The 144179-nt window shown below is 35.5% G+C and overlaps 8 protein-coding genes, 1 long non-coding RNA gene, 1 other non-coding gene and 1 pseudogene across 13 annotated transcripts; 7 read left to right on the plus strand and 4 right to left on the minus strand.

Annotated features, from left to right (window-relative positions):
- Window positions 1–234: 234 nt before the first annotated feature.
- Window positions 235–3633, plus strand: LOC142632171 (uncharacterized). 2 transcript variants are annotated; one of them, XM_075806582.1, is made up of 2 exons: window positions 235–257; window positions 3198–3633. In XM_075806582.1, exons 1-2 carry the CDS (start codon window positions 250–252, stop codon window positions 3403–3405), a joined length of 216 nt encoding a protein of 71 aa, XP_075662697.1. In that variant the 5' UTR covers window positions 235–249; the 3' UTR covers window positions 3406–3633. The 2 variants fall into 2 exon arrangements, with proteins under 2 accessions (XP_075662697.1, XP_075662696.1); XM_075806581.1 differs by lacking the exon at window positions 235–257 and adding an exon at window positions 619–762.
- Window positions 3634–6793: 3160 nt separating this feature from the next.
- LOC142630823 (uncharacterized) lies at window positions 6794–11733 on the minus strand. The gene is made up of 3 exons (XM_075804874.1): window positions 11531–11733; window positions 9848–9985; window positions 6794–7261 (listed from the first exon to the last, which is right to left on the minus strand). The coding sequence occupies exons 1-3, from the start codon at window positions 11657–11659 to the stop codon at window positions 7082–7084; spliced, it is 447 nt and encodes a 148-aa protein (XP_075660989.1). The 5' UTR covers window positions 11660–11733; the 3' UTR covers window positions 6794–7081.
- Window positions 11734–13941: 2208 nt separating this feature from the next.
- LOC142632175 (26S proteasome regulatory subunit 7-like) lies at window positions 13942–22212 on the plus strand (annotated as a pseudogene).
- A 1812-nt stretch (window positions 22213–24024) lies between these two features.
- Window positions 24025–27643, plus strand: LOC142630218 (shewanella-like protein phosphatase 2). Of its 2 annotated transcripts, XR_012843258.1 has the most exons (4): window positions 24025–25544; window positions 26440–26658; window positions 26761–26942; window positions 27308–27643. XR_012843258.1 is itself a non-coding variant. In XM_075804187.1 (1 exon), exon 1 carries the CDS (start codon window positions 24094–24096, stop codon window positions 25534–25536), a length of 1443 nt encoding a protein of 480 aa, XP_075660302.1. In that variant the 5' UTR covers window positions 24025–24093; the 3' UTR covers window positions 25537–25654. The 2 variants fall into 2 exon arrangements, 1 of the variants encoding a protein (XP_075660302.1); XM_075804187.1 differs by lacking the exons at window positions 26440–26658; window positions 26761–26942; window positions 27308–27643 and having other exon boundaries at window positions 24025–25654.
- A 5729-nt stretch (window positions 27644–33372) lies between these two features.
- LOC142630288 (shewanella-like protein phosphatase 2) lies at window positions 33373–34911 on the plus strand. The gene has a single exon (XM_075804271.1). The coding sequence runs from the start codon at window positions 33404–33406 to the stop codon at window positions 34628–34630; it is 1227 nt and encodes a 408-aa protein (XP_075660386.1). The 5' UTR covers window positions 33373–33403; the 3' UTR covers window positions 34631–34911.
- A 7806-nt stretch (window positions 34912–42717) lies between these two features.
- LOC142632324 (uncharacterized) lies at window positions 42718–43824 on the plus strand. The gene has a single exon (XM_075806762.1). The coding sequence runs from the start codon at window positions 42718–42720 to the stop codon at window positions 43822–43824; it is 1107 nt and encodes a 368-aa protein (XP_075662877.1).
- A 66-nt stretch (window positions 43825–43890) lies between these two features.
- Window positions 43891–46840, plus strand: LOC142632325 (uncharacterized). The gene is made up of 3 exons (XM_075806763.1): window positions 43891–44086; window positions 45409–45766; window positions 46126–46840. Exons 1-3 carry the CDS (start codon window positions 43891–43893, stop codon window positions 46838–46840), a joined length of 1269 nt encoding a protein of 422 aa, XP_075662878.1.
- Window positions 46841–67302: 20462 nt separating this feature from the next.
- LOC142632326 (uncharacterized) lies at window positions 67303–67998 on the minus strand. Its single transcript, XM_075806764.1, has one exon. It carries the CDS (start codon window positions 67996–67998, stop codon window positions 67303–67305), a length of 696 nt encoding a protein of 231 aa, XP_075662879.1.
- Window positions 67999–70610: 2612 nt separating this feature from the next.
- On the minus strand, window positions 70611–71399 carry LOC142632328 (uncharacterized). The gene has a single exon (XM_075806765.1). It carries the CDS (start codon window positions 71397–71399, stop codon window positions 70611–70613), a length of 789 nt encoding a protein of 262 aa, XP_075662880.1.
- A 3010-nt stretch (window positions 71400–74409) lies between these two features.
- On the minus strand, window positions 74410–74539 carry LOC142633188 (small nucleolar RNA snoR86). Its single transcript, XR_012843830.1, has one exon. It is a non-coding gene; the product is annotated as a small nucleolar RNA snoR86 (small nucleolar RNA).
- A 25401-nt stretch (window positions 74540–99940) lies between these two features.
- LOC142630722 (uncharacterized) lies at window positions 99941–101007 on the plus strand. Of its 2 annotated transcripts, none has more exons than XR_012843423.1 (3): window positions 99941–100113; window positions 100473–100565; window positions 100680–101007. It is a non-coding gene; the product is annotated as an uncharacterized LOC142630722 (long non-coding RNA). The 2 variants fall into 2 exon arrangements; XR_012843422.1 differs by lacking the exon at window positions 99941–100113 and adding an exon at window positions 100283–100385 and having other exon boundaries at window positions 100680–100956.
- Window positions 101008–144179: the final 43172 nt, after the last annotated feature.

Genomic DNA, 144179 nt, shown 5'->3' on the forward strand with positions numbered 1-144179 from the left:
GTTGGCTTCAATTCGAACAATTTGAACCCATATTTGGTTTGTGTTGGCTCTGATTTGGTTCATAATTTTGAGATCTTCTTCATTGTTATCTTCTCTGAGTTCTCTCTCAAGACTCGCATCTCTCTCAGATCAAAACCCACGCAGCGGTGGTGCTTCGATATTGATCTCGCCTTCAGCGGACTCTTTCATTCTCTTTGGATTTCAGATTTGGGTAGTAGTGCTTCTTCAAGAGACAATGTAGCAAATCTTATGATATGGTATGGTTTTTGGTTTCTCTTATGAGGTTTACAGTTGGGGTTTTGTTGATTTTCTTTGTTGTTTGGCTGGAAATTTTGTTGGTTTTTTTTTTCTGGCTTTTGTGCAGCAGTGTGGGTATTAAGCTGTGGGGGCGAAAGAGAGAAACAGACGGAGACAAGAAAAATATTTTGAACCTGAGTGCTATTTGTCCAAACCTCGGAGGAGAGGTTAATGGAATTTACCCTTTTCTATTTTCAACTCATTTTATATTTGGCACAAATTTTCTTGTCTGTTTTTTTTTCACTTTTTAATTAAAAATTCAATACAAATTTTGAGTTTTTATTTTATTTTACTTATAACAAATAAGCCACTTTGTGGGCCTTTTCTCACTAGGGCTAAACTAAATCAAAAAGCCCAAAAAAGGGGTCTAACGGCCCAAAAATGTTAAATGTTCCCTAAAAACCCAACCATGGCTACTCATAACAGAATTCCCCCAAAACTCTCCAAGCCCTCGAATCATCATCGGTGTGTATCTCTCTCTCTCTCTCTCTCTCTATCTCTCTGTGTGTGTTAATTTTACATGTTTTTTCTATGAGATCGATTCGATTGTGTCTCTTGTTTAGTTCAATCTCTATCTATGCCTATTTATGTATGTATGTATGTATGTCTTAGGTTTCAAATGGGTCAGTGGCTCTCATGTAAAATAAATTCAAGTTGTCTTTGTTGTGGTCAGTATCAGTGGTTCACTGTGTCACAAATTTCATTCAAAGATGCAATCTTGTTGAGATATATAGAACAAATGAGTTTTTAGAAGTTATCTTGATTTTAAAGTCACCCCATAAGTTTTTTTTTAATTAAATTTTAATTTTTAACTAATTTTAGTTATTAACTTTATGTGGTTTTGGGACTGGGAGCTTGGAAAACATTTTCCTTTTCTGTGTATTGATACTTGTTTGGTACTTATTTGTAACTAATCACTTATTGAATCTTTTGCATAAATTGCTCACTAATCACTTTTTGAGAAATTTAGTGAGACTAATACCAAGAAAATTTTGACACATAAGATTTTTTTTTTTTTTGAAAATATTCATAAAATTCTCAAACGGAAATTCATTTGGAGTATAATTTTGATTGACTGCCTGCCTTCAAATCTCCCTTGAGAACTCAAGTGAGTGACTGGCTATGGACACAACAAAGGCAATACCTTTTTCCCAAAACCAAGTGACGACTGTCTTGGAGTTATAGCTTTGATTATTGCCATACAGCCGCTCAGGAATTAGTTTCCTTTTAGCAAAATAAGACAATTGGGTTTTTTTGAATTTGAGAAAGAAGTAGAAGAGAGGGGAAAGAAGGATGGAGAGACATAAAATATTGTGATTTGTAAGGCATAGTAATTGATTGATACTAGGGAAGTTTGCTTTTATGTACTGGTTGAAGAGTGGTGTCACTTTTGCTAAGCAGTTTTTAGTTTGTTAATTATGTAGATACCCTTGCATCCTTTCTTTTAAGTCGATTGGGTTTACCCTATATTGTAAGGGTTATTTTTTAGAGTTCAGAGGAGTGGACGCCAAAAATAATTTTCCCATAAATGAACTTGTTAAATTTCATGTTCACCCTCATTTCATCAAAGGGTTCTACTCTCTTAATAATAGTTAGCTTCCTTAAAATATTAAAGTAATTGGGAATCATTCTATTTTCTTGTTTGTTGTGATTTACACCATTTACAATTTTATTTAGACTGAGAAGAAAGTTTACTTCCAAACTTGGTTAGACAACTCTTCTCCAACCATTACATGGGAGCTCATAAAACCAAACCATCAACATTTATTTTAATCACATGGTTCATTAAGTCATCTAAAGAAGTCACATAGCTATTAGATAGGTCATGTAATAAAAGTACATGTGGGGTATTTATTTGAGTAACTACGGATTAGGTAAGTTGGAGGGACTTTCCTCTAAATTCAGAGGAAAATTTTTTCCAACAGAGAAGTGGATGGTTGCTGGTAACAATCTTTCCTTCATATATTTATAAGACAAAAAATAAGATAACAACAATGATTTAGTTTGGTTTGCTGAAATTTCGAAATTTGATATATATGAATAAAGATGTCCTTTTGTACTTATTTGGTGATAGTACTTTTTAGATCATAGTGATATTGAAACTCATGGAAAACAACCCTTCAAGAATCTACTTTTATTGATAAACCAAAGGGGTAACCCAATCAGCTAGGAGCCACACCTCATGAAGTGGAAGTCACTAGCTCAAAACACCCCTTCCCCCTCCTCTTGGAACCAAAACTCACTTATCAAAAAGAATCTACTACTGCTGATATCTTGCTGATCCTTTGTGCCAAATTTGTCTTGTATCAGTGTGAAGAATGGGTTTTCCAATGAATAATACTTCCTGACCCAACTTTTGTAAAAATCTAATGCTCGATCAAGTGTTCTCAGCATATAAATTAGTTTTTCCAATATAACGATACTTCATTTTGAGTCCTACAGGTTTTAATAATCTTTAGCTCAACATTTTAAATCTGAATTTAATATATCAGCTAGTACATTTTTAAATCTGTTATAGTAGATTGTGTTGCTCTAGGAAGTTGTTTCTCAATAGAACAATTATTTCTTTTGATCTATTACATTCCCATGCATAATTTTTGTATACTATATGATTTTTCAAGATATTCTGGGCTTATGTGTCTTGCGAACTGTGAAATTTATATTATATAACAATTTCTGCGGCATTGGGGAGAGGAGATTAAGTTCAGGGCTTCTGTGATGCTATACCAGTACTATTTGCCATTTATTTGTGCTCAACCTTCTTTTGTTTTTCCTTTTTTGGAACTATCATATCCATATTTTTGCCCTTATGACTGCCATGTTTAGTATCTCGTTTCAAGCTTGGACATTTTCTGGCTTTCAGAAATTAGATTAATGCAATAAATTCTCTGTAATTGCAGGAATCAAAGATCACAAAGTGCTTTGAATTTTTGCTTGCAAATGGCTGGATTTAGTAGCCTTTCACCTAAGATGAAGAATCTAATTGTTGCTGGAAGCTTGACAGGATTTGTCTTTAGTGTGTACTTCTACACCATGAGAGCTGTTGCCAGTGGTGATGAACTGCAGGTGGCTATTGATAAGTTTGAAGAACAGAAAAGCAAGGTGTGACAACCATGCCATCAAAGGTTTAACTTAGTATCCAGTTTAGTAATATTGTAATCAGGGGACAGCTGAATTTTAATTCTGTGAGAGTGAGAGAGATCATCCGAGTTTGTTGTTTTATCTTCAGACATGGCACTAAAGGTTTAATTATAAAACCAGCTTTGTAATAATGTAAGCACGTACAAAGTTAAACGTTTTTTGTGAAAGTGAGCATGCTAAAGTTTTGTTCTTCAATTCTTCAAACCTACTATAGATCTCGCTCAATGCTAGAAAATCTTGGCTTTGCCCTTGTTTGTAATGGAGATGTAAGACCAACAATTCCTAAGGAATGCAGTAAGAAACTGTGCACATTATTTTCAGAGAATCTAAAATAGCATATTGCCAAACTATACATTAAAATCATTGATTGCTTAGCTTTCCAAACGAACGAGGAAGTTCATCAGGTTGAGGCATATTTGTATCAAATATCACATAGGGACAAGGGTCATTGTACTGATGAGTTGGGGAACATAAGCCAACACAAGAGGTAATTGAGAATCTATAATTTTGTGCATGTGTGAGATAAAGAGGAGTTGAAAAGGGCAAATATAGTAGGGAAGCAAAAGTTACACAAACAGGAAGTCCATTGGAGTGTAACAATACAGGAGGCAATGTGAGTGATGAAGATGTGGTCATGTCTCTGAGAGGCTGTGCGGTGAAAACTGTTCTGATCAACGATGATACTGATGACTAGGTTTTTGAAAATTGGGTTGAGCTTTTGGACATTAGTGAGTGGCAACTCAAAAGGACTCCCCAGGTAGAAAAATTATTCAGTATAAACTATAAAGGGAGGACAGCCATATGGTACTCCCAACCAATAAAAGTAAGTTATTTCTTATCTAGTATTAATTTCAAAGAGTTGAGAGGACATTATTTTTTGGTGTTTCATGGAAAGGCTTGTACAACGGTACAAGTTGATTGAAGGGAAATAGAAAAGAAGAAAGCAAGGAATCAAATACTTTATGATGTGCATGAGAAAATCCAACTAGTTCATCATAATTAGGGGTAATGGTTAAATGCCTAAAATCTCACCCCAAAATTAAGAGAATCCAAAATCAGCTCATGATTCTCCATAATGGAGGCAGCTATGCCCCTTATCATGGGCCATCATGGCCATAATTAAGAAAATGGCTAAAATTAAGGTAAAAGACAACAATATCATGCCTACATATTGGGAACCCTAAAAAATATGGGTTTCATGAAAAAAATGAGGGATGTTAACTTAGGCGTCAAAGAGTCTCTCTCATGGCTCATCACGGGGTTTTCTTCGATCCCTTCTCGCCTTTATGCAGGTATTCAGGACACAAATTTGTTGTGTAAAATGTATGCTTCAACCCTTTGTATTGATTCCCATATCTTGGAATCTAATGCATAAGAAATCTTAAAGTATAGTGTCTTCCTTATATTTAATATTTTTTAAAATTTCCTTATATTTAATATTATTGTGTGAAAATTGTCCAAATATCAAATTATTATTTCCTTTTGCTATGTGTGGCAGCATATTGTGAACTTAACAGGGGCAGCCCTCGATACAATTTTCTTTTTTAACTATTTGAGATCAACTTGTAAAAGATGTTCTTAATTCTAATGGAGTGTCAATCACTTTTTTTTAAGGTAAGTGGAGTGTCAATCACTTTTTTTTTAGAGAATTTCAACCTATGGCATCCGTTCCTAATAATAGCTCTTTATCATCACACCAAGACACTAATCAGTTTTTGGTGTAAGCGAGAATTGAACCTCAAATCTCCTATTCAAGTATCAAAAACTTTACCAATTGAGTTAACTGGAACTCACAATCACTTGATAAGTGGAAAACCATCTTTTCAAATCTAAACTAAGGAATGCATTGCATTTACTTAGGGGTGTCCACGGGTCGGTTCGGATCGAGTTTATGCCCAACCCGCAACCGACCCGCTTACATCGGGTGGATTGCTGAACGACCCGCCGCCAACCACAGACGACCTCGGGTCGAGTCGGATTGGACTCCAGTGGACAATGGTCGGGTTGGTCAGCCTCCTACTAAGTTACAATCACCGGATTTTCGCCGGAACGAAGCTTAAAATCAACCCATCAAGCCCATATTTGAGCGAAAATCACGAATCTAAGCAAAAATCGAAGCAAAAACATCACATGAAACTCAAATTTGAGCGAAAAATTCATCTCTATCACCAGATCTAAAGTGAAAATCGAAGCACAATCTTCATCTCACCGCCGGATCAAGCGTAGATCTAAGCAAAATCTTCATCTCACCGCCGGATTTAAGGAAGAAAACCTAAATCTTCACCGGATCTAACTAAAAACTACCAAACCTTCACCGAAAAATCGATGAATTTGAATAGATCTATGAACTCCGGCCTTCTTTCATGGGTTTCCTCGGTCGGATCGGGTATATCGGGTTTTGAAGAATAAAACTCGCCATTCGACCTGCGTCAGTCGGCTTTTGGGGGCGAAGAGCCATCTACGGCCATCACCAGTGTCGGGTCGGTCGGTTTTCGGGTCAGGCCGGACTTGGGCAGGTGGGTCAGTTTACGGGTTGCCGTGGACACCCCTACATTTACTTTTACCTAAATCAAATTCACTTATAATTTTGTGAGTGTTACTTCTTCAATTGACAAATTTGGAAAAATCCATGATGGGTGAATGAAAACAAGTCAAAATAAACTTATAGCTGAAAATGATAAAATATTGTATAAACGAGCTACAGTAGCCATGTGTATTTACACGGTTACTGTAGCTCGTGGATAGTTTTGTAAGATTTTACACAGTTTTAGCTCCACTGATGTAAGTGATATTTTGACCAAAATGTGTAAAATGAAGAATTTTTTGTATTATAGAGGATTATACAAGAACTGATGTGGATGCCCTCAAACGTTCTAATTCTCTACCTTTTTAGCAAATTTGAAATTATTGCCTGTATGCATGATGTGTATTAGTAACCTAGGAAACATTACACACTGCATTTAGGAATGATTAAAAATTTTAGCTGAAACGTGTTGGGGGTGATGAAAACATTGTGCAATTAATGGCTTTTCTATAGTCCCTGCAGCCATTATATCCATATTTACATATTTAAATTTCTTGCATTAATCATCTTTTTGTCTATATATATATATATAACTTCGCATCTGTATTCACAAAATTAGTTGTCATCTTTCATCCATCAAAAATTGTAAGCAGCATTTTAATTTTGTTTGCAATGACAACCCAAACTAGCTTATTTGAAAAGGTACCCATTTGAGCTTCTCTAAACTGTACTGCATCACAAAAAATTAATATATCTGAGTTCACAAGCAGATTTCCATTGTTTTCCATCATTCCTATGGTCATCATTCAGAGATCAAAATCCATGCACATCTGAAAAAATTTCAGCCATCCATATAAATCTGTTTTGAGCTAAATTTGTATATTATTCACTCATACATCTTCTTTATGATTCAATGTCACCAAAAATATGACACTGACACTTAAAATTCCTGGGTATTTCAAGACATCAATTGTTGACTGCAATTTAAATAATATATGAAACTAGTGACTGATCTTGAGGCCTAAAAAGGAATTGCAAAACAGAGTTCAATATCCTTCACCATTATCTTTTTCAGTTTCCAATGATTTGAATGTAATTGAAATAAGGTTACTCTTTCATTTAATTACTAATTGAAAAGGCAGCCTTCAACCTTTCACAAAGATGTGGCAGCATCTTGATGCCGTCCTGGGTTGATTGATCAACACAGGATTCCAAATCATTTAGTGCACCGGGTTTGTTTTGTTGCTTAGCTGTCTCGTACTTGTCTTGGCAGACCATCAGCGATCTGTTTAACTTTTCCTGCATCCAATAAAATAATATTTGAATAATCTATATTAGCATTGAGTAATTTCTTCAGCAACGGCCAGGAAATGAAAAACATTCTGCAAACTTAAATAAATATAATGACTTAGCAGGCATGCTCATGCCCACACAAAAAAACACATACTTATATATGATTTGACATCACGCTTTTCTCTTTTTTGATAAGTAATGACATAATGCTTTTCTGAAACCCCACCTTGATGCAATTGGTGGATCATAAAAGGGCTGAAATTCATGAAAGGATCACCTCATGGATTGTGCTAATTACATGTGTTGTACTCTCTCTCTCTCTCTCTCTCTCTCTCTCTCTCTCTCTCTCTCATACATAAAACTTCAGCTTAATAAGTTCAGAAGGGAAATTGGCAAGGCACATAATTAGCAAATAGCTTAATTATTGTTTGTCTCACACTCACTTTTAGATATCTTAAACTGTCTTGGGAAAAACTGTATTCTATCCAACAATTAGCAACTTTCTTTCCATGCTCATAGTATTCTTGAATAGTAGTTTCAATTTTGAGATTAATATCAACGTCTCTAGAAGGTAGTTGATGTGATTACATCTTTGTTGTGAGAGGAACCATCAGGCAAGCAAACTAAGACCTCTTATCAATTAACATTCCCTGAAATAGATTCCAAGGTGCAAGACCATTAATACTGCCAGGTTTAAAAATGGTGCAACCACTCAACGTGAGGAATTTGCAATGGAGGTAGTACCTATCCAGTGTCACTTGGTGTTATTTACTAGTTACACAAATTTGTCTAATTGAGTCGAGATAAGTACTTGGTAATCGTAGCAAGATTAATCCTAATTGATTCTTATGGATCATTCATGAATGAAAACAGTGGCAACTAGTCACCAGAAAATAAAATTAGAAATTCAACTGAAGGTCAAACTAGACAAGATCCTAAATATTGAAACCTGGCCATTGGTAATTGGCTCATCCCATTAGGTAGTCTTCTGCAAGCTAAAGGTTGAGCCAATAAACCATCTATAACATTTGATCACATTTAATTTGGAATGTCATACACCGAATAAGGTTGCAATTAGATTTGAGGATCCAAAATCAAGGATTTGAAGAACAGTTGCTAATATAAATTGCTGTATACGAATTTAACTACACAAGATGATTTGAGCTTTGGAACTAATCAACAACAAAAAAAGATGATTTGAGCTTTGGAGATTTTGCTCTAACAAAACACTGGTATGTAGCAGGTTTGAAATTAACATTTCATATCTAATCATTTCAAATTCACATATTAATAAAGCTCAAATCCATCCATAGATTTCATCAACAGGGAAAAATAAATGTCCCCCATATTTATTCAAGTTATTTAAACTAAAAATTGAAATTAAAATAATTTTTTAAAATACTTCTATCCAAATGAACCATAAAGGAATTTTGCAGTCCAATAGAAGAGATTCTAGGGTCAGGAAAAGAAAGAAATAAACAAGATCATATCCAATAATGGGGGGAAGTCAATGTAAAGTCTAGATATCCTTAAGTGCTTCCATGAAGGTTGTGGTGATGCAAAGAAGAAAGGAGGAAGAGAGATGCAAATACATGGGACTATCTTCAATCAACTTGGAAATAAAACAAATAAAATGTAGATTTAGAAACTTGTAAGTTGTCCCATAAAGGAGTTTTAAGAATAACAATCCATAAGTTCCACAGACTTTCCTCTCATCCTATATTACTCACCAAATATCAAGCAAATATTATCAATGTAAAAAAGGAGTAGCACACAGTTCCACATCAGGACAATTAACATTTAAGAAGGTACAAAAAGTTATCCTGAATCCCTGATAGATTGTAACAAAAAAGAAAATCATATGATTGACAGTTTCCATTGTCCAGGTTAAAACAATAACCAAGTCTAGAAGCCCCATCAAGTGAACTATTTTAAATCCTCAAAAAACTCAAGCGGAAAATATAGGAATGAGGACATATGAGGCCCCCTAAATTCAATTAAAACCTAAAAGAAAGATCAAATGTAAAACAAACCACAATGAATTTAAAGAAGAGGATAATGAGGCTAATAATAATCAAATTTGTACATGTTTCGATTATGATAAATAAATATTAAGCCCCGATTTAAAAAATCATATAAACCCTAAATCTTAACTCAGTCTGTTAACAGAGAAATTGCCCCCTGAAATGTAATGTAGTATTTTACTTTTGTTCAGTTTGTGGAAATTTAAAGAAGAGGACAATGAGTCAAATAGCAATCACATTTCATTCTACATATTTCAATTATGATAAATAATATTAATCCACAATTAAAAGCAATCACATAAACCCTAAATCTCAACTCAGTTTGTTCAGAAAGAAAATTTTCCCCTGAAAAGGCAAGCAAGTGTTTTCCTTGTCTTTGGTTTGTGGAAATTCAATGCAAATTCAACAACATATCCAACTAACAAAGCTTCCTTGAATCGAATATTTGTAAATTTTTTCTAGGTAAGAAATTTTGCCCTGTGTATAAATCCCTCCAAACAAATGGAATCAATTAGAGAAGCAAAATAAAAAGTAAATAATTACACAAAAGGAAATAAAAACAACTTACTTGAAACTTGGCCATCTCATTCTCAACCATCTGTTGAGATCTAACAACTGGAACACTACAGTTTTCTACACAATTGCTTATCTCATCTTGGCTTCTTCTCCTATCAAAGCACTCATGTGCACATTTGAAGTATGCTTGCTGCAGCAATCATTGTTGAGAAATTCATTGTAAGAAAAGAAAGGCGAAAGGAACAAAGAGGAAGAAAGAGACTAATCTCTGAAAGATATAATTAATACTTTATTTTGTTGTCAAGAAAGCATGAGAAAGGGAAAATTTGAAACTAGAACCCAAGAAAGCTAAACAGTTCCTTGAATGGTAAAGACGTAATTAGTGCTCTATTTATTAGTTGCCAAGAAAGCTTGGAAAAGGGAAATTTTGAATCTTGAATCCATTGAAGCTAGACGGTATATGCTCCACCATTCAAAAGTAATCAAGCAAAAAAATATGGCTATGTTGAATCAAGTTTTTCAGAAATCAGATAGCACAAAAAACATAACACTCTATATGGATGTTGGGAAACTTGAAGAAAAGAATCAAAATTTAAAAAAAAAAAAGAAAAAAAAAAAGACAATGATTTGTCATTTGTAAAAACATTTTTATCTACCAAAAAATATAAATATTGAAAGTTAATCACTTGAACTGAGCCAAACAATTGTATTAGATACAGCTTTCTCAACTCCAGAGTCACATAAAGCTGAATACCTGGAACTCTAGTTAATTTGATTTCCCAACTTTTTCTCAAAATGAAACGTTTAAAAATTGAAACTTAATCACTTAAGATGTGCCAAAAAATTGTACAAAATACACTTGGAATTGGATTCAGCCTTCTCAAGTCCAAAAGCACATTAAGTTGAAGGCTTGGCATTCTAGTTAGTTTGATTTCCCTACTAATTCAGCCTTCTCAAGTCCAAAAGCACATTATGTTGAAGACTTGGCATTCTAGTTAGTTTGATTTCCCTACTTTTTTCCAGAAACCAAACAGAACCCAATACCCAACCCATCATCATCTTCTTCTCTCTCTTTTTTCCCACAAATTTCTCAGCAACCAAACAGTAGAAACAACATTGAACCTATACCCCATCAAAAAACTACACCCATATCATAAAAGTCCATAAATACATAAAAATTAAAATTTTATACCCATCTGTACAACGTTTTTTACCTATAAAAAAAAAATCAAAAATCAAAAATCAAAAATTGAAACTTGAACCGTTAAACAATTGTACATTTGTGCTAGATATATTTTGAATTGAACTCAGCTGTCTCACACATAAAGTTGAAGACTTGGGAATATAAGTTAGTTTAATTTTCCTAATTTTTACTCAGAACCCAATACCCAACACATCATCATCTTTTGTTTTCCCACCAATTTCTCTGCAACCAAACAGCATAAACAACATTGAACTCATACCCATCAGAAAAACCACACCCACATTAGAAAAACAGCTGAACATCCCAAAAAGTCCATAAACCCAAAAAAAAATTAAAAATTGAACTTATTCCCATCTGTATTTTCACCAATTTCTAAGCAACCAAACAGCAGTAACAACATTGAACTCATACCCATCAGAGACAAACCACACCCACATCATAAAAACAACTGAACATCCAAAAAGAAGTCCCTAAAAACAATAATACACAAATATGCATACATACAGATAAAGAGAGAGAGGGAAGTAGAACCTGAAGGGTGAAATTGACATGGTCTTGAATAGGAGAAAGATGTTCTTTAGCGGCTACATTGACTTGGTGAAGTTTTTGCTGCACTCTCTCCGAAACCATTCTCTCTTCAGCTCCTGCTGAGTAATCCATCTCTCTCTCTCTGTCTGAGGACTTTGCTTGCAATTTGACAATTGAGAATTTATGGGGTTTAGGGTTTTTGCTTCTTACTTTTTAACTATTGCCTACTTTTACTATTACTGGTATTATTAGGATTTTAATTCTTGAGGTGAAGTAATTAAGGGACCCCAAGTACCCGACCCATGCCCGAACAATTTTTACTTTTAATTGCGTAATGAGGTTGAGTTAATATATATTTCAATTTTTTTAATTTTATTTATTAAAGTCCAAATATTATAAATCATTTTAATTTTCCACTTCTAACAACTTTCTAAAATTGTTTCTCAAAAAAAAAAAAAAAAAAACAAAAAATTTATAAAATTTAGCATGGGCTTGTGTTTCTAAATAATTTTCTCTCAAATTTTCAAATACTACAATAATTTTAGCACATATGGATTTAGCCAACATAACCACTTGGGACAAGTGAAAATAGCCTTCGGGTATGTTTGATTGGAGCTAAAATATGGTGGATGGAATACTTTAAAAAAAAAAAAAAAAAAAAAAACTTTTTAGAGCGTTTGGTAGGATGAGAAGGAAGAAAAATAAATTGTAGCACCCAGATACTTTCTCTTTAGGCCTACCGAAAAGTTCTCTGCAAAATGAAGAAAAAATTGAAGAGAAAAATTGAACATCATTTCTAAGCAACAATACCCATGAGCAACTGCACATGGGCTTGTCCACAACATTGCTCTTCATTTTTTTTTTCTTTTTTCTTTTTCTTCTTTTGATTACTAGGCAGGCTGCGTACACGTCCAGATATTCTTTTTCTTTTTCTTTTTCTTTTTTGCCTTCTTTTGTTTTTTGTTGTTTTTGTTTAGATGTGATTTTTTTTTTCTAGACATAATTTTTATTTTTTAATAAATTTAGGTGATTGATTTTTTATTGGTTGTTTATCATTTAAAAAAAAAAAAATAATTGAGCATCATTTTTTAATAAGAGTATATGCGTAAATTTATACAAATTTAATATTTCCATTTTTCTACTCCCAACGAAATAAAAATGAGAGAAATTAAAATATTTTTATCCTCTCACTATTTTCAATTCTCCCACTTTTCTACTTCTCAAACCAAACAGACCCTTAGGGTTGATTAGTCTTATGCCATGTCACTCTCTCGTGTACGTTAGCATGCCATGTCAACATCTTCTATGTATTAATAATTTAATATTATAGTCCTCTAAAGGAAAACTTTAGGCTAGTTTGGTTGCATGAAAGGAAAAGAAGGGAAGACAAAAGAAAAGAGTTCTTTGTTTGGTTAAAATGAAATTGAGGAAAGAAAGGAAAATTGGAGGAAAAAAATTTGTGGGACCCACCATTTGTTCAATTCTAAAAATTTCTCTTATGCCCTTGAAAAGTTTTAATTTTTTGTGAAATTACTTTTGTGCTTAGTATTATGTATTTAGTTCACTATTGATCTCAAGTTTAAGTGAAGGAGGAGGGTTGCAGTATGTTAATGGCTTTCGTAAAAATTTAATTACTTTCTTATGAGTGGATCCAATTATATAAAAAATTATTGGAGGGTCTCCTATTCATATAGCCAACCCAATCTAATCTGTTGAAAATCCATAATCAACCCTAAAGTTTGGGACTAACATTTTTTTGTTGTTGTTGTCATATTAATTTATAATTTAAAAGGATAAAAGTCAAATATATTTTCTCTCTTTCTTTCCTCTTCTCCTTTACATCCAAACACATATTTTCTTTTCCCCTTACTTATCCTTTCTGTTCCCTTCGATTCAATTCTCATCCATCCAACTAAACATAGCTTTAAAATTAAAACTACATGGATAAATAAACCCCATGAGGGGTAATTGTGTAATTTAATTTTTAGTTAATTAATTATGTCCGAAACGGACACGGAGCACGCGCCCTATATACTTGTAGAGGACGTTTGGATTGCGTGTCCACGTCCACGTCTGGTCTTTTTTTTTTTTTTTTTTTTTCAAGCATGTCTGTCACTGTTCATTAGCCATGAACAGTGATTTTAGGCCAATGAACAATAATTTTTGGCATGAACAGTACTTTTTACACATTAAAAAATTATTTTGCTACAGTGTTTTCAGTTTTCAGTTTTCAGTAATAAGTTCTATCCAAACAAGCTCGTAGTCTAGTGCTGTGGACTCTGGTCTCAGGTTCACTTTGCTATAGCTCAGTAGCTTGCTTGCACCGGAGGTTATCTCAATTATCAGTTCTCTTCTTCTTCTTCAATCTTCACTCACAAGAAAACATAAACACATCATCTGCAGTCTGAAAATCAATGGCTCTAGACCATGAAGACGTTCTCAAAGAAGAAAAGTTTATCCCACTCGACGAGGATGACATAGCTATCCTCAAGACCTATGTATGTGTGCTCCTAATGTCTCACTCTGGGGTTTACTTATCTAGTTTTAGTCACAACTAACATGTGTTTGATAATTATATAAATATATAAGCTATAAAACGTTGATCTTTTGTACTTTGTAATCTTATACGGGAGGACAATTCTTTGTAACCCAGATGGGTTTTTTCATTATTAATCAATTATCAATGTTTTAATACTCTGGCTAGAGGACTTCGATTTTCACTTTGTTCAAATGTGAATGTGTTTAGGATTATGTAGTTATATAATATATTATAATGTCAACGCTTTATGCAGGGTTTAATTACCTTTTTTTATTTATATATATTTAATTTACAACTAACATGCTTTCAATGATGATATAAACTATAAAATTTTGATCTTTTGTACTTTGTAATCTTACAGGAGGGCTATTCTTTGTAACCCAGTTGGGTATTTTGATTATTAATCAATGTTTTAATACTCTAGCTAGCTTGAGAATTTATGATTTTCACTTTGTTCAACCATGACTATGAGTGTGAATGTGCTTGAAATTTTGTTTTTATATGTAATAATGTTAATCCTTTATGCAGGGTTTGGGTCCGTATAATACAAGTATCAAGAAAGTAGAGACAGAAGCTAAGGACTTGGCTAAGAATGTCAATGATCTGTGTGGTATATATGCCTCCCTTTTTCTCTTATTAATTAAACAAATTTTTTGAAGTTATTGATCTTCATTTGTAAAGAATTTATTTATAGTTTTAAGGTGGCTGTACACTTTTTTTTTATTAAAAAATAAAGATTTCAATGTGATAACACTCTCATAACTATATGAGAGGTGTGGAATATTGTCGTACTACTGTCAGGGCTAGCCCCTGGCCTAGGCCATGATTTTTTTTTTAATATTATCTTTTTTAATTTAAAAAATATATATGTAACGTTTTTTCTTCAATATTAAGAAGGCATAAGGAATTGACTAATGCTGGAAATATTTCAAATTTATTACATAGGTCTTACAAATTGAGGTGTTACCAAGGAAGTCAATACCGTACCGGAGGCTGTACCGGTTTGGCCACCGGTACGATATATTTCGGATACCGGTCAATACCGGTGTACCGTTTCGGGTTTACCGCTATTTTATATATATATATATATATATACACACACACACACACACACACATACCAAAATCTCTAGAACTATGTTTATAAAAATATAATATTTTACTTATATTATAGTAAATATAAAAGTTTATTATAAAACATTACCTCAATTCAGAATAAATTATTCATAGTTTTAGACTTTAGTATCAAATAAAAGAAAAAAAAAACACAATATAAAAAATAGAAAGCTTAGTTGTTCATTGCATACTAAGAAAAAAAATAATACTAAGAAGTTAATGTAAATAAGTTACCATTATGCCTTTACAAAAATTCAAAAATTACAAAACTAAAAAAAAAAAAAAAAAAAAAAAGCTTTTCTCTGTACCGGCCGGTACGCCCGGTACCGGCCGGTATTACCCGAAATTGGCCGGTATGGCCGGTACGCGGCCGGTACGGCCGGTATTTTTTCCGGTACAATATAGAAGTGTACCGGTACCGGTGCACTGACCGGTACGGTACGTACCGGCCGGTACGGCCGGTACCGGTACGGTATCGGCCACACTGGGTGTTACCAATCACAAGAAGTAATTAAATACTCATTTATGATTTTTTTTTAAAGAAAAAGATTTAAATACTTGTGTTGAAGTGCCACTAATATAACTTCTCCAAAAAAAAAAAGTGCCACTAATATAGAACATTAACTAATACTTATTTACCCCCCTCAAAAAACTAATACTTATTTACCCCCTGAAAAAAAAACTAATACTTATTTAAGTGATATTTAAATATAAAAAGGTAAGTTTTCATCTTAGGCTGCAAATTGTATTTAAGCGGCTCTGACTATTGTCAAACTATTGTTGTTTTGCTCTCTCTGCATACGTTCTTAGGTCCACTCTGCCATCTTTTTCTTAAGTGTATGATGAATGGCTTTCATTTGTACTAATAAGAGAAGTATGATAACCAAGTTTTATATGTATTATTTTATGTGCATCATCAATTCCTTTTAATAATTTCTAGCATCTATTTACTTGGTTGCTGCTTTTCCTGGTTTAATTGCCTATTAATGTTTCTCCGATAACATTGGATTCTTGTCACTTATCAGAGTGTGTCTAAAATTCTTTTTTCGATATCGTGTTTGTGTGTTACAACATGGTCTATATGTATCTTGTTTTTGTGTTTGGCTTCTTTCTGTTCAATGTCTTCACTGCATGGGCTGGCTGTCAAAAAAAAATCCGAATATGTGAAATCATAATGTTGATCTGCACTATTCTATAGGTATTAAGGTGTCTGACACTGGCTTAGCTGCACCAAGCCAGTGGGATCTAGTATCTGATCAGCAATTGTTGAAGGAGAAGCCTCTGGAGGTGTGTATTTTGCTTATATAAGGTCCTCTTTGGCAATAAAGTGTTTGTAACAATCTGAGAAGAATTCTTTGCTTTGTCAACCAGGTGGCAAGATGCACACAGATCATCAGTCCAAACACTGAAGATGCCAAATATGTTATAAATTTTTGTTATCCTGGAAAGGTACACTTCAATTTGACCTTCACCTCATGTAGTACATTTTTTTGGAGGTGTTTGAAATATGAAATTTTTCTTCACCCACCAAAACTAATACCACCATTTTTCAAGTTTTGTCTATCTATTTTCATATTTTTCAAGTTATTTTTAAGCTTACATTGTCCCTATCAGTGCCTTTTCTTTTCTATTGTTGAAATATGAACAAGTGGGAAACATTTTTGTTTTTAAACTTAAATGTTCAACTATGTTTTCTAATGATATCTGCATTTTGAATTGCTTCAGTGTCTTATATTTTATGCCCTGAAACAGATGGCGGGATTTTATATGGACATGGCATTTTAGCTTAAACATACTGAGCCTGAATCTTAATTTTGTTTATTAACTCATTTAGTCATACATGAAACAATTGGATCTGATATAATTCTAATTTATTGACTGCAGTATGCTGTTGCTCTGGGTGACACAGTTTCCCCAACTGACATTGAAGAAGGCATGCGTGTGGGGTGAGTGTCTTATTTGTTACCTTCTCAGATTTTACTAAATATTTTGTATTTTTTTGCAACCTTCTCTAGTTATTCCCTATTTATACATTCTTTCAACATAAATTGCATGGAGTTTGTCGCCAAGGGGAGGTCATTTATTACCTTTTTGTATTAAATTTTTATTTATATGATACTTTGTATATGCTGTTGGACAGTAGCAATGAAAGACATTTAGGCTAGTGTAGACGACTAAATTCTTAGTTCGAAATAAATCAAACAAGTAAAATAGTTTCACAAATATGAATTTGTATTGATAAATGTGTGGTACAATTCTCTGTAATTACAAAAGAGTGAGCCTCTGATTCGATTTCCTTGAAAGATTTATTGATTGGAATTGTGGTAATGTGATTTTGATTTGAACATAAGATATTCTTCAATTTAGCTGAGGAATGGATCGAAGATCTTTGAAACGGAATTACAATGAATCTCTGGCTACGAGCTTGTTAGAAATTCTTTGTTCTTCGTGTTCTTCGTGTGTTCTTCGTGTTTGAAGGTTTGTGGTGGAAATTCTTCGGTGCTTTAGAGGCTTGATTCCGTAGAGCTCCGTTGATTTATGGTTTGTTGAGGTTTCTGGAGGCTTTTGAGCTTGATTCCAGTGAACTTTGAGATTTGGACGAGTAGTTTGGATGATTTTGCTTCGAATGTTGTCTGTATTCGAGGTTGAAGTTCTTGAAATTCTTGGAGGCTTTGGGGTTTGATCCTGGCAGAGCTTCTGGGTTTCTGAACTCAAGATATCTTCTTCCTTCTCTCTGTCCTCTTAAATGTCTTAGGAAGGCTTATATTTATAGGACTTTAGGGGTGGGTGAGCGACACGTGGCGGAGTCTGATTGGTGACACTTGTCACAGCTTGATTGGTCCGCTTATGTCATCGCTTACACGTGTTGGATTGCTTGTGTCATCGCTTACACGTGCAGGGCTGCTTGTGTCATCGCTTACACCTGCTGATGCAGTTTCATGCCTTTATTTCAATGACACTTGGCAAATTTCTATTGGAATCCGAATAGTGATGGCAAAACCCAGAAGCAGTACGTAGCGCCTTGTAATTGGTTGTATTTTGTGGACTTGGTAGTATGATGTGTCAGCTTGTGATAGGTCGGAAATTTTTCCTCTCTACAAATGCCCCCTCGAGACTCGTTCATGCACACAGTTTTTAGAGTGTGGTGAATGAATGAGTCTTGAAAGAAAATGGATTTTTTTATACTTGACTCTTCTAGTGAAATAGTTGAAGGTGGTGGAGCTTTTAACAGGATGAAGTAATTGCAGAAGAGTAGACCCACCCATATGAAAGGCTTTGATGAGACCGAGAAGGGGTCTGCCAGTATTTGAATGTACTCGTGTGACCGAGCTTTCACAGCAAAGGTTAAGTCAAAGTAATTTCAGAAGAGTATTTTGAATTGTTGGTGGCGATCACAGGGTGTTGAAGATGGAGAAGAGGTGAGAATGTTGGCTGAGTACAGCATGCAGAGCTCTGGAGCTAGCCTCTTATTTTTAAGGACTTCTGGTGAAGTTATATCTGAAGGGTATACTTCGGATCACAGAGAGAACATGTGGGAGTGTGGTTGAATGTGCTTGTGTTATCGCATCTCTCAGGTTAAGTTGAGGTAATTTCAGAAGGGATGCTGGACTTGTTGTTGTTGATGGTGAAAAAGATGGTGATGAAGCAAAGTGGATGGGTGAGACATACGACACCATGGCCCTGACCCCACATGTTGGGGACTCTCTGGCGTAGATGTCTTTGGGAAGTACACCTTCAGATGTGGGACTGGCTGCATGCTGAATGAAGTTCGACGGCAAGTCGTTGAATGCGCATGTGTGACTGGACCATACTGACGGACATTAAGTTGAAGTAATTTCAGAAGTATATTTTCTGAAATTCTTCAAGCTGATCTTAAGTTGGAGTAATTTCAGAAAGTGTGCTTTGTGGTACCAGCAATGATGACCTTTGGACCCCATGTTGGTGGAAACATGGAATAAGGCTTTGGTGACCATTCACCGACACCAAAGGCTAATTTCTGATGAGCTGGTACCTTGGAGGTTATCACAAGTGTTGGATGGGAGACAATTTGTAGGATACCCCAACACTTTTTACCATCTTCACCTAATGCAACTTTGTTGGGAAAGCACAACAAATGAAAGATTGAGCTAACTTGTGATCTTGGTTTTAGAAACCAGCCAAGCTGCTGTTTGTTCCAAACCACTGCTTTTAATGGGAGACCAAACAGTTGAAGAGAGACTACGGAAGCCCTGTTTTTAGGAACAGGTGTCTCTGCTGGACTTGGATTTCCTGGCCAACCAATTTCACGGAAGCATGGAAGGTCGATGCAGACCTTGTTATGAATAACTTTATGAACAAATGTGGTCATTATGTGAGGAAACAAAATTTGTTTGAATCCTAAAACAGTGATGATGTTGTGAGAAGGGTTACTACTGAACCATGAAGGGGTTGATTTCAAACTAATTATGAAGCGATCTTGGTTGCTAGGTATTGAGAATGACGAGGTCATAGTGAGAACTAGCTGTGAGAAGGAGGATTTGAAAATTTGAAAGAAGCAAATCTTCATTTCACGACTCAGTGTATGTGTGTTTTTTTTTTCTTGATGGATTTAGCGGATCCGGCCCTTCTATTTATAGCGAAGAGATGAAGAACGGTATTTGGGTAGTTAAGAACGGCGGATGAGACTTTTTGGTGAGAACGGTGGATGGGAACGGTAGGCACCTAATGGGAATGTTAGCTCGGAGACTGGTAGGCACTGACGAAAATAATAGGTTGAAGTAGTGACCCAATGTAATTTTAATTTTGAGACATACTTGTGAGAGTTAGTCTGTTTTTGAAAGGGGAGCCTTAATCAAGTCTGGAGGATAATTTTGAGGGAATCCAGACCAAATGGATGGATCTCAAATTATGATCTTGAGAGCTTAAATTTTGGACACCGCTAGTACTTTGGAGAAGCGGATGTAGTTTCTAAGTCCAAAACAAATACCTAGATTTCAAAATCAAAATCTTTGCAAAAACCTGATAGGACAAGTTTTGCTTGAACATCTTGATCTTCGGTCAAAGTTTACGTCAAAACCAATAGTTGTAGAATCACACTATTTGAGCAATTTTGGATTCTCAAATGAATAAATAGACCCCGAAATTGGAAATTACGCAAAAAATTGAGCAAGACAGGTCAATCTTAAAAATTTTGACTTTTGGTCAAAATTTGTGCAAAAGTCAATTTTTTTAGAATTTGGACTGTTGTGCAATTTTCGAGCCTCGGTTGAAGAAACAGACCCCAAAATTGGAAAGTACGCGAAAAATTGGATTGCTTGTGTCATCGCTTACACATGCTGATGCAGTTTCATACCTTTATTTCAATGACACTTGGCAAATTTCTATTGGAATCCGAATAGTGATGGCAAAACCTAGCAGCAGTACGTGGCGCCTTGTAATTGGTTGTATTTTGTGGACTTGGTAGTATGATGTGTCAGCTTATGATAGGTCGAGAATTTTCCCTCTCTACAGCTAGTTTCTTGTATACGTGTGAGATGGATAGTATTAAAGAAACAGAACTTGTACTCCTTTCTATTTTTGGATTGACCTTTAGTCTATCATTGCAGAGTTGATGATCGCGGTAGTGGACATCGTATACAGATTCCCTTGCCTCCAAAAATTGATCCTAGTGTGACCTTGATGACAGTGGAGGAAAAGCCTGATGTGACATATAATGATGTTGGTGGGTGCAAGGAGCAGATTCAAATGATGCGGGAAGTGCGTATAGCATTGGTTTTTTTCATGTTATTTTTCATTCTGTTATATTTCTTTCTTTGGTGTACATTATGTGCAACATAATAAGTGATTTCTTTGAGTCCAAATAACAAAAAAACATAATTAGTGACTTCACATTCAGATATTAGAACTAGATACTGTTAGTATGTATGCCTTACTGATTTTGATTGTTTTTCCAGGTTGTTGAGCTGCCCATGCTTCATCCTGAGAAATTTGTGAAGCTTGGAATTGATCCTCCTAAGGGTGTCCTTTGCTATGGTCCTCCAGGGACAGGTAAGACACTGTTAGCTAAAGCAGTGGCTAACAGAACTGATGCTTGCTTCATTCGAGTTATTGGGAGCGAGCTTGTTCAGCGATATATTTGGTATGGGTGCTAAGATGGTTCGAGAACTGTTCCAGGTTACTAATTGTGCATGTTCAGCAGTTTCATAACTTCTCTTTTTTATTCATATGGTTTTAATTATACACTTATCATCTAACTAGTACTGCAATTTGCTGCAGATGGCACGTTCAAAAAAGGCGTGTATTATATTTTTTGATGAAGTGGATGCAATTGGAAGTACACGTTTCGATGATGGTGTTGGTGGTGATAATGAGGTGCAGCGTACGATGTTGGAAATTGTAAATCAGCTTGATGGCTTCGATGCTCGAGGAAACATAAAAGTTTTAATGGCCACAAATAGGTTGGTTAATTACTATCAGGACCATTTTTCTGCTTGATGTTGTTACAACACTTACGGCACTTAAACAACCTTGTTTTTCACTTTAGAAATAGAACTGGTGTTTTATACACTAGCTTATGTTGTGGATTTCGATTGCCCCCTTTTTCAGGCCTGACACACTTGATCCTGCATTGTTACGTCCTGGACGATTAGATCAAAAAGTTGAGTTTGGCCTTCCAGATGTGGATGGTAGGACAAAGATATTTAAGATCCATGCAAAAAAAAATGAACTGCGAACGAGATATAAGATTTGAACTTTTGGCTCGACTTTGCCCAAACTGCACTGGTAAGAACCATTTATTATGGATAGTCTTGCAAGGCACTGCTGTTTGTTATTTGTTCACTATGCCAAGGGTGTGTTATGGCATTGGTTTTCTGACATGAGTTTCTCTCTCAGGAGCTGAAATAAGGAGTGTGTGCACTGAAGCTGGCATGTTTGCCATCCGAGCACGTAGGAAATCTGTGACAGAGAAAGATTTCCTTGATGCAGTGGACAAGGTCATCAAGGGATACAAGAAATTCAGTGCAACACCCACGTACATGGTTTACAACTGATTAAGCTGTTATGAACCATAAGGTTCTGCTAGGATTATTTCATTCATCATTAGGCTGCATAGCTTGGAACAATTGTACTTATTAGGGAGCTTTCTCCATGTGAAGTTGTGAAAGTGTATCAAACCATGTTTTACTACAAATTTAAGCCGTTACTTCTGGAATCATTATAACTCACTGCTTTGAATGCGGATATCACTGACCATGCTTCAAAATTATTTTCCATGAATCTAAGGTGTACATGGTGCCCTGTTTCAAAGAGATTATTATATGAGGAACCGGTGCAATTATGTACTCAATAGGTTATTGAAAGCTGTGCTTGAAAGCTTGTCCTCAAAATGTAAAATATGCTAATCTGGATGGAACCTTACCTCAAACTGTATAGGGCTTAGATGTAGTCTATGAAAATTTGTGAATTAATTTGTGATAAGATCAAATCAGTCTAAGGTAAATTATAATGAAGCCTCCCTAGTAATGAATTATCCAAAATTGAGAAATGCAACAACAATTTTGCCACCAAAGCGGATTGCAACTCATCACATGTGCTTTCTTTCTTTAGTCAAATTGTTTAAAAATCCATTTTTAAGAACTTAAACTTACTTTTTTTTTTTGGAGGGGTGGGGGAGAAGGGTAGGTCTAAGATTAGAAAATTGTATATTTAAATAATTATTCTTGCTACTATATGTGAGAGGCGAGGATAATGAAATATAGCTAAAGTAATTATTTCTTCTTTTTTTTAATATAAATTTTAAATGGAGGAAGAGGATTTAAATTCTAAACGGTTTTCATTAAAAACATTAAGAAATATTACTTGACTAAGGGTCTGTTTGGAATTTGCTTATTTTACTGAAACCGAAAACTTTTTGCTGAAAGTACTGATAAAGGTAAAATTTAGCTGAAATAGTACAGTGAGATTCATGAATAGTAACAAAAAGTGCCATAAGACCCATGAATAATAGCAAAAATAAGCTGAATAGTAAAATAAGTTGGCAAAAATAATCTTTGCCAAACGGACACTTAGGGTCTGCTTGGGATCCACTTATTTTACTGAAATTAAAACTTTTTGCTAAAAGTACTATAGATAAAGGTTTAAGTTAGCTGAAATAGTATAGTGAGATTTATGAATAGTATAAAAAAGTACAGTGAACTCATAAATAGTAGCAAAAATAAGTTAAATGGTAAAATAAGTTAGCTTTTTAAGATGAAGCCAAACGCACGCTTAGGTTTGGTTTGGATTTAGCTGAACGCGTCCAGCGTTCAGCATTTCTAGTTTTTTTTTCTTCTTTTTTTTTGCCGCGTTTCAAAAAAGCGGGAGACAAAATGCACAGCGCGCACAGTGTGTGTACTGTGCGCGCATTGTTCACGCACTTTTTCAGCAATTTTTTTATTAAAAATAGGTCCCGCAATACTTTTCACACATTTAAAAATTATTTTGTTATAGTATTTTCAGTTTTCAGCTGTATTCAAACGGACCCTTAAATGTTGTAAAAACTAGGATAAATTATAATAACACTTTCCATATCAAGAAATGATAGTTCACTGTTCACCCCTCCATGGTCAAAATAATTCACATCTCACTCCCTTTCTCATAATTAGCACTAAAGAGTTGGAAATTAGAGTTTCAATTATTTTGAACATTTTTTTTTTATGAATAATTATTTTGAACATTTAGGACAGTGTCATTCATTGAAAATCATGTATCATAAGTCTAATTTTTTCTCTTCAATAGAATTAACTTGGGTCTGGTGCTTCTATACAAGCACATGCCACACAATCCTTGCCCAATTTTTTATTATTTAGATGTTTACTCTTTTTTTTTTTTTGATAATCATATGTTTACAGATTTGTAGTATTAGTACTAGTCAATCCAAATATTATGAATCTATGATCGACAATAGTCGCCTAGCACGCCTTCTCCAAGTCTTCGAAGCTCCACTTTGTTATATAATCAAAAAGCTCATCAATCCCTCCGACCCCTACTCTTTCGTCCCCATTGTCTCACTCTCCAGCAAACCCAATCCCAATACAAAACTCTCACAGACAAAAACACAAACACCTAAACTACAAAAAAATCTCCTCATGGAAAAAGAAAAACCCAATAATATAAACTCAGCATTAACAACGTGTCAACAAGTCCCAAATCTTCTCTCCTCTTTCGTCGACACTTTCGTCGATTTCTCCGTCAGTGGCGGCCTCTTCTTACCAAATTACCAAAACGCCCCTCACTCTAATGCCCCTGTAGATAACCAAAATTACGAAAATGCCCTGAAAACTCGGTATCCTACTCCGCCGAGTCGACTCGTCGCGATCGGCGATCTCCACGGCGATTTGGAGAAGTCTAAGGAGGCGCTCCGTCTCGCCAATTTGATTAACAACTCCGGCGACTGGACCGGCGGGTCAACCACCGTGGTTCAGATCGGGGATGTGCTCGATCGCGGCGGCGATGAGATTAAAATACTTTACTTCCTCGAACGGCTTCGCCGGCAAGCGGCGAGAGCCGGCGGAGAAGTCATCACCATGAACGGCAACCACGAGATCATGAACGTGTGTAGAGATTTCCGGTGCGTGTCGAAATCGGGCTTGGAAGAGTTTAGGGTTTGGGCGGAGTGGTACCGTGTGGGTCAAGTAATGAAAACTCTCTGCGAGGGTTTGGAAAACCCTAAGAACATATTCGAAGGAATTCCTAAATCACTTTGCCGAGTCAATTACAATGATGATGAAGCTTTTGTAGAAGGAATCAGAGCAAGAATCGCCGCTTTACGACCTAGCGGTCCGATATCGGCGCGGTTTTTATCAAAAAACGCTACTGTTTTGGTCATCGGCGATTCAGTTTTCGTTCACGGTGGTCTCAAGCCGGAGCACGTGTACTATGGATTGGAGAAAATCAACGAAGATGTGAGAGACTGGATCAATGGATTGGGAGAAAATTACACGCTGAAGCATTTCGCTAGGAAGAAAGATGCGGTGGTGTGGATGAGGGATTTTTCGGATGATTCGAAGAAGAAATGTGATTGTTCAGCTCTTGAATTCTTGCTTAACACAATTCCGGGGGCGAGGAGGATGATAATGGGACATACAATTCAGAAGAATGGGATCAATGGAGCTTGTGAAAATCGGGCGATAAGGATTGATGTGGGGATGTCCAAAGGGTGCGGTAATGGGTTGCCGGAGGTTTTGGAGATTAGTGAGAATTTGGGGTTAAGGATTTTGACGTCAAACCCGCAGTATCAGAATAAGTATAAGGCTTATTTGGATAGTGAGAGGAAGGAAGGGCTTGGGTTGTTGATTCCGGAACAAGGACCAAAACAAGTGGAAGTGAAGGCTTAGGAGTTTGGGTAATCTAAACTTTTAACATAGACATACATGTAATTTTATATGTTGGAATTGATCATTGGAGCTTCATTTTGTGGGGTATATAATTGTGCAATTGTTATTGTAGGAAAAATTAGATGTAGAATACAGATTGTTGTGGCATTCCTTGTATTTGAATATAAGTTATACAACTATCTATTCAGAAGTTGCCACGGCGTTGTGATTATTTCAAGATTTGGAGTCCTGTTTCTGTAGTTTCTGGTTTTAATAAATTGTACTTTCTAAAAAATGCTTATGTCAATAAATTGTTATTAGTTTCATGAATTCAGTTTTTCCATTGTAGCTGAATTATAGATCACTGGCCAATGTCTCACGACTTAAAGCTCTTTTACCATGATATGAGCCATACTACATATTGATAATTCAAATCTGTGTTTCTAGGTTAGCTTCATGAATTTGGTCTTGGCGTTCTGTATTATCAATGGTCGTACAATCTGTTAAACTATTTTTTAGCATAGCATAGCATATTCGCTTTAAAAGTGAAGCATGGCATCATCAGGAATAGCTGCTGTAATGACCCTTTTATTTGCCTATATTATTTCTTGATTTAATGATAGCATTCTAAATATATTTTTTGTTCACACAACAACAAAAAAAAAAATCTAAATATATTGTTATTTGCTTTGAGTTTGACTCACGGGATTGCCTCTGCAATTTATTTTTCTGTTTTTATTTTTTCCATGTTATTCTTCATTCTGTTATACTTCTGTCTTTGGTGTACATTATGTGCAACATAATGACTGGCTTCTTTTGGTCCAAATAACAAAAAAAACATAATGAGTGACTTCACATTCAGGTATTAGAACTAGATACAGTTGGTATATATGTATTCCTTACTGACAATGATTGTTCTTCTAGGTTGTTGAGCTGCCCATGCTTCATCCTGAGAAATTTGTGAAGCTTGGAATTGATCATCATAAGGGTGTCCTTTGCTATGGTCCTCCAGGGACGGGTAAGACACCGTTAGCTAAAGCAGTGGCTAACAGAACTGATGCTTGCTTCATTCAAGTTATTGGGAGTGAGCTTGTGCAGAGATATATTGGTATGGGAGCTAAGATGGTTCGAGAACTGTTCCAGGTTACTAGTTGTGCATGTTCAGTAGTTTCAAAACTCCTCTTTGTTATTCATATGGTTTTAATTATACACTTATCATCTCATTAGTACTGCAATTTGCTGCAGATGGCACATTCCAAAAAGGCATGTATTAAAATTTTTGATTAAGTGGATGCAATTGGAGGTACACAATTCGATGATGGTATTGGTGGTGATAATGAGATGCAGCGTACAATGTTGAAAATTGTAAATTAGCTTGATGGCTTTGATGCTCAAGGAAACATAAAAGTTTTAATGGCCACAAATAGGTCAGTTAAGTTGGTTACCTATCAGGACCATTTTTCTGCTTGATGTTATTTAAACACTTATGGCTCTTAAACAACCTTGTTTTTCACTTTATAAATAGAACTGGTGATCACTTTTTTTTCCTACTTGTAAACTTCTAACAATAGAATACACTAGCTTATTTTGTGGATTTTGATTGCCCCCCTTTTTAGGCCTGACACACTTGATCCTGCAGTGTTGAGTACGATTTGAACTTTGCCCAAATTGCACTGTTGATAAGAACCCTTTATAATGGATAGTCTTGTGTGGCACTGCTGTTTGTTATTTGTTCATACTATTCCAAGGGTGTTTTAGGACATTGGTTTTCTGACATGAGTTTCTCTCTCAGGAGTTGAAATAAGGAGTGTGTGCAGTTGGCATGTTTGCCATTCGAGTCCGGAGGAAAGCTGTGACAGAGATTTCCTTGATGCAGTGGACAAGGTATTCAAGGGATAAAAGAAATTCAGTGCAACACCAAAGTACATGGCCTACAACTTTTTATTTTTTTGAGATTGGCCTACAACTGATTAAGCTGTTATGAGCCATAAAGTTCTGCTAGGATTATTTCATTTATCATTTGGCTGCATAGCTTGGAACCAGTTTACTTAGGTGGGTTTCTCCTTATGAAGCTGTGAAAGTGTATCAAACCATGTTTTGCTACAAATTTAAGCTGTGACTTCTGGAATCTTTGTAACTAAAAATTTGAATGCTTTGAATACGGAAATCACATTGGCCATGCTTCAAAATTAATTTACATGAATGTAAGGTGTACATGGTGCCCTCATTCAAATAGATTATATGAGGAACCTGCGCAATTATGCACTGAATAGGTTATTTAAAGTTGTGGTTGAAAGTTTGTCCTCTAAATGTTAAATATGCTAATTTGGATGGAACCTTACTTCTAACTGTATGGGTTTTTTCTTTTATAGAACTGTATGGGGTTAAATGTATAGAGTGAAATTTGTGAATTAAATTGTGATAAGATTAAACCTAACTAAGGTAATGGTAAATTGTAATGAAGCCTCCTTAGTAATGAATTATCCAAAATTGAGAAATGCAACTACAATTTTGCAATCATGCGGATTGCGTCTCTTCCCATGCGCTCGACAATTCATTACTATTATTTTTTTTGGAGAAGAGACAATCCATTACTAGGGGAGGCTTCTTTACAATTTACCTTAGTGTGGTTTGCCAACAATTTTTCCACCAAAAGGCTTTCTTTCTTTATTCAACTTGTGGGGGTGGGTTTGAATTCGATGTGAAGTTGTAACAATATCAGTAGCGGCTCCAGAATTTTTATTTAAGGGAGTCAATAATTGCGGAGCCATGAATTTATTGACGGGGAGGCGTGAGTAAAAAGTAAAATATATATTTTTTCTATATATATAACTTTCACGTTATATACAACACAACTATATTGTACAATAATCATAAAAAATATTAACATTCGAAAGATTGTTAAGACAACAATCATTGGATCCATAAACGAATAGAATTCAAAAACTAATCATATATTTTTATCAAATTAATAATAACTTATTATATAATTGATTTTTATAAGTTATATAAATTGAATAAAAAAAAAATTAAATAAATAAGAATAGTAACACACTTAGGAGTAGGGTTGGGACTTGGGAGTAAGTGTGAAACTAAGAAAAATAATACTCCAGTAATAAAATTTTGCTTTTGAAGTGTATGATTTTTTAAATATGCACGCTGTCACTCTCTTGGAATTAGAGTAAACTATAAAAGATTTCTTAGACTTGCAAATGTTTAGAGCACTTATCAAAATACTTGATTAGACATAGAGAAAAACTAAGAAAACATAAATACAAATCAAACATAGAGGAAAACTAAGGATCATGTTTAAACTTATTTCAATTGGGTTTAACAAAAAATTTAAAGCTCGGGTGTTCAAATTTTTATTGTAGGGATAAAAAAAATTATATATATTTAGGACCAGGCCAGGGGGTTCATTTGAACCCCTGAGTTGGTCTTGGAGCCGCCCTTGAACAATATTGATATTTCAAACCATCGTTGGAGGAAGGTGATTTGAATTTTGGAACCTCTTGGTTAAAAAGGAAAATGCTAAGTTCGCTATATTTTTCCAACACTTTTACAATAAATTTTATGTGATATGTTGTTATTGGTTATTACTGGTAGACAAAAAGATAATTTCAGTAGTGGGTTCAAATTATAATTAATACAATTTACCATTTATGATTTATTATGAAAATATTGTGGATATGGCATTTCTTTGATTAAAAACATTAAAAAAAAATTAATTGACTTAAAAATTAAGTAAAAAACTTGGATAAGCTACACTAACATTTTCCAATTTTCAAGAAATGACACTTCATTCCAAATGACCAAAATAATTCACATCTACTTCCTTTCTCACACTAATTAGTGTCTTGGGAACAATTTATCTAGTTTTTGTTGAAAGTGCTGTATACGAAAATTAGAATATAAATAAAATAAGTTGATTGATTTTTTGTTGAAAATATTATAAAAAAAAAAGGGAGGCCCACAATAATAAAATAGTACTTCTCATTTTGAGAAAAACCATAGCTTGAGACTTGCGTTTAGTTAATTGTATTGACTTCTTTTAACAAGAACACAACAGTGGGACTCATAAATAAATAAAAACTCGTTTATTGGTAGACTTGCAAATAGTAAATAAATAAATAAATAAAAATAAATAAAAAACTAAAAGCAAGCTTATAATCTAATTCTAAAGACACACTAATGACCCGAATAATTTTATGCTCTACCTCAAAATAATTCAAAAAAGGGATAGATTGGCATTATTTTTAAGAGTTAGAAATTAGAATATCAATTGTTTTGAACATTTAGGATAGGGTCTTTCATTGAAAAGCACGTGTAAAGAGTTTAATTTTCCTTTTACCTCTGTCATGAAAGTAAGTAAAATTTACCTAAACTATTTAATGGAATTGGTTTGGGTTTGTTGGAATTAAGAATTTAAGACCAGTGTCAAACACTTATCATTCGTTCACTTCCTAATGCGCTAGACTCAATTTTTCCCTAGTTTTAACTATGGGTAATTACATTCATTTATTTTGAGATCTGAGGGAATTACATTTCACCACAATCTCAAAGGAAAAAAACACTTTTCCTTGGGATTTGAAGTAGATAACATTTTACTGTTAAAAAATGGTAAAATTTGTTGTGTAAATCCTTCTATAAAAAAGAATGGTGTGTAATTCCTTCAAAAAATGAACATATATTACACGTTTATTTTGTAGCAAAAAAAATAAATTGTATTTTTATTTTATTTCTATATATTAAAAGGATTCAGAAAGTTAGTTATTACTCTCTTTTTTTTTTTCCAAAAATACCTCTAATTTAATTAACTAATCCATATTCTTAAAATATACTAGCCTCATCACACGCGCTTCGCACGTGTGCGATGAGACTTTTTTCTTTTTTAGTTGTCGTAGCAAAAAAAAAAATTAAGCTTTTTTTTTATTTTATATATAATTTTTTATTTTAAAAATCTAATTTATAAGTGAATAAATCAATTTAAAAATTAATAGGAGAGTTGTCTTATTTTTTAGACAATATTTTAGTGGGAATTAAAGTTACATTTTTACGTGATTATTCTTTAATTTTGTTTTTACTTAAACATAGGACTGTAATGACATTTTTGAATTAAAAAAATGATGAATCCAAACAGGGGAAGCCCCTTAAATAATAGTATAAAAGAAATAAGGTCAAAACTATAAACTTACAAAAAAATAAAAAATAAAAATAAAAACAAGAAACCTACCCAACATATAAAATAAAAAAATTCTCATTTCCCTCCCCACTATTCCACGTTCTATATAAATACTAGATTCTGAGCACACGCTTATGCGCATACTTAGAGGCTTTTCTATTTTTTGGATAAAATTTAATAATTTGCATTAATTATAATTTGAAATTATTACATTTTTCAATTACAAAATACCTAGAGGTGTGATAAAAAAAATACATAGGAATATGGTGAGTGTTATGAGAGTAAAGAAATCTGCCAACATAACAATAGAGAAAGTTCCAAACCCATAAATATTGATGATTAATGTTTCTAAGCTTTAAAGTGAAGTTTGAAGGGGAACAATAAGATCAAAATTTGTTTAATCCTATAAAATGAAATAGAAAAAGATGTATAATCAGGTTACTTCAAACAACATACAATTGTGTAATTCAAATATCACAAACAGATAAAATAAGGAAATATATCGATTAAGAATGCCTATTTTAGGCTTGAAATTTATGAAGAAAAATTATTACTTTTTGATGGAAAAGATTCTTATGTACTTTGAAGTGTGAAAGAAAGGTTTGCATGACCATGTCAATGCTTCTTCTCTCTAATGTCATCAGCTACTAAGTCATTGATGGAGTGGATGAAGATGCCAAAGCTCGGTCTATTGATATGAAAATCTTGATATGATATGTTGATTCTTGTTGAAAAAGCATGTGTTCTAAAAATTTTAAGTAAAAAATACTGATAAAAATAAATAAACGTAAACAATGAGAGATGTTGATAAGGATTCACCATCAGCATTTGCTTTGTATTTTTGGAAAGCGGTTTGAGGGAGGAGAAGTTTGTGTTGTATTTATGGCAAGGAGAAGTGTTGGTACTTGTTAGTTGTGTAAATTATTTGAACGTGAGTTAGTAAAAGATGTCCATGAAGGAAACTGTTAAAAACTGTTTAGTTTGAAGTTTGTCACTTTGTTTTAAATATGATTCTTTTTGTTTGAGATTAAAAAAAAAAAAAAACAAAAATGTGCTTGATTTTTTTTTTATATGAAAAACGTGCTTGATTTTTTTTTTTTTAATAACAAAACGTGCTTGATTTTGTTAGGAGAGTTTGCTTCTTTTTTTAAAGTAACCAACTAACCACACATAATTTCCTTAATAAAAAAAGTAACCGAAGATAAAGAGAAAGAGAGGTATATGTTAATAATTTGCTAAATTTAAGGATATGGATGGGAAGTTATAGTAATAGTTTTTTAATAGGAGTGTTTTTTTTTTCCTTTAAATTCAAAATAAATAAGATGATGCCTTCAAAAAAAAAAACAAACAAACGTGAGATCATGAAGTAAGGAAAACAATTCTATTAAAAAAAAAAATTAAAAACGTTTAACCAAGAGAAGAGAAATTTGAAAACCATGAGGAGAGTAGTCTTATTTTGTAGGTAATATTTTAGTGCGAGATAGACATGTATTTTTACTGGACTATCCTTTAGTTTTGTTTCTACTTAAACTTAGGAGTGTAGGGATATTTTGGAATAAAAAAAAAATCCGATTCAAACAAGGCAGCCCCTTAGATAGTAGTATAGAAAAACTGCCCACAGTACCTATCCTAAACTCCTAACAAATAAACCTTCCATAAAAATAAAAAACTACCCCATTCCGCCTTTACCATGTTTAACCAAAAAAAAAAAACCCTCCTTCCAAAAAAAGAAAAAGATTTCCACAAAAAAAAAAAATACCAACATCACATTAAAAAAAAGACCCATGCAAACCATTTATAGCTTCTTGTAAAAAATTAAATAAATAAAAAAGAGCTTCATTGCACGCACAAAATGCTTGTGATGAGGCTACTTTATATAATTTTTATTTTGAGAATCTAATTTATAAGTGAATAAAACAATTTGAAAATTAATAGGAGAATTACCATATTTTTTAGACAATGTTTTAGTGGGAGTGAAAATTGTATAATTTATAAGTGAATAAAGCAATTTAAAAATTAACAGGAAAATTACCATATTTTTTAGACAATGTTTTAGTGAGAGCGGGAGTGAGAGTTGTATTTTTACTAAATTGTCCTTTAATTTTGTTTCTACTTATACATAGGGATATAAGGGCATTAAAAAAAATGAGAATCTCAAAAAGAGAAATCTCTTTAAATAGTAGTATAGATTATTCAAGTTTGATATCAAGTTTGAATTGTTAAGCAGTCTAGCTTTAATGAGTTCATATTAATTATACTGGTAAGGTTTCTACCTTTGCCCTAACCTTCGGATTTTAAATAAAAAAAATAGTAAAATCTCTTATAATCAAATAACATATCTAAATTTTTTTCTTTAAAAAAACTGAGTGAATTCTCAATTGATAAAGTTTTTAAAGACTAAATAAATTCTTTTTATTAGCATCCAGATTTGATAATAAAGAATTTCTTAAAAAAAAAAAAAAATTTTGATAATAAAGACAACAATATCATGTTGACTTACTTGGAGTAGTGTGGTATATTATAGACAATCGCGTAGCACGCCTTCTCCACGTCATCGAAAGATTCGAAACCCCTGTTTGTTATATCATCACGGAGCTTCGCATTCAATCTCTCCCATCCCTACTCTTTCGTCTCCATTGTCTCACTCGCACCCAAATCTCTCACAGACAAAAACACAAACACCTAAACTACAAAAAAAATCTCACCATGGAAAAACCCACAACGAGCTCAACGTGTCAACAAGTCCCAAATCTTCTTTCCTCTTTCGTCGACACTTTCGTCGATTTCTCTGTCAGTGGCGGCCTCTTCTTGCCAAATTACCAAAACACCCCTCACTCTAATACCCCTGCAAGTCACCGAAATGACGAAAATACCCCTGGAAAGTTCAAAACTCGGTATCCTTCTCCGCCGAGTCGACTCGTCGCGATCGGCGATCTCCACGGCGATTTGGAGAAGTCGAAGCAAGCTTTACGACTCGCTGAGTTGATAAACGACTCCGGCGACTGGACCGGCGGGTCAACGACCGTGGTTCAGGTCGGCGATGTACTCGATCGCGGCGGCGATGAGATTAAGATACTCTATTTTCTCGAGAGACTTCGACGGCAAGCGGTGAAAGCCGGCGGCGAAGTCATCACCATGATCGGGAACCACGAGACCTTGAACGTGGAAAGAGACTTCCGGTACATGTCGGAATCGGGTTGTGAAGAGTTTAGGGTTTGGGCGGAGTGGTACCGTGTTGGCCAAGTCATGAAAAGTCTTTGCGAGGGTTTGGAAAACCCTAAGAACGTATTCAAAGGCATTCCTTCATCTTTTCCTGAAATCGATAACGATAATGAAGCTGTGGTACAAGGATTCAGAGCGAGAATCGCTGCTTTACAGCCTAAAGGTCCGATATCGGCGCGATTTTTGTCGAAAAACGCGACGGTTTTAGTCGTCGGCGATTCGGTTTTCGTTCACGGCGGCCTCAAGCCGGAGCACGTGTACTATGGATTGGAGAAAATCAATGAAGATGTTAGGGATTGGCTCAATGGATTGGGGGAAAATTACACGGTGAAGAAATTTTTGAGGTATGCAGATGCGGTGGTGTGGATGAGGGATTTTTCTGAAGATTCAACGAAGAAATGTGATTGTTCGGCTCTTGAATTGTTGCTTAGCACAATTCCGGGGGCGAGGAGGATGATAATGGGGCATACAATTCAGGAGAATGGGATTAGTGAGGCTTGTGAAAATCGGGCGATAAGGATTGATGTGGGGATGTCAAAAGGGTGTGGTGATGGGTTCCCGGAGGTTTTGGAGATTAGTGAGAATTCAGGGTTAAAGGTTTTGACCTCGAACCCTTTGTATCGGGATAAGTATTTGCGTAGTGAGAGGAAGGGAGGGCTTGGATTGTTGATTCCAGAACAAGGACCGAAACAAGTGGAAGTGAAAGCTTAGGAATTTGGGTAATCTAAACTTTTTAACATATGTGGAGTATAGAATTGTGCAATTGTTTTCATATAAGCAATTGTTGTTGTAGGAAAATTAGATGTAGAATAAAGATTGTTGTGGCATTCCTTGCATTTGAATATATAAGTTATACAACTTTCTATTCAAAGGTTGCTCCAGCATTGTGATTATTTGAAGATTTGGATTCCTGTTTCTGTAGTTTCTGGTTTTAATAAATTGTAGTTACTAAAAAATGCTTATATCAAGAAATTGTTAATTAGTTTAACGAATCCAGTTTTGCCATTTTAGTAGAATTATAAACCACTTGGAAATGTCTCATGACTTAAAGACTCTTTTACCTTCTTCTTGCAGAACCATGATATCAGCCATACCACATTTTGATAATTTAAATGTGTGTTTCTAGGTTAGCTTCAAGAATTTGGTCTGTTCATACATTCTGTTAAGCTTTTATCTGCTTGTCAATGTCTCATTTGCTTAATCCCATATACTCCTCTGGCTTGTCCTGTTAACACCAAAATATGAGCTCTAGCACTTTTTTAGTGTGTCTATTCGTCTCTATTATTTTTGAGCATAGTATATTGGCTTTAAAGTAAAGCATGGCATCATCGGGAATAGCTGCTGTGATGACCCTGATATTTGCCTATTTTATTTCTTGATTTAATGATTGCATTTCAAATATATTTTTATTCACACAACAACAAAAAACCTAAATATATTGTTTTCTGCTTTTGATTTGACTCATGGGATTGCCTCAGCAATTTGTTATTCTGCTATTCTATTGTATTTGTTTATTCTTGTTAAAAGTATGGTTGCAATTTCACTCTTAGCTCTTATTAACAGTAAACATTGTTGTATATTCAAAATGGAATGTATTTAATTCACCCTATACCAAGGCTTTGGATTAGTTTGCCAAGATTCTTATAGTGTAGCAGTATTGCCTGGTCTCCTTTATAAGAAGAACCATGGTTCAAATCCCCCTCCCCACTTGTAAGAATTATCAAAGAAAAGTTATGGATCAGTTGTATCATGTATACTGGTCCTTGTTAGTTTAATAAAAATAATGCATGGTATTGGGGGTAACTTTGATTTTTTTAATCAAAGTAATATTATTCAATATCAAACTAAGTTTTGCCAAAAGCCTTGTACTTCAACAAAGACGTCTAGGATTCAAATCTCCCCTCCCTCAACTATCAAAATTTTAATATCAAACTAGTTTTTCATGGTGCAGTTGTCCTCTTTTTTTATTAAACAATGTTGTCTACTTATTTTCTGTTATCCACCAAGTTGGGTTACAGTGAATGCTATCCGATTCTCTAATCCACAAGCACAGATACTTGCCTTTTAGTTATTGATTCTGAAGAGTTTGCCAGTGATGGAGATTACTTATTTTATATTCATCATTCAAATCTATGCATCATTTTGCTTTCATTTTTCAATTTATATGTTGGGCAATGTTGAAAGCTTTAATAATCTAATTTTCTCATGGATGGATATTTTGAGAGTGAAGTGAATAATTATTGGGCTTTTATTTTTGCTGATTCTGAATGGTTTGATCAATCATACTTACTGCACAGTTATTCTGGTTCCGCGACTGTACGGGAGGATGGTTCTTGGACAAGCTGTTTTGAATTGCGCTTGTTTGGTGTTGAACAAGTGCTTGCCATGACTCTCGGAGCAAATAGGATGATAATTGGGGGGGGGGGGGGGGGCATGTGATTCAAGAGATTGGGATCAATGGGGTTTGCAATAATCAGGCGATATGGATTGATGTGGGGATGTTGAAATTGTGCAGTAATGGGTTACTGGAACAAGTTCAGGATTTTGACATCAATCCAGTTGTGTCAGAACAAGTTGGTTTTGCATACTGAGAAGAAGGAAGGGTTTTTGGCACAAGGATCAAAACCTTTCATTGGAAGTGAAGGCTTAATGAGTTTGGGTAATCTGAACTTTTATAAATAATGTTTATGAGGAACCCTCTGAACATATATATTCTTTTCTGCGTAGGAATTGATCATTGGAACTTCATTTTGTGGGCTATAGAATTGGAACTTGTTTGTGGGCTATCAGATTAAGAAAAGATTGTGGTAGCATTCTATGCATTTGAGAATTAAAATATAACTTTTTATTCAAAGATCAATCAAGAATTTTGAATATCATACAAAGTCCAGCCTGCCAAGGATCAAAGTGTGCTCATGTTAACATATTTGTAATTATTAAAAAAAAAAAAATCTTAAATCAATAGATTGTATTAGTTACATGAATTCTGTTTTGCAATTGTCAGTTTTGAATAAATTCATACAATTTCTTAAATTATAAACTACAGGCAATATCTCATGTCTTTTAACTCATTTGCCTTCTCTGGCACCAGGATATAAGCCATGCTGTTTGTCGACCTGTCGGTTGATCTTTGTTGCTTATATTAACAAATTAGATCTCTAGCATTCTGATTATTTGATAATATAAATTTGTCTTTCTATAGTTTCTTTATCACAGGATCAGGTTACCCATGCAAATTCAAACTTGGCATTCTACTTTATCAATGTTCATACATTTTGCTAAACTATAAAATGCGGGGCCATGACTCTTGACCTTGGCCCATGTAGTCATGTACTCCTTCGGCTTGTCCTTTTTACTCCAAAATATTAGCTCTACTACTTATTGGTGCATTGATTCGTCTCTGTCATTTATGAGCATAGCATATTAGCTTGCAAAGCATCTGGCATCATAAGGAATGGCTGCTATGATGAACCTGTTATATTTTATTTCTTGATTTAGGGATGTCATTCTAAATATATTGTTCTTTGCCTTTGGTTTGACTGTAGGGGAGGTCCTCAGCAATATATCTATCTATTTCATTTTCCTGTTGGTTCATCTGCGGGTGGGGATATAATTTCACTGAGAGTCCCCCCCTCCCCCCTCTTTTTTCCCTTTTCCTTTTCTTTTACTGGAGGTCATGAGATTAAAGTTGTGAGCTTAAATCAAGAAATAGATATTGATTACGAGAGTGCATAACATATTGCGAGTGCAGGAGCTGGATTCTGAGTTCTTCTCCATGCACCCACCCCAGCTCTCTCACTCTCTCCCTTACTCTACCAGTTGAGGATAGAAAGCCAGAGTGCAGAGCAGATCGCGTAGCCAGAGATCAGTTTCTCATTCTCTACACACACACACACACACACACACATTCAGTTTATCACTCTATATCTTTCTCATGTATGCTTTATTCTTGATTTAACTGAGATCTACTGAATAAGACGTGAGTCCAAAGTTAGGATACGAGTAAAACTTGGTTTCTAAGAGAGCTGTGTATGTATGACTAAGTTTGCGTAGGCAAGCCTCCTAGGGTGCATATGTAGGGTTGAGGCTGCATACGCTCCTTGATGCAAAAACCTTATAACTTCTACATTTTTAACCTAAATTGTATGTGTGTGTGTATATATATATATATTTCTTTTGGAGAAACAAACATGCACAAAAGGGAAATCGAATGAGGTATTAACACAAATTTACAATATAAACTTACTTAATAGTCATGATGACTATTAAAGGAATATAAGACAAATTATATTACACACAATATACCCTTTTAAACTTTTGAAATGTACTTAATTGAATATAAAATAAATTCACATTCTTTTTCCAAACTAAAATAGAAAAATATTCAATACCTACGTACGTATTATAAAGTTTATGAAACAGAGGGATTTTTTTTTTCTTTTTTTGTTTTGTTTATGTTTTGAGAGAAGTTGGTTTGGATTCAATTGGCAAGATTGTGATAATTGATAGTACAGTACAATAGTAATGACTTTATATATATGTTTTTTAGAATTTATTTATAATAATTTGATAATTATAATATGAATGATTTGGTTGATGAATGTTTAGATTGAAAAAAATTAGGAAGTTTCAAACTACAAGACTTTTGGCACAATTTTAGTTTAATGAGAAATAAGGTATTACCTGTACTTGTAAATAAATTACTCTGTGAATAATTATGGACAAATAAGTAAGGTGATAAATTAAAAACCGGCCAAAAAACATAATTTATAGAAGAACACAAAGTTGATGGATCATCTCAACTTGCAATGAATCACCGCAAAAGCGCAGTAGTAGTTTTAGATGCATGCATTTCTTTTTAATAATTCAGGGATTTTTCATTGGAAGAAAAATATGGTAAGACTAGGTCTGGCTTAATGTATTTTGAGACTTAAAGCAAAAATTTTAAGTGGGTATTTTCTTAAATTTTAATATTAATTAAAGAATATCTATTAATTTTTTATATCATTTTATTTTAATCTATCTTTAATATTAAATTCCAGTAAATAGAGTGCATAGCATTCAAAAAATGTATTTTAAAATAAAAAACGTTTATTGATTAAATTTGTTTGGGACATTGCCTTCTAGGGGCCTTAATATTATTATTATTATTATTATTATTATTATTATTATTATTATTATTATTATTATTTGGAAAGGTAAGAAGACCTTAATTATATTCTATTACTTAATGAAGGGGGCCTTATTTAATATGGGGGTCTTAGGTTATTGTCTTAGTGGCCTATAGTGTTGAGTTGCCCCTGGGTATGACAACATTGGTAACAAAAGCGTAATAAGGGATTTTTGTTTAGGAGCCAAGACTAAACTAATATTGTGGGGAATAGAAATTTGATAAGGTTACATTGCCACGTGTCATGCCTAAGGTCGAGGAGGCCATGCCAGCTCCGAGGAGATCATGCCCTCGAACGGTAAGGCCACTATAATGACACGTTACCAGAAGAGGTCATACTGAAGAGAAGGAGTTTCAGGGAAAGGGCTACCACATTTAATGCTTCCCATCAAATCTCCTAGCCGCATCTATGTAGAGAATACCCCTAAACAGTACTGCCTTGATTGCCACGACTCACAAGGGATTTGGGAAGGTATCTGATGGGACAAGCACTCAAGTGGTAGCCTAAGTGACCAACAATTGGAGGGCTAAGATCATCTAAAGGAGGCTATATAATGTGAGAGACCCTCCAGAGAATAGACATCGAAAAATTTGTAGAGATGACATTGTAGCAACTAAAACTGAAATTGTATTCCAATTTAAGAGAAATATATTTAAGAACTACTCTCCTCGAATTTTGGCTGATGAGTGATTTTCTTCGCATACAACTTAATTTTCTTTACTTTCCTATTATTCTTAATTCACTGTGCGTGTTGGTCCTTCCGTTGAAGCCCATAAGTCCACTCTCTACAAATTCATTGTGTTGGGCTCTTTGGGCTCTAGTCCTGTTGCTTTTTGGGCCTAAGATCCAAAACCCGCCCTTACAATTATATTAAATTAAAATTTAAGTAAAACTCAAAAAATATACATATATGTCTTTGTGCATTAGGTTTTTATTTTTTTAATAATAAAAAACTTAAATTTAATTCCAAAGTCATTATTAGTGGGTTCCAAAACAAATACCACTAGCTAGCAAGGGTTCGAAACATAACATGATCAAATTCCCTTGTGGAAAAGACTGATTAATGTCTCTCCTTTTCTTAGTTCTCGGCTACGAAGGTTGATGCCCTCAACTTTTAAGCTGTAGAAGTTGATTTCTTCACTTTCTGTGGGGAGTTGCTTTGTTCCTTGTTGTAACTAGTTTACTGTCAAGGCTTGTGAATTTATTTTGTGGGCTCATTTTGTGGGCTACACGGTAAGTGTTTGTTGAAAATTCTAATAGACTTTCATCGCTAGGTTGATGCTCTAAACTTTAGGCTGTAGGTGTTGGTTTTCTTATCAATCTGTGGCAAATTGTTTTGTTCCTTGCTATAACAAGTTTACTGTCAAGGCTTGTGGGTTTATTTTGTGGGATTTGGGAAACAGTTTCTTCTTGTTATGGATGATCTTGCTCTTAAGTGGAATAAACTTTCTCTTACTCATAAAGAAGGAAAAAGTTTAACTCTTTCAAAGGATAAACAAATTCACGAGTTTGTTCTAGTGGTAAAATTTCTTATGAAGAGGAATGTTAACATTGATGAAGTGGCTAACCCTTTTAGACCTTTATGGGGTACAACTTAGCGTTTTAATGTCAGGGATGCTGGTGATAATTATCTTTTGTTTGGCTTTGAATCAAAGTCAGATGTTGAAAAGGTTATTATGGGAGAACCTTGGTCCTATGATAGACACCTTGCAATTCTGCATAGGTATATGATGGAAAGACCCCATTGACAAACTTGCAACTTTCTACAGCAATGTTTTGGGTCCAAATTCACAATCTTTCTTTTAGTATGTTATCTCCTGAGATTGTAATGGATATTGCTGATACTTTGGGGGAAGTCAGAAGATTGGAGAATACTTCAGAAATGGTAGGAGGTAATTTCTTGAGGGCCAGAGTGGCCATTGACATCTCCCAACCTCTTTGTCGTGGAAGAATTATTTCATTGGATGGGAGTTGTGAGAATTGGATTTCTTTCAAGTATGAATGATTATCGAATATCTGTTACTGGTGTGGGAGGGTTACTCATGATGATAGGGATTGTCCTCTTTGGTTGAGAAGTAAATGCTCTCTGAAGTTGGAAGATCAACAGTTTGGTCCATGGATTAGCACTGCTCAGTTCAATAATTCTAGAAAATCAGTTGTTGAAGTTACTGGTTTTGGCGAAGACTCCTTCATTCCATCAAGAGAAGCTTCAATGTTGAATAATCCTCGTACATTTAATCAAACTCTAACTGGTTCTGTTCATAGGCTAGTGACTGGGATTTCATTGGAGATGGAGAAAGGTGGTGGTAATTCTGATAAGGAGTTGGGGGAGGTGTCTCAGAAGGTAGTTAATATTGGAAATAGGCAATTAGATATGGAGTCAATGGAAGTTACTGAAATTTCAAAAGTTGGTGATGCAGTTTCGGATTTTGAGCAAAAAATTAGGGAGATAGACATGGAGTTAACCGAGGATGGTGGAGGTTCAAATTTGAATATTTTGAAGTTGGATACGATTAATTTAGAAGTACCTCTTGAGGTCAACTGTAGGGATGGCAATGGGGCGGGGTGGGGTAGAAGGATGGGGTCTTCGTTCCTGCCCCGCATGGTTTTTTCTCGTCCCATCCCCGCCCTGTCCTGCATGACATGGAAAACTTTCTCACCTCATCCCCGCCCCTTGGGGCCTCATGAAGCCCCGCCCCACCCCGTAAAACTCTACATTTTGTTAATTTGCCCTACAACTAGTACATTTTTATTAATAAAACCTATTTCATTAATAAAAATATACTTGAAATTACAAATAAATTTATTCCATCAAATCAAATAAATTTTTAGAAAAAATTGAATAATATATCCAAGTGTTTAACAAGACAATCACAAAAAAAAAAAAAAAAAAAACTTATAGTAAAACACAACAAAATAAGGCAGAGAGCTACATTGGGTAGAATAAAATAAGCTAATATTGATATATTTGTTTAAATAGTAGGGTTTTAGAGCATGAAAAATTTACAATTATAACCCCTTAGTAACACAGGGCGAGGCGGGTCTAAAAAGTCTAAACCCATCCCCACCTCGCCCTGTGGTGCGGGGCTAAAATCTTGCCCCATCCCTGCCCCACCACCTTTACGGGGCGAGAAAAACCCTTTGCGGGGCGAAGTAGGGAGGGTCGGGTTAAGCAGGGTGGGGCAAAATTGCCATCCCTAGTTAATTGTGATGCAAATTTCGAAATTGTTGGAGATAAAGAGGTAGTTGACAAAATGGATAAGTTGCATGCTATGGAGAATCTTGGAAAATCGATGGTTGTGTTAGTGTGGATAAGGGAAGGAAATACCGTGGGTCCAAAGGCAAAGCTAGTGTAAAATCTAAAGTTTTAAGTTTGGATAAGAAGGATAAGGGTCAGGTTAAGGAAAATATTAAAAGTGTTTAGGTTAGATTTCCTCCAAAGGGTATGAAGGACAGTCTTGGAGATAAAGATGAGGCTTTTGGTTTCAAGAGAAAGACTAGTGGCACTATGTTCTCTGTATCTTAGGAGAAGAAAATAAAAATTGAGGAGGAAGCTTTGAAGCTAAGTGAACTCTTTGCAACTCATTTTGGATCGGTGGAGGCTGTTAAGCAACCCCGCCAGGACCAATGAGTTTGTTAAGTTGGAACTGTTGGGGGCTTAGAAGCCCTCAAACAGTTAATGCCTTAAAAGAGGTGATTAGGATAGAAGAGCCCAAGATTGTTTTTCTGATGGAAACAAAATCTGATAGAGATTGGATGGTGAAGATTCGTGATAACTATGGATTCAAACAAGGATTGATTTTTCCCAATAGAGGTAGTAGTGGAGGGTTTGCTTTATTTTGGAAAGATGATATACAAGTGAATGTTATAAAATATTCTCCATCTAATATTGATGCTGAGGTGAATAGTAGAGATGGTTTGGGGTGGTGGCATCTTACAAGTTTCTATGGACAACTGAAGACCTCTCTTAGATATGAATCTTGGAGTTTATTAAAATATCTCAGTGGTCTTTCTCAGCTGCCATGGCTTGCTATTGGTGATTTTAATGAACTTATGTGTTCATCTGAGAAGGAAGGTGGTGCCACCAAGCCTACTCAACAAATGCAGTATTTTGTAGATGCGTTAAATTGGTGTGGTCTTGGTGATTTAGGCTTCTCTGGTCCTAAATTTACTTGGTTATATCAACAATCTGATGGAACACAAATTAGAGAAAGGCTTGATAGGGTTGTAGCAATAATGGATTGGGTGATTAAATTTCCTCAAGCAAATATTTTTCATAGAACTTTTGCTTCTGACCATAATCTGCTGGTGTTGAATCTAATGAGGAAGAAATTAAAACCAGTGCAAACTAAGATTTTCAGGTTTGAAGCTATGAGGTTGAAAGACTCAAGTTGTGAGGATGTTGTGAACTCGGCTTGGGAGGAAGGTTTACATATGGGGATTGAGTTTCCAATTGAGAGTTGTATGGAAAATTGTTGTGCAAAGCTGGAGGTTTGGAACAAAAACTATTTTGGACATGTTGGGAAGAACATTTCCCATCGTCAAAAGCATCTACAGTGGCTAGAAATGCAATCAACTTCCATTGAAAATATTATCTCCATGAGGGATACTCGGGTGGAGCTCAATTGTTGGCTGGACAAAGAAGACTCGATGTGGCATCAGAGATCTCGCCTAAATTGGTTTCAAGCAGGTGACAGAAATACAAGCTATTTCCACTCAAAAGCATCTAATTGATATCAAACGAATTGTATTGAGGGGCTGTTTGATGAAGATGGAATTTGGTAGGAGGATGATAGAGTTATGGAGGGTGTGGTGCTTAAATATTATTCTGACTTGTTCAAGTCTTCTTGCCCATCAGAGTTTGCTGAATTATTGGAAGTCATTGTTTCAAAGGTCTCTACAGATATGAATGAAAGACTTACGAGTGATTTTCAAGGAATAGAGGTTCATAAAGCTCTTAAACAAATGTATCCTCTTAAATCTCCTGGTCCAGACGGTATGCCCCCCTTATTCTTCTAGCACTTTTGGCCTACTACTAGGAGTGTGGTTACTAAAACTGTAATGGATTTCCTTAATCTTGGTACTATTCTACCAAAATTTAATGAAATTCACATTGTTTTAGTACCAAAAAATAAAGATCCAAAGCATATTACTGATTATCATCCTATTAGTCTTTGTAATGTGATTTATAAATTGGCCTCTAAAGTTTTTGTTAATAGACTTAAAAAAGTTTTACCAAAAATTGTTAGTGATACCCAAAGCGCTTTTATGCATGGAAGGTTAATTACTGATAATATTTTGGTAGCTTTTGAAACTATGCATCACATATTCTAAGAGGGGGGGGGGGGAATTGGAGAGATGGCTTTAAAGCTAGATATGAGTAAGACAGATGATCGAGTGGGTGGATTTGCTTGGATAAAATTATGAAAAATTGGGTTTCAATTCTAGGTGGAGGGGTTTGATGATGCAATGTATCTCTTCTGTTTCCTATTCCGTATGTATTAATGGTAAACCTAGAGGTAATATTATTCTCTTAAGAGGTTTACGACAAGGGGACCCTTTGTCTCCTTGTCTTTTTTTAATTTGTGCAGAGGGTCTTTCCGCTTTGATTAAAAAATCTATACAGGAAGGTAAGATGGAAGGGGTGGCTATTTGTCGTGGTGCTTCTATTCTTTCACACTTATTTTTTACAGATGATAGTCTTATTTTTTGTAAGGTTAGCTTGGAGGTGTGTGATTCTTTGTAGAGTGTCTTAAAAGTTTATAAGTTTGCTTCCGGCCAACAATTGAATAGGGTTAAAACCTCTCTGTTTTTCTCAAGCAATACAGATCAACAACTTCAAGAAGAAATTAAGACAAGGTTTGGAGCTCAAATTATTAGACAGCACGAAAGATACCTTAGTCTTCCATCTTTAGTTGGGAGGAATAAAAGAAATACTTTTAATGCTGTGAAGGAAAAATTGTCAAAAAAGTTATAGATGGAAGGAGAAGTTGCTTTCTAAAGCCGGGAAAAAAATCTTGATCAAGGCAGTTGCTCAAGCTATCCCAACATACACCATGAGCTACTTCAAAATCCCTGATTCCCTTTGTGATAATCTGACTAGTATGATTAGAAATTTTTGATAGGGACAAATACAAGATGAAAGAAAGATGGCGTGGTTGGGTTGGGAGAAGTTGTGTGTGCCTAAATCATGTGGTGGGATGGGTTTCAAACTGCTTAAGCCTTTTAATCTAGCTCTTTTGGCTAAACAAGGCTAGAGACTTCAAATGGCTAATAATACTCTTGTTTATAGAGTTTTTAAGGCATGTTATTTTAAAGATTGTGATTTTGTTCATGCCTCTTTGGGAAATAGACCTTCATATGTGTGGAGAAGTATTTATGCAGCCCAAGAAATTGTTAAAAAAGGGATGAGATGGAATATTGGCAATGGTAAAAAAATCTGGATATGGGAGGATAAGTGGATTCCTAACTCTCCTTCATCTAAGGTTTTCTCCCTTAGAGTTCTTTATCCACAAATCTCTATGGTCAGTGATCTGATTGATGTTGAAGATAAGGGATGGAATTTTAGTTTACTTAAATGTATTTTCCTTCCATTTGAGGTAGAAATTATAAGAGGTATTCCACTGAGTACCCAGCTTTCGGAAGATAAACAAAATCTGGATAGAGACTTCAAATGGTTTATTTTTGGTTAGGAATGCCTACAAAGTTGCTATGGATTTGAGTAAGCCTATTGAATTTGCTTCAAGCTTAGATGGTGATAGCATGAGGCAGTTTTGGAAAAAGCTCTAGAAGATCCAAGTTCCTCATAAGATTCGACACTTTATTTGGAAGGCAGCTCGTGATATTCTCCCAACAAAGGTGAATCTAGTACATAGGCATGTTATATTGGAGGGTGGTTGTGAGGAATGTGGTGATAATTTGGAATCCTTTTGCATCTTTGTTGGGAATGTCCTAAGGCACGTGAAACATGGATGTTATTTCAAAATTTCAATGACTTTGCCTCTGTGCAGTTTAGGTGTTTTATGGATTTCCTAGGTTTATCTTGATGAAGGCAGATTGGTTATGTGAAGATCAGGCTGATGCAATCACAATTTTATGGGCACTTTGGACAAATAGGAATGAAGTTCAGTATGGTGGATTTAGGAAGATTGGGAAGCAACTGATTCTATGGTGTACTCACTACCTGGAGGAGTATTGGGCGGCTGTGGAAGTCCCAATGAAGCTTTCTCAAGTTCATGTTTCAAAATGGGAGCCTCCGGCTTTTCCTTTTTATAAGGTTAACGTAGATGGAGCTGTTTTTGTTTTTAAGGAACAAAAAAAAGCTGGAGTGGGGGTTGTAATTCAAGACCATGTTGGAAATTTTATTGCAGGTCTTAGCAAGAAGTTTCGGTGTCCTCTAGGAGCTATTGAAGTTGAGGCAAAGGCCTTTGAATCTGGTTTGGAATCTGTTAAGGATATGGGTATTCAGGACTTTGTTCTAAAAGGAGATTCACTTAATATTGTTCATGCTCTTAGTGGAAATTCTCATGCTGCTTCAACAATTGCTGCTCTGATTTATGAGATGCAGGTTACTTCTTTTGAGTTTCAGAATGTCTTATTTTCTCATGTTCGTAGGAACAGCAATATATCTACTCACCAGTTAGCTAAACATACTGTAGGCATCTTTGATTTTTCTGTTTGGATTGAAGAGAGTCCCTGTTTTCTTGTACAGGCTCTTCTCCATGATGTATCTACTGCTTTTAATTATTAATAAAGTTTGTGTGTTTTCTAAAAAAAATTCCCTTAGGTAAACAAATCACAAGCATCGCCACCACATCCATTTTCAGCGGCTCAAAATTTCAATGACATACAACAAACACGTTTAGAAAATTCACAAGCTTCACATTTGAATTGCATATTATAATAGTCCTATAATTCTCTTTTATCCTATATTAATTAAGTTGCACATGACTTCTTATTTGATGCTTACTAAAGTTTTTGATGGGAGATCTAAGTCTTAGATCAATGATTATCTTTGAGCGGGTTAACAAGTTTTGGCTTTTGGGTAAAGTACTTTACCCCTAGTTTTGTCACCCCTAGTTGTGGTAACAATTGCAGAATATAAATCATCTGTATTATTTTTTGTGTTCCGCTTTATATTCTACCAGTCACAACTTATTATGTATTTAATTTTTTTTTTCCATTTCAAGTTTCGGCTATTTTATAAAGAAATTTAAACGAATATATGACAAGTTATAATTTGTGAAATATAAAGTAAAATACAAAAAGTGGTATAGAAGATTTGTATAGAATGTTCTAACATTAATAATTAAAAAAAAAGTTGCAATAGTAACTTTTCCCGGCGAACACACACTGTATTGTTGAGTGGAACACAAAAGAATAGTTCGTTATGTCTTTATTTTTTCTTCCGCATGGCTGCGTTTAAATAAAGCTTGTAATTTCCAGTTACCAGTTATATCTTAGAACTGTTTTTCAATTTTGAGTGAAGAGAAAAAAAGAAAAAGCTGTTTATAAAAATGCTTACTTTATTATTATTTTTTTACACGCTGTACCTAGTATTAGTACAACTAGTTTAAAATGTGCAAGAAAATGCTACCAATTAATTATTTTAACTTGTAACAAACAAATCTATATTCTAAATAGGAGTCAACCATTTTTCCACATAGTCTAAAAATCTTAATATTGAAATATATATTCTGAGGATAATGTTTTCCTCACTTTAAAATCTTAAATATTAAACGAATAGGACATTATCCTTACTTTAAAATCTTAAATAATAAACGAATAGGATTCTCTATCTGTTATTACCAATCATCTATGGACTTTATGGAGTGGATTGACGTGGAAGAATGTTTACTTCTCCTCAAGATAAATGTTCATTTGAAGTTGAAAAGTCATTATTATTATTTTTATAGATATGATACCATCTCAATCTGTAGTGTCCGTACTATATGATCGTTTTTTTTATCATCCTACAAAACTATCCATTAATTTTAGATATGAGCAGGTTTTGAATTTTAAATCTCTTATTTGGTTAAAATTCACGAGAAACACATCAATATTATAACATTTTAATCTCTATCCATGGAAATCATTATTTAATAATGACAATACATTCTTTATCTTTCACGGAACATGCATGACCAGCTTGTAACAACGTAAAGGCAGGATTTCCCATATCAAAGACCTCAATAAGCATTATCATCACCTTCCTCCAGAGCAGGCTTATTCAGATCAAAGTTGAGAAAAGTCTCTGGAGCAGGCAGATTCAAATCAAATTTATCAGAAGCAAGGGCTTTCTCTTGTGCCTCAGGAGCTGCTAGCACACCCAAATCGAATTTAGGAGAAGCATGGGGTTTCCAAGTAGAAGACTCACGAGGATTCAGACCCCGCCATGTACGCTCGGGATGCATTCTCATATGACCACAGACAGCTTGTTTCGAGTTGAACAGTTTTCGACAAACCATGCACTTGTTGTAGTACTTTGGAGGGTCTTTCGAGTCACCAACAGCATCATGAGCTTGGCCAACATGAACACCTTGAGCCTTCACATTATTGCTTCCTCGAGCAACCGCATGAACCCCAGTCTTTTGAGCCCTAAAGGGAGTGACTGAAGATATGAGGCTCATGGTGTTCTCAGTTTCATGCACAGTTGTATCATCACCAGCATTCTTAGGCCTAATGTGAGGAAATGAAAGATGATTATTGTTCATAGAATAATAAAGAAAAGGTTTTCAGTTTGTGTGAGATTGAGATTTGAAACTGCAAGACTGAGATTTTATTATAGAGTTTATATAGGCTTGGAGAAATACATGTTTCTTAAAGTACATTTGTTTTTTCAAATCGGTCATGGAATATTTTGTATGCTTTGACTATGTACCGGTCCAAAGTCAAAGCATACAAAATATTCATTGAGACTATGAGGTTTGAGCATAGAAACAGTTCAATCTTAAAAAAAAAAAATGCTCTTAATTTGTAAATTTATATTATAAACACATAAAATGTGTACAATAAAATTTCATAAATTATTAGTTTACATTGTACTAGTAATGTAAATTTACATTATAAATACACAAAATGTGTATAATAAAATTCCGTTAAGTTTGAGATTCTTGTTAGATTTGGAGTTCAATTCTCATTTATATACCTAAAATTGATTGGTGTCTTAGTCTAATGACAAAAAATTATCATTAGGAGCGGACACTATAAATTGAAACTCTCTTAAAAAAAAAAAAAAGTTTGAGATTCTTGGGCTATGTCTCCTGTAGGCCTCAGCAGATGCACAAAATAATATATTCTTTATAGTAAATTTTGTACAATTTTTTTTTGATAAATAGATCACACGAAAATTAATAGTTTGGGCCTCTAAAGTTGTACATGTACCTTAAGTTGGTAAAAAGGGAAAAAAAAGAAAAAAAAGAGATTCCAATGGATGCAAGAGTTGCAACGCCCTTCTACAAAAAACCTTTTGCACGACACAAGTAGATCTATGTTTTGCGAAATTGGGGTTCACACTTCCAACATCATGATTTCACGAAGAATAGCAATATTCCTCGGACAAATGTACTTAATCCTCAAAAGACTCATGCTTGCATCATAAAAAAAAGGTTTAGGTGTGATAGTATTTTTAATTTATGCATCCGTTTTATAATAATTGTTCTTTATCATCATCAAATTAAGACATCAATTGATTTTTGATATAAACGAGAATTGAATCTTAAATATCTTATTTGATGATAAGAAGATTTTACCAATTGAGTTAACTGGACGTATAATACTTACATATAAATTTAAAAATACACTTACATATAAATTTAAAAATACATATATAATTTAGATACATCCAAGATAGATGTATACACGAAACTTAATCAACTTGATTCATAGACGAATATGAGATGCATGGGTTTATGCATGAAAAGTCTATGTTAGTAGGAAATCCATTATTTTATCGGTGAATTTGTCAATTATGCAAGTGAAATTATTCTTAAAATAATGCACGAACATGTTATGAACCCATGAGATGAAGAATGAGGAATGTTTATACAATAACAATTACCTTTCTTACTAATAGTAAAATAAAAACAAAAACAAAAAGTGTAATGTTGATAGGTATGGAGTGGAAGAAGTGACCTCGTCTTGAGGATTTGAGGATGCTAAATAAACCAAGGAGAATGGAGAATATATAAACTTAAATTACAAAAGAATTATAAGAGAATGAGTTTACCGAAAAGAAAGAAGAAGAAATAAATTACAAAAGAATTTGTGACACTACAACGTTGAGAGAGAGAGAGAAAGAGAGAGAGAGAGAAGTAGAAGAAGAAGAAGAAGAAGAAGAAGAAAAAAGAAGTGGTGTATTAGGAAAAATAAATTTCGACACTTTAACATTAAGGGAAAAAAAGTGGTATATTAGGAAAAAAAAAATTGTTACATTACAAATTCCACTTAAAAGCAGTGTGGCCGATACCGTACCGGTACTGGCCGTACCGGCCAGTGCACCGGTACCGGTACACTTCTATATTGTACCGGAAAAAATACCGGCCGTACCGGCCGCGTACCAGCCAATTTCGGGCAGTACCGGGCGTATCGGCTAGTACAGAAAAAAGCTTTTTTTTTTTTTTTAGTTTTGTAATTTTTGAATTTTTGTAAAGGCATAATGGTAACTTATTTACATTAACTTCTTAGCATTATTTGTTTTCTTAGTATGCAATGAACAACTAAGCTTTCTATTTTTTATATTGTGTTTTTTTTTTTCTTTTATTTGATACTAAAGTCTAAAACTATGAATAATTTGTTCTGAATTGAGGTAATGTTTTATAATAAACTTTTATATTTACTATAATATAAGTGAAATATTATATGTTTATAAACATGGTTCTAAAGATTTTGGTGTGTGTGTGTGTGTGTATATATATATATATATATATATATAATAGTTGTAAACCCGAAACGGTACATCGGTATTGATCGGTATCCGAAATATATCGTATCGGTGGCCAAACCGGTACAGCCTCCGGTACGGTATTGACTTCCTTGCTTAAAAGTGATAGTAGCACTTCAATATATGTAATAGTTATTGATTTTACAATAGAAAAAATTAAAGGAAGCAAAAGAGAAGTTGATAATAACAATTAAGCTTTTGTATTTATCAAAAAAATTGTTAAACAGTAGAGAAAAAGTTCATAAAAATAATTAAGTTGTTTTGCGATTTGGTGCAACCATATAGCCATCAAAATTTAGGTATAATATTCACTTTAATGCAACCATGACTTCTAAGACTCAATTTTTATTATATGAGCCTTATAATATGATTTTTTTTTTTTATAGAAAATTTCAACTTATGGCGTCCGCTCTTGGTAATTGCTCTTTATTATCAAACTAAGACACCAATCAGTTTTTGGTGTAGGCGGGGATTGAACCCCAGATCTCTTATACAACCATTAGAGACTTTGTCAATTGAGCTAACTGGAACCCACATATGATTTTTGAATACTTATAATTAAGACTAGTATAAAATTAATAATTTAAACATTTATATTTATTATGTTGTTGAAATTAACATTAATCATATTAATTATCATATCAATATCAATTAATTTATAAATATTTTATTTATTTAGAAAAATTATAAACCTTTTATAGTAAAATTGATAATACCTTTAACATTCTTCATTATTAAATGCATACGAGAAAGGATGGTCCATTGCAAATTAAAATTGAGGAATTGTCAAAGTAACAACCGAATTCTCTTTTTACCTTATCTTTGTGTCATGACTCATGAGCCTCTTCGGGGTTTAGAGAAGTGGCTTAATTAGTTTTTTTCTTCTTCTTATTTTTTAATTTTAATTATATATATATATATATATAGAAGTGAATGCCTTAATTTACTTAGCCCTTAAGCAGAAAACTCAAAAAATACTGACTTTTCTAGTTGGCTGTGGTCCACGTTCATTGCTAATAAATAATAAATATATTATTGTGTATAGTACCTTATATGATGTTCTTTAGGTTTCCTTTTTAAAATTCAATTATGCGGTTTTTTTTTTTTGGTGAAATGAAAGTGTATTTTTAGTTAAGTAGTAGTTAAGTAGTCATGTAAGTGCACAATTGCACCTGAACCCAAGAACAGCTACGGGCTTAGGCCCAATGAGCCTTCAATAATATAAATTTTTAGAGTGTGGGTTTGAAACCCAGGTTAGAAGTATTGAGGATTTGATAACAATTCCAAAGCTAAAAACATTTATTAACAACAAACAATTATTGCAAATAAACCTTCTCGGACGTAAGCCGAGAACTCCTTTTCTATTATTTCTCTTTTTTTTTTTTCTTTTTTTTGTTCCAAAAAGAAGATCCCCCGCTATTATTCTAAGTTTCCCTTTAAATACTTTTCTTTTTGATACTTTGTCAACGTGTTGTTCTCACCCCCTTCCCCCTAGATATTTTTCTCCTTAGTGCCTCTGGATAGTGACCAGAAGTTTCATTTCCACTTTTCCGGGGTCACTTCCCCATTAATGCGGTCAGGGAGGTAGGTGCAGAGTCTTTAATGTGGAAGTGGCAGCCTTTATCTTTGGTATTTCTCAAATATCGGTGCTTCTAGGACATTCAAGGATTCACCCCTTTTAACCATTGGTCTTCACCGAGTCGTCCCTTAACCTTTATAATGAAATCCCTGGTTCTCCCATATCCGTCTGAGGAGAAAATCACCCCTCGGATGAATCCTCGGATCCTCGGCGTATGGGCCGACCCGTAGTACTAACAAAACCTTAGCCCAGGAGCAGGTCGGCCCTCCTTAGCATGGCCCAAAGGCCCATATACCCACTGGGGTCGTTTCACTCCCCACAAGTCACATGATCAAATTTTAATAAATGAACCTAAAGAATAACACTTAAATATATTACATAAATTTTGCCATTATTAAATAATAGTGTTTAATTTCTATAGATTCTAATTAAGTCAATTAATAAAGTCTCCAGTATTATTTTTTTAAAAGGGGAAACATAATTTAATGATAAAGTCTCCATTAAAAAAAAAATAGTGTTTTCTAAATTTTCCTTAAAAAAAAAAACAATAAGAGCGCAGCACTTGGAAAAAATTTACGTACGGTTCATAAAAAGTAAACGAATCTATTTACACTTTGTCACTTACGCACTAACCATAACCAAATCAGTAAAATATTTAATTAGTGGGTTAGTCAAGTCCTGATCAAGTAGGCCTTCAATATGAAGCTAATAAAGTATGTAGATGCTTCAGCAAAGCGAAGATGTCTTCAATATGAAGGCTTTGAAACCTTAATTAAGCTTCCCTAATTGGCTGATATTTCTCTTTTGTTGGAACTTGATGCTATTGGAATGTATTCTATTAGTGGTAAAGGGAGAAGGGATTCTAAGGTTTGATACTAGCAAATAGAAATGTGAGTTTATCCTATTCTATTTAACTTTTTATATTACATTTTCAAAGATAGTATGATGTAACAAATCAAGTTAGTTAGTGGAATATCATATTCATATATTCACAATATCTTAGTTAATGTCTCAGTGAATCCCATTATTAAATGATCTTTAAGATAGAACCAAAATTACTCCTGTTGAAGAGTCAAAATTCCAGTAAAGCTCGCCGAATTTGACCAAAGACAGCCAAAATTGTCAACTTGATAAACATTAGGGTTTGATTGTAAAATCATGAAAATTTTCATTCAATTAGAATAACTTTTTTTTTTCTCCTTTCGCTAGGAGTTTTCCTTCTCACCTGAGGGTTTCTTCCACTGTTAGTCCTTTTCAGAGTAGGACTGTGCCTCTCTTTTTCTCCTGAAGTAAAATTTAACTAGTGGTAAATTTATGGGTTGAATAGAAAGCTTTTTTAAAAGTTTAATTAAATATTTAATATTGGTAAAAATTAACGAATGCCCTAAAGATATTGGTTTAAGGAGATGTTATATTTACATTATTTTCATAATAAATCATAAGTGGTAAGTTGTTATTAGTTTTAATTTAAATCCACCACTAAAATTACTTTTTAATCAACTAGTAACTGGCAATAACAACCTATCACTTAAGATTTGTTGTGAAAATGTTATGGATATAGCATTTTTTAAATATTATAATATAAATAAACAAAATTTGAGAATAACAAAATTTTATAAGGGTACTTGTCCATTTAAAAACTCTTAATAATATGCATATTAATTGTATCCGAAGACACCTTGTTGCAGTTCCATGTGATTGCGAGATCGATGTTAGTCATATGAGAAATTTAGCATATGGCATAGAATATTCTCAAAAAAGAAAAGAAAAAGAGGCACATTATGGAGCTTTTTTTTTTTTTTTTTTTTTTATACACTTTGCTATGTTCACCTAAATACCAATCATATTATATGCATGCCTTTTACAATAATTAATTGATTACTCTGCTCCAGTGCCCCTTTATACTTTCTAGTCAAAGTCTAGCATGAACATTTTTTTTGGCACTTCAGTTATCACAGGTAATCTGTTATATTTATAGTTGTAATAATTTTTTTCGATGGTTATAACAATGAGTGGGAGAATTCAAAGCCTAATTTTTCTTCCAAAGGAAATGGGGCAATAACACTAAAGGTACATTTGGTACATCGAATGAAGATTACGGCAGGAATTGTAATCTTTATTACTAGTAATAAAGTGTGTTGTAATGTAATAACTAAACATATTCATTAGTTTGGTTGTGAGTTATAACATTAGAATGAAACTTAACATTTATTTTAGAAAATATCTTACTCATACATTTATATCTCCTTAAAAATTGTTATTTTTAAATTTAAGAGAGATATGTGTTATTTTTTATGATTTTTTTATTTTTATAATTGTTAGATGTATATGGAAAGTTTGTTTATTTGAAAATAAATTAAATTTGAAAATTATTGCATTTACTAAGGAATAATTAATACAACATTTTTAAGATAAATTTTGAATAGTTATTTCTCATTTTAAAGAATAGCTATTTATAAGGAATGACTATTTTTTGTAATAAAAATATAACCAAATTAAAGAATAATTAAATCATAGGAATAACTATTACATTACAACACATATTATAGTTTACCAAATATGCCATAAATGTTTAAATTACAAGACTCTTAGTGTTGTTGTAATTATTGCATTCATACAAATAAGAAATTAATAATATCCATGTAAGATACAAAGTTCTATCAAATTCATGTTTACATCTATGTTGATAATACTAACCTAAATTTACTGTCAATTAGTATATGAATTATAACCACATTCAATTAATTTTATTAACACAAATTAATTCCATTACTTTGTTTTCAGGGAAAATCCCATTAAACTGAAAACAAACTATTAATACTACTAATTCATACATACGTAATGGTATTTTACTACTCAAATATAGGCAAAATTTAAGTCACAAGCGTGAGACTGTCTCTCTATATAGGAGGACTTGCTAAATACATCAAACTAACTATTATCTAGCTCAAAATCACACTTTTTTTTTTTGCTTGAGCTTACAAGGAATACAAAACTACTTTTAACGGAAAAAATATTAAATAACATTTTTGGAAAGAATAAACTTTCTTTCTATAATGAAAAATCCAAATAAGTAACCAAATAAAAACATACTTGTGTTGTGTGTGTTTGTTTCTCTAAAAAAAACCAAAAAAAATAAAAAATAAAAACATACATGTGTGTGAGGCTCCACTGCATTTCTTTAATTGGTGGTAGACAAGGAATACAAACCTACACTTTTTGACGTTGGGCGTTGCATTGGCAGAAGGAATGGGCGTTGCATCATGACCAGCTAGCATCACTAGCAGCTGCATCATCATGATGCAGCTACAAATAATACGAGGTAGGATGCTGTCGGCCGCTTTTAATTCTTTCATACATTTTTTGGCTGGGTCTTGTTATTATTGTTAGTATTCTAATCCAACTGTATTTTCCAACAATTTACAATCTTTGTCGTTTTAGGAAGAATTTCATAGATGCAACTGTTAAAAAATTGCTTGATTCTGGAATACTAGTTTGTAATTAAAGCAACTGGATTTTGACTATTCAAGCAGAGAAGATATAGAAATAAAAATGCTATAATATTTTTTAACGAAAATTTGAAGACTATCTTTATTATTGTGACCGAAACCATTTTTTTTGGGAAAAAATATTTCATAATTAACGAAGAATTATGTCAAAGAAGGTGGGAATATTTTTGGAAAAATTCAAAATATATGGAATGGCAAACAAAATTGAACTAGAAAAGGAATCTACAGAATTATTATTAGGCTTACGGCTTACCCAAGGCCCACAATTGCCCAGGTAATTACTTTTTACGAGTTTTTGTTGGTTTAAATGTGAAGTTTTTAGTGTGACCAAAGAACTTGTTTTAATAGATCTCTTCCAAATATATAACATGAGAACAAACTATTTTTCCTAAAAGTTTTTTTTTTCCTATCAAGAGCAATGAACATTTAATTTCATGGACAAAATGTTTTATATTGACAAAAACAATTATGGCCACGTACATGCATATTCATTTTCGAAGGTTTCTTGTGTCCAAGGTTAGCTATAATCACTTGAGTGATGCTGGTAGACAATTTTTTTTTTTTTTTAACAAATTGTTAAATTGTAATTAGAGCAATATTAATTTCACATAGTGGTCAATATCTAACATCACATCTATCGCATGCATCGGTCACAAAACGCCATCAGCATTTATGGGAAAATAAAATGAAATTTTAATTTGTATCCCTACTCTTAATGCATACAATCATTCACGTATATGCAAATGCATTGTTCAAGTATGGCCTCATACATATGCATGGCGGGGTCCGTACTTTCGCCATGGTGGTATGGCATTGCATTTGGGGGCTTTATCACCGTAGAGACTCGGATTAACTGTCTGATGCATAAAAAAATTATTACTCATCATGAAATTTGCTTTTATCTTATTTCTTGGAAAGAAAAACTTGAAAAGGACACACTTATTTGATGCACGCTACATCTCGTAGGAGCTTTGCCAAAGTTTTTTTGCACATTGGCCTTATTTGAGGTGGTGAAGGATATGATAGAAATTTAGCCAAGTCTTAGCTAGGTTCAATTTCTGAGTCACAACAACCCAAAATAAAGTAAGACCGCGCGATAAACAAAAATAAATCTTCTGCATGAGCCAAGACTCTCTGCAGAGAAATTATTAATAGATTAGTGATGTCGTGGATCAGGTCCTGCAAGACTCAGCCGATCTGACCAAAGCTCATCAGTTCAGATTGTCTGCTAGCCTTTTAATTTATTATTGTTGGTATTTTAATGTAAAAAACGTTATTTTAGGTTTAGGGTTATTATTTTTTTATTTTTAGATGTTTTTAATACTTTTTAGGAATTGTTTTAGAATTAAGACTTATTTTAGAATATATTTTTTTCTTTGTCAAGTTTTATAGAACTTTTAAATAGCTCCTTCAGTCTATACATTTTAACAATTATTTAATTAATAAAATTCAGACTTTTGTCTTTTTATTCTATGGTAGATTCCAAGCAAACATGTTTTGTTTCTTGCTTTTTAGAAGTAGATATGATCTGCTTCTTGACGCTTCTATATCCCGCATCATTGCAATTGGCAATCTCCATCAATGCTCAGTTGCTCTTGTTTAAAAGTAGTCTATGAGACCGAGTTTCAGAACTGGAAAAGAGTGCAAGGACTAAGAAAAGGCATAACCAGAATTTCAGCACAGGCGTTATCGAGGTGTTCGAGTTGGCTTTCAAAACTAAGCGATGTGGACTCAGAGCTACAACAGTTGGATATGTATATATAGTCATAGACTTCCCTTTTTCCATTACTTTCTTTTTGCATCGAAGAGTGATGCAAATTTTAGTGGCTGTTGGGTACATAAGATCATATTGTTCACTCTATGCCGAGAAAGATGGCGTAACTTTCCCCTTCTTTTTCAATTTGTTGGTAAAAATATTTTATCTTATTTAAACATTACATTACCAAAAAAAGGTGTAATTTTAAACATACACCGTAGGGGGCAGCATCAAAAACCACAAATTTTAAGACAAAGTTGGCATAATTAAACAAACATAATTCGTAAGCACTGCCAAAAAACAAAAAATATACAATATGCGAGGGGAAGAGGGCAGTTGTCGTTGTACGATGATAAAGTTAGCATAAAAGAAAAATGTTAAAAACATCGATAATTAGGTCGCAAAAGTGAATACCACTACGTTAGCTGCCTCCTTTGCTAATAGAGCAGCAGAAGGTGGGTACGACATTTCTGCTTATATCACGTTCCTCCTTGGATATAGACGAATGCCCCTTCCTATAACAACCTAACACATTGCAGTGCCCTTAGAGGCACCGCTGATTACCAGTCCCCTTCTTGTAACTTCCATTCCTTAGTTTGAGCTTGCTCGGGAACTAAGAAGGTTGGCATGTGTATGGCCGCGAGAGTGACGATAAAGAGGATTTAGAGGCAACACGTAAAGCCGAGATACCCTAACCAATGGCTGTCTTTGCTAACTTAACCTCCTTATCTGAACTAACACAAGACATGAATATGTAATAAGAAACGAATAAACTAAGAGCATTCACATCAAGGGTTTTAATAATTTTAGCATTTAGCATCTCAAAAAACTATTTTATAATATTTAATATCTCACTTTATAATACACTTAATATCAAAACTTCTATTTTTTTACAATTTCATTTAAATATTATTTCTTTATTCCTTTTTTATTTTTATTTTTTCCATCCTCTCTCCCTCTTGGTCTCATTGTCTCTCTCTCTCTCCCTCTCTGTCTCTCTTTCTTTCTCAACCCTGTAATCCTACCCACTGCCAACCCCCAGCCACCACAATTCTAACGACCACCACAATACCAAAACCCAATTAAACCTAACAGCCACCACAATTCCAATATCCACCATGCCCACACCGATCAGAGACCCACGTTGATCAACTCGATGACCCACGCTGAACTCCTAGTCAATGAGTGTTAGGATGTATGCCTTTAAATCCTATTGTATGATGTTATGTATAACATTATGTATGACTTAATGTTGTGATTAATAAAATTGTTTTATTATTATCTAAAAATAATGATAACATGAATATTGAGACATTATCATATAGTCCATGAGATGCATAGTATGTGATTTATGTGATTTAGTCACAGAAGATATAAATCACAAGTTCATTGTAAATTCAGAATTTTAGTTCGTAGTCGGTGATGAAATTAGGCATTTCATCTGCGAAGACTATAACATATCAACATAAATAAGAGTAGTGCTATTATATTCACAATATTTTCACAATAGTTTTACAACAAATCTAATATAGTAAACTATTACTAATGCTAATTTGGGCCAAATACTAGTATTATTTTTTTATCGGCCCACCAATAATAGCTTTTTGCATAAGATTTATTATAAAAATATTGTGTACGAGCATTACTCCAAATATAATTCTTAATTTCTATTTTTTTTAAAGCTTAAATAATAGCAATAAATATTAGCTCAAATAACAACAAACATAAACCAAATAAAAAAAGATAAGACTAAATAACAAGTGAAAAAATTATTCAACAAAAAGTCTATTATAAAACAAAAAGATAAAATTTGTAGTTTGTTTAACCTATTCAATAAAATAAATTTCTAATTTTATTTTCCTTTAAAAAATGATACCAAAAAAAATTATAATAATTTAAATTTCTTAATGACTACTCTAAAAAAATTTCTAAAACAGCTACTGTGGGCAAACTTCAAGAAGTTAGATCTTTGAATCTTTACTATTAATGAAAGACTGTAGACTCTATTGATAAGAACCCCTTTGATTTTCCTTTTCTTGAGATAGAAGTAAGTCCAATAGTAAAAATCAATGATTTTTCTCCCACCAGTCAAGGCGGCTCTATGTGTTGTTGTCAGGGTGGTCACATCATTTGAAAAATAAAATTATATACCTTAAAAATTTTATTTTAAATTAATATGAGTGGTTGACTATTAAAAAAAATTTAACCACCCTAAAAAAACTTTTAAATAGCATAAATAAGAATTTAAGCTCATTGAAAATAAAATTTGACATCTCCAAAAATTTGGCATTTTGAAGGTTAATTTTAGTCATTTATATTAAAATACCAATTTTAGATCAATACCTCAGTTGTCAAACTGCAATTTTATCAATTGTTTAGTTGTGGTTTTTAAAATTGTGTTTTCAAAATATATATTTTAAAATTGCTATTGTTAGATTCTAAAATTTTAGAACAATTGGCGAATCGTGAGGCATGAGCACAAACTTGTCTAAATATATATAGATTTTAGAGTCTATAGGATTTATTAGATATTGCTCAAGGAGTTACAAGTCAAAACACAAGAGCATACAGGCTACAGAAAGAAGAATTCGAAACAAGACAGGTTCAACCGATCGAGAGACAGGTTCGACCGATCGAAAGACCGATTCTACATAATTCTAATTAAGCCTAACAGTCCATTGGCCCATTAAGTGATTAGGGTTTTAAATCTATTTCACTAAGTATTTAAAGGAAACCCTAAGACATGTTTCGTGAAGGCTTTGGAGGTGCTCTTATGAGACATAAAAGGTGTTTTGCCTTCTCCTTTCAAAGTCACTACTGAAAATCATTCATGTACCATTAGAACCGATAGATCTGAAGTTGTTGCAACAAGATCATACATAGTTGATGATTTAAACCTTCAAGGGTGGTCTTGGAGTCACAAACTGGAGAGTTTTTGTTACTAAATCTTTGAGGGGAATCTCAAAGTCACAAACGTGGGAGTTTGTGTTTAGCAACCCAAGATAAAAAGAGTTTGTGGAGTGGAAGCTGCACGTGATCATGTTAGTAAATTCAACAAGAGGTAGCATTAGATTTAAGGTTTAAATCTATTGTAATCTTCCACTCTATCATAGTGAATTTGTTTACCTTGAGGATAGTTAGGTTAAATCCTCCCCATGTTTTTTACATTGAAATAGTTGGTTTCATTGGTTTTCCTGGGTAATTATATCATTGCCTTATTAATTTTTCTTCATTACATGATATGATTTATTATTGTTTAATCTAAAACTCATAATTAACCTAAGTAACTACTTGGCTAATTCACTAGGAGTAAACAATCTGTTTTTAAGGGGTCTAAACAAGCAAACAACTATCTTATAAAAATATATATTTTCAAATAGCTAGTCCATTGGTACTTGCTTTAGTCTTTATCTAAATTTGTTTGATTTATATGATACTATAGTGACCTCATTTTATACCACTTACCATTCCCCAATGATGATATCACTAGAAGGGTGTGTAGACATTTGATTTTGCATTCATAATTTAGTTTTGGAAGATGACTAAAATGACCATTTCAAATACCCAAAAATCATAGTTGCATTACATGCATTAAATTATTCATTGCATATCATAAAAAAGACCTTCAGATTCTAACGGTCGTGACGGTATACCCAATTCCCAAATTGGACCGTCGGATTGAAAGATATCACAAGATCAAGTTTTCACAGTTTGCATGCATTATATGAGGTTGAAGTTGATCATGTGTTATTAATTGAAATTAATTTTGATTGGTTAAATAATTAAAATTAATTAAATAATTGTGTGAATAGTTTTTGGTTTTTATCAAAAATAAGCTTTGTTGCATATTAATAAAATGGACAATCAGATAACAAGGGAATTGTTAATTATTAGCTCTTTTTAAAATATTTATCTATCATATAATTATTGTTTTAAGGACCTAATTATCAAAATAAAAGGGATTTATTTTGGAATATGAGTTAAAAATATCTCCAGGTGCAATTCCCGACTCAAAAATCCCTAAAAAAGAGTCCAAATCAAACCAAAGTTGTAAATTGGGCTCGGCACTTGAGAGTGCCAATCGGCACAGCTTCGAGACCCAGCCCAGAAATCGTCTGATCAAGCTAAAACACATCAATTTCGAATTTTTAAAGATAAGAATTTGACCCAATTCATATCTAATCCAAGCACTAATATTAGATTAGCCTTTTAAAAAAATGAATGTACTAGATTCTGATTTTCTGTATTATTGTTGTTATGTAGATTTCATTTTGAACTTGATTAATAAAATTTATAAACAAGATCTTGACTCTATTTTGAAAGGAGGGAGAAAAATAAGAGAGCTTTCTTAATATTAATCTTGACCGCTAGGTAATTTCTTCATATTATTGAAGATAGCCTTTTGTTTTATCATCATGCTAGTGTGTGTCATTCATGGTTTTGAAATTCACTATTAGAAGTAATATTATTAAACCTAGCCCGATCCGATCTAGCTGGTCGAACCGTTGACCCAGTGATCCGGTGCATAGACTGAGTTGGGTTATCAATTAGATTAGAACAGTATATGACCCGGTCAAAACTGGTGTAATCCAATGGGTTTTAAGCAACCCATATGGCCTAGCTGGGTTTTATTAACCCGGCCGGGTTTGTGAATTGAGTAAAATTACATTAATAGGTTCACTTTATTGATTCTTTTATTATTTAAATGTGTGATAATATGGTAATTCAAACAAGAGTTTGAGATTTTCCTTTTTATTTATTTAATATACATAATTTTAAGATAAGTGAAAAAGATTTTATTTAGCAAAGACTTTGTTGCAATCTTATGACATTCATTTATTTTCCTTGTGAATTTTATAGAATTTCTAATGCTATTGCTTATTATAAAACATTGATTTTGAATTATAATAGCGAATTTAATTTAGGCATATGCCTTTTTTTCTTTTTTAATTTACATATTGAGGTTATGATTTCTCAAACTTAATTTTATATATATTTAATAACTATGATTAGAAGTCATGCCCAATTATATTATAAAAAAATAATAAATAAATAAATGAGTATTTTAGAATTATTTTTGTATTCATTTATTAGACATTACGCTCTTAAGATAGCCAAAAGGAGTCATGCAGTGCTAGAAATAAAACGAAAAGGGCATAAAACAAAAAACGGGTATTTTATATATATAGAGGTTCAAGTTACACTTATTGTAATTCCACATTTTTTAAACCATTGAATTTAAGTAGATCGAACGGTAAAAAATAAAAAATACTCATTAATGCTGATATTCTGATAAAAAAGTCTACGTTTGTTTCTCTCCCTCTCCTCCATAATCACGTTTTTCTCTACTCTCTCTTACTCTTCCATCACTTTTCCCCAAATCAATTCCATTGCCTTTCTCTTAATTCCAATCTCACCACCACGCTCCTTGCCTTAACATGAACACCCCAGATCTTGACTCATGATCATGAAGATTGTTTCTTCAACTAGGAGCCACTACAAACAAGTATTAGTTGCTTAGTGTATCAATATAGCTACTGCATGTGTGGTTAGGGATATGCATGGTCAAATCTTCGTAAGTTTTTATTGACTAATCTTGTCACAAACAATCTCGTCACAAAAGCTTCCTTATAATACAACTCAATTAAATTCAACTAAGCTTTAATCTCATCTGGTTGAATTTGCTACATGAACTTCTTTGTTTCCATTTAGCTCTTTTAAAGGTTATATATGTTAGGTTCTAAATGTTTAGGATTAGAAGTTTAGATTTTTATTTTGTGTATGTTGGCAAACCGAGAACAAAAATATTTCTAGATTAGGTGTTAGACATTGCTCAAGATTGTAGAAATCAAAATTCAAGAACATTCAAGCTGTAGAAAGAAAAGTTCAAGTTCTATGAAGCTCGACCGATCGAAAATTAGACTCAGTCAATCGAAAATCGCAGAAAAGTTAATTCTGCAGATTTTAAATCAAGCCCAAGCCCACGAAAACATTTAGGGTTTCAGCCCAACACTTTTAAGTATAAAAGGAAAACCCTAGCTACGTTTTGAAAACTCTTGGAAGACTTGTGAGTTACTCCTGTGAGATCTGTGAGGTTTCTGCAACCTTCTAACTCTACAAGTGTCTACAAGAATAAGATCTACACTTAAGTGCTAGTTGAATCAAGTTACTACTACAAGATTAACAATGACTAGTGATCTAAACCTTTGAGTGAGATCTCAAAGTCATAAGCATGGAAGCTTGTGTTCAGCAAATACAAGAGAGAAGAATCTGTGGAGTTGGAGCTTCATAATAGCGTAAAGTACAATATTATCTTAGTTTTGGTAGGCATTATCACATTTATTTTATGTTTATTCCTACACTTACATGTAAATATGAGAGTTTGCAAGTTTTCTCTAAAATATAGTCATTACATGCATTTTTCTCTTGTAGGAGGTTTAAACTAATGAGCTAAGCATGAAGACATGAAGCCAAGAAAATCCAAGGGTGAAGATTAATTGAGAAGTGGCTTTTGAAGAATTTAGTGAGTCAAAGATATCTGGAAACATAAAAGGAAAGGGAAAATTTTGTTTAAGCCAAAGATGGAAAAAATCATGGCATGAAAATATTCTGACTAGTTTTGGTCTTTAGGCCATATCTTTTTACTCCGATATTGGATTGACATAATTCTTGCGGCCATGGAAAGAGGACTTAAGGATCTAAAACTTTGTGATACAAACGCAGCTACGTTTTTGGCTTCTGGGAAACCTTATTTTTCATTAATTTTGAAAATTTTTTATTTTCTTTGAAAACTTAAGAATCTAAGCTAGGGTTATGGGTGAATCCCAATGTTGTAAGTTGTCCACTATTCAATCCAAGCACGTTTTTCACGTTTTAATTTTTGAAATCAATTGTTATCTTTTTATAATTGTTTTATTAAGATTGATATTTACTTTCTAATTCTTTCATAAGTCTATTCTTGAATCTTCTTATTGTTAGATTAGGGTTTTATAATCTCTTTAGTAAAACGTGGTAATGTTCTTAAGTTTTTTCTAGCAAAGTTATTATTTTCTAGACTAAATTGCTGGAACAATTGTTGAATATAATCAACCAAAGAGAGTTTTATTACCAAAGCTTATTTCTAAATCTTCCAATCGGATCGTTTATGTGTTTACTTACCCGATTGTGTATTAAATTGGATTGATAGTGGATGCTTAACAATATTGGTGGACAAAATCTAATGCCCTAGTGATTTTAAATATTGAATTTTACAAACTTTATTTTTCCTAAGTTTTAATCATATTTTTTTACATATTATTGGTGCTTTTGACATATTCTTGTTTTCCTTTTCTTGGTGGAACAACAACCTTAGCTACACTACAATTTCCCATTACAAAATTCGACAACATCAGGGCTGCACGTGGTCGCGTTAGTAAATACTACAAGAGGTAACATTAGATTTAGGAGTTAGATCTTTTGTAAACTTCAATTCTTTCTAGTAGATTTGTTTACCTTAAAGATAGTTAAGTCAAATCCTCCCCCGGTTTTAACCTTGAAACATTTTGTTTCATTGATTTTCATGCGTGATCATATCATTGTGTCTTTTACTTTCTGCTGTGCATGATATAGGGCAAAACTTAGGTACAGTTCCTTAAGTATAGTACCTTAGGTTCCTTACTTAAAATTTTGACATCTGTCTAATTTAACAACCTAAACAAACAACGTTAAAACTAATTTTTTTTTTCCTTCTTCCTTTTTTTTTCCTAAACTGCAATAGCAAGAGAAAATCAAACCAAAAAATGCAGAACCAAACATCTTTATATCTTTCTCTTTCTCCCTCTTCGTCTCTCTCTTCTCTGATACAGAACAAGCAAATGCATAAAACATCAAACTAGTAAAGAGCAACCCATCACACTCACAACCCATGTCGTGACCCATTAACCCAACCACCAAAACCCATACCGTGACCCACCAACCACACCCACACTGTAAGCCACCAACCACACCCGCAACAATCACACCAACACATCACAGCAACCCATGGATCAACAACCCACCGACTCACATCCACAAAACCCACTGACCCATAGGCCACAATCCAATCAAACCACACCCATGAAAACACAAACACAAACCTAGCACAAACTCGGTGGAAACCTAGCACAAACACAAACACAAACTCAGTACACAAACACAAATCCAGCACAAACTCGACGGCAATGGGGCTTGGGTAACAAATCATCGATGGGACTTAGGGAGATGGGGTCTCGGTGGTAGGGGTGTCTAAGACTCTCTTAACCCACGGCCACCAAAACTGAAGGCCAATCAACCTGAGCACCACTGCAGTCGGCGAGCTGGCCGGTGAAGCAGAGAGGAGATGAGGGAGGTGCTAAAGAGAATCATAGATCAGAAAAGAAGAAAGAGCCATAGATCAGAAAAGAAGAAAGGAAGGAGATAAACATACATACACACACCGAGAGAGAGAGAGATATGAGATATTCTTTCTTTTCTTTTTTCTTTTTTCTTTTTTTGGGTTTTGGGTTTGGAAGAGAAGTAATTTGCAGTACAAAAAAGAAAAAAGAAAAAAAGAGAAGATGTCAAAATTTAACGCCATTTGTTTAGGTGGTCAAATTGGACAGATGTCAAAATTTTAAGTAGGGAACCTAGGGTACTATACCTAAAGAACTGTACCTAAGTTTTGCCCCATGATATAATATACTATTGTTTAACCTAAATCTCATAATTAACCTTAAGTAACTACTTAACTAATTCACTAGGTGTAAACAATCTGTTTTAAAGGGGTCTAAACAAACAAAAAATATATATACTCATAGTGTTCATAATAGAAAGTAAAGTCATAATTAAGTTTTTTTCTTGAATTATTTCCGCATATTATCATGATGATTCTCACATAACAAAAACGAAAGTCATACCATCCTTTTTTTTGGGTTTAGAGATAGTATGGAATGACATAAATAAAAGATAATAAATTAGATCCTAATTAGAATACTATTATCCTTTTTTTTTTTGGATTTAGAGATAGTATGGAATGTCATAAATAATGAATTATAAATTAGATCCTAATCAGAATATCAACATTAATAAGTGTCTTTTTTTTTTTACTGTTAGATTTACTTAAATCGAAGGTGTAACTTGAACTCATCTTTATATAAGATGAATTCAAGTTACACCTAGTCTAACTCTTTAAATTTACACATTTTCTAAACCATTGAATACATATAGATTCAATGGTAAAAAAAAGACCCTTATTAATGCTAATATTCTGATTGATCTCATTTACTATTTCTTATTAATGACATTCCATGCGTCTCTCTCTCTCTCTCTCTCTCTCTCTCTCTCTCTCTCTCATGGCCATTAATTGAATCTAACGTACGAATCATATTCTTTTTTCTTTTCTTTTTTTCAGAATGAATATTGCTAACTTTTATTAAGGAATTCCGGCCAAATCAACTTGATATGAATCAAAAACATCCGATGGAATATCTTCCATCCATATTACACAATTTGGGATAGTAACAGCTAACTTCGCCAAATCATGCGCTACTTGGTTGCCCTCTCTCTTTGTATGAGAGTAAGACAATAAAGAAAAAGTTGAAGTAAACTTGTAGGCATCCTGTATCAATAGACCAAAAGGAGCAAGTCCAACGTCCTTGGATGTCAATGCCTTAATCACCAACAACGAGTCTCCCTCAAGAACAGCTTCCGAGATGCCCACCTCCCTAGCAAACTCAAGAGCCCTTATGGCTGCCATGGCTTCAATTTCAGTTGGCTGGAGAAGCTGGGGAATTTTTTCTGACATTGCAGCAATCACTAATCCCTCTCTGTTTCTAACGATGACTCCCACTCTTGAACAGTTGTCTTCGGCAAAAATAGCTCCATCAAAATTAATTTTGAAGGTATTCAATGGGGGTGGCTTCCAACGCATTCTTCTATGTGGTCGACTAGGTGGAGGTGGCGGTATGATGGCTTGAAATTTAGAATATCTCTCAGTTGCTAATTGAAAAAGGTGGTTTAAGGAGCAACATAGCTGTTGGGAACGCACCTGATTCCTTTGTGTCCAAATGGTCCACATCGTGAAGGCAAAAAGAGCTGGCTTTCTTTGATGCTCAAAAACCCAAGCCATCAATTCATTGAAGCTGGAAACTTAGGCCTGATCACAAAAATTCCATATTATATCCTTATCTTATACACAATCCAAATTTCTACAACTCTAAACCGCATGAACAATATCTTCCACTTCACACCTACACCGGTCACAAGTCTGATCATTAATGATTGTTCTTGGCAAAAGATTGCTCTTGGATGGAAGAGAGTTTCGGCAAGCTCTCCAAACTAGATTCTTCACTTTATTCGGACACTTCAATGCCCAGATTTTCTTCCATAATCCTTGCTCATGAGCAGGTCGAGCCTCCATTTGAGAACCATCCTCTGCTTCCGTCAAAAATCTGTATCCCAACTTGCAACTATACTTCCCATCCTGTGCTAGTGGCCAATACAGCAAGTCCTCAGTAACAACTCGGGCCAATGGAATTTTCTTAATTTCTTCTGCTTCTTGTGATGCAAAAATTCCATCTACCATGTCAGCGTTCCATGTGCATGTTCCTTCATCTATCAAACAATCCACTGTTGCTTCCTCCATAGATTCCACTATTGGAGATGCTACCTTTGTTGGATGTTTTCGTGGCAGCCAATAATGTTGCCATATTTTGATTGATTTCCCATTGCCTACCCTCCAACAAGCTCCCTCTAAAACAACATCACGACCTTTCAAAATACTTTTCCAGGCATACGATCCTGAAGATGATTCTTTCGCATCTATGAGAGAACCATTAGGAAAAAACTTCGCCTTGAACACTTTATAAAAGAGAGAGTCCTTATTATGGATAAGGCGCCACACTTGCTTGGCTAAAAGGGCATCATTAAAGTGAGCCAAATCATGGAAGCCCAATCCTCCTACCATCTTAGATTTTGTTAATTCACTCCATGGGAGCCAGTGAATTTTTCTTCGATCTCCCCTTTGGCTCCACCAATATCTTCTTATCATAGCCTCTATATCTTCACAAAGCCCAATAGGAAGTTTAAAGCAACCCATGGCATAGGTAGGAATAGCTTGGATTACAGATTTAATGAGTACCTCTCTATCGGCTTGTGATAACAACTTGCTCTCCCATCCTTGAAGCTTCCTCCAAACCCTCTCTTTTATATAATCAAAGCTCGCCTTTTTCCCCCTACCCACAAAAGACGGCAGCCCCAAATACTTCTCATAGGATTTAACTTCTTGAAGTTGGAAGAGATTCTTAATATTTGCTTTTGCTTCTTCCGATGTAGACTTGCTAAAAAAGATTGCAGTTTTGTCTTTGTTGATCTTTTGCCTCGACAGAGACTCATATTCAGCTAGCAACTTCAAAATATTATTACAATCCTCATAGGTTGCCCTACAAAAAAGGAAGCTATCGTCTGCAAAAAACAAATGGGTTAGTTTCGAGCCCCTCTTACATAAGGAAAAACCTTTAAGATCACCAATTCTCGCTGAGTGTTTTTAGTAAGAGCATGTAGACCTTCAGTGCAAAGGAGGAAAAGGAAAGGAGAGAGGGGGTCCCCTTTCCTTATACCTCGTTTGGGATGAATCATTCCCATAGGTTCACCATTCACCATAATAGAATATGTCACCGTTTTAACACAACTCATAACAAGAGCAATCCAACTAGGACAAAAACCCATTCTCTCCAAAAGTTTTTCCAAATAAACTCATTCAACCCTATCATAGGTCTTACTCATATCTAGTTTTAAGGCCATAAATCCATGTCTACCCGAGCTATGGTTCTTCATATGATGGAGAGTTTCAAAGGCAACCATAATATTATCTGAGATGAGGTGATCTTTTGCAAAAGCATATCGGTGTTTAGTAATTAGGGAAGGGAGAAATTTCTTTAGTCTATTAGCTAGGACTTTAGAATAAATTTTGTAAAGAACATTACATAGACTAATAGGCCGAAACTTAGTCACTAATTTAGGATTATCAACTTTAGGCACAAGAGTAATGAGAGTATGGTTTATAGGGTTAGGTAAGGTACCTGTGTTTAACCAAGAGAGGACTGCAGTGGTTATATCATACTTCATAACCTCCCAAAAGTGTTGATAGAATAGTGGAGGCATTCCATCGGGACCTGGAGCCTTTAAAGGTGCCATCTGATTTAAAGCTTCCAACACTTCCAATTCTGAAAAGTTTCTCACCAAATCGGCATTCATCTCCTCAGTTACTGAACATGGGATTTTCTCAAGACCCTCAGAAGAAAAACTCGGATTTGAAGAGGAGAAAAGCTCTTCGTAGTAGTTTATCAACTCCAACCCCATTCCTCATGCTCAGTTAACCACTCACCTCTAGAATTTTTTTATCCCCCTATTCAAATTCTACCTGAACCTCTTAGTTGCTTTGCTATGGAAAAAGGCTGTATTGCTATTTGGTTTGCTAAGCCACAAGGCCCGAGACCTTTGACACCACATTCTAGCTTCTCTATCAAGAAGAATATTTATTTCAGCCTTGAGACCCCTAACCCGAGAGTTGTTCCCACTGAGTATTGCTTCATTTTCGGCCACCACAAGCATTTTCTTTTTCTCTGCTAATTCCCTTCTCACATGACCGAAATTATGCTAACTCCACCAAGTCAATTCCTGTTCACATTGAGCCACCTTTTTCAAGATAGCTAGGCTAGGGTGCAATTCACAAGTATTACTCTAAACTGCTTCTATAGTTTCGCCACAAAAGGGCTCTGACAACCACATTTCCTCAAACCTGAAGCATTTCTTTCTACTGGGTTCTTCCATCCCCAATAAATTTACCCAAAGGGCAGAGTGATCCGATGACATAGATTGAAGATGATGGACTCTAGTTCCCGAAAATTTATGAAACCAAGAATTAGTAGCCAAGCAACGATCCAATCTTATTCTAACCGAGTGACCTTCATCAAAATGTCTTGCCCATGTGAATTTAGAGCCTATAAATCCAAGATCCACGAAACCACACTCATCGATCACATCTCCAAATAATTGCATTTGATTATGGTTTCTCCTTGACCCACCCAACTTCTCATCATGCCGAATAATTTCATTAAAATCCCCAGCACAAAGCCAAGGAGTGTCCCACCTTGAATTCAAAGTTCTTAACTTGTTCCATGCTTCAATTCTCCTTGAGGTCTCGAGTTCCCCATAAAAACCAGTAAATTGCCACTCATTCTCAGAATTCCCATTGATAATAGTATTGTTATAATACTTGTGGGAATCTACAATAGTAAGGTTCACAGTGTTCTTCCAAAATAACACTAAACCACCACCTCTATTAACCCTTGACACCACCCACTTCTGATCAAAATTAATTTTACTCACAGTACGGTCTAGCCTTGTTTCATTTGCCCATGTTTCGGCTATAAACACGACAGAGGGATTTTTAGCCCGTATCAAATTAACAAGCTCATTCTCTGTACACAGATTCTCAAGCCTACGATAGTTCCATACTAACAGACTCATTGCTTCTGGCAGGGCTGGAACCTAGCCTCCGCCAATATCTTCTTCTTAGTTGTACCTACCTAAGAAACCTTCATTTTCTTAGGTAACTCAAGCAAGCTTTATGCTTCCCCAGCCACACATTTCTCCCCTACTGCTTCGGTCATGACTGTGCCTATCCTAATCTCACTTCTAGTAATTCTTCTCCACGAACCTTCAGCATGCGCGGGTCTGTTTTGGATAATAGAAATCACAGGTGGAGATTCACATGATAAGGAAGAGTTAAGTGGTGCACGTGCTTGTGGGAGCTGCTCATTAGAATCCTTAATAGAATGTGACTCTATAAACTTTTCCTTATCTAAACATAATTTGTTTTCAGCAATATTCGAAGCCGCCAAGTCAAACTTCCGAATTTCCTTATCAATATCATCTATTATCTCCTCAAAATCACTAGCTAGCTTATTTCTCTCCACTGAATCTGTTATTTTTGAATTTTCAAATTCCGTAACACTATCTGACTCTTGTGGCATCATATTCTCCATATTTCTCTCTTGAAAATCCGAAGCAATATCTGCACTAGGGAGATTACTAACACTTTCCTTATCGGGCTGAACAACCTCCGTTGAAGCTTTACCTGAACAGACCACCACCACAGAAGGCTTCTGAGCCGATTTGTTTGTCGCCGGTGCACTTGAATTCCTACTAGCAAAAAAACCAAGGACTTTGACCATATTTCTCCTTACCAATACAAATGGCGCTGCCTTGATCCAAGATCCGAATTGCTGTGACTCAGTTTTCAGGCTACCTTCGCTTTCAATCTAGAGGGCACAATCACTATCATTGTGTGTTAAACAGCCACACCAATAGCACAGGTTGGGGAGTTGTTCATATTTGAAAGACACCCACAATTCTTTGCCGTTATCCAGTGAAATTACCCTCCCCCTGCACAATGGCTGAGTGATATCCACTGACACTCTTAACTCTCATAAAATTTTCCCCTTCTGATTCAGAATCATCAGTCGAGACATCAACCCTCCCTGCAGCCTCACATATTTGTTCAGCCACTTTACGTCTCCTAAATCTCACCGGAAGGTCGTGCACTTGCACCCAGAAACAGGCTCTATTAAACTCCATATCCCCCACATCTGTATCTCTATCATAGCATTGTAATACTATGAGGTGCTTATCAAAACTCCAAGGCTCGGCATCAATCACTTTCTCCATCTCTTCCTTATTATCAAACGTGAACAAAACCACATGGTCTCCCTCCTTTTTTATTTTAAAACCATTCACTGATCTCCATAAAGGTGTGAACGTTTTGGCTATAGCATCTATGTTGAGAGCACGCTTTGTCAAGAATTTTGCAGCTAATATGTACTCTGTTGCTGCCTGTTCTTCCAAAATCCGAAGGTTTGACCCTTCGCACTCCGATAGGGTTAATGACATTCCATGCATCTCTCTCTCATGGCCATTTATTGAATCTAACATACAAATCATATTCTAATATGACTAGAACAACTAAAAACTATATATATATATATATATATATATATAGAGAGAGAGAGAGAGAGAGAGATGGGTTCAAGTTACACCTGGTGTAACTCTTGTAAAGTTACATCTTTTTTACACGGTAGATTTGTAAATAATCTAACGGCTAAAAAAAAAAATCATTAAATACTATTACTTTCCATCTCATTCATAATTAATACTAGTATTTTCTCTCTCCTTATTTATTGTTTTTTGCTTGATTAGAGGGTAAACTGCCATTTTAGTTCATTTTTTATTTGAAAGGGAGAACAACAGCCTTTGCCTTGAATGTGCTTTCTGCTTATTCTAGTGCTCGGGTAGCTTGGAGGGCCATTGCAGAATGGAGTTGAAGGCATGTCATAGCCATCTGAAAAAGAATGAACTGAATCATTCATGTGGGCATGGATAAAATTTTAAACAATTCCACAGTAGATGAAATAAACAAAATAAGAAGGAAAAAAAAAAAAAGGTTTTCCTAAAGTGCTAAACTTCTATCATATCACAGGAGTTACATAAGCATTGTTTCAGAATATGTTCTCAATTCTGCAGAAGTAGAGTTCTTCAATTTTCTTAGGGTTAATCCAAACATCACCGTGTAACCAAAAAGGATATATATTAGCTAGCATTCAAGATTAGAGTGAATGATTGATTCACGAAGCATAATAATGATGAAAGCTAACTTTTCGGAAATGTGTTAGAAGACAAATTAGTAGAAGTTGTTACAAATGGTATCAGCAAAGAAATTATTTTTGCAAGTCCATTTCACAATGTTAATTATAGCATATTCCTTACTACTTGACTATTAGCTTCGGCAAGATCTACAAGTTCAACACACAGGCAATACTATCCGCAAGAAAGAGATGGTGAAGATGAAAAATGCAAGCACAAATATTGAGCCTCTATGGTGAAGTAACTTCAGCTAAGTGCTTGGAAATAATAGTTCATTTTTTATTTGATTGATTGAGAAGAACAAGTTCATTTTCAATTAGACTAGAACTAACTTTTTGCTTTTGTTTTTTTTAAGAGTTGACTGGAACTAATTGGTTGTGAATCCATTGAATTTTCTCCTTGTGCTTGATTACTTTTTTCTCCCGTGTGATCAATTAGAACCATATTCATTTTAGTTCAGAAAAGCTATCCAATGTAAGTTGTTAGCCGTATAGTTTTTTTGTCTCATATAGTTTTCTTTTCCAAGTATAGAAATGTTAGTTGTTAAAAATGGCAGTGTGCCCTTTAATCAAGTGAAAATAAATAAATAAGAAGAGATAAAATGCTAGTATTAATTACGAATGAGGTGGAAAGTAATAGCATTTAATGATTTTTTTTTTAGCTGTTAGATCATTTACAAATCTACAGTATAAAAAATGTGTAACTTTACAGAGTTCTGTACAGGGTGTATATATATATATATATATATATATATATATATATATATATATATATATATATATATATATATATATATATATATATATATATATATATATATATATATCGAGTGAAATAGAATATAGCTACTTGTTTGAGGCCATAATCAAAACGGAAATTAGAAATTTGATGGGCACGGAGAATGCTTATTTATACACTGCCAACCTTCAATGCAATTTGCACCACTTTTATTATAGACGCCCTTGCACTGCAAATTGGTTTTTCTTTTTAATATTAAAAACAAGAAAAAGGACCCAATCAAAAAAAAAAAAAACAAGAAAAGTGAAAAAAAAAGAAAAAAAAAACTTGTTTACATTCAATTTCTCAAAAAAAATTTGAAACGCAAACCAAAAAAAGAGAGAGAGAGAGAGAAGAGCGAGAAGAGCGAGACCTTACTCTTATTTGATAGAAACTTAGGCGATTGGAAACTGTAGATTTTGAGGAGAAGATGCAAAACTGTGTTGCAGCAGTCTGAAAATGATGGTTTAGCAAATGATCTTGGTGTGAGAAATATCAAATGATCTTGATTTTGAGGAGGTGGAACTGTAGGGCCGTAGGGATGAGAAGTGGGCCTGGGAAGAAGGAATCCATTGGTAACAAACTGGGCTTTGAAATTTAATGGGCCTGAAATTCAGATCTGGCTCTGATCACAAAGGCCTTCTGGTGATTTGGACTGCCCTCGTTTGTGATCTTTGGGCAAAAATTTTGAAACTGCCCCCGTTTGTAAGATTCCCTTAAAGCTCCTGTCTTGTTTGGTATGACAAACCACAATATACAGGACTCCTCAAAATGGTTATTGACCGTCCAATAATACTCCTATATAAGTAACTACTCGCTAACCCGTGCGATGCACGGGAAAACTACTAAAATTAAGTTCTAAAATAATATTTGTTATTTATTTTTAAGAATGTTAAAAACTACATGAGTAATTATAGAAGTTCAAATCCCTATAAAAAGCTCAAATCTATTAAAACAGTACACCAAAATGAGACATTTGATTGCTTTGTTCTACCCAAGTATAAAGTTAAAAACGACTTATAACTTTGTATAACTTATTTGTACCTTTAGTTAACAACCTTGAACTACTGTGCAGGGAGGACTTCCTCTTGCAGGCTTTTGTGAGAAGAGACCTTTGTTTCCTGAAAACCAAGAAAGAAAGAAAATTTTGAAATAACGAAAACACGGAAAACATATTGGAAGCAAAAGGTACTACTCACAATACCACTTGAGAATACACTTTAATCATATATATAATTATTTAAGACATACGTTTAGAGAAATATTATTAAACAACCTCATGCAACTCATGCAATTTATCTAAACGTAAAGAAAATTAATCACACAAGAATACATATCTGACATCAAGATTAGACTCAACTTCTACTTAAAATTGAAAGTTAAAACAAATCCTAATATCAAAATTTTTGGAATCTCATAACGTAAGATCAATACCCAATTAAAGAAACAAATGGATTGTAGAGAACCATATTTAAGGTACATAAACTATCCTACAATTGTATTATGACTATTTGATACTCCTTTCAGATTTTTAATGAGGCTCCAAATCCTATATTTTATCAAATATGGGAATGATAGATAAGTTGAACAAAAAATAAATTTTGGGTCATATGTTTGCTTAAGTTTCAATTTAATTTTTCAATCTCTCTATTAATTCACTTGTAGAAAGTTTTGTAGACGAACTTCGTAAACAAAACAGACTGAACATCATACAAAAATATAAAGGCAAGGCAAACAACGGTTTCTATGAATTTAATTAAATAAAACTGTATCTCAACAAAGTTCAATCTGATTCTTAAAAGAAAAAAAAAATACTCTTTTTAATAAACAAACTTAAGTTGTCATTAAGACTCTTGCTACAACAGTTTCTCTATATTTTTTTTCATATAAATAAAAAATATGTCACCTTGTTATCTTATGCCACTTTGTTGATTACTAAAAATATTTGCTTTAAAGATTGAAAAAATACAACTTTCAAGGGCAAGAACTATCAAATTTTAATGTGGTTAAGCATTAGAACACAATCATTGATTTTATGGGAAAATATGAAAAAATAAGGATCTAAAATATTGTAGACAAAATATTAAAAAAGAGTTTCTAGTCCTCTTGCCTACCGAAGTTTTGAACATGAAATTAAGATTTTACAATGTACATCACTTTCTTATGCCTTAAAGCATAAGAACCTATGCCATAACCATGTAAACAAAACCTATATAAATAAATATGTTTAGGTTCTGATTAATAAAATCTGTAAACATTTCCCCAAACCCTTCTTTGTTCTTAAAGGGAACAAATATGACAAAGAAATTGGACCCGAATAAAACAGGACACATAATTTTTTTAAATCAGTTAAATTTCTTAATAAATTTGATGCTGCATTACATGTCACTAAAACTATCAAAGTTCATATTTTAATGCATAACTTAATGGGTGATTAGGAGAAAGAGAAACAATAAAATTTGATAAAACAATACTTCTAGTTGTGTTAAGACGTATATAGTTAATTGAAGCCATCCTCATTTGCTTTGCTCCAGAATTTGTAGTCTTAATAATTGGGAATTGACATGCAAAAGCAAAATCTCCTTTAAATCTGGCATTTCTTCAACTCAAATATTTGAGGGGGATATAACACATGCCTCTAAATTCTGAAAAAGGAGATCGTTAAAAACTTAAAATAGGCTGAGATTTATAGGAAATTCACCCGAGAAGGGTCAGGGTGAAAAATTCAAAAGGTAAAAAAAATAATAATAATAATAATAAATAAAAGAAGGTAAAAAATGAAACACAATAAACAACATAAATTCAAAGAAAAGAGAAAGAACATAAGTTTAGAGAAAAGCGAGCGTACCTAGAAGAACAATAACAAACAATTGAGTATTTGTTAGTGAAAAAGCCAAAGCTTGTATGGAGAAATTCTTCTCAAAGAGTGTACATACAGAGTAATAAGAAAGAAGTTTTTTTTTTGTTGAAAGAAATATATAAGCGTGCAAATTTCGTAACTGCCCCTGTTAGCAGGATGGTGCAATATCTTGCTAATCAGTAACGTACAGAGAGAATGGTGCCCAGGGAGAAGAATCAGAAGTTTTTTATTTTTTTTTTAAGAGATATAAACTGAAACTGAAGGTGTAAAATTTATAACTACCCTCTGGAATAGTGCAATTGAACACAACTAGGGGTGTCCACGGGTCGGGCCGGGTCGGTTTTCGACCCAGCCCGAACCCGACCCACCGGTGGCAGGTGGATAGAAAAGTGACCCGAAACCGATTGCCGGCATCAATCGGTCAGGTTGGTTTTGGGTTCGGGTGGAGATCGGGTCTATTCAGGTGGAGATCGGGTCATCGTCGGAGTTACAAAATCATCGCCGAAATCTATAAATCATCGCCGAAATCTGCAAATCATCGCTGGAATATGTAAAAACTCACCAAATCTGTATCAAAATCGCCGAAATTTACACCAAAATCGCTGAAATCTGCTAGGAATGGCTGGATCTGGCTAAATCTCACCAAATATGATTGAGAACTCGTTGGATCTCCTCGGATTTGAGCGTGATTTTGCCGAACTTGTATAGAACCTTCGTCGGGTCGGGTGGCTTGGGTTTTGGAGAAGAAAACCCGCCACTCGACCCGCTGGCTTCGGGCTTTGGGTGTGGAAACCCGAAACCGACCGACAAGAGCATCAGTTCGAGCTGAGCTCGGGTGGAGATCAGGCGGGTTAGTCGGTCCGGCGGGTCACGGTCGGGTCTGGACACGTCTAAACACAACGGTAGCAAAAAGTAGTACGGAACCGTTACTCTTATTCCACTAAATGAAAAGCCATAATGTTTTGGTGTTTTTAAATTTAAACATGGCAGTAATTTGTGTAGTCATGTGACACAATAAGGAGTGGTCAACAAAAAATCAAACATTTTGGCTATTAGTTATTATATAGATGTGCTGATACCTCTTAAGTAGGAAGAAATAACCATCACACCAAGATCTTGGTTTATCAGAATAAATAATCTATTACTTTCTTATACTGTCTTACTCTTAAGTATGTCATGCACGTGCATTGGCTCAACCTTAAGCATGTCTTAGTTTCCCACAAACCTCACACTGGTATTGTGGAACATTAAGAGCATTGCCTCCATGAATGACTTGAGGCCTGCTTCCTCTAGCAACATGAGAGAAGGACCCATTAAGGTTAATCATGGCGAATGAAAGAGAGAAACTTGCAAGAGTTTGAAGAAGGAAGAAAGGAAACTAGGAAGTGTTTGCGTGACTGCCAGATCAATGAAAAGGTGATACTGTATTTATAGGGGAGCCGCCAATGCCTGGTTATGTACCAAAACTGGTAGTTAATTGTTGCTTAAAAAAGCAAACACAACTAGCTCAGTTCCCACATAGAGCCCTGAATAACTGGATCAAGAAAATGCTTTCTTACAGTGGACCCTGTACGACGTCATTTGAGTTTGGGGAGAGGGAATTATTACGCAGTCGCTAACCTTGTACTCCCGTTCAATAGAGGGAAAACTACGTCACTGAAAATGGATAACATCATATTACTTGCAACATCATTTCAACAAATCTACAAATTTTAACATCATACTTGCCACATCATTCCAACAAAGCTACAAATTTTTTAACATCTTAGAGCACCCACATCAATTAATGTATAATATATATAACATGCATAAGGTGTAAATTTTGTACATTCAACTCCAAAAATCACTCACATCAATCCAATTAAACTTGTGTAAATATATACAGTTACTATTCACATACAAATCTATTTTTAATACTTCTTTACTCATATTCAAGAAAGAGAAATAGAGAATCTAACATAAGTTTTTTAAAAAAGTTAGGTAAAATAGAGAAAATAGGTTCTTATATTAAAATAACCCTAAAAAAAGAGTTCTTATATCAAAATAGATAAAAAGTTTTACACAAGATAATGCAAATGCTCTTAGCCCTAAGTTGTTAGTGTCTTTTCATGCTTGAGTAAATTCAAATTTTCATTTTGGAATTGGGCGGGTTGGTCAAAGTTGTCAACAAGAATGTGAAAACTTTTCAAATTTTCATAATTTTGAGAATTCTCTCTCTCTCTCATCACCTCCGTTTGGCTGCTATTTCCTTCCACCACAACATTGGCAACACATCTGCATTGGCAAGGTACCAATTTTGTTCTTTTCTTTTTTTAATAGTACAAAAGGTGCTTGCTGAAATGCTTCATACAGATTTAGTTTTAACAAACTTGTTGTAGGTTTGTGTTCTGATGATTAGGGACTACGAGTTTATGTTAATGTGGTGCTCCAAAGGTGTCGCTGGACTAGCTTCATTTGCCATGTCTTGAGGGTGGTATTTAATTTAATTATGATTTTTTAGGCATTGTTTGATGTAGGAAAAGATATGGAGTTTAATTTTTATCTTTTATTGATTTTTGAAATTTTATTATTTTAGGTGATAGGATTTCATTTCCTTGATTTTAGGGGTGGGTTTTTTAGGATTTTCTAGTCAAAATAGAATCCTCTTATGGTAGGCTATTGTTTAGGATATCTTTTAGAAAATTTTTATTTTGAAAACAGGTATTTTTGGAGCCTTTAAATAGGCATGCAATATGTATTACTAATTTATCAATTTACATTCAATAAAATTGAGGTTTTAATTATTTCTCGTGGATTCCAGTGTTCTTCCTTGTGAAATTTAAGGGCCCCCTTACTTATAAATTTAAGTGTTTTGTTATGCTAGAAGGAGATCTAGCTCATTATCATGTTTTTGCTCCGCATCATTGGGTATTAGAGATCATTAGCATCCTGGTGTGGCAAAGGGCGGAAACAAAAGCAACCACCCTGTTGAAAGAAAGGGTTACAAGCTTTTTTAGGGTTGTACTATAGGCTTATCATCAAAGTATCGAACACGGGTACCATGAGATTCACGATATGCTCATTGCTCTTGGTGTCAACAACAAAAGCAATAATGATCGATGATGGTAAAGATATTTGTATCAAAGAGTACTATGCTCGTAACCAATATAGCAATCGCCACATTCGTAATTTAAATGATTTTCCTTACTTTGATGGGGTATCATACAGAAAAGATTTCATAGATTGAATCTTGGACCTCGAAGATTATTTTGCTTACCCCACCCAAAAAAAAAAAAAAAAAAAAAAAAAAAAAAAGAGGATTATTTTGCTTACACAAATGTCCCTAAAGATTTCAAGGTACAATTTGTATTCAACAAGCTTGAAAGTGATGCAACAAATTGGTGGAGTGATATACAATATTTTAGAATGCAGAGAGGCAAGTCTAGAATTTCCTCTTGGCCAAGAATAAAAAGGCTGATGGTAAACTTTTTCTTTTCCTCTAGTTTTGATGAAATTTTGTTTCACACTAGTCAAAATTATAAGATAATAAATTCATATATTAAGGATGATAACAAGAATTTTGGCATTCAATTATCAAGTGAAGAGCCAAATTCAAAGGTCAATATTGACAAGCCATTTTTTGAAGAAGAAAATATTAAAGACATTGTAGGTGATGACAAGATTGAAGACCAAGATACTTTTTTGCAAGAAGTTGTTGAAGAGGCTCGAGGAAAATATGGAGTTGATTGAAGAGACTGGCAAAAATCATGAGTTGTAAATTGTTGGAAATCTTTTGGAGAATCCAAGTGAAGTGAAATATATATGATCATGAGCCGATAAGCCTTAAGTCCTAGGATTCTTCAAAATTTGTTGATTCTCTTGGAATAGAAAGTTTTTATTTTGTTTTGAATCATCTGTTGATTGATGTTCCGAATCAATTGAAGGCCAATGAGAGAAAATTTTATGCTACAATATATCACGAATACAAGTTTCAGAACCAGATCCAATTACTTAAGTATTCAAAGTAATTGTTTCTTTGAAACGGAAGATTTCAATTTGCATGTGAAAACTTGAGGTTAGTTTCATTCAAGTTGAGGGGGTTAAATGTAAGACAAGATATGGAATTATGTTTCTACCGTTTTTTTTTTTTTCCTTTTATTGTAATTTTCAATATTTTAGGTGGTAGGATCTTTTTACATGTTTTTTTAGGGTTTTCTAGTCGAAATAGAGTCCTCTTATGGTAGGCTATTGTGTTAGGATATCTTGTAGAATATTATTACTTTCAAAATAAGTTTTTTTTAGCCTTTAAATAGGCCTGCAAATGCTAAGACATTGAATAAAATTTGTTACCAACTGCCTTTTGATCTTATTTTCTCTTATGTTTTTATGTTTTTTGTGTTTTTAGATAAGAGAGACATAAAAATGAAGCAAAATTACATATTTAGTCATGTTTTTAACAGAGATGAGTTACGGAACTTTAACTGAGTTAACCTCAAGTAGATAAAGTGTCAAATTTCAAATCACAAGTAGGCAATTTAAATTTTGGCCAAACCACAGCTGGATAAGTTGTAATTTGCCTAATATTTTTATTATTTCTTGTGGATTCAAGTGTTTTTCCTTGTAGATTCAAGGGCTCTCATATGGAATTAAGATTGTTTTTATGCTAGAATGAGATCTAGCTCACTATAACATTTCTGTTCATCATTTGGTATTAAAATTTGTTAGCATTCTGGTATGGCAAAAGGCAATGACCCTGTTGATAATCTCAATTGACTACAAGAATATGTTATATTATTAAAATAAAGAAAATGAAAATAAGTAACTTATAATTAATAACAATAAAAAAATCAAATTAAAAGATGGATCTAAATACATAGAATTTAAAAATGTTATTTGATGCATTAAAATATATTGAGAAAATACATTAACATCAACTTATTTAAAATTTAATAATATAACAATATATCTTGTGCAGTCGTATCCTAACAAACCTGAATCTGCTTTAAAAATTGTGCAAATTTTGACATTTACTTTTTTAATGTTTTTTAAGTGAAAAAAATTTGGGTCTATAGCAAAAATAGGTTGTTTAAAACTATCAAAAAGTTAAGAGATGATAGATGATGGGACTGACGAATATAAGTATAGACGAAGCTGCCTTCACGGACGAACATGACCAGTATCCGCGTCATCAAAAAGAGTTAATGCCATTCAATGCTACCAATAAAGCTCCAACCGTAACAAGACCGGCTGGACGAACCGATGGGAACGCATTAAAGTCCATAACTCCATCAGAGACGTTATCAGGGAGTCATTAACACTCCAACGGCCATAATCCCCAAGGGTATATAAAACCCTCACAACACCAATACAAGGTACAACAAAAAAAGACAGCATCATAACTTGAATCGTTTTTATTGACATTTCCATTATCATCTTTTTTGGTACTGACTTTATCATCGGAGGCGTTGTGGCAGGCACCACACTGGTGACCACTTGAGTAAGTTCTTGATCACGCAGGGTCGTCAGAGCACATCCAGGAACCATCTGGACGAGTCCCAGCAAACCAACGAGGTACTGCTTCATCAGTTTGGCGCCGTCTGTGGGAACGACTTTCTCATACAACCAGAACGTGGTTCCTACCAGCTCTAGATGGAATCTAACCAGGACTCAGCGGCCTTGGCGCAGCAAGTTCGAAATCTCGCAGCCACCGTCGAAGAACTTACCAGACAGAATCAAGAGATGAGACAAAGGTTATAGCAAGAGGAGAACCGGTCAAGAGCTGCCCAAGAGGACGAGGGAGATAGCCATGGAAGAAGTGACCGACGGAGAACGGTAACCCCAGAGGAACAGCATTCTGACATCCTCCAAGAGATGAGGAAGGAGATGGATGAATTAAGAAACGCTATCAAAGAAAAGACCGATCGAAGCCTGGATAAAATGGTCAGAGCAACGGACTCCCCTTTTACCATGGCAGTCCTAGAACGACCGGTACCAGCGAAATTTTGGCTACCTCAGCTTGAGCCTTTTGACGGGCTCAAAGATCCCCAAGATCACCTTAACACCTTCAAGACGACCTTAGGCCTTCAACAGCCCCCTGACGAGATCATGTGTCGTTCATTCCCCACTACGCTGAAGGGAGCTGGACGAGAATGGTTCACGAGATTGCCCACTTCGTCCATCGACAACTTTGAACAGTTAAGTAGTGCTTTCCTGCGCCATTTCGTCGGAGGGCAACGTCCCAAAAGACCAGCGGATCACCTACTCACTATTAAGCAAGGAGAGAGGGAGACCTTGCGATCGTATGTAAAACGCTTCACTCGGGAGACTCTAGAGGTGGACGATGCAGACGATAAGGTCCAGCTGACAACATTTAAGGCAGGGCTTAAGTCCAGAGAATTCGTCGTCTCGTTAGCAAAGAATCCGCCCCGGACGATGGCAGAGATGTTATTGAAAGCTCAAAAGTACATGAATGCTGAGGACGCACTGGCGGAAATCGTAGACGAGGGGAAGCTAAAGACGGAAGGAAGGAAGGAAGACGAACGCACGGGACAAAAGAGGTAGCGTCCGAGCCGCCGGGGAGGTGACACCGACAGACGAAAAGACGAGAAAGCTCCACGACCGGTAAAATTCACGCCTCTAATTATGCCTGTTGACAAAATTTTGACACAGATCCAGGATCAACACCACCTAAAGTGGCCGAGGCCCTTGCACTCGTCACCAAGTGTGCGAGACAAAAGCAAATACTGCCGATTCCACAAGGACCACGGGCATTACACAGAAGATTGCCGAGATCTGAAGGGACAGATAGAAGAATTGATACAGAAAGGAAAACTTCAGAAGTACGTAAAGAAGGGGGACTCCAGCAGGTTCAGAGAGGGCGACACGAGCCAACGAGAGCCCTCGTCCAAAAACGAGAGTCGCCAATCTCAACCACAAGAAGTGATCGGGGAGATAAGCACGATAGCAGGAGGACCTTTCGTGGGGGGATTGTACAAGTCCCTCAAGAAAGCATACCAGAGACAAGTAAACAGTGTCCATATGGAACCCCCATTGAAACAAAGACGGACGAACCAAGATATATTCTTCAGCGAAGAGGATGCAAGGGGAGTCAGGCAGCCCCATAACGACCCTCTGGTGATAGCACTCACAATTGAAGGGTTCAATACTAAAAGGATCCTCGTCGACAACGGTAGCTCTGCAGACATTATGTACCTATCGGCCTTCCAACAGTTGAAACTAGGTCCTGGTAGATTGCGCCCGTTTGAGTCCCCCCTCGTCAGCTTTAGCAGTGACAGGGTATACCCCAAGGGCATTGTGACACTAAAAGTCACGATAGGCGCCTACCCGAAGCAGCAGACCCGTCATCTGGACTTCCTGGTTGTGGACTGCCCCTCTTCGTACAATGTGATCATTGGTAGGCCCACGCTCAACCGGTGGAAGGCAGCAACGTCCACCTACTGCCTAAAGATAAAATTCTCAACTGAAGACGGAGTCGGTGAGGTAAAAGGAGACCAAGTCTTGGCCAGAGAACACTACCAGGCCGTGTTGGCTGCAGGAGAAAACCACACATGGACGATCGAGAGAGAAAAAGAAGATAAAATGGAAGCCCTGGAAACGGTGGAACTCGTTGAGGGGGAAAGCTCAAAGGTGACGAGGATAGGTACAACCATAAGCCCCGAGATGAGGAATGAACTCGTCCGTTTCCTTAAAGGAAATTTGGACGTATTTGCATGGAGTCACGAAGATATGCCGGGCATACCATGCCAGGTAATCCAGCACAAGTTGAAGACAGATCCCGAGAAGAAACCTGTCCAGCAGAAACGACGGGTCTTTGCCCCCGAAAGAAACCAAGCAATCAAGGAAGAAGTTAACAGATTGTTGCAGGCAGACTTCATCCGAGAAGTTTACTATCCCGAATGGCTGGCCAACGTCGTGCTGGTGAAGAAAGCAAATGGAAAGTGGAGAATGTGTGTAGACTTCACGGACCTGAACAAGGCCTGCCCGAAAGATAGTTTTCCCCTGCCAAGGATAGATCAGTTGGTAAACTCTACGGCTGGACATAAATTACTAACATTCATGGATGCATTTTCAGGTTACAACCAGATAAAGATGGTTGAGGAAGATCAGGAAAAAACTGCTTTCATCACAAGCCAAGGACTCTACTGCTATAAAGTAATGCCCTTCGGACTAAAAAACGCAAGAGCAACGTACCAAAGACTGGTAAACAAGATGTTCAGCAAGCAAATTGGGAGGAATATGGAGGTATATGTGGACGATATGCTCGTCAAGAGCAAAGAAGAGTTGACTCACCTGGATGACCTGGGAGAGACATTTAACACCCTCCGAAGGTACCAGATGAAGCTCAATCCTAGTAAGTGTGTGTTTGGAGTAGCTTCAGGAAAGTTCTTAGGGTTTATGGTATCCCAGAGAGGAATAGAAGCAAACCCAGAGAAGGTGCAAGCAATACTCAACATGGCATCACCCAAGACCGTCAAGGATGTCCAAAAACTCACAGGAAGGATAGCTGCGCTCAATAGGTTCGTCTCTAAAGCGACGGATAAATGTCTCCCATTTTTCAAAACATTGAAGCAAGCCTTCGCCTGGACTGACGAATGTGAGGCAGCTTTTCAAGAGCTGAAGCGTTACCTCGGTAGCCCGCCCATCTTGAGTCCCTCAAAAGCAGGGGAAAGCCTTTCTCTATACCTGGTGGCATCAGCCACGGCCGTCAGTGTGGCCTTAATTCGAGAGGAAGATAAGAAACAGCTCCCAGTTTACTATGTCAGCCAAGCCTTCCAAGGAGCAGAGGCCCGGTATCCCAGGATTGAGAAGATTGTTTTTGCCCTAATAGTGGCTTCACGAAAGCTACGACCATACTTCGAAGCACACCCTATCCTTGTAATGACGGATCAACCCATCCGGAAATCCATGAACAAACCTGAAGCAGCTGGGAGAATGGTCCAATGGGCAATCGAACTCAGCCAGTTCGACATCGAATACCATCCCAGAACGGCCATCAAGGCGCAAGCTCTGGCAGATTTCATAGTGGAGTTCACCCTTCCAGACGATGACGACGACAAAAACGAGGTGGAACGTTGGACGATTCAGACTGACGGATCGTCAACCCAAAAGAGGGGTGGAGTAGGGGTCATTATAAGCACCCCCGATGGAGAAAAACTCCAATATGGAGTCCAATTAAAATTCCCGGCAACCAACAACGAGGCTGAGTACGAAGGCATACTGACGGGATTGAGACTTGGCAAAGCCCTAGGGATTAAGAACTTGCTTATTCAGAGCGACTCGAAGCTGGCAATAGGGCAGATCAGGGAAGAGTACGAGTGGAAGGAAGAGAGGATGCAGAAATACCTCAAACTGATTAAACATCTAGCTCGTGGGTTCGACAAGTTGGACTTCGTCCGGATCCCAAGAAAACAGAATGCAGCGGCAGACGAGGTCGCAAAAATGGCCTCGTCCGAAGAAGAACCATCGAACAATGAGATTCTCATGGAGATTCAGAAGTACCCTAGCATCGAGGAATCCCGGTATTCCCTATCCAGAACACAGGTGGCTGGATGGCACCGATCATCTCATATCTTCGAGACGGGCATCTCCCTCATGACTCGATGGAGGCCAGGAAGATTAAAGCAAGGGCGGCCAGATTCACAATTTTGAATGATACCTTATACAAAAGAGGATTCTCCTTGCCTTATTTGAAGTGTATCGACGAGGAAGAAGCTAAGTACGTCCTCCGCGAAATCCACGAGGGGATTTGCGGAGACCACGCCGGTCCCAGGTCCTTGGTAAGCAAAGTTATTAGAACAGGATATTTTTGGCCAACTATGCAGGCAGACGCTACGGAGCTCGTCAAGAGATGCGATAAGTGCCAGAGGTTCGGGAACGTCCAGAGGCTGCCAGCAGAAAAGATGACAACGATTACCTCCCCCTGGCCATTCGCACAATGGGGGATCGATATCGTCGGCCCATTACCCCTGGGAAAAGGACAGGTACGATTCTTACTCGTCGCTATCGACTACTTCACTAAATGGGTTGAAGCAGAAGCGATAGCGACGATCACAGAGGCGAGAACCCGTAGCTTCGTGTGGAGGAATATAATTTGCAGGTTCGGGATTCCGCAAACGATCATTTCAAATAATGGCCGACAGTTCGACAGCCAGGGATTTAGAAACTTTTGCTCGGGGCTAGGTATCAAGAATAAGTTCTCGTCACCTGGGCACCCACAATCTAACGGGCAGACGGAAGTAACTAATCGCACGCTGCTCAGGATCATCAAAGCACGACTAGACGAAGCTAAGGGCGCGTGGCCAGAAGAATTGCCCAACGTCTTGTGGGCCTACAGGACAACAGCAAGAACCCCCACGGGAGAGATGCCTTTCAGGCTCACTTATGGCACTGAAGCAGTAATCCCAGTCGAAGTGGGTATGGCTAGCACCAGGCGAGAAGTATTCAGCGAGGAGAACAACGACGACCAGCTTCGAATCAATCTAGACTGCTTAGACGAGGTAAGGGACAAAGCCTCAAACATGACGATGAAGTACCAGCAGAAGATGACCGAATACTACAACAAAAGGGTCAGGCTTAGAAGACTAGAAATTGGCGACCTCGTCTTACGTAAAGTAATGACTGCAACTGGAAAATCCGCCCACGGGAAACTCGGTCCCACTTGGGAAGGACCTTATAAAGTCGTGCACTACTCCCGACAAGGTAGCTATCACTTAGAGACCCTAGACGGACAGAAACTCCCACGACCTTGGAACATAGAACACTTGAAGAAATACCACCCACAGATGTAAATCGAGAATGTACCAATTCGTCAAAATTAATGAAATAATGGTTCAAATAATGTGTTCGTACAGGTACCAAGTCCCGGAGACCCAGAAAACAAAATCAAAAATCAAAAAAAAAAAAAGGCCTAAGTAATAAGATTCCGCATCGACGGATGTACATTACTGACGAAGGCAAAATAAAAAAAAAGTGCCTAAGTAATAAGATTCCGCGTCGACAGATGTACATTACTGACGAAGGCAAAATAAAAAAAAGCCTAAGTAATAAGATTCCGCGTCGACGGATGTACATTACTGACGAAGGCAAAATCAAAAGCCTAAGTAATAAGATTCCGCATCGACGGATGTACATTACTGACGAAGGCAAAATAAAAAAAAAAACCTAAGTAATAAGATTCCGCGTCGACGGATGTACATTACTGACAAAGGCAAAAGTAAAAAAAAAATGCGCCTAAGTACAAAGGAAAGCTTAAGCAATGACGTTCCCACCAGATGAGCATACATTGAAGGTGAATGCAAAAAAATTGACACACAAGTGAACATGTCCAAGTAAATACAATATTATAAAAGCCTAAAACCAAAGGCCATTGTTCAAAAAAAAAAAACCCATAAACACTGGGCTAAAAATACACATGAAAATTTCTAGTTGTCCAGGAAATTATGCCTAAAAACATGTCAGGCACCTCAAAAAAAAAAAAAAAAACAAACAAACAAACTTCTTAATAACAGGTTCAAACACCCGGATCGGCATCGTCTTCAGCTGGGGCATCGAGGGCAGGGGCATCAAATACGCTAGCATCAGGAACGTCCCCAGGAGCTTCGGCAGCGGCGGCTTGGGCGGCCTCATCAGCAGAGATCTCCTTGTCGACCTCCTCCATATCCAGTGCCTCCAAATCTACCCCGGAAGGATGCTTGATGCAATACCTCCTCAAGAGCTCGAACCCCTTAAAGTACTAGCTGAAGAGCACGGAGTTGTACTCTTCGGTCTGCTGGAAGCCTTCGATGGCCCTAGAGGCGACGACCTTAATTTTTTCCTTCGCGGCTGCGAGCTGCTCGTCCTTTTCCAGAACCAGCTGCTGCTCAACCTTAAGATCGTCGCCCAGCTTTTTGACCTCGTCCTTGTATTGGTGAACGTCCTCCATCGCGGTTATTAGATCCCTCTTCAGCTTCGTGTTCTCCATCTCCAGGACTTTGATCCGAGAAAGCGAAGACTCGACCTTGGCTTCCTGAGCTTGATACTCCGCTGAAAAATGGACGGCTTCCCCCAACACCTAAAAAAGAAAAAAAAAGGTCATGCAAAAGAATAAATAAAGGGAGGGGCATATATGTAAGGGTGTCATAAGAAACAAACAGGTTACCTGGACGAGTTTATGGATATGACGACCCATCAACTCAGCTGGAGTCGAACCTGAAAGCACCTTCAGGTCCTCAGCATTCACGACCCCATGAGCCCGATCCGTCGCCAACCTCTCGTCATCCCAAATAGTGGACGAGCCGGAGGCCTCCTTTCCTCTATCCGATGTGCGAGGCCTCTTGGAAGCAGGTGTCGGGATTTCTTCTACCAAAGTGGCCGGAGAAGCCGTCCTCGTCGTCTCGGCACCCGAAACCACGGGTGTGGTCGAGGCCGTCGGAGTAACGGAAGCAACTTTGCCTTTCACACGAACGACCTTCTTCCCGAGGTTCGACAAAGGTTCATCTTTCTTGGACCTCATTTTCTCATACATACCCTTGTTGAATTTCGTCGTCATCTCTACGAAAGGGAAAGGTTCTATAAGAGAAAGAGCAAATCAAACAAGTACAGCCTCAGAGTCGATACCGACGAATTCAAAAGCTTACTCTTCTTTCCCTCGATATCAAGGCTCCGCAAGACGTAGGGAGACGGATCGGGGCCGAGGTTGTAGAAAGCGAGTGTCCTCGGGTCTACCAAGTCGTCCCAATTTTCGATGGACTGGGAATACGTGATGGCCGCCTCGACGCACTCCTTGTATCTACTTTTCAACTTCGGTCTTCGTTTAGCTGCACAAGAACGAAGGGAATTAGTAACAATCACCTCAAAAAAAAAATATATGTAAAAAAAAAAAAAGCGAGAAAGGAGACTGACGCACCTAAGGTCGGGGTTCCCCACCGACGAAGCAACCTGGGGATCTTACCCCAGTCCTGGCTAGAGGGAGTCTCAAAATAGTCCCCAGACACAAACACAAATCTGGACTTCCAGTACCTGAAGGACGAAGGTAAGCCCTTGACGATCCTGGTTCTTCTCTCCCAAGGTACTAGCTCGTAATACCCGTACTCTTTGGACTCTTTTAGACGGTATAGATAGACGAGCTCATTTACTTTGATCATATCCCCGTTAGCGGCCAACCATATTTCCATACAATTGACCACTATTCTCCACGAATTGGGCATAAGCTGCCCGGGGGCAATCCCCAGATACGCCAGGAGCTCCATCACAAACGGGTGGACAGGAAGCCTAAGTCCACAAGTGAAAGCGGCCTCATAGAGGCACACTTCACCGGGGAAAAACGAGCAAGCCCTATCGTCGTCAGTGGGGCGACGAACACGGACCCGCTCTGGAAACTGAAACCTATCCCTAAACCGACTGACGGCGTCAGAATCTAACCCGCACGGCTCCACGAGGGCATGAAAAGCCCTAACCTCTCTAAAAGTCGAAACGGATGTATCTCCCTCTATAGGGTCGTCGCTAGACGACAACCCAGTATCGAGGTCACTAGACCTAACTTCAGACATCAATTGCAACTCCTTCACCAAGCCTTTGAACCAATCGACCGACTCTCGGAGCAATGGAAACAAGTCCCCTAAAACAACACCTAAGCTGCTACCTTCAAAAACAAAACCCCTCAAATTGGGAAAAGCGCCTAAAGACCCCCCTAAGCGAGCAAAAAGAAAAGAAATTGAAGGACAAGCTTCCCTAACCTCTAAATTACTGACCATGAACTCCCAGCCTAAAAAGAAAAATGCTAAAAATCCCACAAAAAAGAGGGGAGAAACAAACAAAGACACAAAAAAAAAAAAAAAAAACCAAGAATCAGATACTTGCGAAAAAGGAAAAAAGAAGAAGGGAGAGGAAGAAAAAGCTTACCTCGAAGAAGCGAGAAGCCCAACAGCCAAGCGGACAACCAAACTCAAAAGGGAGCAAAGAGATATACGAAGAGGGTGCTTAGAGGAGAAGAACTGAAGTTTGAAAGAAAATGAAAAGTAAAGTACAAAGAAAGAAGTTTAAAAACCAAATAGAAGTGAAAACCGAAAATCGGCGGGAAACCCAAGGGTCAATCCCTTTCCAACCACATCACGCCACGTGGCCACAACCCACGTAACGCCGCCATAACGCATTCAATGCGGCATGAAATCCCAAGGGGCAACCAAAAAAAAAAAAAAAAACTGTTCGGCTTCCACGATCGTCACTGACGACCATGAAGCCCGGGGGCATCTGATGGGACTGACGAATATAAGTATAGACGAAGCTGCCTTCACGGACGAACATGACCAGTATCCGCGTCATCAAAAAGAGTTAATGCCATTCAATGCTGCCAATAAAGCTCCAACCGTTACAAGACCGGCTGGACGAACCGATGGGAACGCATTAAAGTCCATAACTCCACCAGAGACGTTATCAGGGAGTCATTAACACTCCAACGGCCATAATCCCCAAGGGTATATAAAACCCTCACAACACCAATACAAGGTACAACAAAAAAAGACAGCATCATAACTTGAATCGTTTTTATTGACATTTCCATTATCATCTTTTTTGGTACTGACTTTATCATCGGAGGCGTTGTGGCAGGCACCACACCGGTGACCACTTGAGTAAGTTCTTGATCACGCAGGGTCGTCAGAGCACATCCAGGAACCATCTGGACGAGTCCCAGCAAACCAACGAGGTACTGCTTCATCAATAGAGACAAAAATAGGTTGTTTAAAACTATCAAAATGTAAAGAAATAGAAGAGACAAAAGATTAGTGAAGGCTAGGATTTAATGTGATATAAAAAGGGCATAAAAAGTTATTAAGGGTTCATTTTATAATGTTATTTTAGTAATATTATTTATATTTTTAAAAATAAGTATTGGTAAAAAAGTATAAAACTACATGTAGCATTGTTTAAACATTAAAAATTATTATTTAAAATACATGGCCGAACAACTCTTAAATACCAAATTAGGGGAATGCCGTGGGAATGTCATCAACCTATGTGGGATTTTCAAGTGGACCCCACTACTTTTTTTTTTTTCCCTTTTAAGAATTAAAGGCGATTATAAAATAAATAAATAAATAAAGGTTATCAACCTGTGCATCTAAAGACTGAGAATTGGTCAAATTGGAGATGACATGTATTCCCTCACATATGCATTTCTTTCAGGATTCGTTGGTTATTTACCTGTTCTGACCGCACGGCTAGTCCGTCATGGGTCACGTATAAGATAATAATTTGATTAACTAGTCGCTAATCCGTGTAATGTATGAAATAATTAAATAAAATTGAGTTAAAAATGAAGAAAAATAAATAATTTAGTTCAAAATAAAGATTCAACTAAAAAATTGTTAAAAAATACAATTAATTTTTACTTTCTTTGAAATTGAACCTAAAAATAGAACCGTACATATGTGAGGACAACGAAAAATGATATCAAATATTATCATGATGAATGAGTTGAAAATTCACAACTACATTAAATTTAAAGAACAAAGAAATTTGTTTCACAGCATTATATTAAATGATTAAAGCCCTTAAAATGAGTGAGGAAGACATAATATTTTGCAGACCAAGAATTGAGAGTAATTTGGTAGAATTGTAAAGTAACACTTTCTTTCATATGCCAAAATATCATCCAAAGTATAAAGTGTCTAATGGAACCATAGAACGTGAAAATATATGCTCACTAAGATACAAATAGTTTAATTAAATTTATGACTAATCAACAACAGCATGGTGTGGAAATTTTTTATAAAAAAAAGAAAAAGAGAAGGAAAAAAAAAGGAGTATCTAACAATGCTAACCATAAAGCAACTACAACATGAGAATTTTGTTCAAAGTATTAAAACAATAATATAGAAAAAGTAAAATAACCACAATTTTCATTGATCAGAAGCATAAATGTATAACAAACCAAATCTAGGTCTACCACTTCACAAAATGGGAACTAATACACACCACTAGTTTTTTTTTTTTTTTTTTTTTTGAGGGAGAACAATTGCTGAACTTATGCTTCAGATATTACTTACACTTCATATATTAAGATTTGAGAGACTTCCGACCATACCCAAAATAATAATAATAATAATAATAATAATAGTTCTTCATATATTAACCCTTGCACTATCATAGCTTTTCATAATGATGAGCCCTCAAAAAAAATAAAGAGAAAGAGAAAGCTTACCTTGAAGAACACTACCAAAATCATTACATTGGAAAGCAAAGGTCGGCAACGGTGGAAGCTATGGCCAGTCAGGGTTTCTTGGTCATTGAGATCAAGACTGGACCTTGGCGTAGATAAAATCACGGATTGAAAACCAAAGATTTATACGTGTGGTTATTCAAGGTTTTGAGTTTTTTTTTTTTTTGAATCGAGACCGTGATATTACTGAATCAAAACTTTGACACAGATTACAAAAAGAGATATGTCCTCAAGATTAATACCATTGCATCTAACATTGAAAAAAGAGATAAAATTAATATCTTTAATTTACTTCTACTTGAGAGTCTTTAATCACACGAACACAACCCACAAGGCAGCAACCTTCAGAGTTAAGGAAAGTGATAACAATTACAAAATCTCCTTCAACTTCAGTCACATTGATGTCAATCTTCAGAGCAAAGAGAATGACTCCCATCAGGGTTTTGAGTTTAGGGTTATAAGACAAAGTCGGGGGTTTCACCGAATTAGCATGGATTATTTTTGTTATTTAAATAAAACTTTAAATAATGCTGGTGTGCAAAATTTGGATTATTTTTGTTATTTAAATAAAAACATGTGTAAAATTGTGGAATTTAGCAAAAAAATCGGAGGTACATATCATATCTAATAGAGTTTTACTTAAACTAAACTATTGTAACACTTGATAAGATAATTACAATAAAATGAATCTAAAATAAAAAGAAAAAGAAAATAGTGGTGACGTGAAAAATTGTGGAAGCTCCAAAGGCTTTTTGGTTTTATATATATATATATATAGATTAATAAAAAGACAGCACAACACAAAACAATACCCAAAAAAATAAAAACTATGAAAATGACAAAATTTAGAGCATGTTTGGTCATCCATTTTAAACATTAGTGTTCATGAAGGGAAGAAGAAGAGTGATATAAAAGAACAAAAAGGGCATTAGAGAGGGAGATCGAAAAAGAAAAAAAGAAAGGAGAAAGAGAGAAAGAAAGTACTATACACCTCATCTTTAATTTTAATCTATTGTTTGACGAAGGAAAAGCAATATAGGTCATCCTCGGCTTATGTCCGAGGAGAGTTTCTGTCATTTTTATCTATTGATTGTGTAGATAGTGGCGATCTAGCCCACCTATCTGTTGTCTAGTATCTATAAAACCTAGGTTTCAAGTCCACGCTTTACAAATTTGATTGTATAAGATTTTTTGGGCATAAACCCATCATGCAGATGAGTCTGGGTGCAAATTGTGCACTTACATATATATATATATATATATATATATATATATATATATATATATATATATATATAATCTTCATACATCAATACTTTTGAAAATCTAATGAACAATACTACATCTCATTTAACGCATCTGTTATGCAAATCATTAGCCAGTAAATATATGATAATACTAATAAAAGTTACGAATGAGATCATGGAAAAAAATTATAAAACTAATTAGCTACTATCATTATGGAGTAGTAGGCTATGATTTTACACATCTAAAAAATTGGAATAAATAGAGTTTACTTAAAGTATATATAAAGATTCACATTAAAAAAGAAGTATATGTAAATGTTATAAATAAAATAAAATAAAAGCAAACCTTAGGTACAGTACTTAGATAATGTTCCTTAGATTCTCCTTTAAAAAGAATATAAGGAACAACACATAAGGTACTGTGCATAAATTTTATTATAAAAAAAGGGTATAGGTAAGGTTTTTATTAATTTAAAAGATAATGAAAAATCAATTGTAAATAATAATAATAATAATTATTATAATTATAAGAATAATAATAATAATAATATATTTAATGAGATCACCCTAAAAAAAATTATCCTGCGCAACGTGCGGGTTTGCGAGTAATATAGATAACAAGTGAACATATTTTGAGAAATCACCCGCATAAATAGACATGTCTTAGGTTGCTTTGTGCATTGGACCTAATAGAATGTTGATGTGTGTCTAATACTTGTGTCACGTTTTAGCATCTTATTATTACACGAGAAAATACACCATGTTTTGGGTGTATGTTTTTCCCCCTCATAACTGGTGAGTCCCACTAACTTGCAAGAGGAAGAAAGCATACACTCAAAATAAGATATACTTCCTCTTATTACACAGAAATTTGGGGGTGTTATTTGTGAGGACATTCTAATCATGAAAAACTTCTTCGTCCAACACCATAAAGTGCCCCCCCCCCCTCCCTTTTTTTGCCCATTTAATAATATATAAATAGGAAAAGAATATTATATCTTTTAATTTTTTTAAAAAAAAGGAAGAAAAAAAATTCCGGATAAACATACTTTATTGCAGGAAAAAACCGAAACCGGCTACAAAAGGAGAACAACTCTGGGCCCAAACGCATTTCTAACCAAAGCTTGAGACACAAAAAGATCCAAAGCTGGAGGTATAGAACTTTTTTATTTATTTTATTAACAAAACAGGAAATGTACTTTGGCTTTGCCGGAGAAAAAATATATGCCCTCTGAACTTTGTCTCACTTGCATTGACTAGTTTAAATCTACCCTTTACCCTCCCCTAAGCCTAAATATATAAAAGCAATTTCTAAAACTTTTACATGGGTAATTCAGTGAGAGCCCAAACATTTGCTCGGAACCTTTTTGTGAGTTGGTTGCAGGTAGAAACGTATTATGGATCCACACAGTCACAACATTTTTTTTTTCTCAATGCCATATCACATATATACACAAGTTTAGGATGTAATAGAGAGATGTAATAGACATTTTTTGCCTTGGTAATATTTTCTTGTCATTCTATTCCATTTATACGCACTAATTGAGTAACCATACTTTGTATGTAAGATGTTCCTTCGGCCGAACATTCTCCAACTCTGCCAAAATCGTCAGCCGCATCCTATCAACCAACCAGCTTATAAGTTTTATCTTGGTGTTCAAGGACTTTTTTGTGAACAAAGAACTATGGAAGAACAACCGCATTTTTTGCAAGTGTTGAAGGATATTTTTCAAACACTTCGGAACTTTGATTATAGTATTAGCTTAATTTGAACGGTTGTTTTACTGAAAAGACCACATCTTTTTTTGTTAATTTTATGATGGTGGTTATAGACAATGTTATGTATTTGATAATATATTTCTATGTTAATATTACGTTAATTTGGAGACATTTGTGGTGTTGTTAATTAATTACAATTGTGGTATTGTGTTAGTAGAGGTAAAACTACTATAGGTTCTTTGTAACAGGTCTGAACAATATATTTGATGCAAAACAGGTTCTTTGTAACAGGTTAAACAATATATTTGATTAAACAGTGGTTTTGAAGCCCATTGGGGAAAAAAAAAAAAAAAACCTATAGCGGCGGTCAAAAAACGCCGCAATAGGTTCACATTTTATGTATTAAATGAAACCCTATAGCGGCGCTTATAGCCTGCCACTATAGGTTCAAACATATAGCAGCGGTCTCACCCGCCGCTAAAAGTCCCATTACTCCATTTTACTTGCCAACTTATAGTAGTGCTTTGTGCTCGCCGCTAAAAGTCATCTAACACGAATTAGAACGTTGTATAGTGGCGGTTTTATGCCCGCCGCAATAGACTAAAACCACCGCTAAAAAGCGTATCTACAGCGGCAGGTTTTTGTACCACCGCAATAGAGATACTGCATCGCGACAAGGCTGGCGGGTAGAACCGCCGCAATAGCCCCCGCCGCAATAGGTGAAATGTACCTACATCGGCGGTTTTTGGGGTTTTAGCGGCGGTTTTGGCCCGCCGCAGTAGGCCATTTTTTTGTAGTGTGAAACTTAAAGTGTTTGCGTTTTGGCTTCTTTTTTTTTTTTGAGAAGAGAGCCACAAGTGGGATTATGCACTGTTCAGTGGGTCCCGTGCACAATTCATGGGATCCATAAGTACTTTATTTTTAAAAAAAAAACTTTAAAACTGGGTTTCACAGTACTATTCACACATTTAAAAATTATTTTGCTACAATGTTTTCAATTTTCAGTTTTCAGCAAAATAAGTGGTATTAAAACAGACCCTTAATGCTGTGATTAATAAAGTTTTTTTTTTATTATCTAAAATAATGATAACATGAATATTTGAACATTATCATATAGTCTATGAGATGCATAACAAAAGTTATAGATCACAATTTTTTTGTAAACTCAGAATTTTAGTTCATAGTCGGTGATGAAATTGGGCATTTCATCTTTAAAGACTATAACATATCAACTAAGATAATTTGTCTTGATTGTGAAAGTAGAGACCTCTAGTTGATATGTTAATATGTTTTAAGAGTTAAGACATATTGAACTGGACCGCTGTGAGATTTATTATTTTTCTAAATAATAAATCTCACAACTTCTATTTACATGAACTCTTAATCCTGAGAGAATAATGGACCTGATCATGAGGTGTATGTTACTTTAATATATCAAGAGTGAGATCTAAAGTTACGATCAAAACCTCAATATGTTGGGTAGCCACATTTAGTGTTGATGGAACATATATTCTCAAAATAGAATTCATAATCTCTTAATGGAGATATAAAATATTCTCTTGAGATAAATTTAATGGGTTGGTTTATTCAAAGTGTTAGGCCTAACCACTTTAGTAAGGAGTTACTAAAGTATATATTTATGAAATTGGATTTTATAAATATATGATGAATAACTTAAAGGATTAAACCAGGTACTTAGGGATTAAGATGTAGTAATTTTCAAAGTGGCAGTTTACATTCATGACTTTGTATTATTACGAATATTTTATGAAGAGATTGCATGTATAATAAAGTCTTGAGATATAATTTATTGATAAGGCTTACAGTGTAATTATATTTATATAGTGGTATTAAATATAATCAATAGTAACTTTGGACTTGTCAAGAGTTGACAGAAAAGCCCAAGGCCTATTGGAGTTAGAGTCCTATTTTAGTCTCACTCCAAGTCACATACTAAAACCCAATTGGAAACTAACTAGATAATTAGTTAGATATAAGGACAGAAACATACAAAATTTCATAGTTGTTGAACAAGGAATGAAATGGTGTATATGTGAGTGTAAGCCACTCTATTATTCTCCCTTGGAAACTGATTGAGAGACCACACTTCTTGGGTATAAAATGGAGTTGGAGTAAAGATTAGAAGTGTTCTTAAGTACTTCTAATATTTGGTTTTGAATTTTACCGCACTAAGGTACGCTCTCTTATTCTTGAAATCTGAAATTACATAGTACATGTTATCAAGTGCAAATGAAGTAGATTCGTTAATTTTTTGCTGTGTATGTTTTGTATGAGATACAAACATGTATTTATCCAACAATTACATATTTAAACATTATATGTATCTTGATTAATTACTTTGAGTTTATTGATATTGTTTATAAATTTATTATTTTTGTTTCTTTAATTTTATATTATATTTATTATGACAATTAAATTATTAACCTAACTATAATTTTGATTCTGCCGCACTCTCACAAATTAGGATTACAATAAAGATTGAAGATGATATTCCTCCCATTCTCTCATCGACAAGCAATCAAGCATACATATTGGCATTCTTATTATTTTTTAATTGGTAGAGAGAGAGAGAGAGGTGACAACGTCAAAAGATCAACTAAACCTCACGATGATTCCCAAAAAAAAGACGAAAATCTCATGATGATCATGCTATTTACAGCTAATGACATAAAATATTAACCTTAATGGATGTTGGAATAAGCATAAATCCTTCTCAATTGGTGAAAAGACCAACACAATTAATCCCATAACTTTATAAAGGGTTCACACCAAGGTTGACCTTTTGAGCCACTGATTCAATGGGCGTACACTCAAACAATGACATAAAATATTAAGCCTTAAGAATGTTGGAATAAGCATAAATCCTTTCTCAATTGGGTAAATATCAACTCAATGAAGCCCATAACTTTATAAAAGGTTCACATAAAAATAATAACCATTTGAGCCACAATTCAATAGTCTCCGATACAAGAGAAAGAGGTAAGTCAAACTTGCAAAGAACAATTGCGTTTCTCAAATATACAAATAGGATATACCATATTAAGGCTATTAAAAGTGGGTTTCTTCTTGAGCCGAGAGTATAACCAATGTTTTGAAAGTCAATAAGTGGGTAATAGTTATCTTCTTTCATTTATTTTTATTTTTGGGTGAAAGTCAAGAGTTTTGTAATTTAATTGGTATTTTCTCATGCACAAATTGTCTAGAGTCTATTGGAGAATTGATTTAAGCTACGGGGTAAGCAAAATGTTATAGCTATATAAATAAATAAATAAAGGATAAATTTCAAATTGCACTCCTAAAGTTTAAGATAGACTGAATTTTACACCTCAATGTTTCATAAACTTGATTTTAGACCCTAAAGTTTGCTTCCGTTAGCAAGTCACCTCTCATAGTTAGTTTTTGCTATTAACTAACACATCACCATAGATAGTGACATGTTTTATTTTAACCTAATCAACCCCAAAACTTAAAATAAACAGTAGCTAAAAAAAAAAAAAAAAAAAAAAATCTAATCATAAACTTCACCGTTTCATCCTATCTCTAAAATCCCAAATCAAAACCCACGAAGGGCAGCCGACAACTCCCCTCCCTCCCAGCTTGCATGAACCCGACGGCCAGACCTTCCTAATCTCCTCGACCTGGCTGAACCTTAGCTATCAGCTTGCCTCCTGAACCCATTGTCGAAGGCTCTAGGTGGTGGCAGCAGCAATGACCACACCAATAGTGAGTTGTTCTTCACTTTCTCTCCCTTTCTCTTTTTCGAATTTGGCTATTGTCACTAATCTTGGTTTTTTGGGTTTTTTGTTAATTTGTTGGTGATGGATTCTTTGGAGTTTTTGTTGATTGGATTTGTTGTGTGTGATAAACTCATTTGTTGTGGACAATTGGGTCACAACAAAAGAAGATGCAAAGTACCCCCTAAATCTAATGCTACTAGTGAGGGTCAGACTGAGTAAAGACAAGGAGCAACAACAACTACAGGGAGCCAAAAACATGTATTAATACATGCTAATTGCTAACTAAGTTTTTATATGTGCTACTTATTGTAGTTGCTAACTGCAAACTTTTTGAACTTTTTGTAGGTTAGGAGAGCAGGAGGTGATCGTGCGTTTATAGGGTTAAGAGTGGAAGAGGATCGTAGCCCTTCAAGTGTTGTTGGAAGCCAATCAACTATAGTAATTACCATAATATATACTACACATTGTGCTTGTTATTTGCATATTGGCAGAAATTTGGTCATTGAGTTTGTTATGTGCTTACCATATGGTCCAATGTATCTATTATTACAGGTCTTATCCCAAAGAAGCGTTGCCGGAAGTAGTGGAGTTGGTAGATATGGAAAGAGAATTGAAGCTGGAAAAGGAATTGGAAGTGGATCTGGAGTTGGTAGTTTGTAGGACCTTTATCATTAGGACCTTTGATTTTTACAACCTTTTGTTTTTACTGTTTTGTAAGGTTTCCATAAGCTTATTTGATGGTGTTACTGGACAAAAGTAACCTATTTTGTGTTGGTCTTAGGACCTTTTATTATTAGGACCTTTGGTTTGGAAAAATTTGTTAGTCATTGTTTTGTAAAGCTTTCCAATCAGTTCACATGATAGTGATATTGGATATGAGCAGAAAAAAGAGTATGGCAGTGTTGAGTATTGAAGAATCTCTATGCATGTGAACCTGAATCAATTTAACTACTCAATACAAAGTTATAGTCCATCAGTTACTTAATATTCCAATCATATTTCTGCATTAGCAGCTAAGTGATAAACTTAATTTTTCTGCATAACTTAATATTCCATGTGCTGCAACTATCACCATAAGGAAATGGTCTGTTCACATGCACAGAGTTTTTTCTTCATTTCTGAGTTTGGCACATGCAATGCATAAGTTTGATATGGTTTGAGCTAGAATTTATTATGTACAGGTAGTCCCAACTATGGTCATGAAAGGTGTATCAATGCTTTTACCCATTGTAAGAATGATTATTGTCGACCTTGACTTACATAGGAGCAAAAGCCACATTTAATAACCTTCAACTAATTTCCATTATATTAAAAAATATTCCATTAATAGACAAAATTAAGAGCCAAAATCCATTACAAGAAATGCATTTCAATTTACATTACAACATAATAAAACAAGTGACTATTACAACTGTCATATCAAACAAGATAAGAAACTATCTACTCTCTCAAATTGATTGTCATTACAATCTTTCACAATGACTACACAATTCACCTATACTAAATACAAGTTCTTTCCTTGGCTTTTTCTATCACTAAAATGACCACCACAATAACAAACCAATTTAATGCAAGGCAAAAAAAAAAAGTCTCATCTCCTGCCTTTCGTAATAATCCAAGATTAATTTGCTTTGCTGTGTCTTCACAATTGCAGGAAACTTGCATTTACATTTCACCTTATGATTGCTAACTGCCTCCAAAAAAGTTCTGGATTAGTACAAAACAGTGCAGTCAAGGTTGACCTGAAAAAACAAAGAACAATTATTAAATCTGGATTAGATAAAATCTGCTCCCTCCAAAAAAAATTCTAGTCCCTCAAAAATTTTTTTTTTTTAACTAGTTACAGTTATTAAAGATGAGATATAACACAAGTAGTCACGCAGCAATGTAAGATATGATTATGAATCATGAAAATTTTCTCATAATTACTATATGCCAAATATGAAAAATTGTCAGTGCATCATCAAATAGAAGTACAATAGAGCCAAATCAAATATCAAGGTTCAAAACTTTACATTTTTACCAAAAAGTATTTTCCATTATAATATACTCAACTCAAACTACCCCTCCACCTTCGAAGCCCAGGATTTCACATTATGATGCAAAATGTCTCAACACCACGCATGTTCTTGTTCCTCATAGTATTCACAAGATCCCACATGATCTAATATTGCCTAATCTTTGCCAGAGACTCAATTATGGTGTGATAAGCCCTGACACTATGCATGTAATTTCGTTGTTTTCTAGCCCATTCAAGGAACCGATATTCCAACATACTAGCATTCTCAAATCTCAAGTACATCCTCAACTATATCTGAAGAAACTCTTATTCTATTTTGGTTAATAGCAGCATCAATAGCTAATGCTGGGCAAGATAACATAATTTCACAAATTCCTTTCCTTGGACCTAAAACCTTTGTTGTCAATTCACTAGAACTGTACATCCTAACAAACATCATCCCTTTAAAAAATAATTTGTTGTGGCAGTTGCAAATTCTAATCATATGTTTGAACTAAACGGAGTATCACAATTTGCCTGACAGAAAATAAACTAGAGCTATAAAAAGAGTACCAATATGCTTCCTAGTTTATATTCTCTAAATTCAATGTTCTTTATTTCTTCAAGCTCCTTTAGCAATAAACTAAAGGTGGCAGCACGTATTTTTGTTTAAATAATTAATGATTCAAGTTCATTGCTTTAACTGTTCAATCACTACTACAGAAATGGCACACAGTTTCACAGACACCTACCTTACATAATTATAAACTATCACAGGGACTTAATAATTTCAAATAATTTACCACCCATATATACAAATAACATCTTGCCAAATAATAGGAATTCAATTTTAACAGCCAACATGAAAAACCTAAAAACCACAGCCCAAAATGTCATTGAAAAAATCAACACATATATGATTGAATATTTACACACCTCACTAGCAGTGACCAAGATATGAAGCAAAGAGAGAAGTTTGAGTTCTTCGCCGCCATTGCCATCGCTTGGGTTCTTCACCGCCACCGCCGCCTGGGTTCACGAGGTGAGCTGAAGGTCTATTTGGGTTCAGTCCAAGCTGAGGGGTTTGGGTTAGAGGGGTCTGGGTTCATGGGGTATGGGTGAGCTGAAGGTCTTCTCTGTGGTTCTCTGTTTTTTGTTTAAAGTTTAGGCATGAAACAACGTAGTTTTGGGGTCTATTTGGCAAAAAAATAAAACATGTCAGTATGATGACGTATCAATTATCTGTAAAAACTAATCATGGAGATGAATTGTTAACGGAAGCAAATTTTAGGGTTTTAAATCAAAATTTTGAAATATTAGAGGGTAAAATCTAGTCAATCCCAAATTTTTGGGTGTAATTTACAATTTACCTATAAATAAATAAATAAACTTTGAACCATTTAAAACAAGCCCTTTAAAGGACCATTCTTTCATTATGATGAGTAGGTTATTGGACCATTCAAAGCAAGCGCCTTAAAGGACTCCTTACAAATGAGGGCAGTCCCTCTCACTAGAAGGCCTTTGAGATCTGTACCACTTTATGTCCACACGTCTTGTACTATTGGCATTTAAACAAAGATGAATTCTAGGCCTATCAGATTCTAAGCCCAGCTTGTTTCCAATTGATTCAGGTCCACCATGATTCTCTCTTACCCAAACTGGCCCACTTTTCATTCCTATTGCCCAACTTAAGAGTTTGGGAAATCTTAAGTTCTAAACTTTTAACTTATGTAGGAATTGATCACTGGAACTTCATTTTGTGGGCGACAGAACTCTAACTATTATATATATTATTATAATCAATTATTGCAATAGGAAAATTAGATGTCGAAAAAGTTCGTTGTAGCTTTTCTTGCATTTATATATAACGCTTCAATTCCATTTGTTCATTGTAAAAATTTTTCAACTAAAAACATTTTCAATAAATAAATTTTTTTTTTTTTTTCATGTTTGGTTGTGTTTTTGTAAATATTTTTATCTTTAACAATCGAAACTCAAATTCTCAAATTTCAGTCAAAGCAATCACAAAGACAAAAATAAAATTACCTACGAATTTTCTTCATTTAAAAAAAAAGAAAAAAGGTTTCGCGACAATGACAGAGCTCCTTAATAACAGCAACAGGTGGGATCTAGAGCTCTATTAATGGATCGCAACAGAGCAAAGTCTACGAAAGAGCTCCGTTGATTGGCGGCGACAAAACTCTGTTGATGGGTTGCGACAATACTTGCCACCACACCAATTCACTTGCCATCATGCCAATCTTTGCTGATCTACTCGCCAAGATCCTGATCTGCTCGACACCATGCCAGAGAAGGATGGGGTGGCGGGGGGGGGGGGGGGTATATGAGATAAAATTTAGAAACTTAATTTGGGGGCTTTTGAAGCCTTGAAACAATTTCATTGAATTAAACTAAAGTAAAATTAGAACAAACAATAATCATCGATATCAATTTAATTACCAAAATAAACCCCACTACATATGATAAATTTTTTGCTAATGTCTAACCAAAATACAATATAAGTTTAGATAATAGTAAAATTCCTTGAAATCCTCAAAATATTTGTTGGGGGCGGAATATCAAGACATAAAATGCTTCCTAAACTTGGGAATGTTGTTCCATTCAAGAGGTTTTATGCAACTACTATAACAACAATAAGCAGTAGATTATCAAAAAAAAAAAAAAAAACAACAACAACAATAACTGGGCAAAATTTTTTAAATAACTACAAAACTCAAACAATATCATTAGTAAGTAAAGGTTTGAAACAAATTTGGTTTCTAACAAATCGAGTCCGATGGACTCGATTTTACTATAGCAAATCGAGTTCTAAAGACTCGATTTCCATGAGATGCGTTGCTGATGTGGAGTAAAAAATCCACGTGGAAATCGAGTCTCTAAGACTCGAGTTCCTTCAAAACAAACCCAACGCAAAAAACGATTCTCCCTATCTTTCATCCTCGTCAGTTCGCACTCCCTCTCTCACATCTCTCCCTCTCTCGTTCAAAGCATGCCACCGGAGTTGGGTTGGATTCGGCGTGGTCACGGACTCACGGCGTGGGTGCAGCGTTGGAGATCGGCGAGATCAGTCCCTCTTTCACGGCGGTTATGGCGTTTTTCTGGGTATTTTTTGTGGCGTCAGTTCGCACTCCCTCTCTCACATCTCTCTCTCTCTCGTTCAAAGCATGCCACCGGAGTTGGGTTGGATTCGGCGTGGTCACGGACTCACGGCGTGGGTGCAGCGTTGGAGATCGGCGAGATCAGTCCCTCTTTCACGGCGGTTATGGCATTTTTCTGGGTATTTTTTGTGGCGAGATCGGCGAGTTGTGTGCTAATCGACGGCGTGGGTTGTCTAATCGGTGGCGTGGGTTTCTGATGGCGGCTTGGGGTTGCTGATCAGCGTGTGGAGATCGGCGAGTGGGCGTGTGGAGTCGGTGGCGTGGTGGGTTTGCAACCCAGTTTTGGTGTCTTCCTCGTGGTGGGTTTCTTCGAATTTTTTTTTTTTCTCTTGGTGGTTTTTATGGTGGCCGTGTGTTGTGATTGTGGTTGTTAGTGGTGGTATTTTCTGAGGGAAATCGAGTCTTAGAGACTCGATTTCCACGTGGATTTTTTTCTCCACATCAGCAACGCATCTCATGGAAATCGAGTCTTTATAACTCGATTTGCTACAGTAAAATCGAGTCCACCGGACTCGATTTGTTAGAAACCAAATTTGTTTCAAACCTTTGCTTACTAATGATATTGTTTGAGTTTTGTAGTTATTTAAAAAATTTTGCCCAATAACTGTGAGGCTTAAGTGTAAGTACCACTAATTTGTTTGCAATTTTTCCTTTCCTTTTCTTTCTTTGACTTCCCTTTACTTCTCCTCTTTTCATATCGGCTCATTAATAAACAAAGACATAGAATTTGTGGCCTTCGAATAAAATCATAAATTCACTTTTGTGTATTTATATCTCTCATTCGTTTAGATATATATATATATATATATATATATATATATATATATATATATATATATATATATATATATATAAAAGATACTTTAAAATTCTAAAATGTCAAATTTTGATCAAATTGGGAAAAGAAAAGAAACCATAACATATGCAGAATAAAATACATATTTTGTCTTGGAGATTTTTTATTTTTTTTGTTTTGGTTTTGTACAAGTTGATTTATTGGATGAAACCAAAGCAATCATACAAAATAGTTTGTGGTCCAATTTCCTGGGCAAAAGGTTGCAATCGTTAATGGAGACTAAGAAATGATTCTCCACTACAACAACTCTAGTTTAAAAGATAGTACATCCTGTTGGGTGCATATTTAAGTGATGTCTGATGTTGATTGTCTTTTTATAATGATGTTAGACCTAGGCTCACCCCACTCCCTTATTGCGATTGGATTAATTTTGATAAGGATGCAATGTGCATTCATTTAAGGGAAATGATGGGCGATCTTTCTTCCATGCAGAGACTCTGAGGCCTAAAAAGTTTTGTTCTAACAGTCCACATTAAAACAGACTTCTTAATGCTAGTTTGTGATAGTGAATTGACTGTGACTGTGAGTCGTTAAAAAAAATTTATAATTCTATAACTTCATCATTCACATTCACATTCACATTCACATTCACATTCACATTCACATTCACGTTCACAAATTACCTCTCAGTTATCTGTCCCCACCAAAAAAGTGAAAAATGCATCCCATAAATCTCTCGCATGTTTGTTTCTCCATGTGATAACGTGCCTTTCAGGCACCATCAAGCTGATCGATTGCCCCCAAGTGATTCAATCAAATCAAGTACCGTATGTAGGTAGGACCCTCCTTCGGTTCGGTAAATCATAAAAAAATTAAAATCATATTTGTCTCAAGAAAAGAAAGATTGAGAATGTGTTTAAATTTACGTTTTACGGCTGCGTTTTTAGTTTTTTTTTTTTTTTTTTTTTCTCTAATACGTGAACAGTAACAGATACTGTTTATACATATAAAATTACTGTGCAGAAGACCAAAGGTGCTATTTATATACTATTCACACACTGTTCATAAGGCACTTTTAAAAAAAAATATTAAAAATAATTTCATAATACTATTTACATATTTAAAAATTATTTTATTACAATTTTTAATTTTTAATAATAAATTATATCCAAACCGAAGACTTCGAAGTCAATATCTATAAATGTCAAAAATATTCGAGTCTCTCACTTTTTGCCTTTTTGATGTTATGGAATAACCAAAGAAAAGTCTACAATCGACTATTGACTACAATTTGTGACTGAATGATACTGTAGGGGTCAAAAACTCCTTGGAAACCGTAGCTTTGATTGCGCAACTAATTTATAAAAAATTGCGCAAAGAAAGCATTGAAGGAAAGCTTTAATCAATGGGCAAATAATTTTTTTTAGAGTTTTAATATATGGTATTTATTTTTTATAATAATTTTTATTATTAAATTAAAATATCAATCAATTTTTTATATAAGTATAAATTAAATTTTAAATCTCTTATATAATAATTAGAGTCTTCACAAATTGAGTTAACTGAAATTTATAATGAATAAATAAAGTTGATGGAAGAAATACACAAATGTTCATATATTCTCCTTGGCTAGGTTGATGAAAGCATTAGGACTTTCAATTTTACACTTCACTATTTTCTCTAATTTTTTATATCCCTTACTCATGGGATAAAGGCTCTATTTATTTATAGAAGCTTGGGTTCTTTCCCACCGTTCATTTGTGTGATGGATGAAAAAATGATGTACTCATTCGTTAGAGTTTTTTTCCCTTCTTTTGAAGAGGTGAGTGGATGCATGGGTGAAAGGTACTATTATGACGGGTCATTTTAAAATAAATGTGGCTTGGTAGATACAAAATACAGAGGTGAGGGTTCCAAAAATGACTGCTACCTTTTCTAGTTCGTCAAACACATTTCCCTTTTGCTCTTCATGTATTCTTTGGTTTCTCTTCGGCTCTGCTGCATCCTCGGCCTTGTCCCAAGGGCCAAGAATTAGCTAGTCCTTGGCCCGGTGCCCAATAGGAGGAATTATGACTCTTTGATATTGGACTATACTGTAGCCCAAGTCCCTTCAAGGTGTAAGTTCCATGAACCATGCCCTCCTATTATTTATTTATTTATTTTTTTAAATGATCCATCCCAATATGTAATTGTAGTCCACTATAATGCTGATTGTTGATAATTTAATTCAATTATCAATTTTTAAAATTAAAAAAAAAAAAAACGATGTGAAAGACAGGCCCACGTGTGGGTTGAATTGCAAAGAAAGTAAATCTTTCACGTGACCCCAGTTAGAACATAGGACTCCTTTCAGGATAGAGTTGCAGCCACTGCCTTTAGACATCATCACCACACAAATTATAGACGATTAAAAAAAATTGAAATAAATACAACAAGGTAAGGTGTAAAATTGTCAAACTACAAAAAAAAAAAAAAAAAAAAGAAGAAGGTAAATTTTATTAATATATTCTGCTGTTTGGACTAATATCGATTAGATTCAAAAGTTTTTAAAATTGACTAATTTAGACCCTAAAGTCAACTTAGTATCCATTTGAATACCGATTATCATGGTTTGAGTTTGCATTTTTTTTTAAGCACGTTTTGTGGCTGTGGTGCTTTTCCAATGAGTCTCGTGCACTGTTTACGAGACTCACAAATCTCTTTTTTCACCAAAATTTTCATTAAAAATGGGTCACACGACATTATTTACATATTTAAAAATTATTTTGCTACAGCGTTTTCAATTTTCAGCAAAATAAGCGATATCCAAACACAACTTTAGTCTTCTCAATGATAGAGAAAAATTAGCAAATCTATCAGGTACATATCTTCACTACTCACAAATTTTTATGTGACGAATTGTGACAAAAGTTATTAAACTTTTTATGACACTAGCATTTCTCATATGTGACAACTACTTCTGGGCCAAGGCTACAACAAGTAGTTCTTTTGTCAAAGGATTTTTTTTTTCCTTTTATATATATGAGGCCACAAGTTTTGATGATGTGCCAAGGCTGCCACAAGTTTTTTCTTTTGTCAATGGATGAATGGATTTTTTCTTTTTTATATATAGGGCCACAAGTAGGTCTTAATGATGTAGTATACACGTCAATGTAGAAAGGGAAAAGTCTAGAATTAGAAAAAATTTCACAATTTTACGTTGACATGGTAGAGTTTGATTGATGAATAAAAAATAGTAGGTTCATGGAAAGTGATAAATAATCATTCATAGTCTACCACGTCGGAGTTATGGTAAAAAAATTGTAAAATGATTTGTAGTACTAGAACTACTCCCATTAGAAAAAGATCCGAAAATGTGACAAAACTACTTCTGAGCATGGAGGGTCCAATAAGTTCTTTTATTAATGATTTTTTCTTTTATATATATGGGGCCCACAATTAGGTCTTTTATGATATATCATATATGTATATAGTATTTAGTAGCCTAAAATCGTGCCATGCGCAGGCACCTTCTTCTCTTCTTTTTGTGTTTTTTTAATGATAATATTTTTATATTAAATTCAATTTATTTTTTCACTGTAATTAATATCTACAAACAACTTTTTTTTAATGGAATTTACAAACAGCTTAATTAACTAACAATTTATGATGATAATATATCCTAATTAAAGCGTAGTTTTTATTGTCTTGTAAATTTCATAGCTAGTTAGCATAAAAATATAAATTGCACCCATAAAATTCCTAGAAGCATTTCTCTTAAATTATTTGGTCATATTTTGGCATTTTAGCATTTTGGGCAAAAAGGAACAAAACTTGTACCAAAATTTCTACTTTTGAGATGTTTGATGAAAATCTTATTATAAAATGCTCACAAAATCTAATATATTACAATACTCCTAAAAAGAATCTGCCACATAAAAAAATAAAAGACTAGATGAAATAAAAGATTGTTTATAAAGCCACAAATCCTAAACAAAATATTGTGATATGTAATATTGTAAAGAATAGTTAAAAGATAATGGTATGTAACTTTCATTATCATTATGAGCACGCAAATGGGCTTACCTTTATTTTGTAATTACTCGTACGGAATACATTGGACTATTCGGCTTGTGAAATTGTCATCCCGAAGGAATCGTCAAAGTTCTATCAACAAAGAAAAATTTAATATGGAATTTTCAAAGCAATTTTTTTACAGCCAAGAGAATTTGCATAAAGTTTTTTTTTTTTTTTGATAAAATAGAATTTGCATAAAGTAGATTGTCGAATGCCAACCGTTATGATAATGAAAGGAATATCATTATCTTTTAACTATTCTTTATTACAATATTATTTATAATGCAAGATATATGTTAAGGAGTAACTAGCACTTTGGTTTAAGTGTCTAATACATATTTTGTTTTCTCGTAATCCATTTATTTGTTGTCATGCTTGGATTTTTGACATATGACAATATTTTGTTTCCACATAAATCTAAGAACACCAGATTATCCATGCTTGCTATTGTTATATATATATATATATATATATATATATATATATATATATATATATATTTTGGATAGGACTATTGTTATATTGTTAATTGGCTAATCATCTACAAAATTGGGTTATAAATTGATAGATAATAGCTTAAAATTGGAATTATTCGTAATTACATCTTGTGAACTAAATTATTATCATAATTAAAATTTGGTAATCTCATCTTTTTTTTTTTTTTGGTTATTGGGGTGGGGGACACTGTTTGGTTGGCCTCTGCCATGGGATATGCCATATGTGTCATATTCATATTGACATATTCAAAACTAGAATCGTACCTTTGACAAATTCACATATTGACGTATTTACTTTGAAAGAAAAAAATTTAACAAGAACTTGAATCTTTACAAAAGACTTGTCTTGATATGTAGTTGCTTGTTATTTTAGTTTGGTAAATGAAATTCTCATTCATTATTAAAAAAAAAAAAAATTGAGGTTGCTGGATAGGGTGATGCTGCACCGCAAACCAATGTGCTTTGCTATTTGTTGACATTACATTTGAATTTAATTAATGATACAAATTCAATTCACTTCAAGGTGTACACACATGATATATGTACCCAAATCACTTATTAAGTCCTACATACAAAGATAAAAACAAGTTACTATATCTTTTGTACGTATATAATTGGTCCAGTCACACCATGCACTTAAGTCCCTATACAACTGATTTGCCTGAAATTGAAACAAAGAAACTCTATTCTATTTTTTTTTTTTTTTTTGGCTGAATAAGAAACTCTAGCATGATTATATATATATTATAATCAATTGTTGTTTAGGAAATTAGATGTCGAAAAAGTTTGTTGTTGCTTTTCTTGCATTTGAATATAACGCTCCAATTCCATTTGTTTCATTGTAAAATTTTTGTAACTAAAATCATTTTCAACAAAACTTTTTTTTTTTTTTTTCATGTTTGGTTGTGTTCTTTTACAATATTTTCATCTTTAACAATCAAAACTCAAATTCTCAAATTTCAATCATAAACCTAAATTCAAATTTCAGTGGAAGCAATCACAAAAATAAAAATAAAATTACCCACAATTTTATTTTTATTTTTTAAAAATCAAGGTTCCACGACAATGACAAAGCTCCTTAATTACAGCAATAGGTGGGATCTAGAGTTCCATTAATGGATCGCAACAAAGCAAAGACAACGACAGAGCTCTGTTGGTTAGCGGCGACAAAGCTCTGTTGATGGGTTGTGACAGTACTTGCCACCACACCAATTCACTCGCCAAGATCCTGATCTGCTCGACACCGTGCCTGAGAATGATGGGGTGTAGGAGAAAAACAAAATTTAGAAACTTAATTTGGCGGCTTTTGAAGCCCTGAAACAATTTCATTGAATTAAACTAAAGTAAAATTAGAACAAACAATCATCAATATAAATTTAATAGCCAAAATAAACCCCACTACATATGATAATCTTTTTGCTAATGTCTAACCAAAATATAATATAAGTTTAGATAATAGTAAAAAAAAAAAAAAAAATATAAATATATATATATATATATATATATATATATATATATATATATATATATATATAGCTATAAGGCTGTAAGTGTAAGTACCACTAATTTGTTTGCTATTTTTCCTTTCCTTCTCTTTCTTTGACTTCCCTTTATTTCTCTTTTTTCAATTTTTGTTTGTTTATACCGGCTCATTAATAAACAAAGACACAGAATTTGTGGCCTTCGAATATAATCATAAATTCACTTTTGTGTATTTATATCTCTCATTCGTATAGATCTATATCTATATGATGCTATAAAATCTTAAAATGTCAAGCTTTATTTAAATTCGGAAAAGAAAAAGAAACCATAGCACATGCAGGATAAAATACATATTTTGTCTTGGAGATTTTTTTATTTTGTACAAGTTGATTTATTGGATGAAACCAAAGCAATCATACAAAAAAGTTTGTAATCATTAGAGAATGGAGTGAGCATTGCCACATATTGTGGTCCAATTTCTTTGGCAAAAGTTTGTGATCATTAATGGAGAGTAAGAAATAATTCACACTATCACAACTATAGTTTAGGAGGAAGAACATGTACTTTGTTATAGCCGGGTGTATATTTCTGGTAATCCTACCAAATGTGAAAGTAAATGTGAAAGGAAGAAACATACATGACAAAAGGAGAAAACATACATAGTCCTACTAACATGGTGTATTTTTTTCCTAATTCAGGTCTGTTCTTGTTTATTAGGCGGTGTCCTGTGCCTTTGTTATTATCTATAGTTTATGTTAATGCATTTCATTGTACCAAAAGTTTTTGAAAAAGAAAAAAGAAAGGGAAAAAAGAAGAAGTTTCTGATGTGATTTGAGTTCTTTTTTAGTGAAGTGATGTCTGATTGTCTTCAACCCCTTTTTTGGTTTTTGTTTTGTGTGTGATCTTTAGCCGTTAGACCTAGGTTCACCCTACTCCAATCATGAAAGGGATTCAACACACATTCGCATATTGCGATTGGATTATTTTTTATAAGGATGCAATGCGCATTAATTGAAGGAAACACGATGGGCAATCTTCTTTCCATGCAGAGATTCTAAGGACCGACGAGATCCACTGTTAAAATAGAACAAAGAACCTCATCGTGCAAACCTTGTTATGGATGGCCCATTTTGTAAGAAAAATGCTAGTTTTTATCGTGGGTTGTTGAAAAAAATTTATAAATCTATAAAGTCCATGATTACATTCACAACATGTCAATTATCAGTCCTCACCATAAATGTGAAAACGCGTCCCATAAACCTCTCGCATGTTTGTTTCTCCATGTCACAACGTGCCTCTCACACATTATCAAATTGATCGATTGCCCCAAGTGATTCAATCAATCAAGTACCGTACGTAGGTAGGGCCCTCCATTCGGACAAAACAATAAAGTCGTTGTCTCAAGAAAAGAAATATCGAAGACTTCGAAGTCAGGAATAAATGTAAAAAATATACGAATCTCTCACTTTTTGACTGTTTGAAGGCATGTACGTACATGACTGAGAATATCAGTCGTTTATTTAATAAGTTATTTTAATAATATTTTATTTTAGTAATATTGTTTAAATATTGTGAAAATATAAATAATATAAAAAATGAAAAGGATATTTTTTATATTATTTAAAGTATGTTATTTTAAATAACAAAATCCTTCCTAATAACTCTACTTAACACCTTGAAATCAGGGTCAAGGCTGCCGCAAGTAGTTCTTTTGTCAAAGGATTGTTTTCTTTTGTATATATGGGGCCACAAGTCTTGATGATGTGCCACGGCTGCCGCAACTACATCATTTGTCAATGTGTTTTTTTTTTTTTTTTTGGTGTGTATATGGGGCCACAAGTAGGTTTTGATGACGTAGTAGGATAGAAGTCAATGGAAAAAGGCAAAAGTTTAAGGGTGTATTTGGTCGGAGAGGGTTGAAAATTTTGGAAAGTAAATAGGGTGAAATTTTTTTTTTTTTTTTTTTAAGTGTGTTTGGTTGGGTGAGGATGAAAGAAAATAAATGGTAGAGTTCAGATGTTTTCTCTTCAGGTCTACTAAAAATTTTTTTCTTTAAAATAGAGAAAAAACTAAGTGAGGATAATTTTTTTTTAATTAACAAAAATATTTATATGCACATTCTTCAAGTTGTTTTTTTTTTTTTTTTTTTCCTCTTTTCCACTGATCAGTACATTGCCCTTTTTTTTCTTCTTCTTCTGGACCATTGCCTTTTTTTTTTTTTCACTGGGCAGTACCGTTGCCTTTTATTTTTTTTTCCTTGGGATGTTGCCTTTCTTCTTTTTTTCTTTTCTATTCTTTTGATTTTCAGTACCGTTGATCTTTTTTTTTTTTTTTTTTTTTCTGGGTTGTAACATTACCTCTTCTTTTTTTGGGATATAATTTTTATTTTTTAATAATATTGGATGATTGCTTTTTTTATTTATTTATTGTTTGTCATTTTTTTTTTGTTTTAATTAAGTATTATTCTTCAACAAGGGTATATGAACAAATTTATGCAAACTTATTTTTTCCATCCTTCCACTTTTCCACTTTCAACCAAAAAATAAATAAATAAATGAGAGAAAATAAAATATTTTCTATCCTTTCACTTTTCCATCTTCCAACCATTTTCTATTCTTCCACTTTTCCACTCCTCCAACCAAACGGACCCTAAGATTAGAAAATTTTTCACAATTTTATGTTTACGTGGCAATGTGATTGATAAAGAAAAAATAGTATATTTATATAAGGGTTGTGTTAATGGGCACTATAAGATGCCCACTAATAACAAATATTGTGGCAGCTTTTTAGGTTTTAGAGTAACTTTTGACAGCTTTTTAGTAATTTTTTTAAAAATCATTTTTGGTAATATTTTTGATAAATTTTTTTCTTTTATTTAAATGAGACCTAAAAAAGGAAATCTTAACAAGCACCATGCGGTGCTTGTTAACATTTCCTATTATATAAAAGTAATAGTTAATTATTTACAATTTATTATGTTAAAATTGTGATAAAAAAAATTGTAGAATAATTTGTGGTGCAAAAACTACACTTATAAAAAAAAGAGCCGAATATGTGATAGAACTCCTTATGAGCAAAGGGCCCAATAAGTTCTTTTATCAATGATTTTTTCTTTTATATATTTGGGAGCCACAATTAGGACTTTTATGATACATCATATATGTATATATGGTATTTAGTCACCTTAAATTGTGCCATGCACAGGCACCTTCTTCTCATCTTTTTCTTCTTCTTTTTGTGTTTTTTTAATGATAATTTTTTTTATTAAATTCAATTTATTTTTTCACTGTAATTAATATCTACAAACAACTGTTTTTTTTAATGGAATTTACAAACAGCTTAATTAACTAACAATTTAAGATGATTATATATCCTAAAAGTGTTGTTTATATTTTCTTGTAAATTTCATAGCTAGCATAACAATATAAATTGCACCTATAAAATTCCTAGAAGTATTATTCTTAAATTATTCGGTCATATATTTTGGCATTTTAGCATTTTGGTCAAAAAGGAACAAAACTTGCACCTAAATTTCTACTTTTGAGATGTTTGACGAAAATCATATTATGAAATGCTCACAAAATCTAATATATTACAAACCCCTAAAAAGAATCTGCCGCAAAAAAATAAAAAATAAAAGACTTGATGAAATAAAAGATTGTTTGTAAAGCCACAAATTGTAAACAAAATATTGTGATATGTAATATTGTAAAGAATAGTTAAAAGATAATGGTATATAACTTACATTATCATTATGAGCATGCAAATGGGCTCACCTTTATTTTGTAATTACTCGTACGGATTGCATTGGACTATTCCGCTTGAGAAATTGTCATCGTGAAGGTATTGTCAAAGTTATATCAACAAAGAAAAAATTAATATGGAATTTTCAAAGCATATATTTTTTTTTCACAGTCAAGAGAATTTGCATAAAGTTTTTTTTTTTTTGGATAAAAGAGAATTTACATAAAATAGATTGTCAAATATCAACCATTATGATAATGAAAGGAATATGATTATCTTTTAACTATTCTTTATTACAATATCCATACTATTATTTAAGGGGTTTTCCTTATTTGGGATTCTCATTTTTTTTTGTTCAAAAATACCTTTACACTCCTATGTTTAAGTAGAGATAAAACTAAAAGACAATCTGATAAACATACAACTAACTCCCACTAAAACATTGCCTTAAAAATAGGATCACTCTTCTGTTGATTTCAAATTACTTTATCCACTTATAAATTAGATTCTCAAAATAAAAATTATATATATAAAATAAAAACAACTTTTTCCCTTTTTCAATACTTAAATGTTTCTCTTTTATTTATTTATTATTAAGCTTCTCAAAAATAAGGTATATAAGTAAATTTCTAAATTAAATTTATTAGAAATTGATAAAAATTCAAATCCCACGTACAATTTTACAACCCCACTACCAAGTCTTCCTATTGCCAACAAGAGAGAATTGTGGACATCATTCAAATGCATTCGGTTTATGTATAAATCTATCACTTTTTCAAACTTTAAGAATAAAATATAAAAAATCATTATCAAAAAAGAAACTATAGAAAAAAAAATACCATATGTTGCTTTCAACGTTTTCCTTAAAAAAAAGAAGGAAACAAAAAAATGCACAAATTCAAAATTTCATACTTCCCTAATAATTGCTTTTGTCAAAAAAAAAAAAAAAATCATTTTGATAGGCCAAAAATGTATTGACCCATTTGGTAAATTAATCAATTAATTATCCAAGTGAATTAATTAGATTCAATTACATGCAATAAGCGTGGTAGCACAAACAATCACCAACTAAGTTAAATGCAGCAGAAAATAAATTTGACACAGGTGATTTGTTTACGAATGGGAAAAACTATCAAGGCAAAACCCCACTGGGTGAATTTAAGGTCACTACTCCCGAAAATCCACTATTATCAAAACAAACGGTTACAAGTAAAAGAAATCTCAGTACCTAATACTAACCTACAGTTGAACCCTTACCCCAATACCCAGTTGGACTTATGATGTAGTGGCAATCCTTCCATTCAATGCATGAATCCCAGTATGTGACTAACCAATGATGCACAGATCTCAGTATGTGACTAACACACCAACTTGAGGAAGATGTTGGCTGCAAAGTTTTTCAATTCATCAATGATGAAGATCATGAAACTTCTTGGTCACAAAACCCTTGGAGCAAAGATACAACAGCTTCTCCAGATGATATGATGAACTAAGGCATTTTGTCTCCGGTCACAATATGCGTAAATAATCACTTTGCATTACCTTGCATCACTTGAGACGACCCTTAAAATAATCCTCATATATGTATAGGATTGTGAGAAAAGAAACCCTACATACATACTCAAGGATATGCGTGTAATCAGATCTAGAAATTCTGATTTCGTAATTCTCGACAAATTCAGCTTTTGTCAAGTTTCTATTAAGCTTTAACATCAAACCTTGATAGAAAGGATTCTGTCAAGACATCTGTCGAGCTTTAATGAACAACATTTCTTCATTTTTTTCTTGGTCAGATCTGCATGACTTTAATACTAAACTTGAACACTTGTTTCTTGAAATACTAAACCCTTCCTAGATCTACCTAATTATAGGTTAAGTGCATTTTATCAAAGGATTAACCAATTACATAAATATGTCCCTAACACATTTTTTATCAAACAATTGCTTTATAAATCAAGTAAACTATGCATCCAAAATCAGGTAAACCATGCAAGTTTAAAATTCCCTCTACCCGTCTAATAAATTTAAAATTCCCATTAAAATAATAATTTTTAAAAAACTTTGACGCTTCACCTCATTCAATGGCTACTATAACAAGTCTTATTTTTGTTTCAAATATTAATTTTATAGTTTAATACATGAGTTTTTGTTGGGCATACATGTAACACCCAATAATTTTTTTTTCATAATCATATTCACACTACAAAAAAAGAAAGAAAAGAAAACCAGTTTATAATGGCGCTTCAAAAACGCCACTATAGATCATTTGAGTGTTCAAGGCAATGAGTATGTTATTGTTTTTGGTGGTGATGATGATTGTTTAATTTTGTGGTTCTGTTCTCATGACTTCTTTATTGAATTTGAAATATTAGAATTTTTTTTTCTAAAAAAAAGTGAATAAATCCATTACATTAAGAGCTTTAATTTTAGTTTCACTTTGTTTCTTTTTTGGATTAATAATCTTAAGAAAGTATTATATGAAGAAAAATTTATTTTTAAAAAAATAATAAGAAAATTTTATATAGATGAATTTTTTTCTATTTTATTTTGTAAATTTTTTATTTTTCTATGTATTCTAAGCAATTGGAATATTAAGTTATAATGTTTAAACTAGCCTCATCACACGCACTTTTCGTGTGCGATGAGGCTTTTTTTTTTTTAGTGTTATAATTTTTTATTCATTCCAATTTGAGGTTCACAAATTTTCTCATTAATATTACACATTTAGAACTACTAATATAACCAAAAGTGTCATGAGGTTAACTTTAAAAAAAATGAACAAATATGATTTTTTGGTGTTCATTTTTTTGGGGTTAGCCTCATAATACTCTTGATTGTATTAGTTGTTCTAAATGTGTAATATTAATGAAATTATGAGTGAATCTCAAATTAGAATGAATGAAAAATTATGACACTAAAAAAAAAAAAAAAACCCTTCACATGTACAAAGCACGTATGATAAGGCTAGTTATTTATAATGCAAGCTTCATGTTAACGAGTAACTAGCACTTTGGTTTAAGCATCTAATACATATGTTGTTTTCTCGTAATCCATTTATTTGTTGTCATGGTTGGATTGCTGACATATGACAATATTTTGTTTCCACATAAGTCTAAGAACATCGGATTATCCATTTTTATATTGTTATTATTATTATTTGTTTTGGACAGGACTATTGTTATATTGTTATATAATTGGCTAATCATGTACAAAATTGGGTTATAAATTGATAGATTATAGCTTAAAATTGGAATTATTTGTAATTACATCTTGTGATCTAAATCATTACTATAATTAAAATTTGGTAATCTCCTCATCTTTGTTTTTTGGTTATTGGGGTGGGGGACACTGTTTGGTTGGCCTTCGCCATGGGATATGTCATATGTGTCATATTCGTATTGACATATCGAAAACTAGAATCGTACCTTCGACGTATTTACTTTGAAAGACAAAAATTTACCAAGAACTTGAATCTTTACAAAAGACTTGTCTTGATCTGTGTAGTTTACAGCTCAGTTGCTTGTTATTTTAGTTCGGTAACTAAAATTCTCGTTCATTATATATATATATAAAGACGTTATTGAGGTTGTTGGATAGGGTGATTCTGCACTGCACATCATTGTGCTTTGCTATTTGTTGACTACATTACACTTGAATTTAATTAATGATACAAATTCAATTCACTTCATGGTGTGCACACATGATATATGTACCTAAATCGCTTATTAAGTCCTACATACAAAGATTAAAACAAGTTGCTATATCTTTGCACCTAATTGGTCCAGTCACACCATGCACTTAAGTCCCTATACAACTGATTTGCCTAAAATTGAAACAAAGAAATTCTATTCTAAATGACATTTAAACATTGCTGCTAAATAACAATAACATTTTGTTTTAAAAAATTGTGTGGGATATGTTGGGCCAATAATTAAGATAAGGCACACGTGGCAACCAGGGATTATATATATATAAAAGTAAAATCTACGATCTCATAGGTTTCTTAAATAACTTATGAAAGATAAAATAGCTAATACCATAGAGGCACTTATATTCTTATAAGGACTTCATTTTATTAGCAACTAGCCGACAGTTTATTTTACTTGCCGACAGTTTATTTTACTTTTATATAAGTGCCTCTATGGTATTAGCTATTTTATCTTTCATAAGTTATTTAAGAAACCTATGAGATCGTAGAGCCATTCAAGTAGAAAAAGTGAAGAGCACATGGGTAACATTCACTAGCAGTGCATTTGCCCAAAATTGAAACAAAGAAACTCTGTTCTAGGTAACATTCAGTTCCTGCAAGATAACATTAGAAAACAGAGAAACTCTATTCTAAATGCTCCATTGCAGCACACACATATGAAGCTTCACTGAGGAACCGGAAGAAGATTGGTTGAGAAATAGAAAGGAAAGTAGTACGGTTTGTGTTTGAGATTCAAATAAGTCAAGCGTGGGTTTCAAAATTTTTTTGTTAGGCATTTGAGTTGGTGGAATGTTGGGGACAAAAACGCTAATGCGTGGGAAGGGAGTAGTGCTAGGTGCACATAAAGTCCCACAAATTTTGCCACAAGAGGTGGCCCAACAAATTTGGTGACTTATTGTGAAATATTTAAATGGGCGCCTTTTGTTATCATTAAAATAATATTTAACTAGTGTTTAATATTATAATTTTTTTATAACAAAAACTCTTTCTTTTTATTTTGTAATATGCTTTTTTTAAAAATGCTAAAGTTGTAACAAATTTTACTACAAAAAACTTACAAACGATGTAGCAATAAATGTGATTAGTGACATTTCAAGAATATAATAAACAAATATTTGAATAAATGATGTTAGAGATATTATAAATTTTACGACACAAATCTTACAAAGATGTATCACCAATATGTGTTAGATCCCTTTCCCTCTCCCTTGTGTGTGTGTGTGTGCGCGCGCGAGTTTGTTTCTAAAAAAAAAATGGGGTAATTATCTCACATTGCTTAAGAGAATGTGTTGGGTGTAGTATAACTTGCCTCACACTTCCTTAATAGTTACCATGGTTTTTGAGTGGAATTTGTTAAGTATCTTTGTGTTAGAACCTCTTTCCCTTTCCCTTGTATGTGTGAGTGTGTTTGTTTCTTAAAAAAAACGAATGGATAATTGTCTCACATTATTTAAGAGAGTGTGTTGTGTGTAGTATAACTTGCCCCACACTCTCTTGAAAGTTATCATGACTTTTAAGGGGAGTTTGTGGCGTGCCTTTGTATTAGAACCCTTTTCACTCTCCCTTGTGTGTGTATATTTGTTTCTCAAAAAAACAAAAAAAAGATGTATCACCAATTACAAAAATTAATTCAAAAATGCATTTAATAGGTTGTTGACGTTCACAAATTATATTAATTGTTACATCAATTTGTAAAAGTTTTGAAGTAAAATTTATAATATTTTAACATTTTCTTATCTGAATTATTTCTTTTGATTAATGACACATATATTTGTAAAACTCATGTATTTAAAGTTATATTATATCTAGCATTACTCAATTCTTTAAGATTTCTTAAATGTAATATATATATATATATATATACATATATATTAAACTAAATTTTTTCTTTAATATCTCCAAAAATAATTTATCAATTCTTGCTCTAAAATTTAGTTGTATCTCAAATAAAGGCCCTAGGCAACGGCCTAAGTGACGTAAGCCTAGGGCCCGTACACAAATAGGTGTGGAACCTATTTATGGTTTTAGCCACCAATAAAAAAAAGAAAAAAAGAGGAGGTGTGGGTCCTATGGGATGAGATGCGGTTGTACCTTGTAAACTTATTGAACTTGCCTACGTGTGTAATGCACACACCAGTAAATTCTAGGCGAAAATGCACTTTTCGTCCTTACATTTTGGGTCAATTTCCATTTTGGTCCCAAAATTGATTTCGTTACGAATTTCGTCCCTAAAAAAAGAAAATCGTTTTTAAAATGGTCCCTGCCGTCAACCCATTGACGGAAACCTCCTACGTGGCAGACGGAAGGTCCTGCTTGCTGATGTGGCGATGACGTGGCCATTAAAATATTATTAAAAATAATTATTTAGAATTTTTAAATGCCACATCAGCATTTTAATTAATAAAAAATTTTAAAATTTTTTTTAATTCCTCAATTTTAATTTTAATTTTAAAAAAAATAAAAAACAAACAAAAGTGCATCGCTCAATGGTTCATCGCTCAATGGTTCTTCGCTCGTTCTTGTTCTTCTGACCCACCTTGGCACACGCGTCGAACCCGAAGCGAGGATCGGAAACATCGATGGGTTCGGATCCCTGAGAGGAGTCGCCGTTGCGGTGTGAGGATAAGAGAATTTGTTGAATTTGTTTGTTCAGTGAAATCTGGTTGAGCACAGCGAGGTTAAGGTCAGATTGGGAGAAATTGGAAATGGAAGTGGAATTGGAGTTAGATTGAGAGTGGTTCCACAAATAGAGAGCTTGAAGCTCGGATTCGCGCATGCGGTCGCGAGAGGAGAGACGGAGATCGGAGTTGGAGAAGGAGAAGGAGAAGAGGTGGCGGAGGTCGGTGGAGAAAAAGAGAACGAGGATGAGGAGAGGAAGATATCGATCTGGGTTGAACAAGACGGACTGGGTGGTGGAGGGAACGAGCCGAAGGAAGATCTGAACGATGGAGGTGACGAGCCTCGGTGGATCTGGGCTGTCGGATTTTCTCTCCGATCTCTCTGGGTCGGGTCTTTTGGCTTTGCGTGGTGGGTCAGATCGACCTTTCTCTCCTCCGCCGACCCCAGCAAGTCCACCTCCACCACCGAAGCAGCGACGCTCTTCTTCAGGTCCACCGAGTCGAAGGAAGATCTGAATGGTAGAGGTGACGAGCCTCGGTGGATCTGGGTTGATCTTGATTTTGATCTGGGTCTCCGATCTCTTTTTTTTTTTCTTTTTTTTTCTTTTTTTGTCTGTGTTGTTGTGATCTGGATTGGAGTTATTGGTTGTGGGTTTGTGTTCTTGTAATCCGGGTTTGATTGGGAAGAATATTGCTGGGTTTGATTGGGAAGGACATGAAGAACAAGTGTAATGATCTTGTGAAAATTAATAATGATAAGTAATTTTTTTTAAAATTAAATTAGATTTAAGGTTTTTTTAAATTTTATTTTATTTTTTATATTAATTTTCTGACGTGATTCTGTTTAAAAAAAATTAAAATGCTGATGTGGCATTTAAAAATTCTAAATAATTATTTTTAATAATATTTTAATAGCCACGTCATCGCCACATCAGCAAGCAGGACCTTCCGTCTGCCACGTAGGAGGTTTCCGTCAATGGGTTGACGGCAGGGACCATTTTAAAAACGATTTTCTTTTTTTAGGGACGAAATTCGTAACGAAATCAATTTTGGGACCAAAATAGAAATTGACCCAAAATGTAAGAACGAAAAGTGCATTTTCGCCTAAATTCTATTTGACAGGTACACAAATTCAATCCGTTTTATGTGTTTGAAAATTTCAAGTGAGGCAACAAACCTCACAATATTTTGACATAATTTATGCTAAATGATGGGTTTATATTTTAATCACTCATAATTTATTATACGACGAGTTATGATAAAAGTTGTAAAATTTATTATGTTCTTAACATTGACATGTATCTCAATAGCTAAAAAGAGGAAATTTTATTGAAGAAATATTATGTAATTTGGAGGAAAAAAAAAAAAAAAACTCCAATAAACAAAAAGAATTATTATTGTGTAATTTGGGTAATGCTTGTGCTTTATGGTAATTTCAAGCACACAATTTCACTCCAATAAGTTGCCCATATGTGTATATATATATGTACCCACTCAAGTATGAATTCACCACACAACTTCGAAAATCAAGACCCACATTTTACCAGAAAGAAAAAAATTTAATCAGGGTCCTTTCATTCATTCACTGCCTATAGATCATGACTGAAAAAACTTGGGGTGATTCTCAAGCACAAAGCAGATCAAGGGCTCGGAAACATAAGATGACGATGTGGCAAAATCCTGCAGAATACTACTGTAGGGTTTGTCGAAGACAGTTCGACAAGTTGAAAGCTTTATGTGGACATATGGGAGCGCACGGCGACCGTTCATGGCAAGGACTGCTTCCTCCTCCTGATCATCATCATCATCGTCCTAGTCCTCCAACCTATAAGGCTTCTACTTCTACAGGGATGAGAGGGAGTGATTCTCGAGCACGAAGCAAATCGAGGGCTCAGAAACATAAGACGACGATGTGGCAAAATCCTGCAGAATACTACTGTAGGGTTTGTCGAAGACAGTTCGACAAGTTGAAAGCTTTATGTGGACATATGAGAGCGCACGGCGACCGTTCATGGCAAGGACTGCTTCCTCCTCCTGATCATCATCATCATCATCGTCCTAGTCCTCCAACCTATGAGGCTTCTACTTCTACAGGGATGAGAGGGGGACCAGGGATTAATTTTCAGAGGGAGCCACAAGTGAAAGTCTTTGCTTCTCTGAAATTTGATTTGAATATGCTTCCTGCTACTGAGCCACAAGAGAAAGTGCCTGTCACTCTGAAATTAGAAATGCAAGCTGCTCCAGAGCCACAAGAGAAGGTCCTTGCTCCAGAGGCAGACCTTGATTCTCATGAGAAGTTTAACTTCGATTTAAATGAAGCTCCAGAAGAGGATGGTGCTAATGATTACTGAAGTCTTTTATGGGATCTGCTATCTGCATTTGTTTCTTTTTATGTTTTTGGTTTTGGTATGCTTCTCACTCAATAAATAAATGTTTTAGTTATAGTTTTTTGTTTTTTATATCATTTGGAGTACCCAAAAAAAAAAAAAAGATGTTTTAGTTTTAGTTTCCTTTTTTTTTTTTTTGGATGTTTTAGTTTGACACATTATTGTGCTTTTTTTTTATTCTCCACATGATCAATCATCTATATTGCTTAGCAGTAATACATTATTAATACGTACTTTTGATACAAGTCAAAGATATAATTAATGGGGTGCTAATCATTTTTTACTAGTTAATCCATTGTCAACATGTTTGTTTAGGAAAACGAATCAATGATGATTTCCTTCATTATTAGCTAGTTAGTAATTAGGAGGTTAGTATGTTTATGTTAATTGCCTTCGAATATGCGGATTCTCTACTTGCGATTACCAATCATCTAAGTAGTGTGTTGATGATATGAATGTTTCATTTCTTTCTTTCTTTCTTTCTTTCTTTTTTTTGAAACTTCCCAAGATCAATTTTCATTTTTAAAATATTTCCATTCAAGATAGTTGTTCATTTCTTGAAAGTGAAGACACTCAATTTTAGAAATGTTAGTACATTTATTGACTTTCCTCACAAAAAGGTGTAAGTAGGGACTAGAGTAGAAATACCGATCATTTTGGCAAAAAGACCAGAGAGAGACAAATTTGGGGGGGCAGGGCTGATCATTGCCTAGGGAATTATCAACGCATAATCAAAGTAACCACTCACGTGTACCCCTCAATCCTCATTACTTTTAGATTAATCCATACCCAAGCGCATACCAGGGGAAGTACTTATAGATTAAGCCTAGCTTCTTGATTTTTTTTTTTTTTTTTTTTTTTTTAAAGAAGAAGAAAATGTAAGGAGAAATTCACGTTAACTAGGCAGTTATAGTATGTAAAATCAGTGAAGTCGATACCGTACCGGTACCGGCCATACGGGCCGGTATATACCGTACCGATATGTATACTGGTATTGAAACAATAATGTTTTGTACCGGTTTAAATACCGGCTATACTGGCTAATTTTGAGCAATACTAGCCGGTATCAAGCGTATAGGTGGGTACAAAAAAAATTTTTTTTTTTTTTTTTTAAAGTTTTGTAATTTTTGAATTTTTGTAAGGGCATAATGGTAACTTATTTACGTTAACTTATTAGTATTATTTGTTTTCTTAATATGCAATGAATAATTAAGGTTTCTATTTTTTATATTGTGTTTTTTTTTCTTTTAATTGATGCTAAAGTCTAAAATTATGAATAATTTATTCTGAATTGAAGTAATGTTTTATAATAAACTTTTATATTTATTATAATATTAGTGAAATATTATATGTTTATAAACATAGTTTTAGAGATTTTGTGTGTGTGTATGTATAAATAGCGGTAAACCCGAAACGGTACACCAGTATTGATTGGTACCCGAAATACATCGTACCGCTGGCCAAACCGGTATAACCACTGGTACGGTATTGACTTCTTTGTGTAAAACTCATGCTCAACGCATGAATTGAAAAAAAATAACAAAAATAAGTTCAAATTCAAGCAACTTTGGCCATGGTACTTTAAGTTTTTAACACTGTTCTCTTATTTTTATTTTTTGTTTTTTGTTTTTCCTCAGCACATAATAATACTTGATAACAGATATTCTTAGTCATGTACATGACTTTGAAAATCAACATTTTTTATTTATTTTTTAATTTATTTGTGCTTGATGTGTAAAACAACCCTAATTATCAGTCACAAATTGGAGTCGAGGGTCGATTGACTAATTCCCGAACATCAAGAAGTGACAGATTTGAAATTTGTTTTCAATTTATGAAGTAAGAAGTTCAAAGAAGTAAGAAACCCTTTGAAGAAAAAAAAAATCCATTTAAAAATAAACAAGTTTGGTGAGTACTGTCTTTATTAGAATCTTCCTCCCAGACTCCCAAGAGTACTTCATTTGTCAAAAGCAGAAACTTATTTAGGTTGACAATAGGACACAAATAGTCATTAAGAAGACTTCATGGACTACATTATTAAAAGATCAGACCCTTTATAAGATCATAGAGAGAGACAAATTATTGGGACTCTTCTTTTGTTTAATATTTTTATGGATCCCACGTGCACGGAAACTTGGCATTTTGTGACATGACAGTGGCTACATGAAGCAACAAAGTAGGGAGGATATTGTTGTTGGATTCCTTTTTGACTTTTTCCGTTGGGGGTTTGTCAAAGTACCAAATGGATAACCATAACATTCATGCCAGACTTGCCCCCGTAAACATTGGCATGCATAATTCTATTACATTTCCTGTTTGAAGTTAATAAAAAAAGTTTTAATATTATTCCAGTTGCCATATCGGCCCTAAGTGTTCCAATAATTCACACGGTTTATTGTATAAGTGTTTTTCGTTAGTAAGTTAACAATTCACATAGTATGGACCAAATTAACTGTTAGTTTAAAATAATAATTACTTAATTGACTGTTACTAAAATATAGGAATCAAATTAATTGTAATCTTAAAATATAAGTACCGAAACAGTATTTTTGAATATATAAAAAAAAAAAAAAGATTAATACTTGTTTTTATGATAGACACTGCAGATGTATCTCAATTACACAAAAGTAATTATGATAGACACTATGTAAGTATCATGTAGTCAAACTCTTTAGCTTTAATATCCCACATAGGTCCAAGACAAAGAGTGAAGACCCGTTTTTTCAATCTTCATCCCCACACGTCCCGATCGATGATGTTTCATCCCCGCTTTTTCTGGACATTTTTTTAATGATCTCCTTTATGATGATTTGATGATCCTATCATATATAGGAATAGGAGTTGCTTTGTAATTGTAGGGAATCTTTTTCTCGAGTCTCAAACAGAGAGAGAGAGAGAGAGAGAGCAAGTAGTAACTTTGTACTTTTGACAGCTTTTATATATATATATATATATATATATATATATATATATATATATATATGAGTCCAATTAATGTATACCTAATTCATTTATTTTTAAAAATATTTTATGAGAAATTAAAAAAATTGTAAATCTTTTTCAATTCTCAATAAATTTTTTCCAAAAATAGAATACTTTTGTGTTCCCTTAAGGCAAATGTTAGTAAAATCCTATATATATTAAAGCAAATATTAACAAGTACAGTGTGATACTAGTAGGGATGATAATTTTTATCCATATCTATGAATCCACCCATTATCCACCTAATCTAGATAAGTAATAATCCAACTCATTTAAATATTTGGGTTAAACGGGTAAAAACCTATTAGGTTATTTAATTATATGGGTCTTAATGGATAAACTCACTAATACCCACTAAAATCTATCTAAAATTTAAACAAACAACATAAAATCTAAATTTCTAAAAAATGACTAAAATACCCACAAAACTTAAAAAATAACCAAAATACTCCATGATATCAAAAAATGATCAAAATACCTCTAAAACTTTAAAATTATCAAAATACTCCCGAAACTTTGGGGTATTTCGGTCATTTTTTGAGGTATTTAGGTTTTAGGGGTATTTTGGTCATTTTTTAAGTTTTGGAGGTATTTCAGTCATTTTTTATTGAGGGGGTATTTTGGTAATTTTTTGGTTTTGGGGATATTTCGGCCATTTTTTTAGGTTTAGGGGGTATTTTGGTAATTTTTAGGTTTCGGTGGTATTTTGGTCATTTTTTAGGTTATGGGGTAATTTGGTAACTTTTAAGGTTTTGGGGGTATTTTAGTCATCTTTTAGATTTTGGGGGTATTATGGTAGTTTTTAGGTTTTGGGGGTGATGTGGGATGAAAACACTCAAACCACCCAACCCGTCCATGGACGGATATCACCTCGGCAGCCGTCCAGAAGTTATCCTCAGGACGAGGGTAACGAACAAGGACGTCCAGAGGGTGAGCGAAGTTACATCCCTCGTCCGTGGGGTGCGCACAGCCTACCCTGAGAAGACTCGTCCACATGAAGATCCATGGACTAGGATTTTACATTTGGAATCAGCAAGTGCACACGACGAAGGAAATTCAGGACGAGGGTACCATACTTGGGAGAATCTCCGAATAAAATGTGACAATCCCTTATCCCACGCATAACGGTCATGTATCGGTTGTGAAATAGAAATGTAACTCCTGGACGGTTATGGCAGTTACGTTTCAGCCTCGAATCCAGGAGAGGTTCCCATCTCAATAACCGTCTATAAGAGCACTATATAAAGGCTGCTTCAGACAAGGCCAAGGTATGTTGAGTTTTTACTCCAAAAAAGTTGGAATTCGAATAACTTAGAGGAAAAAACTAACTTTGCCATCGGAGGATTTTTGGCCGGCAGCCCCGGTCGCCTTTGATACGCTTTTCTTTCTTTTTCAGGCCGTAGAAAGAACCAGTAGTCCTTTCAAGTCCGAAGCATCCAGCCTACTGATTTTCTTGGCATCATCAGTTGGCGCCGTCTGTGGGAAGCAATAAACTTGTTATTCTATCCCAGACAAAAGGTTGAATGGTTCGAACAAGATCAAGGGCTACCAGCCCAGGCCACCAGGAGAGTAGATCAGTACCTGTAGTGCAACCGCCTTCTATGCAACACATACAATCTATGGCGGCTGCTATGGCAGAACTGACGCGTCAGAACCAGGAATTGAATAAGGAGATCAACTTCAGGAGGCAGCGTCAAGGACACATTGAGGGAAGGGCCCCAAGTCAGGAAGGAGGAGGGGAGAATGTAGAGTCCGAAGATCAAACAAGGGGTACCCCTTCAAGAAGGGTGCCGCACTTGGAAAAAGAAATGGACCAGATGAGAAAAGCCATGGATGAAATGAGGGAAAACATGAGGCGAGCAAACCCAGTAGATGATATGGTCCACCGAACGGACTCCCCTTTTACAGCCTCCATCAACAGTCACCCTCTACCCCCGAAGTTCAAAATGCCTTCTCTAGACTCGTACGATGGAAATCGCGACCCCTGCGATCACATTGCAACATTCAAGACGACCATGCACCTGCAGGGGGTCCCAGACGAGATCATGTGCAGAGCTTTTCCCACCACACTCAAGGGACCGGCGCGAGTGTGGTTCGGCAAGATTCCCCCAAACTCGGTGGGATCATTTGAAGAACCGAGTAAGCCGTTTGTCAACAACTTCATTGGAGGACGGCGTCACAAGCGATCCTCCTCTAGCCTGCGACCATAGAGCAAGGGGACAATGAGAGTTTGCGATCTTTTATCACCCGGTTTAACAGAGAAGCCTTGACGGTGGACGAGATGGATGACAAGCTATTGCTGGCCGCTTTCCACAATGGGGTCAATTCTGACTTGTTTATCCATAAGCTCTACGAGCAGGAACCACAGACTATGGCCGAGCTTGTCCATTCGGCCCAGAATTTTATGAATGCTGAAGATGCCATCATAGCCAAGAAAAGAAAAAGGGCAGAGCGTTCGGAAGGGGGCCACCATCGCTACCAGGACCAAGGACCTCGTCCGAAGAAAGTTCGGGTAGACGAGAGAAAAGATAAGGATGGTAAGAAGGCCAGTTCCTCTGCAAGGAATCAGCAATACACGCCCCTGACTATGCCATTAGAGCAGGTTCTTATGCAGATCAAGGATGATCCGTCCTTGAAGTGGCCGGACAAATTGAAGGGGGACCCCAACAAGCGTAATAGGAGCAAGTACTGCCGTTTTCATAGGGACCATGGGCATGATACAGACGAGTGCTTTGACTTGAAGCAACAGATAGAAAATCTCATTAGACAAGGGAAATTGAGGAACTTCCTTGGACGAGACCAGAGAGATGAGAAAATGAAGGCCAAGGTGGAAGAATCATCACGCCCCCCACTTGGAGAAATAAGGGTAATTATAGGAGGAAGCTCGACGGTGCAGTCGTCCAAATCAAGGAAGACGTACCTGAGGGTGGTGCAGAACATCCAACAGTCTGAACGACCTACTAGGACGAGGGAGGTTGACCAACAGGCTGTTACTTTCACGGACGAGGAGGCAGGACGAATTCACCATCCACACGATGACGCGATAGTCATCACCCTACTCATCTCTGACTACATGACCAGGAGGGTATTGATAGACAATGGCGCCTGCAGACATTCTCTACTACCCCGCGTTCCAACAAATGAAGCTAGGACGAGACCGGCTTCGACCAGTGAACTCGTCGTTGGTGGGATTCGGAGGAATGAAGGTGCAACCTGTGGGCACCATCATGTTGCCAGTAGTCGTTGGGACGTATCCGCAGCAGATAACCAAAGAGGTGAATTTCCTTGTTGTTGATTGTGCATCGTCATACAATGCAATAATTGGAAGGCCAACTTTGAACGGCTGGAAAGCGGTAACCTCTACCTACCACTTGTCCATTAAATTCCCGACCGAGCACGGGGTAGGCCAGGTACAAGGAGACCAGCTGGCTGCCAGAGAATGCTACCTAGCCATGCTGGCCATGGACGAGCATATGCAGACGATGAGCATAGACGGAAAAAGGGTTGTGGCTGAGCCCACTGAAGCATTAGAGGACGTCCCTTTGGACGATGACCAGCCCGAGAAGTCTACCAGAGTTGGGGCGAGCATGGAAGAGGGGACGAAGCATGCTTTGGTCCGGTTTCTGAGGAAAAACCTCGATGTCTTCGCATGGAGTCATGAGGACATGCCCGGAATTGATCCAAACGTCATTACCCACAGCCTGAATGTGTGTCCCTATTCGAAGCCAGTGCGTCAGAAGAGAAGAGTTTTTGCTCCCGAGCGAGATAATGCCGTTAAGGAAGAGGTGCAGAAGTTGGTCGCCGCGAAGTTTATCCGAGAAGTTCACTACCCAGACTGGTTGGCGAACGTAGTCATGGTCAGAAAAGCCAATGGCAAGTGGCGGATGTGCGTGGACTTCACTGATCTCAACAAAGCTTGCCCCAAGGATAGCTACCCATTGCCACGCATTGACCAGTTAGTGGATTCGACGGCAGGTCACAAGATACTTAGCTTCATGGACGCTTTCTCAGGGTACAACCAGATTCAGATGAATGAAGCGGATCAGGAGAAGACCTCATTCGTCACAAGCCAAGGGTTGTATTGCTACAAGGTTATGCCCTTCGGTTTGAAGAACGCAGGAGCAACCTACCAAAGGCTGGTTAACCATATGTTCCGTCCTCAAATCGGGCGAAATGTGGAGGTTTATGTGGACGACATGCTGGTGAAGAGCCAGGACGAGGATAAACATCTTGAAGACCTTCAAGAGACTTTTGACACATTGCGACGGTACCACATGAAGTTAAATCCGAGCAAGTGTGCTTTCGGAGTTTCGTCGGGTAAGTTCTTGGGGTTTATGGTGTCGCACAGGGGAATTGAGGCGAATCCGGATAAAATCCAGGCGATACTGAACATGGAGCCACCGAGAAATATCAAAGAAGTCCAGTCTCTTACTGGACGAGTCGCCGCCCTCAACAGGTTTGTATCGAAAGCTACTGACAAATGTTTACCTTTCTTTAAGGTCCTCAGGAAGGCTTTTGAATGGACGGACGAGTGTCAAAAGGCCTTCCAAGACCTGAAGGCGTATCTAATGACAACCCCGTTGTTGAGTCCGTCTGTACCTGGGGAAGAGTTGTATTTGTACTTGGCAGTGTCCCCACACGCAGTAAGCTCAGCGTTGGTCCGAGAAGAGGGGAGAGTCCAGAAGCCGGTCTATTACACAAGCCACGCGATGAGAGGGGCAGAAGAACGGTACCCGATGATGGAGAAACTAGCCTTCGCATTAGTCACGGCTTCCAGGAAGCTGAGACATTATTTTCAGGCTCACGTCATCAACGTCCTAACAGACCATCCCATAAAAAAGGCAATGAGCAGGTTGGAAGCCGCTGGACGGTTAATACAGTGGGCCGTTGAGCTCAGCGAGTTCGATGTCAGGTACCTCCCGAGGAGCGCAATAAAAGCGCAAGCATTGGCAGATTTCATTGCAGAATTCACCCCCAGTCAGGACGACCTAAGCAAGGACGAAGGAAATGAAATGTGGGTGGTAAATGTAGACGGATCGTCCACACTGTATGCAGGAGGGGTTGGAATTGTACTGAAGTCCCCTGAGGGTGACAAGCTGGAGTATGCGGTCCGTCTGCAGTATCCAACTACCAACAACGAAGCTGAGTACGAGGCTCTACTCAAGGGGTTGGAATTGGCCAAGTCCTTAGGGGCGGAGTCGTTAGCAATCAGAGGAGACTCTCAACTGGTCATTAACCAAGTAAATGGGATGTGTGATGTCAAAGAAGATCGAATGAAGAAGTACCTTAACAAAGTGAAACGCCTTGCCCGGAAATTTTCAACTATAAGTTTTATTCAACTTCCCAGGGAGGAGAACGCTGAAGCAGACGCCTTGGCAAAAGCCGCCTCGGCAGGAGTCATAGACGAGTTTGACGACGTCCAGTACATGCCGAGCATAGACATCCCTGACATACAGCAGATAGGAGAAGAAGAAAATTGGATGAGTCCAATAATAATCTATCTCAAAGAGGGGAGGCTTCCAGAAGACAAGGATGAAGCGAGAAAGTTAAGGGTCAGGTCGGCCAAGTATGTCATCATAAATGAGGTGTTGTACAAGCGAGGCTTTTCTCAACCCTACTTAAGATGCTTGGCTCCTGACGAGTCAAACTATGTTCTGAGGGAAGTTCATGAAGGATCGTGTGGAAATCATTCAGGGGCAAGATCCCTTGTCCATAAGATCGTCCGTGCCGGCTACTATTGGCCAACAATGCAGGCAGACGCTAAAGCCTATGTCAAGGTATGTGATCAATGCCAGCGTTATAGCAATGTGCCCAGACAGCCGTCCGAGTATCAGACCCCAATGACAGCCCCATGGCCCTTCGCACAGTGGGGACTGGATATCCTAGGTCCTTTTCCCATAGGAGTCCGGCAAATGAAGTTTTTGGTGGTAGGAATAGATTACTTTACCAAGTGGGTAGAAGCCGAGCCTCTTGCAGCAATCACTCAACAGAACGTGAAAAATTTCGTATGGAAGAACATCCTATGCAGGTTCGGAGTACCCAGGGTATTAGTATCTGACAACGGGCGTCAATTTGACGACGCACCCTTCAGGGACTTCTGCAATCATTTTGGCATCAAGAATCACTACTCTTCACCCTCCCATCCACAGGCAAATGGGCAAGCAGAAGTAGCAAACCGATCCCTGCTGAAAATCATCAAGACTCGGCTTGAGGGAGCAAAAGGGATATGGCCAGACGAGCTACCGGGTGTTCTTTGGGCCTATAGGACGACCGCACGAACTCCAACAGGAGAAACCCCATTCAAACTAGCCTATGGGAGTGAAGCTGTCATACCAGCGGAGGTCCACATGGCTAGTCACCGAGTGATGGAGTACCAGGAGAAAGACAACGGGGAACAACTTCGCCTCGACCTCGATCTTATCGATGAGGTAAGAATGGATGCGGAACAAAGGACGGCAAGGTACAAAAATCTCATGGTCAGACAGCATGACGCCATGGTGAAGCCCAGACGGTTCGGTATGGGGGACCTTGTCCTCAAAAGGGTCTCCTTGGCGACCAGGAATCCAGCACATGGAAAACTGGGACCCAATTGGGAAGGACCCTACAGGGTAATTAACTGCAAAAGGCAGGGGTCCTACTACCTGGAAGCCCTGGACGGGCGGAAGTTAGGGCATCCTTGGAACGTGGAACATCTGCGAAGGTACTATCAGTGATGAGCGGGGACGAGGGAAGTCAGTGGCAAAATTTCAGTTGTGATTTGCTTGTTTGCTTCTATTTACTTGTGCTTTTACTACTATTATGGTGTGTTATGAATAAAAGTGCACTAGTTCTTAAACTTCTGCACTACTTACAGACTAGCTTATGAAAGATGATGCTATGTACTTGATATCTTAATAAGGCACTAGCTTATAAGCGCGTGCCAAGTTTGTGAACAATGTTCATGTAATAATATGGTTTGGATTTCTTATGTACTTGAATTCCAGTTTCCTTGATAATATCCACGGACGAGGCAAAAGCCTTAGACAAATAAAATCTCGGGACGAAGGCCTTCTCGTCCAAAGATTTCCTTTAAATAAGGATAAGGCGAAGAAAAAAATGCTAAGGCCTTCTCGTCCAAAACTTTCCTTTAAATAAGGATAAGGTAAAAGAAAAAAAAAGGCTAAGGCCTTCTCGTCCAAAACTTTCCTTTAAATAAGGATAAGGTAAAAAAAAAAAATGCCAAGGCCTTCTCGTCCAATGCTCTCCTTTAAAAAGGATAAAGCAAGAGAGAAAGGCCAAGGCCCACTCGTCTAAGAAGGAAAAGTAAGACTTAAGATATAACATTCCAGAGACGAACACTCGTCAAGACGAGAAGACATAACATTATAAACTGCTTATGAGAAAGCGAATAAAAATTGCCTAAGGGACGGGCCAAAGTAATGCAGTCGTCATCAGTCCTAAGTGGGTCGTCCATAGAAAGATTGTAGACGGTCACTCAACACTTAGAGCATAGTTTAAAGGACAATGACATAAATTATAACAAACAAAAAAGATATTCTTTAACTTGAAAAGGGTAGACGGCCACCGTCCAAAAACCCTTATAAAGTAAACAGTAAAAGACATTGTTCATAAGCTCGTCTAGAATACTCTAGACGAGGAAATTGTACTTGAATAACATTTCAGGTTCTCAGATACATTTTAATAAAATAAAAGAGAAAAGAAGAAAACTAAACAACAATAACTTCTTCAAGGGGAAGGGGCATCAGCATTAGGGTCGTCCTGGGCTGGTCTGGTGGAAGCGTCGTCCTCAACATTGACATCGTCTGAACCTGTGTGGACGAGAGAACTTGTAGCAGCAGCAAGGTTGAGTTTGATGACGCTAAAGTCAACTTCAGGAAAGCTGTCCATAGCGTCCATCCTAAAGTCCTCAAACCCCGCTGCATAGTTCGTGTCCATCAGGTCAGTAAACTCCTTGGACGCCTTGAACTCCTCCACCGCCTCGTCTTTAGCTTTCTTCAGAAGTTGGCTCAGCTCATCATTTTCCTTTTGAAGACGTTCAAGACGCTCGTCCTTCTTGGCAGTGTCAGACTTCAGCTCCCCCACCAAAACCTTGAACTCCTCAACCTCGTCCTTGGCTTTGTTCGCCACCTCTGCCCACGTCCTACAGTCGTTTTTGATCTCTTCTATTCTTTTCTCTAGAAGGATCCTCGTCCTGTCTAACTCAGTGGCCTGCCTGGACGCAGCTATGAACTTGGACATAGCCTACATAAAAGAAAAGGAAGTTTAGATGATAGAAACAATGTTGGGCAAACATGGGCAAATCAAGACGAGGCAAAGATAATCACCTTGAAGAGATCGTGGACGCCAGAATGCTCGAAATCTTTCAAGGACATGTTGTAGCACGCAGCCACGTCCTCGCCTTTCACAGCTTCTTGAAAACGTTCCCAAGCCAGATCCTCGTTCCCCAATAAGTTAGTAGAAATCCCTTGAGGGGGCTGGGACGAGTCAATAGCAGGGGACTTGGACGGAGTGGCACTTAGGGGCGTGGACGAGTCAACATCAAGGACCAGGACGGGCGGTTGGGAGGTAGGCTCAGGCCTAGCAGTTTCAGGCCTGGACGACCCAGACTTAGCTTTCTTCCCCCGACGACTTGGCAGGCTAGTCAAGTCCACATGCTTGGACAAGCTCTTCCTTTTCTCGCCAGAAACAAGACGAGGTTGGGGTTGAGGCTCAGATCTAGCTGCCTCGTCGACGACTTCCTTCCCCTTGTTTCCCTTCATGGTTGCCATTCCTAAAAAAAAAAAAAAAAAAATTTTCAGAAAAGACATATAAATAATAATAAAACAAAAATAGAAAAGACATGTCTTAAAGTGCAACACTCACGTCTACGGGTGGTTAGCTCGTGTGCTAAGGCGTCGACGGACGGTTCAGGGCCGAGTCCCCACTTGTGTAGACGCTTAAGGGTCACTAACGAGTGGAAGTCTCGTTCAGGATGTAGACGGGCCCTGTGGACGCGGTCACGATGGAACTTGCTCAAAGAGGGCCGTCCAACGGCTGGAAAGGGAAGAAAGAAAATAAGGTCAGACCATCGTCCAAACAAAAAGTATAATATAAAAGAAACAAAAAAAAGAAGAACGCGACATACCTTCTGGACGAAGGTTCCCTATGTCTCCAGTATAAGGAGCAAATGAGTCTCTACCAATCTCAACGGGATGCCCCGCCCAGAAACCAGAGACGAAGAAAAACTCCGTCTTCCGGTTTCGTCGACGAGGGCAAAGACTTAATCGGTCTACGGTCATTGCCCCCGGCCGTGAATCGATGGAAGCCTCGAGATTGATTTATCTCGGAGGGTTTATAGCGAGACAGAACTCGTCCACGGTGATAGGACGGTCCCCGTCAAACACCTCCATCCATAAGACTTGCATGGAGACAACTAGTCTCCATGCGTTGGGGTTAAGCTGACACACTCCCAAGCCCAGCCTAGTTAGTAATTCCCTAGCAAAGGCATTTAAAGGAAGTCTAAGCCCCCCTAACAAATAGGCTTCATAAACACCTATTCCAAAACGAGGCTGGCAACACCACTCACCTCGGACGCCTAGCCTAGGGTTTAGATCATCAGGAATCTGAAACCAAGTCCTAAGGGAATCTAACCTTCTCTCGTCCGTCCTCGAAGGAACCTCTAGAGCACAACTATATACGGTTTCTTGTTCGTCTAAAGGAGAGGACGGTGGGGAGCTCGTCGAGGTGTCAGCCCCAGAGGCTGTCCTCGTCCTAATACTCTCTTGAAGAGTTTCTATGGGGACTCCAGGAACACCAGATGTATATTCAGTTGTGTGACCACTACTACTACTGACGTTACTAGAGGTGTCATAACTAGAGCCGTCATGATACTCGTCTATGGCCCTGACCACACTGTCGCTAGACGAGCAGGAGGCCATTGAAAACGTCCTAACGCTTAACAAGGAAAACTAAAGTGAGTATAGAAAGATTACCTGGTTCTAGACGAGGGACACTAAGGACGCTGAGGATACTCTTAGACGAAGCTACGGACGAGAGTGTCAAAGCGGAAAATTTGAAAAAGTGAGAGGGGCATGAGGGAGAAACCACTATTTATAAGCATAAAAGTCTCGGTAACCGCGACGACGGACCTAATCATAAGGTGACACGTGGCGCATGCCTCGGAGGAGTAAACCGGTTGACTAACCTCCTATGGATGTGTGACACGTGGTGCGTTTTAAAATCTATTGATACAATCGCATAACTCCTGGACGAGGGGCAACTGATGTGGGATGAAAACACTCAAACCACCCAACCCGTCCATGGACGGATATCACCTCGGCAGCCGTCCAGAAGTTATCCTCAGGACGAGGGTAACGAACAAGGACGTCCAGAGGGTGAGCGAAGTTACATCCCTCGTCCGTGGGGTGCGCACACCTACCCTGAGAAGACTCGTCCACATGAAGATCCATGGACTAGGATTTTACATTTGGAATCAGCAAGTGCACACGACGAAGGAAATTCAGGACGAGGGTACCATACTTGGGAGAATCTCCGAATAAAATGTGACAATCCCTTATCCCACGCATAACGGTCATGTATCGGTTGTGAAATAGAAATGTAACTCCTGGACGGTTATGGCAGTTACGTTTCAGCCTCGAATCCAGGAGAGGTTCCCATCTCAATAACCGTCTATAAGAGCACTATATAAAGGCTGCTTCAGACAAGGCCAAGGTATGTTGAGTTTTTACTCCAAAAAAGTTGGAATTCGAATAACTTAGAGGAAAAAACTAACTTTGCCATCGGAGGATTTTTGGCCGGCAGCCCCGGTCGCCTTTGATACGCTTTTCTTTCTTTTTCAGGCCGTAGAAAGAACCAGTAGTCCTTTCAAGTCCGAAGCATCCAGCCTACTGATTTTCTTGGCATCATCAGGGGGTATTTCAATCATTTTTGAGGTTGCAAGAGTATTTTAGTAATTTTTAGGTTTCAGTGATATTTCGATCATTTTTTTAGATTTTAGGGGTATTTTGGTCATTTTAAATGTTTTGAGAGTATACTGGTCATTTTATAAGTTTTAGGGTATTTCGGTCATTTTTTAGGTTTATTTTAGCTTACAGGGTAATTTGGTTTTTTTTTTTTAAGTTTCAAGGGTATTTTGGTCATCTTTTAGATTTTGGGGGTATTTGGTCATTTTTATGTTTTAGGAGTATTTCAGTCAGTTTTTAGGTTTAGAAGGTATTTTGGTCATTTTTAGGTTTTGGAGGTATTTTAGTAATTTTTTAGGTTTCGAGGATATTTTGGACATTTTAAAGGTTTAGGGGGGTATTTTGCTAATTTTAGAGATTTTGGAGGTATTTTGGTCATTTTAGTGGTTTTTGAGCATATTTGGTGATTTTGGAGATATCGGGGGTATTTTGGTCATTTTTGAGATTTTATTGGTATTTTGCTCATTTTAGAGATTTTAGGGATATTTTGGTCAGTTTAGTGGGTTTTGAGCATATTTGGTAATTTTAGGGATATCGAGGGTATTTTGGTCATTTTAGAGGTTTCATGGGTATTTTACTCATTTTTTAGATTTTAGCGATATTTTGCTCATTTTTGTGATTTTGGGGATAATTTTGGATGTCCAAGGGTATATTGGTAATTTTGGAAGTGTAGGGGTATTTGGGTCATTTTAGTTATTTAAGGTTATTTTGGTAATTTTAGAGGTCAAAAGGGTATTCAAGTAGTTTTAGAAGTATTTGAGTTATCTTGGATTAAATGGGTCGGTTACTTATTAAATGAGTTGGGTTGGTAATGAAAAATTAATTTATATATAAGCAGGTCATAAATAGATAAATAGGTAATTACACATCCAACCCATTTTTGACCCAACCCGCCCATTTGCCACCCTAAATACTGGTTAAGGTTGAATTAATGTGAGTTTAACTTATAGTGCAAGTGAACACAACCATATAGTAAAAGAAAACAGAAAAAGTGAGATATTTTATTGTCCTTTTTTTTTTTTTTTGTCTGGATAACATTTTTATTGTCAAGTTGTTTGGTTCTTCAATCTCAGTTCACGTGGTAAAGTTCAATAATTGTCAAAAGTCACAAAGTTAATCATGTGTACTTGCAACAAAGAATTGGATGGACTAAAGAACAATAATGATAGGATAATACTTGATGAAGCAGAATTTGTCAATCAAGTAGATTCGTCTAGATGAATCAGCAATCTCGTCCTTGTGCTTGCAATCGTCGTTAAGGGCCTTCTTTAGGTGGTCATCGATGTAGTGCCTACCATAGAATCTCCGATGATAAAGTCAGCATGTGTAGGCTTTTTTAGAGAAAATATTAGAGCAATGGTGTATTTGAATATCAGAATGTGTACCTTGTTTGATTCTAAAGAGTGTTTATATATGGTTTCACACCTTCTAACCGTTTTGGCCTTTATTGCGGTTTTAATCCATTTTTGTAATGCCTCTAGGCTCAATAATGTAGGCTTTGATGGGCTTCCAACAATTTGTACAGCTAGTCTTGTAACCAAGGAAGACAATCTCGTACCGTACCGACTAGTACAACCGGTATTTGCCGTTTTTGTGCCTTCGCCGGTATAGAAACATTGACGTTTCATACTGGTTCAAATATCAGGCATACCGGGTCCGTTTCGGCCATTTCGAGATAAATACCAGATTCCGGCCGATTAATGGATACTGGACCGGTACCTTTTCTCACGCCACACTAAACTTCTATCTCTCTTTGCCTCCTTTTTATCACATCAATGACGATGAAATACAGATTGGTGGTGAGGAGAGGCGTCGGTGATTCATGCATTGAAAATCAGGTTGAAGTGAAGAAAAAAATATACTGGACTGATGCTAAAAGACTGGTGTGAATCGTGTGATACTGACAGAGAGAAAGACATCTGTAACTAATGGGGGAAGAAATGAAGTAAAAAAAGAAGAGTGCAGACAAAATTAATTTGAAAGAAGAAGAGGTAACGTGTGGTTGTAAAGAGATAGCGTGTGAGCTGTAAGGCTATGATGTGTTGGAACTTGGAAATAGGAGTGATAGGTTGGTAGGTAGCAAGCAACTAGCTTCAACCGTGCAACAGTAGGAAAAAATAAATGGAAGAATAAAATAAATGTGGGACACAGTATGAGAATAAGAAAGGTGTTGGCCTTTTTTTTTTTTTTTTAGTAAAGTGGGATACAGCTACTACTCCACCTGGGCTTTTTCCTTTCTTTTCTATAAAAGGCCAAGAATTGGCTTGGGCTAATATTATGAATGGTATGGGAAGAAATAGACATGGAATTATATTAATAGCTCCAATAATAGTTCAAAAATTAAACATTTAGACTTGTAAAAAAATATTTTTCAAAGATGTCTAGTACGTGCTATGAAAATTATTATTTTTATATGTTGATAAAAATGACTATCATTACATTTAATATATATAGCGCGGTAAACCCGAAACGATACACCGATATTGACTAGTACCCAAAATATATCGTACCGCTAGCCAAACCGGTACTGCCTTTGGTACGATATTGACTTCCTTGCTTGTAACTGTCCGGGGTATTGAATACTCTATTTAATGCTTGTCTCTATTTGTCAATGACGTGGAGAGACGGACGAGGATGTCCAATGGGTTTGTCTAGGCAAAGGGGTTCGTTGGTCCCATCAGCTGTCCCCTCAGGTTCTGTGGTCGTCCTTGCATGTCATGACGGCCACCAAAAGGTGAAGGGTTTCTGGCCTAGACGTGACCTTCGGGGTTCCGTTCCACATTTAATGCATAGTGGGGGCACTACACACGTCATGGCCATGTGGCATGTTTTTAGTGGTGGATTTAATGCTCCACTTCTTGTGCCTCTTGGGTTTCCTGCTATTTTTTAGTTTTCTATGCCTAGTTTTAAACTTCCTTCCTTTCCTCTTTATTCTTCACTTTTCACCTTCTTACACCATTGCTGCTCTACACCTTTTCTTCTCCGAGCTACTCTCCTTGCAATTTCCTGCACTTTGTCCTTTTTGGGGTTGTGTTTATAAGGTACAGCTTCTTCTTCATTTTTTTTTTGATTCTTCGTAGCCATAGTAATTTTGCAAAGGTTTCTGATTTTCTTCTTTTTTCTTCTTTTTGTGTTTTGGGTTTCTTTAGGATCTTGACCCTCTTCTTTTCTACCTTTTAAGTTTCATGGTTAGTAGTTCTGAAGTTAGGACACTTTGCCCCTCTGTTTCCTTCCTTTTTGTGCATTTAGGGGCTTCTCAAAGAATCTCTCGCACTTTATGCCCTTTAGTAGAGAGTTTTGTGTGTGGGGGAAATAGCTTAAATCTAGTATTAGCTAATCTGTTCCCTTTACTCTGTCGATCCGTTGATTGGTTTAAGGACCTAGTGGGTGATCGGAGAATTATGTCGAAGGCAAGATCTAGTGAGTTAGAGACGTGGTTGTTGTCTAGCGACGACCTTGTGGAGGAAGATACTGTGACATCTACCTCGAGGGTGGTTAGGGTTTTTTCTGCTCTAGAGGAGGAATGTGGCCTAGATGCTGAGACCTTTTCCAGATTTAGGGATAGGTTTTAGTTTCCTGAGAGGGTTAGGATTCATCTTCCTCATAAAGAGGAACGAGCTTGCCATTTCTCGCCCGGAGAGGTGTGTTTCTATAAGCCTGCTTTCCAGAGTGGGCTTAGATTTCCTGTCCACCGCTTTATCATGAAGCTCTTGAATCACTTCAATATTGCTCTTGTGCAACTTATGCCCAACTCATGGAGGATCGTAATTAATTGTATGGAGATTTGGCTGGCGTTCATAGAGGGGGATATGATTAGGGTGGTCGAATTCGCATATTTGTACCGTTTGAAGGAGTCCAAGGAGTATGGATCCTACAAACTTGTGCCTTGGGACAGGAAGGTTAGGATTGTCACTGACCTACCCTCATCCTTCAAATACTAGAAATCTCGGTTTTTCTTAGTGTCCAGGGATGATTGGGAGACTTTTCGTGATGCAGTTTGGGGTGACGTCCCTAGGTTACTTTGTTGGTGGAGAGCCCCGAGTCTAGGTACGTCATTTCTCTGCAAGTCCACTTTCACTCTTTGTTTTGCTCTTTTACATTTTTTTTTTATTTTATCGTTGCTAATTTTTGTGTCTGTGTAGTTAAGAAGCATCCAAAGCTCAAAAGCAAGTACAGAGGTCTTGTCAAGGCAGCTGTAAAGTACGCGAAGACAATTTAATCAGGATATGTACGCCAGGATGAGGGCAAAAAAGAACGAGCCTCTTTTTGCCCTCGGGAAAAGGATGGTTTGAGTTATGAATCAAGGGGCTCTAGCTGCTCCTGCCACTTTCGTCCCTAAGCCGACAAGGGTTACTTCCCCAAGGACATTAGTGGAAGAGCTTATGCCATGCAAGAAGAAGCCTCGCATCGGAAATAAGGGGAAGGAGAAGGCTTCCTCGTGGTCGTCCAGCATTTGGGACGATTCCAATCTTGCTTTGACGAGGGCGCAGGACTCTTCAAAGTTGATGCGCTCAAGGTCCTCTTTGGAGTGCATTCCATGGGTTGTCATGTCCATAAACTCATCCAGGTAATGCCTTTGTGTAATTTGCTTCACTTTCTTTCTTCTTTACACGGTCCTAAAAGTTGATCCTTCCTTTCAGGTTTTGGGAGTGACCGTCCACATCACCTCAGAGTATCTAAGCCAAGAGACTAGGGCCTCGTTCACAAAGTCTAAGGTGAAGGGCTTGGAGAAGGACTACGCCAAGCTAAGGAAGGATCTTAACAAGGCTATGGACGAGGCCACCAATTTCAAGGAAAAGGAAAAGGTTTTGTCTAACGACTTGAGGGCGAAGAGGCAGCTGACTTTGGAGAAGGAGGAGCAGCTCCAAGTTGCAAAGGAAAGGGTGAAGACAATCACCGTCAAGTCTGTTGACGCCTTCCAATAAACTGACGAGTACAACATCATGCTCTTTAGCTGGTACTACAAAGGCTCAAGCTCTTACGGTGATACCTCGTCAAGCACCCTACTGGCTTGGACTTGGAGCACTTAGAATTTGAGGCTGTGGACAAAGAGATGGTCGCGGACAAGGCTGCCCAGGCATCTTAGGCTGCCCAAGTTGCAGTTGTTAATCCCAAGGGAAGTGTTTTAGAGCCTGCTAAAGCTGACAGTGGAGAGGCTGGTGTTTAATCCTGCAAATACCTATGTTTTTCCTTCCCCCCCCCCCCTTTTTGGGGTGCCCAATGTGCTTTTGTGCTTTTCATTCTAATGCTAAAACAATATTTCTTGTCCGGTGTTTTTGGGCTTTGAATTCCACCGTCAGAACAATATTTGTTGCCTGGTGTTTTTGGGCTTTTGATATATCCATGTTTACCTATTTATTTTTCTGCTTACTTTGGTTTGTTCTTCATTGTGCTTAACACTTTTTGTTCGTATGTGATTCGTGCCTTTTGCTTGGCCCTTTGCCTGCTTATGCTTAGATTAGGGGTTAGGCTTCATTAATAACTTACATCCGTCTAGGTGGGATGGTAATACTTAGCCAATTTTTTATGTGACTTACACCCCTTTAAGGGGTCTTGTCATTTGGCTTTGTTAGTAATTTACATCTGTCTAGGCGGAATTTTTTTACTTAGCCAATTTTTAAGTGACTTACACCCATTAAAGG

Source organism: Castanea sativa, chromosome 4 (assembly GCF_040712315.1).
Source record: "Castanea sativa cultivar Marrone di Chiusa Pesio chromosome 4, ASM4071231v1".
In the NCBI taxonomy this organism is placed as follows: domain Eukaryota; kingdom Viridiplantae; phylum Streptophyta; class Magnoliopsida; order Fagales; family Fagaceae; genus Castanea; species Castanea sativa.

Bases quoted from the DNA above. Each gene is read 5' to 3' on its own strand.
- LOC142632171 (XM_075806581.1), top strand. From the start codon at position 686: ATGTTCCCTAAAAACCCAACCATGGCTACTCATAACAGAATTCCCCCA. The intron at 763-3,197 runs GTGTGTATCTCT...CTGTAATTGCAG, and splicing joins AAGCCCTCGAATCATCATCG to GAATCAAAGATCACAAAGTG.
- LOC142630823 (XM_075804874.1), bottom strand. From the start codon at position 11,659: ATGGATTACTCAGCAGGAGCTGAAGAGAGAATGGTTTCGGAGAGAGTG. The intron at 9,986-11,530 runs GTTCTACTTCCC...TGATTGCTGCAG, and splicing joins ATGTCAATTTCACCCTTCAG to CAAGCATACTTCAAATGTGC. The intron at 7,262-9,847 runs GTAAGTTGTTTT...TATTGGATGCAG, and splicing joins ATGAGATGGCCAAGTTTCAA to GAAAAGTTAAACAGATCGCT.
- LOC142630218 (XM_075804187.1), top strand. From the start codon at position 24,094: ATGATCGACAATAGTCGCCTAGCACGCCTTCTCCAAGTCTTCGAAGCT.
- LOC142630288 (XM_075804271.1), top strand. From the start codon at position 33,404: ATGGAAAAACCCACAACGAGCTCAACGTGTCAACAAGTCCCAAATCTT.
- LOC142632324 (XM_075806762.1), top strand. From the start codon at position 42,718: ATGAGTTTGTTAAGTTGGAACTGTTGGGGGCTTAGAAGCCCTCAAACA.
- LOC142632325 (XM_075806763.1), top strand. From the start codon at position 43,891: ATGGAGGGTGTGGTGCTTAAATATTATTCTGACTTGTTCAAGTCTTCT. The intron at 44,087-45,408 runs GTATGCCCCCCT...GTTATTTTAAAG, and splicing joins TAAATCTCCTGGTCCAGACG to ATTGTGATTTTGTTCATGCC. The intron at 45,767-46,125 runs GTTTATTTTTGG...TGGATTTCCTAG, and splicing joins CTGGATAGAGACTTCAAATG to GTTTATCTTGATGAAGGCAG.
- LOC142632326 (XM_075806764.1), bottom strand. From the start codon at position 67,998: ATGGCTTGGGTTTTTGAGCATCAAAGAAAGCCAGCTCTTTTTGCCTTC.
- LOC142632328 (XM_075806765.1), bottom strand. From the start codon at position 71,399: ATGAGTCTGTTAGTATGGAACTATCGTAGGCTTGAGAATCTGTGTACA.